At 32.3% G+C, this 110,349-nt stretch overlaps 13 protein-coding genes, 1 long non-coding RNA gene and 1 other non-coding gene across 28 annotated transcripts; 9 read left to right on the top strand and 6 right to left on the bottom strand.

Moving 5' to 3' along the window:
• Window positions 1-12,951: 12,951 nt before the first annotated feature.
• LOC108451761 (CBL-interacting serine/threonine-protein kinase 6-like) lies at window positions 12,952-14,617 on the top strand. The gene has a single exon (XM_017749455.2). The coding sequence runs from the start codon at window positions 13,209-13,211 to the stop codon at window positions 14,511-14,513; it is 1,305 nt and encodes a 434-aa protein (XP_017604944.1). The 5' UTR covers window positions 12,952-13,208; the 3' UTR covers window positions 14,514-14,617.
• A 1,639-nt stretch (window positions 14,618-16,256) lies between these two features.
• LOC108456637 (uncharacterized) lies at window positions 16,257-24,064 on the bottom strand. Of its 9 annotated transcripts, none has more exons than XR_008285868.1 (4): window positions 23,762-24,064; window positions 23,100-23,654; window positions 22,683-22,763; window positions 16,257-22,589 (listed from the first exon to the last, which is right to left on the bottom strand). It is a non-coding gene; the product is annotated as an uncharacterized LOC108456637 (long non-coding RNA). The 9 variants fall into 9 exon arrangements; XR_008285873.1 differs by having other exon boundaries at window positions 22,683-22,756; window positions 23,100-23,173; window positions 23,331-24,064; XR_008285872.1 differs by having other exon boundaries at window positions 23,100-23,173; window positions 23,331-24,064.
• A 15,544-nt stretch (window positions 24,065-39,608) lies between these two features.
• On the bottom strand, window positions 39,609-42,755 carry LOC108484645 (NADP-dependent glyceraldehyde-3-phosphate dehydrogenase). Its single transcript, XM_017788551.2, has 10 exons — window positions 42,299-42,755; window positions 41,842-42,035; window positions 41,626-41,754; window positions 41,392-41,511; window positions 41,177-41,313; window positions 40,941-41,096; window positions 40,468-40,846; window positions 40,264-40,380; window positions 40,075-40,183; window positions 39,609-39,866 (listed from the first exon to the last, which is right to left on the bottom strand). Exons 1-10 carry the CDS (start codon window positions 42,441-42,443, stop codon window positions 39,841-39,843), a joined length of 1,512 nt encoding a protein of 503 aa, XP_017644040.1. The 5' UTR covers window positions 42,444-42,755; the 3' UTR covers window positions 39,609-39,840.
• A 5,121-nt stretch (window positions 42,756-47,876) lies between these two features.
• LOC128295114 (uncharacterized) lies at window positions 47,877-50,126 on the bottom strand. Its single transcript, XM_053030319.1, has 2 exons — window positions 49,046-50,126; window positions 47,877-48,801 (listed from the first exon to the last, which is right to left on the bottom strand). The coding sequence occupies exons 1-2, from the start codon at window positions 49,139-49,141 to the stop codon at window positions 48,574-48,576; spliced, it is 324 nt and encodes a 107-aa protein (XP_052886279.1). The 5' UTR covers window positions 49,142-50,126; the 3' UTR covers window positions 47,877-48,573.
• Window positions 50,071-50,144, bottom strand: TRNAT-AGU (transfer RNA threonine (anticodon AGU)). The gene has a single exon. It is a non-coding gene; the product is annotated as a tRNA-Thr (tRNA).
• A 546-nt stretch (window positions 50,145-50,690) lies between these two features.
• Window positions 50,691-55,182, top strand: LOC108475504 (probable CCR4-associated factor 1 homolog 7). Of its 3 annotated transcripts, none has more exons than XR_001869996.2 (3): window positions 50,691-51,253; window positions 51,412-52,985; window positions 54,485-55,182. XR_001869996.2 is itself a non-coding variant. In XM_017777512.2 (2 exons), exon 2 carries the CDS (start codon window positions 51,503-51,505, stop codon window positions 52,325-52,327), a length of 825 nt encoding a protein of 274 aa, XP_017633001.1. In that variant the 5' UTR covers window positions 50,691-51,253; window positions 51,412-51,502; the 3' UTR covers window positions 52,328-53,203. The 3 variants fall into 3 exon arrangements, 1 of the variants encoding a protein (XP_017633001.1); XR_001870002.2 differs by lacking the exon at window positions 54,485-55,182 and having other exon boundaries at window positions 51,412-52,708; window positions 52,877-53,203; XM_017777512.2 differs by lacking the exon at window positions 54,485-55,182 and having other exon boundaries at window positions 51,412-53,203.
• Window positions 55,183-57,731: 2,549 nt separating this feature from the next.
• On the top strand, window positions 57,732-66,401 carry LOC108489320 (FIP1[V]-like protein). The gene is made up of 9 exons (XM_017793776.2): window positions 57,732-58,724; window positions 60,094-60,344; window positions 60,595-60,721; window positions 60,801-60,869; window positions 60,996-61,133; window positions 61,405-61,506; window positions 61,609-61,949; window positions 62,766-64,389; window positions 65,613-66,401. Exons 1-9 carry the CDS (start codon window positions 57,891-57,893, stop codon window positions 66,159-66,161), a joined length of 4,035 nt encoding a protein of 1,344 aa, XP_017649265.1. The 5' UTR covers window positions 57,732-57,890; the 3' UTR covers window positions 66,162-66,401.
• A 461-nt stretch (window positions 66,402-66,862) lies between these two features.
• Window positions 66,863-70,255, top strand: LOC108489326 (uncharacterized). Of its 2 annotated transcripts, XR_001871950.2 has the most exons (10): window positions 66,863-67,198; window positions 67,752-67,835; window positions 67,952-67,986; window positions 68,095-68,206; window positions 68,580-68,668; window positions 69,023-69,134; window positions 69,284-69,414; window positions 69,506-69,554; window positions 69,709-69,947; window positions 70,039-70,255. XR_001871950.2 is itself a non-coding variant. In XM_017793789.2 (9 exons), exons 1-9 carry the CDS (start codon window positions 67,001-67,003, stop codon window positions 69,784-69,786), a joined length of 888 nt encoding a protein of 295 aa, XP_017649278.1. In that variant the 5' UTR covers window positions 66,863-67,000; the 3' UTR covers window positions 69,787-70,023. The 2 variants fall into 2 exon arrangements, 1 of the variants encoding a protein (XP_017649278.1); XM_017793789.2 differs by lacking the exon at window positions 70,039-70,255 and having other exon boundaries at window positions 69,709-70,023.
• A 1,476-nt stretch (window positions 70,256-71,731) lies between these two features.
• LOC108471536 (VAMP-like protein YKT61) lies at window positions 71,732-75,580 on the top strand. Its single transcript, XM_017773140.2, has 6 exons — window positions 71,732-72,150; window positions 72,504-72,601; window positions 73,667-73,771; window positions 73,930-73,995; window positions 74,875-74,961; window positions 75,306-75,580. The coding sequence occupies exons 1-6, from the start codon at window positions 71,958-71,960 to the stop codon at window positions 75,354-75,356; spliced, it is 600 nt and encodes a 199-aa protein (XP_017628629.1). The 5' UTR covers window positions 71,732-71,957; the 3' UTR covers window positions 75,357-75,580.
• An 816-nt stretch (window positions 75,581-76,396) lies between these two features.
• Window positions 76,397-77,302, bottom strand: LOC108467191 (temperature-induced lipocalin-1). Its single transcript, XM_017767758.2, has 2 exons — window positions 76,848-77,302; window positions 76,397-76,763 (listed from the first exon to the last, which is right to left on the bottom strand). The coding sequence occupies exons 1-2, from the start codon at window positions 77,202-77,204 to the stop codon at window positions 76,581-76,583; spliced, it is 540 nt and encodes a 179-aa protein (XP_017623247.1). The 5' UTR covers window positions 77,205-77,302; the 3' UTR covers window positions 76,397-76,580.
• A 5,578-nt stretch (window positions 77,303-82,880) lies between these two features.
• On the top strand, window positions 82,881-84,505 carry LOC108475047 (molybdate transporter 1-like). Its single transcript, XM_017777060.2, has one exon. It carries the CDS (start codon window positions 83,012-83,014, stop codon window positions 84,356-84,358), a length of 1,347 nt encoding a protein of 448 aa, XP_017632549.2. The 5' UTR covers window positions 82,881-83,011; the 3' UTR covers window positions 84,359-84,505.
• A 6,305-nt stretch (window positions 84,506-90,810) lies between these two features.
• Window positions 90,811-92,553, top strand: LOC108488041 (molybdate transporter 1-like). Of its 2 annotated transcripts, XM_053031155.1 has the most exons (2): window positions 90,811-92,066; window positions 92,212-92,553. In XM_053031155.1, exons 1-2 carry the CDS (start codon window positions 90,840-90,842, stop codon window positions 92,269-92,271), a joined length of 1,287 nt encoding a protein of 428 aa, XP_052887115.1. In that variant the 5' UTR covers window positions 90,811-90,839; the 3' UTR covers window positions 92,272-92,553. The 2 variants fall into 2 exon arrangements, with proteins under 2 accessions (XP_052887115.1, XP_017647851.2); XM_017792362.2 differs by having other exon boundaries at window positions 90,812-92,553.
• A 425-nt stretch (window positions 92,554-92,978) lies between these two features.
• On the top strand, window positions 92,979-96,125 carry LOC108471899 (uncharacterized). Of its 2 annotated transcripts, none has more exons than XM_053030934.1 (11): window positions 92,979-93,148; window positions 93,452-93,885; window positions 93,987-94,167; window positions 94,245-94,378; window positions 94,465-94,577; window positions 94,654-94,777; window positions 94,867-95,022; window positions 95,107-95,259; window positions 95,340-95,419; window positions 95,519-95,544; window positions 95,633-96,125. In XM_053030934.1, the coding sequence occupies exons 2-11, from the start codon at window positions 93,520-93,522 to the stop codon at window positions 95,752-95,754; spliced, it is 1,455 nt and encodes a 484-aa protein (XP_052886894.1). In that variant the 5' UTR covers window positions 92,979-93,148; window positions 93,452-93,519; the 3' UTR covers window positions 95,755-96,125. The 2 variants fall into 2 exon arrangements, with proteins under 2 accessions (XP_052886894.1, XP_052886893.1); XM_053030933.1 differs by having other exon boundaries at window positions 92,982-93,148; window positions 95,495-95,544.
• A 4,921-nt stretch (window positions 96,126-101,046) lies between these two features.
• LOC108469237 (uncharacterized) lies at window positions 101,047-102,836 on the top strand. Its single transcript, XM_017770132.2, has 3 exons — window positions 101,047-101,425; window positions 102,270-102,293; window positions 102,378-102,836. Exons 1-3 carry the CDS (start codon window positions 101,233-101,235, stop codon window positions 102,677-102,679), a joined length of 519 nt encoding a protein of 172 aa, XP_017625621.1. The 5' UTR covers window positions 101,047-101,232; the 3' UTR covers window positions 102,680-102,836.
• A 554-nt stretch (window positions 102,837-103,390) lies between these two features.
• LOC108471118 (two-component response regulator ARR12-like) lies at window positions 103,391-106,977 on the bottom strand. Its single transcript, XM_017772710.2, has 6 exons — window positions 106,305-106,977; window positions 105,852-106,004; window positions 105,365-105,757; window positions 105,199-105,275; window positions 103,954-105,105; window positions 103,391-103,805 (listed from the first exon to the last, which is right to left on the bottom strand). The coding sequence occupies exons 1-6, from the start codon at window positions 106,450-106,452 to the stop codon at window positions 103,731-103,733; spliced, it is 1,998 nt and encodes a 665-aa protein (XP_017628199.1). The 5' UTR covers window positions 106,453-106,977; the 3' UTR covers window positions 103,391-103,730.
• Between the last annotated feature and the right edge of the window lie 3,372 nt (window positions 106,978-110,349).

The raw sequence follows: 110,349 nt of genomic DNA on the forward strand, positions 1-110,349 counted from the left end.
TTTATTTTCTAAAATATTTAATAAAAGAATAAAATTTTAAATTTATTGGTCGAGTATTCACCTTTTAAAAAAATAAAAAATATTTTTTTATGTTTAAATTTTAATAAAAATATATAATATTAATAAACATTAAATTAAAACTAGCATAAATTAATCTTTAAAAGAAATATCGATGAGTTTAAAATGTGTTTTTGAGTTAATTATTTACAAAAGTCAGTAGAATTGAACAAAAGTTTAGACCCATATTTCGAGAGTTAGGTTTGGATAAATATAGATCATGTCAATACATCTTTCTAATCTTAGATTCAATTTCTACCGTTTGTAATTTTTTTAATTTGAAGTACTTTCTTTTATAGATTTTGTATAAAATAAAAAAAGTATATTTATTATAATGATTGTTATTTTTAAACCAAAATGTTTTTTAATAATTCTTTTAATTCAATTAAGAAATTAAAAATGTTGGTACAATATGATATTTTGTATTCTTTTATTTATTTCCTAGATTAATGATTGGTATCCTCTGGATGTTATAAGGAGCCAGACCAACAACCCATGGCTCCCCAACACTTTGTATGGACAACTAACCATGACATAATCAAAGTCTATTCAAATCTTTCATTGAACACGTGGCTTTTCAGCAGGTTGAGTAGTGTTGTAAGAGTATGAATCCAAATTATTTTTTTATACCCACATTTCTTCCAAAGTTTTGTATTTATAAACCATATATCAACAATCAGATTCTAGGATTAGGATTAAGTTTAAAGGGAGTTTAGTAAAATTTTTAAAGATTTTTAAGGGTTTAATAAAAAAATAATTTTAAAGAAAAAAATTAGGGTCGAATTAAATTTTTTTAAAGTTTTGTGAGATTAATGAGAATTTTCAAAATTTTAAGGGGTTACTTACAATTTTCTAAAAATATCAATTCTCAAAATTTGAGAGGATGGAACAAGACTATTGTTACGGTCTGCCTTTGAAAAGTGCACTTGAAAGTAACAAAAGCTTAAAGAATTTACGAGTATCTTTAAAAGAAAGAAATAATTCCAAATTATACTCTGAGAACATATCCTAACAGATTGGATCGAATTGTGATATATATCTTCAAATACAAATGATTATTTATTTAGAGGGCTGTAAACATCCTATAATCACCTGGAATGATGATTATTAAAGGTTGAATTAAGCAGCCAAGTGATAGCTTATTTGCAATAAGCTGAGGTGTTAATCAACAAGAATCCACCTGGCTGATGCAAAATTTTGTCCAAGGACCTGTCAATGATGATTCCTGGGCACTTTGTAATCTGCTTTACTTCATCAAATATTAGCCCCAGAAATATTGTTTAAAAGCATCTAATTTCAAAGAAACATAATATGAGAATTCAAGTTCGTCAAGAAACATATCTGAAATTGAGTCATGTCATGAAATTCAATCCAACATATTCATTTCCATGCTGATAGAGACAGAGACACCTACCAAATACTAACAAGTATAACTAGGTTTTACCGACTCATCAATTTGTTTGAATTGCCTCCAATTCAATTATTGAACAACTCTTTAGATTTTAGCATGTTGCAATGGTAAATTACGTAGTTGATTACTCAATTTTTAGGGTGCTTTCATTTTGATCACTCAGAATGAGATTCATGCAATTTCGTTACTTAACTTTTACGGTGTTTTTATTTTAGTCACTCAAGCATTAAATCTTTAACAATGGTTGACTATACATGCCACATCATGTTTAAACTTTCATTTTGACCCCTCGCCTTCCAAGTTGCTTTTAATTATAACAAATTTATACTAATGAAATTAAAAGAGTGTACTACCAATATACTAAATAGTTAGAGGTGAGTGTGCGATCGAATCGAGTAAAAAACTTTCAAGTTAATTGAATTGACAAATCATATTTTATCATCCTAACTTGATTTTAATTTTTTTTTATCTAATTCAAGTGAAATTGTTCAAGCTAATTTAAAAAATTGAACATGTCAAATTTTCACCTGAACAATTTTTTAATTTGCTCATTTTCAAAATTGATTGGGACCGAAAAGGTATTTGCATCAATCTATTATTCGAATTATTTGAGTTATTTAAATTGTCAAATTCAACTTAACTTCGAGTGACTCGAAATTCAAACTTTTTTTTATTTTTTTGAATCGAATCAAGTTTTACTCACCTAATTGATTCAACATGAATTCTATGTAAGAGGAAGTTCTATATCTAGCTGACTACCACTATTGTGATAGGATTATATTAAAAAAAAAAAACTCCACAAATTTAAAAAAAAAAGCATGTAGTGATATTTAAATTTTACTTATAGAAATAAAATATTCTACTAATAGTAGTGTACCTTTTTTTTTGATCAATCTTGTTATAGGTCTCTTTTTCAGACAATGCATAGAAATTACCTATAATCCCTCTCAACCCATAAATAAGAGGATAGTACGTTTTAGTGTACTTAAACCCGTATCCTCCTGCATTGATAATAATACTTATGCCAATCAAGCTAAGACTTAATCAACACTAATACTAATGTATTAAATATTAACTTTTATAATAATCCTTATATTAATGAGGAACCAAATATAATAAGACACTTTTACTAATTAATAATTAGTTTCAAAGTATTTGAAGCTTTTAATATCAACTTAGCAAGCTCTCCAATACCTGTAAATGATTCGAATCATAATTTATGCAATCAAGTGAAGAATAATGGAGTCAGCTAATCATAATTTCGTAAAATAATTATCTCTAAATTCATAACCAGATATCACTAAATTAATTTATATGATATATGAAGCCCAAAGTTCATGTCAAATCCTTGCCTCCCCCACTTCTGTCGTATTGAAGAGTTTGGATGTTAATTAATTTCTAATAAAAAAAGAAATTAATTACGTTGATTTTTTTCCACTTGTTTTATAATTCCATTGGGTCGATTAACGACATGAACAAAATACGCATGGTTAATTACGTGTGAAAGAAAAACTAATGAATACATGGGTAGGGTCAGACGTGATTATAACTTTATTTTAAATTATAATAAGTTCATATTTTAGGGCTTAGGGTAAATTACACTTAAGGATATTAAATATTATTAAGTTTATATATTGATTACTCAATTTTAAAAAGTTACATAATAGTCATTGAAGTATTCAAAAGTTTTCATTCAATTCATTGGACTATTAAAATCGTTATGTCCTTATTTGTTCGCATTGTTTGTACCAATCGAAAGCTCTCATTCCCCTTCTCTTTTATTGTTTAAATTTTTTTTTTCATAAAACAACTTTGAATATCACGAATCTACGAACCAAAATCCAAACAACTTTTTTCTCTGGTCTCCAACACCGCCTGTCAGATCGACTTGGACCTATAGTATATTTTTCTACTTGTCAATGGGTATTGACTGTCGAATTATCAACTGGAACTCACTAACTAGATTTAAAAAAGAAAAAACTTAACAATCCAGTGATTTCAATAAAGAGTTTTGAATAGTTTAGTGATTTAAACAAAATCTTTCGAATAGTTCAATAACCATTTTATAATTTTTTTAAAATTAAATGACCAAAATGTAAACTTACTAATAATTTAGTGACTTTAGGTGTAGTGTAGTTTACTCTAAATTTAATTGTTCCAATAAGTGGTGACCTCTGATGTAACACCAACTATTGTTCTTTTTCAGGAAGTGGACGGCCATCAAAATAGACCTGGAGAAGGCCTTTGATCGAGAACGATGGGACTTCATTGAGGCATCGCTCCATGTTGCAGGTATCCCTGTTTTTATACGTAATGCTATTATGCCTGCAATCTCTAGTTCCACTTTGTAGGTCTTGTGGAATGGTGTCCCTACCCAGAAATTTCGTCCAGCTAGAGGCGTTCGTCAAGGATGTCCTTTATCTCCTTACTTGTTCATTCTTTGCATGGAGTGGTTAGGTCTTAGTATTCGCAAGGCTATTGATGTTAGCAATTGGTCTCCTATTAGGCTGTCCCGTGATGGCCCACCATTATCCCACCTTTTCTTTGCTAATGACTTGATACTCTTTGGCCATGCAGATGATAACCAAGCTTGAGTCTTCAAACGTATTTTGGATGAATTCTGCGATTACTCAGGTCATCGGATTAATTCTCGTAAGACTAATATTTTTTTCTCTAAAGGAGTGGAAGATAACTTAGGGGAACATATTAGTCATTTCTTTGGTTTTCAAAAAGTTACTAATTTGGGGCATTACCTTGGAGTTCCACTTTGACACAACAAAGTCACTAATAGTACTCTGAATTTTGTGGTGGAAAGGGTTCATATAATAAACTTTCCAGTTGGGATGCAAGTTAGCTTTCTTTAGCTGGAAGGGTTACTTTGGCACAATCTGTTCTTCTCTCGATTCCTAGTTACTTCATGCAGACAATGATGGTTCCTAGAGGTATCTGTGAGGAGATCGAGTGCTTCGTTCAGAAATTTGTTTGGGGAACGCACAATGGCAGCTTAAAGACAACCTTGGTTAGTTGGGATTCGGTGTGCCAACCCAAGTCTCACGGAGGTCTTGGTCTTAGATAGTTGATAGATCATAATACCTCCTTCATGATGAAGGTTGGTTTTAACATCATTTCTAACACTAATGCCCTCTGGATTCAGGTGTTTCGTTCTAAATACAGAGTCCCTATTGGTTTACCTGATGATTTATCAAGGAGTAGATGTTCCTTCTTATGGAGATCCATCTCTAAGATATAGCCCCTCATTCGTGAAAGCATTATCTGGTCAGTCAGAGACGGAAGCAGCATCAGGTGTTGGCAGGATCCTTGGGTTCCTAATTGTGGCCCCCTTTTTAAATTTATTCTTTATTCTGCTAACCCTTTTCTAGATTGTTCCCTTAATAGTATGGTTGCAGGTGATGGCTCTTGGAATCTTGATCTTTTCAGGTCTTGGGTTCCGAAGGAGATTATCAACAAAATAATAGGCGTCCCACCACCCCATCCTTCGTCTGGTCCTGATCGAATTATTTGGGGTGCTACCTCGACTGGCTACTTCTCCATCAAAAGTGCTTACGAGAAGGTTCGTGAAAACACTTTCAATGTAAAAGATCGGATATAGGAAATACCATGGAAGTTTCACGGCCTACATAGGATCTGCTTCTTCATTTGGTTGGCCCTAAAGCATCGTCTCTTAACAAACTCAAAGAGGGTAAGGCGTGGTTTTGGGAGCAGTAATGCCTGTAACCTTTGTGGTCATGACTGTGAAGATGTTGTGCACATACTCAGAGATTGTAATGCTGCCAGACGCATTTGGGACAAACTTATTCCGCAACAAAACCTTTCAAGTTTCTATTCTAGATCTTTTTTCGATTGGATGAGGAGTAATCTTCAGAGCCATCTCACTCCTCTGGATGGAATTGATTGGCCTTGTCTCTTTGGAATCATCGTGTGGCGTATTTGGAAGAACCGGAACCTGTTCATCTTCCAAGGTATTACTTGGAGTGTTGCTGAAATTATTAAAATATCTTATAGCTGGGCGAAACAATATTCATCCACTTTACAGTTTTCATCTCATAAAGCTCGAGGTCATCTCCATAATTGGCTTTTACCTAACAGTTGGGTGAGTTTGAACACAAATGGTTCGATTAGATTTGATGAAGGGTTCGCCGCTGATGGTGGTTGTGTGAGAGATCATAATGGTGAGTGGATCATCGGGTTCGCTAAATATTTGGGTAATTGCATTGTTTTAGAGGCAGAGCTCTGGGGAATTCTAGATGGGCTGAATCTTATTTTGGATAGGAAAATCCTAATTCAAACTGATAGTACTGAAGCTATTAATGCAATTTTGGATAATACTTCGGGGAGTCCCAACTTTACCTTGGTTCGGAAAATTCACATTATCTTGAGGAAGATAAAGCAATGGAGAATTCAATATATTCCCAGAGAAGATAACTTAATTGCTGATAGTCTGGCTAAGTCTGTTTGTACTAGAAGAATAGGATTAAGATTATTTGAAGATCCTCCCTTGAGGGTCTAAGCTTTTATCTTGTATCTCTTTTTATCACAAAAAAAAAATATTGTTCTTTTTTCTCTCTCCAAAATGCAAAAATCACCTTACCATTAAATACCAAATTATTTCTCCCAAGCTAAATACATCGTTTTCTTTTTCGTATTCTTCATGTTTGGGGTCGGGCTACTCCTCTCAATAATGTCGACTTCAAGGTTTGAATCAATGTCTCCTCATAAGAATGCAATATATTTTACCATTACACTTAATACTTATTAATTAATAACCAACCAGACCATTTAATAGAAAGAAAAAAAATGCCATATTCCAAACTTGAAGCTAGCATTTATGAGCCAACAACTGAATCCAAGGTTCAAAATAATAGAATCAAGTCTTTTCGTAAAATTAGGTAAATATTCCATAATGCATAAAACTATAAATGAATAGAGCATTTAATCAACAATTCAAGGTAAATAAATAAACATTATCGAATATGAACAAGACATGATCAATTCATTTATGTTTATGACCAAACTTATTTATACCCATTTAAAGTTCAATTATGCAGAAGTAATCTCGAACCTAAACTATAAAATCGACGTAAAGAATATCAAAGAATATTTATTATTAGATTTATCAAATAAAATAATTTTACTACTGCTTGTGTGTTTATTTTATTTATAATATAATTATTAATAATTATTTTATTTTTTATATCTACAAATAAGAAATACATTTATTTATTTTTTATTTGTCAATATTAAATTTTTATTTTTCATGAACAAACTAATATAATCTCAAAAATAAACATAAAAACACATCAAATAAATCAACATAAATAACATTTTAAGTATTTTAACAAACATAAAAATATTTGGATTTATTTATTTTCCAAGAAATATCACATTGAACAAAGGACTGCCATTGTTGTATTTTCCAATCAGCCCTACACAACAAGACACTGCAATGCCATTGATTATTATGACAAAACCCAAAATCTAGCACATTCCGGATTTTCTAATGGCTAATGCATAAGTTTTAGGGAACAAAACTTTCAGCTCACCATTGGCAGCCTATTGCTCCCATCAAAAAATTTAATAGATTACATTCCCCATTTGCGTCCAAATAATAGTTGTAAAAATACCACCAAATTGACGGATTGTGTTAATATAGGAAGTACTGGATTTAAGTGTGTTGAAATGTATTATTTTTTTATTTACGGGTTAGGAGTTAGGAAAGTGCTATAGATAGGTTGGGAGTTAGGAAAGTGCTATGGATAATTTTAGATATTTTGTAAAAAAACAGATATAATTAAAACTCATAATAAAGTTAATCGAAAAAAATACCATCATGTTACAATTAAATTACCAGTCCGTTAAATAAATTAAATTAAGAATCAATCGATTAAATTGGTTAAATTCAGAACTAATGATTTGATTAATTCAACCATAAAACCCATTTCAAAAATCATGATTTCTATCAATTTTATAATTAAATTCAAATTTAATTTTTTATTATTTAAATAAATTAAATTCGAACTAGGCTAGTCTGAAGTTAAAATCTCTTCTTCAAGCAATGACTCAAGTTGACAACTTGATCTATAGAGAGGTATGTCGTTAAAGAAAAAAATTTTTAATGTTATATAAACATAATATAGCATAGGTTTAACCTAAATTAAAAATGAAATTTGATTAAATGTGTAATGAGATACATAAAATTTGATTTACTGTAATCGAATACATAAATATTTGATTTTATTCAATTTTCAAAACTATTAATACTGCTATTAACATAATACTATTTTTATGTTTACATATTACAAATATAAATAATTATATTTATTGAAATATATATATATTTGATGAAAACTAAGTCCCGAAACAAATGTGGTAAAAAGAAATTAACTAAATTATGAAAATTTGTGAAATCAACATCCATATTTCATATTATAAACAAAATTTAGACCTAAATTCAAAAATTTATCCTACAATATATATATATATATATATATATAGATATACAATATGTAAAACCGTGGACTCCAGAGAATGGAGTAGAGGAAGTGGAGTTTGAAAGATAAAAACAAAGAAGGCTGAATTTAGAGAAAACCCGTGGACGGACCAACTCAGTTGGCTTGACTTGGACACACATTTTTATGACTTGTTGAGCTATGGAAACCACAAATTTCTTTGTGATACTTGCAGTCTTTCATTTGAGTTCCATCTTCACTGACAATTATCGGATAACAAAACTCACGTCATCTTATCCCTCTTCTCTCCATCCCTACACTAAATTTCTCAACACCCTTACATCTCTCTTTTTTACTTTTTTACTATTTTTAGATTATTTTTAATAAAAAGTAAATTAGATTAAAAGTTAAATAAGTTTTTTTTAAATTTTATTTATTTTATAATTAAAAATTAGTTCAGATACATCAAAGATAAAGTACACATATAAAGTACACATAATGTGTCACATGTCACTATCTAATTATTCTATCAATCACATTGATTTTTAACTATACAAATAGATTAATTATTTTTTTAAAATAAATAATTTACTTTTAATATAATGTACATGGACTAATTTATCTATTTTTAAGTAGAGGAGATAAAATGCAATCTAACTTTTAATACAGGGCTTTCACGATATTTTTATTCAATACTTATAACGTAGGTGAAAATTTTTATGTAATTAATTTTAAAATGATTAATACAAAAGCTAATTATTATATTGGTTGAATTTTATTGTAAAAATAAGATAATAAAATGATGAGATCCTGTGTTTAAATCATCGTATGTTTTATTCAAAATATAAAAAGATAAAAACAGCTCCAAAATAATATTTTTTTGTTTTAAAACTATTATATATTTTTGATAATTTTATAATAGAGTTGAAATTGATTAATAAGTAATATTATATCTTAATCAAATTAAAGAATGTGTAGATATTTATAGTTGTTGTAACCGAATTAATTGAATGTATTAGATAAATAAATGAACTAAATAAAATCTTGACTTGGATTTCTAAAAGTACAGCCTCCATCGATCTAAATTTATTATTTAATAAAAATAATATTAAATTAAATTGTAAAAATATATTAATATAAGAACATTTTTAATGTTGTAACTAAGATAGAGCACACTTTAATTCTTAATACACAAAAGACAAATCTTAAAAGATAATTCTAAATATGATATTTAATTATACATGTATTTACATTACTCTTGATGTCATCCTATATTATTTTATATTATATAAAAGGAAGAACTTTGGTGCATGGTATCACGTTTACTGCTAAAAAAAAAAAAAAAAAAAGATAGAGAAAAACATGAATGGGGGACCCAAAGCTATGAATCAAAACCTGAGCCAGAAACAACCGGTCAGCATACGTTTTCTTTTTGTCTTTCTCATTTTCCTTATTGCCTACTTTTCATTTGTTGGTTGATTAATATGTATGAGATTAACAAGTTTTCTTAATTATCAGGAAAAAAAAATCTTTTAAAAATTGTATTTATTAGGATTAAGGACCAGCTATGTTGATATAGTATTTGATGATGATTCATAAAAGAATGTGGAGAGTTGTTGTAAGCATGTAAAATTTTGGGATCAAAATGTAATTATATTATATATTAATTTAAAATTTTATAAAGTTTAAAGAGTTAAAATTAAAAATTTTCATTTTAAAATACCTACCAACCCTCTTAGCAGCGCCCTTGGTACCATTCGTACCAACTAGAATGTCTTGTTTCAGTAATAAATTGAAACAATAAAGTTTAAGTTTTGTTTTCGTATAAACTTTGATTGCTACCAATCATACCAATGCACGTTGGCATAAAAAATGGTGTTTTTTAGTCATTTAGGTAGCAAGGTTTAAATAGTTAATTAACTTAAAGAAGTCAATTCTGTATTGATACCACTCATGCTAATCAAAATGTTTCGTAATGATGGTAAACCGAAAAAAAAAGAAGCTAAACTTCATTTGGTATAAATTTCTATCGATACTGGTCACACCAATGTGTACGTAGTAATAGATTTTGTTGATACCACCTGAAATGTATCAAGTGGTCTAGAAAATGTTTTTTGAGACTAAAAATATCAATTTTATCTAATATATGCCTTTACTAATTACTAATTAATGCCTTCGCAATCAATTATGTGTAGCATAAGTAAAGATTTATATGCTAATTTTTTTTAAGCCTTAAAACTAGCAATGTTTAGTAATCTGTGTTATAACCACCATCCTCAAACAGAATGTCTTGAATCTTCCTTGGAGGCATATCATAAGTACGTACCCCAAGTTCCTCTGATAACATGAACGTCGATCGCCCTTAAATCTGCTGCCCTCTTAGCCTCTCGATACACATGTTTGATTTTCACATCCCATGGTCGATTAAAAAGCTCCTTAATCGTCTGGACCAACGATAAACAAAAATGATTCGCAGCATTATCTGTCAACATGTGCACTACTCTTATATTTCTAGACTAGATTCCAAACCCCATTTGATTCATTCCACTCACCTTTTGTCAAACGTCTATAGGCATTACTCTTAAACGTAGTAATTGTTAAATTTAGTGCTGAAGTATATTCATTTTTTTTATTTGTAATTTTTTTGAATAAATTGACTTAATAATATTTATTAATTATATTAATACTCTTTTTATATTGCTCTCAAAGTTTTTACACGTAAAGTAAAATGAAAACAAATATTAACTAATTGGTCGTCTAATGTTTAACTAATGCTAAGCTATATTACGTGGTCGGATCATAATATAAAAGACAATTTATATTAATAGATGAAACTAAACATATCTTTAGTATAATCGGAAATAAGCAAACTGATTGAAAGGCTAATATATCGTCATTGAGTATATCAAATACGACTCAAATAGAATAAATTCTAAATCTTTTATAAATTTATCTTCATACTGTGACGTACCTTAATTTTGAGTGAATGATGAATTATATATGTTTGACTCGTATATGAAATTAATGACATAAGATTTTTCTATCATTTATAAGGCAGACAAGGAGAATAAAGGCCCTGATGCTCTTTCTCGAAGGCCCCAATCTGCCGATTTCTTGGCATTGGCTACCCCATTTCAGCTTGGATTTACCAGAGACATCAAGCAAGCTCTTGCTGCCAGTTCTTCATATTTTCCGGATTTTTCTGTAGTGGGTTAGAACTTTTACTACAGAATCAATTCGTCATACTTGCAACCTTTTGTAAATACCATAAACTTACCCTTAATACATGCATTATATGAACTTTGGCATAGTAGGTGTCGTGGTTAGGTTAAAATTGATTTTTTACTATTTAACCCAATTTAACCCTAATATATTAGTGTTGACATCCATTGAGGGTGACTTTTTTAGAAAATTTTTACCATGCATCGATATCAAGTTCAATATAATGTATTTATTAAGATTTAACCATTAGTAAAAAATAATTTTATATTAATTACAGGTTATATATAACTTTGACGCTCATAAGTATCGAGATAACTTAATCTTTACATAATTATTATTTAAATTGTATTGAGACAATAAAAACTGTGCAGTGCAAATTTTACGATATTGAGCTTAATATCTATACTCTTAAAAATCAATAATATTAAAATTTAAAAAAAAACAAAACAACAAGATAACGTATATCTTTTTGAAAGGCATAAAAGAATTTGAAAGTTGATCTGATACTATAGAAACTTTCTTGCTTGCATTAATCTTTTATCATTTACTTTTATTATTTCTAAACTGAGTAAAAATTCATCAAAAAAATTTAAAAGAAATTTGAATTTTGAAATAATTGAATTGAGTTATTCGATTTTTTGAGTCAACTCGAATAGTAATTCGAGTTTCGATTTTGAGTTGTGTTAAACTCTTCAATTTGAATAATTCAATAACTCATATAATAAATTGATGTAAATACTTCTTTAGTCCCAGTTTAATTTTGAAATTGAGCAAATTAGTCTCTTACAATAAAAATTTAAAAATTTCAGAAAATTAAAAATAATTTTTAAAAGTCAAAATATTTTTAAAATAAATATTTATTAAAAATTATAAAATAAAAATTCTAAAAAGTTGTAAAGAATATATAAAAAGTTAAACAAATTCTAAAACAATAATGTTAGGAGCTAAAATAAAGTAAATTATTTTTCTTTTATTTTACTTTGAAAAAGTTTTCAAATATATATAATTTTAAATTTATATACTCTAAATAGAATTAATTATATAGTAAAAAATTTAATTTAATATTTTAATATTTAATTTAACTCTAACAATTTAACTCTATTTAATTTAAATTTTCTTTTATTCAACTTAATTTATTTTTAAATCAAATTAAAATGATATAATAAAACTGATAGACTTGATTAACTTAAATTTTTTTACTTAATTACATCTTATCCTTACGCTACTTAAGCTTGGAAGTAATGATCACCTACAGCCCAAAACAGAAAGTGTTAGTGAGTTACTCTCTGGCTCCAATCTTCCCTTACACGTGTTCTCGGAAAACTCATTAAATAATAATTATTTATTAAGAGTTAAAATAGGAATTCAATAGTTAGAAGGAAGATCTAATTTTAAATTTCATTCTTACTTTACTGCTTAGATAGAAAGATATCATTTTGAATTCTATTTTTTTTTAAGAAAATAATGCTTTTTATTTTAATTTATCATAATTTAATTTTCATAGAATTAATTAAATAATACTGATAAGTTTGTTATTAAATTATTATCAAAAATTAATAGTTAAACAATTTATATAAAAAATTAACAAAAACTAATAATTCTATTATTTACATTTACATTTAACAAATTAACAAAAATCAATTAATTGTGTTAACATGTTTATCGGCAATAGGATTGATTAGTAACAAATTGAAGCAGAATGAGTAACTTTTTAGTTGTTGTAAAGTAGAGGGACTAAATATAGAATTAGACCTAGCAATAACTTGTATAAATAGGGCAGTGAAACGGCCCAGTAGCGAGCATATAAAGTAATGCAATCTTTTGAAATTTGGAGAGAGAGATCAAAGGTAGGGAATGCAGAGAGATGATAAGGGCATCGTTGGAAAGGCCTGAACTGTGCCGCCACGGTAAGCGGTCCGTCCGCCGCAGGGATTGCCACCGTAAACACGTTGAAGACGGGTGAATATTTTCATTCATTCATTCCTATCCCTATTCCTACTCTCTCAAAGACACTTTTTTTTTTGCTGTATTGTATCTCTTGATTGACAAAAATGGCGGATAAAGCTAAAAATAATAAAAACCCGGGTTTGCTTCACGGAAAATACGAGCTTGGTCGGATGTTGGGTCATGGTACTTTCGCCAAAGTTTACCATGCACGGAATCTTCAGACAGGGAAGAACGTTGCCATGAAAGTCGTCGGCAAAGAAAAAGTGATAAACGCTGGTATGACGGAGCAGATCAAGCGTGAGATTTCCGTCATGAAAATGGTGAAACATCCGAATATAGTCGAATTGCATGAAGTTATGGCAACTAAAACCAAGATTTACTTCGCCATGGAACTTGTCCGTGGCGGAGAACTTTTCTCTAAAGTCGCTAAAGGCCGGCTCGATGAAGACTCGGCGAGACTTTACTTTCAACAATTGGTTTCCGCCATCGATTTCTGCCATAGCCGCGGCGTTTACCACCGTGATTTGAAGCCTGAGAATTTGCTGTTAGACGAAGATGGAAACCTGAAAGTTGCTGATTTCGGACTCAGTGCTTTCTCGGAACATTTGAAACAAGATGGGTTATTGCATACAAGTTGTGGAACACCAGCTTATGTTGCCCCTGAAGTTATTGGGAAGAAAGGATATGATGGAGCCAAGGTTGATATTTGGTCTTGTGGTGTTATCCTTTATGTTCTTCTTGCTGGGTTCTTGCCATTTCAAGATGATAACTTGATTGCCATGTATAGAAAGATTTACAGAGGAGATTTCAAATGTCCGCCATGGTTTTCTTCTGAAGCTCGCAGATTAATCACTAAGCTTTTAGACCCTAACCCGAAGACTCGAATCACCATCTCGAAGATCATGGACTCGTCCTGGTTCAAGAAATCTACACCCAAGGTGGTTAAACTCAAAACCAAGGAAGACCCAGAATTTGAACATTTCAATGGCGACAAATCATCAAAGCCTGAGACATTGAACGCCTTTCATATCATTTCATTATCCGATGGCTTTGATTTATCGCCGTTGTTCGAAGAGAAAAAGAGAGAAGAGAAACAAGAGCTGAGATTCGCTACAACCAGGCCGGCGAGCAGTGTGATATCGAGACTGGAAGAGGTGGCCAAGTCGTTGAAGTTCAGTGTGAAGAAGAACGAGTCGAGAGTGAGGTTGCAGGGTCAGGAATGTGGGAGGAAAGGGAAATTAGCAGTGGCCGCCGATATATTCACGGTGACGCCCTCGTTCCTGGTGGTGGAAGTTAAAAAGGACAACGGCGATACCCTAGAATACAACCAGTTTTGCAGTAAAGAGCTCCGACCGGCGCTTAAAGACATCGTGTGGACGTCACCCGCCGAGAACTCGACACTTGCTTGATTAGTGTACAAACAAAAAACAAGTACCGAGGTCTAAAATATATATTTATCTTGATTTAGACCATTGATTAATGATATTGTTGTTGTTACATTTTGGACCCAAAATGGAAACAGAGGATGCTTATAGTTCTGTTTATGCTGATGTAATGTTTTTCACGTTTATGTTGTCATCAACAGTTTCTCTGCATTTTCTTATTGATGTTTTTAATCATTGATTTAATATCATATCATGGTCCATTTAAGCACTAATTAATTTGCCGACGTCCGCCCGCAAAGCAAGTTCATGGAAGCTTTTGAAATATGGTAATCATCATTGGTAGGAAACAAGAAAAATGAAAAGATAAAAAGTAAAGGTTTTTAACAATTACCTGTTCACTAGAATTAATCATGTGGAGTTGACTTAAAGATTGAGTCAATGTAAATTTTAATTCGTTTTTCAATTTATATTTTTACTTAATTTTTCTCATTTTTCAAACGTAATTATTTAAGCATTTAATATTTATATCTTATGTAAATAAATTTAAAATTACAGTATAATACTTATGATAATTTATATAAAATATAAGATAAGTTAAAATATAATAAAAATAACATATTAAAAAAATTAAAACATGATAGGGTATAAATAGTAACAATAAAATGAAATAAATATATGATTTGTATGAGCTCTCTGCATACTGTTGATCTATAAATAATATATATGCTAATTGTTTTGGTACACAATTTAAAAATATTTTTTTCTAAGTTGAGTCATTATAATAAAATTATTTAAATTATATAAAATCATATAAGTGTGATGCAACAATATGAACATAATTTTTTTCTAAAATTAATTGAGATAATAAACTCTAAAAAATATTAAATCAAATTATATATGACACAAATATAATATTAAAAATAATTAAAATGCAACCAAAAATAAAAATAATATAAATGAAAGGATTTCATCTCACCCTAGCTATCCAGCCTTCAGGTTTGGATTCTCAAAAGCCGAAGTGAAATAATGTATCTTCTTTTATATATGGTAATACATATCCTTTGATTTTAATATCCATTTTGCTATATGAAAGTATTTATATTTGATTTTGTTATAAGAATTGATATTATTAATTTTTTTCACATGACTCAATGCATATTTCACATACTTCTGATATAGTTTGTCACCTTGAAAATTAAAATATAAATTTTTTAAAAAATTATGTAATTGTTATTTTTATATAATTTTATATAATAAAAAAATGTCTTGGTGAATTTTTCATGATTTTCATTTTCTTTTGTAAGCATTATATTTCTATTTCTTATAAAGCATTATAAGAAAATTTATTTTAAAATATTGTAATTTTATTTAATTTTTATTTATAAAAACTTATAATTTATAATTTTATATAATAAGTTTTTGAGAGTTTCTATACCGTCTTTTTAATAATTATTTTTTTGACAATAACATTACTCAATTGGTCACCTACCAAACATTCATTCAATCACACATAAAATTAACATCATTTAATCTAAGTAGATGGAAATCAAATATAAGTAATTGATTAAAAAATTACATATTGCTCGATATTTGAAGCTTCAAATATTGCTCTTTTAAAGAATTTAAATAAAAATATTACACAAGCAAAAATTTAAACCCACTTGAATATATAATATATATTTTTCACTTGCATCACATAAAATTTAAACCTCTTTTAAGTTGGGACTTTCTCTATGTTTGTTTTGAGTGATTGATGAAGGCTAATCATTTCAAAATTCAAATTCTTCTTTTTCAATAATATTAATTTAAAATTCAAACAAAAATTCTTTCCAAATTATTACACCTGACACACTTTATTTTCTAAAATTGTGAAACACCGAGGAGGGTTGGATCAATCACTCATGTTGTGGCTGTAGCAGTGATGTTAAAAAGGTTTCAGCACCTTTGATGTCCTGGTTAGCGACGAGCATGTAAAACAGCAAGCATGTGCTTTAACAGCCACGTTAATACCCTTGAATGTTAATCCAAAAATCGAAATCTTTTCTTTGGAATGTACATACTGATAGAAATGGTCGGTCCTTAATTGAGCTTTTCCAATGAAAAAATGAAATGTCCTTTGTTCCAGCTTCAAAATAACTACATGGAAACAGGCATTACAATGTCCACTAGAATACTTGCACAGTAGAGAGAAGTAATTTAAACCTGAAAACCACAAAGATAAGTAATTTTCTGTCATGCATACATGGATGGCGGTTACCTGACTTTGATACATATTAGAAGTCTGAGAGTAAAAATCCTTCACGCATATGAAAACAAATTAAAAATTTGAGTATACTTGTATCCAGCTCATTCCAACCCTAGGTGAAATGCTCTAGGCATAGTACTGAATTTATGGAGCACCACGTCCACAATTGCCCTATCTTTTAATATCACTGAAAATTTGTCCTGTAAACTTCAGCAACAATAAAATTCTCCAAAACCGCTCCACTACAAATGCCCTTTAGCAAAACCATAACCAAGATATGATTCCAAATACTATTTTCATCTTTCTGGCCTCTTTTACTTGCTTTTTTGCAATCAAAGAGAACAATAGAACTTGTAGCACTCTGTATTGAACATTAGGAGAACAGTCTTGTGCTTCTAATCCTATGGAAGTTAAAGTGTTAAAATAAACCTGAATTCTGCATATTTTGATTATAAGGTATGTTCAAGATGTTTTTAGCAAATAAAAGGTTTTCACCAATCATAATGAGATCAGAAAGCATCTTTACCAAGGCTGTATATAATTCAAGCTGTTTTACCAGTAAACTCGTACTTGTCTAGTATCACAGTCATTGTCTTGTTTTGAAAAGCTTGAAAGCACCACATTTCCCCAGAAACATAAGAACCTTATGTACGATATTGCAAAATAGCATTGGCCATCATATAAATTCTACTTCTGAATCAAAAGAGTTAAGTTCGACTTTTTATGACACTTAAAAACTGTAGTTAATGACAATAAGCTGTACCTCTTCATGAGATACTACTTTGAGAAAGAAAACTGCCACAGGTGACTTGAACATGCGAGTTGTATCAAAATAAGCAAAGGTGATTGTACAAACATACACATGATACTCCCTTTCAAGTTTTCACTGTTTAAAAACTTATTTATGCCGAGTCTTCCATTTCTTTCTTCGGCCTCTAGATCATTAGATACATTTTTCTCAAGGGCACAAGGCACACTCTAGCTGCAAGACTTAAGGTATAAGGAGCAAAAAATGCACCTGCCTGAGTCAAATATGGCACAACACGTTGTGTGGGTATGTGCATTGTATGAAATTTAAGGTTATAAGAATTATGATAATAAATCTACAGAGAGATCCAGTAACCAGTATCTACAAAACATGCGAAATTTTGGTTTCTTTTATTAGCCTATATGCACAATTTTCTTATGATCCCATGTCTGTATTGAATACTCAAATAAGTAAAACTAATGGAAAAGATAAAAATAAAAGAAATTAAGCAGAATTTCAACCAAGAGGACCCTTTTTTACCTATAGCCTTGCAGAAAAGTGCATTTAAATACGCTAATCATACACTTCATAACATGTGCGTTTCTTGAAGGGATTCAAAGCAAATTTGTTGTTTGGCCCTAAGGTGCAATGCCTAACAGTGCCTTGGCATAATCTTGACAACATTGAGTACATGGATTTTCCATTTGTCCTTACCCCCTTGTTTACCATAATATAAAAATTAATAGGTATGGAAGCATGAAAGCAAAGAACAGCCAACATTTTTATACATGTAAGATATATGAATAAAGGAAAATTCATCTTAATGCCAATCACTCTGACAGATTAAAAACATCTAAAGGAAAAAATTCTCTTAAAAGAATCTGGATTCACTAAAATTTCATTTGAGAGTTGAGCTTGTAGATCTCCTCTCAAGTAATATATGATTTTCTACCATATTCCATTCTTAACCCTTCTTCAAAGCCTAGCCATTTTGAATCCCACTTTTCTCTTCTAGACGTCTACAACAGATTTTTATAGATTTCCTAAGCTCTTCCATATAAGTCATGTTTCAATTATTTGAATCTAGTGTAACTTGTTGAGAGGAGAGACTGGAAATTACAATTAGTAAATGATTTGAAGCCGACAAAAATATAAATTATTGGCAAATATGCAGGGACAACTGGGATTCTTTTCATTCCAATGCACAAGGAGAGACCACAGAAATAACATTTATGGTTTGAATCCAACATAAACACTACAGCAAAACCTGGTTTTAGCCTATATATACAGATATCACAGTGTTTACAAATGCCGCTGAAAGTTTAGCAGCTTAAAAGAAAAATGCTACCGATAAGAGTTCTATAAATATACCACTGAGAACTACTTACTATGACAACTTTTCATGTATTTTTCTCTATCCCAATTGAACAACTTTTTGTGTAGATTTTTGTTGTAAAAAGAGTACAGCTTAGAATTAATTACTTTTGACAATTTTTTATTTTGCTTTCTCCTACAAATCAAGAAAATAACAGTAAGGTATAAAACACAAAATTAATTTATTAAATAAAAGTTATAAATAGTTATGAAGAACTCATATTACAATCTATTGTGTCTCTTCGTTTAAAAAAGATCCTTCTTGGTATGAGTAACTTGAAAAAGCTCAAGCCTTTGAATTTTTTTCACCTTTCTCAATTTCTTACAAAATAATATAAATTAATATAAGCATATTTATCAATACAATCTTACAAGGAAAATATATACTTTTCATTGGCAATTCTAGCAAAGCTTTTCAAACCTACTTTTCATTGGCAATTCTAGCAAAGCTTTTCAAACCACTTCTGTGAATATACATTTGTTTTCTTCTACTAGAAATCTCATATCGTTCTTGTAAATTCTTTAAAAGCATTTATATGTTATATAAAATTATTTTATTAGTAATCCAAAATTAATTTAAATTAATTGATTTCTTTACCTCTACTTTCTTTAAATACCAACAATAAATTAAAAAAATGTACTACCACTAAACCACACCACGTGGTAAATTAGGTCTTGTGACCAAATGATTGATATTCTGATCAAAATACTTCAAGACATGCTTATAAGCTTTCCAATTTTTCCCCAAATGACTTCATAACAAATGAATGTGGAATTTCTGGAAAAAAAAATCTTTGTTGCAGTTAAAATATAATCATTTGGTTATGAACTTTCCAAAATTTTCCCGAATAACTTCATAACATATGAATTAGGAAAAAGAACCCTTAAGATTTCTAGTAAAAACAACAAAAATATATTCACTCAAATAGTTCAAAAAGCAACAAAAATATATTCACACAAAAAGTTCAAAAAGCTTTGCAAGAACTGTCAATGAAGAAATATGTTATAATTATAACTCAAGTATGTCTTTTTCGACATCTATTGCTCTGGATGAGAGATTACACACTATGTGAGAAACTAAACACAAAGTGTTCACTAAAGGTGTGCTTGGTTAGGTGGAAAAGTGGAGAGATAGGAGGAAGTGGGAAAACTTGAAAGAAAAAAAATTTTGAGTGTGCTTGGTAGGGAAGAAAATTACTTTCCATTTTTCCATCTTCCCAATTTTCATTTTACTCTACCAAGCAAAGCCTAAAGTTACTAGATTAAAAAGGAATGGATAAGTTCAAGGTATTATATTAAGTACTACTCCCTCTAGCTACTTTGAAAGAAGTTTTCAGCAGTATATTTCTTCACAACAGTCTTATACTCAAGAAGATGTTCAATTGAGAGAAGATATGAAAAATATACAAGCAAAGGCAGCCAAAATTCAAGCACAAAGAGAAGGCAGAAGAAGATATCAATAACTTCAACCACAAGCTTCAGTCGTAACTTCAAATTTTCATGATCATAGGTACTTTCAACTAAGAGTTGACAAAATCTCCTTTTTATAAATAGAATTTGTAATAAAATTTAAACTTTATAGGTAAAAAGACCTCCCCGCTCACCTCAATTTTGATACTGAGCAATTGATTCCTCTAAAAAAAAGGAGCAATTTAGTCCTTGCCAATTTCAAATTGATCAACTAAGGATAATTAATCATAACACTTACATTTTCATCAATTTATCCTAGTTTTGATTGGTATAATAACAATCTTAGCCTTCAATGTTTACAAATTTTGTCATTTTTGTTCTAATTCTAAAATAATTTCAACAAATTTAGCTCTCATTGGATATCAACAATTCTAAAATGAAGATCAAATTGATAGAATGTATAAATCTGGAAGGCTAAATTTGTTGAATTTTTAGAATTAGGAAAAAAAGTGAAAGAATGCGTAAACATTGAAAGCTATTAATACCAATCAAAAGTAGAATAAATTAACAAAAGAATGTGTAAACACCATGATTACTAGTACTTGGTTGCTCACTTTCGAAATTAAGAGGGAGTAAATTGCTTAGATTTTTTGAAGTGAATCAATATGCTCAATACCAAAATTGAGATGGACCAGAGAAGTCTTTTTACCAAATTTTATATATTTTAATTGTGTTCTAATATTATTTCAAGTATTACTAATTGTAAATGAAATGCTAGAAACACTAAATTCTAAGAAACCCTACAAAAATAATTTAAAATGAACAAAAGTGTTGAAATGTTTCCTGCGAATTAACTATGTCTTTTGAATTGAAAAACCACTACAAAACGAGATTTAGAGACATTTCTCAAGAAGATTCACCATTAACATCGAAAACTTAGTTGCATTTAATTAATAGATATGTCACTACTAAATCCATTAGCTTACCAGTGTTTTCAAACAAAAACGCAGCTAAAAATGGCCAAAGGAAAAAAAGGAAGTGTGCCATTTCAACATGCAAACACCAAAAAGATGTTTTTCGAAACACCGACATAGTTATAATAAAATCCACCATTTAGCAACATCTACAACTGAAATGTTGCTATATTTAACAATGCTCTTAGTGGCATTGTTTCTTGCAGAGTTTTTCATTAAGCCGGAAACTTCTAGTGATGTTTATAAATACCATGAAATATATAAAAGAAAGTTGCTAAAAGCAGATTTTGTTGTAGTGAGTGCAGTCATGGTTCCAAATTATTAGATACCACCAATATAACATATTTTAAAGATAAAAATGATACGAAATATATATAAGTAAATTCAGCATAAAATTTAATTAGCAATCTTGTTTTCATTTCTCTAGCATTCTCGCATATTAGTAGTATAAGCTTGCAACGAAATTAACCCTAGATTAATTTAAACAATAGATGCTTATGAAAAAAAAATACTAATAACTCACACCTTCACTAGGCAATTTTATCAACTTCTCTCCCTATTTCTAACATTAAAAAACTTATGAATCAAGTGACAATTTCAAATAAGAACATATATGCATGAGCACAAGGTCATTCATTTTTCAAGTTCCAGTAAAAATTCACATCCTAGCATGATAATCAAAATGTTCCCTTCATTTGGTTATCTAGAATTAGTTACTTTTATAACTAAACTAAGAAATTTCTTGGTAAAAGATAGCAAAAAAAAAATGCAGAAAAAATGTAGTGGACAATTTATTAAACAAAGTGCCTTTCAAATCAAATTCAATATGAACACAAAGTCAGCTATTAACGCCAAAATTCCTGACTCAATTTCTCCTAGCAGGCTATATCAAAGACAACATCAAAAGATGACAAAATACATGTCCACCATTTTCTCATAAATACAAATTCACATCATTAATTTACGATTAACTTATTTGTATGACTGATACAATTGTACATTAAGTTGACTATCACTAAATAGTGAAATCAAAAGTTTATTAATGGGCATCCTCAAAACAGCTATAAGTATCTCCTTTTTTATGAATGTCAATCACAAAACACATTTTAAGTGAACTTGTGCTACTGTATCATATGCATATTAGTCCCACTAAATTTTATGCTAAATCAATCCATGGTCCTAACCTGTGTTCATTCATCTTCTTCTATTAAAAACAAATGTTAAAACATTAGTAGCTTCAGTTTAATCAGTATATTCAAGTATAGGATCGAAATCTCCTTTTTTTCCAACATAGAGAAATGCATTCTTGTCTAGATTAAAGATCAATCTCTCAACTAATCACATAAAATCTAGAAAAAATAATTAAAGAGTTTCAGCAAAAAATAAAAAAAAAAAAAAAAAAATCAACCAAAACAAGCTTAAAGGAAATTGAAAAAGGTTACCTGGGTGATTAACTCAGGTAAAACAGATAAAGTTCGTTGCCTCTCATTGCCAAGTAAAGTAATGTGTAGAACAACTGCAAACTACTTAACACCAAGATTAACATCAAAAGACAAGCATTTGCAAGCTTCAGTGCTTAGACAACAAAGGAACCCAAAATCATAGCCGAAAACACCAAAAAAGTTACCACCTTTACCGTTTCCTGGGTCAAAACTCAGGAAAAAGAAAACCCAGATTAAGGTTAAGATTGTGAAGACAAGGGTGTTTAAAATAGCTTGCATGGTTTCCCAGAAAACAAGAAGATGAAAAAGGAAGGGAGATGAAAGAGGAAGCGGGTTTTCAAAGAACAAGATGAAGATAAAAATTTACAAGATAGCGATACGGTTTTCCGTTAAAATGAGAACAGTAAGCAGGCGTACCTTCAAAGAAGCCGCTTCGTCCTCTTTCAAAGAGAGGACCATCAAAAGTCACGCTTTTTTTCTCTTTCAAAGCTCTCCATCAAAACATCATTATGTTATTTTAATAATAGAAAATGATATTCCCAAAAAGAGTAGCGGAAATATAATCAATTAACACCGCAAAAATGGAAAATAATATATAATTGACAAAATCATAACCAAAAATAACAATAAACATGATCACACACTTACTGTGCTTTTTATCTCTTCGTCAATAAAGAGAAAAGAACAAGAAGTCCACATATAAAATCCCATATGGGATTGTTTTCAACTCAATGATCTGTAGGAGAAGGTGTAGAAAGTTTCCAGCAAATCTAGAAAGGAGAGGAAAAACAAGTGAAAAGAGTGAATTGTTAAGCTGACAGAAGAGAAGTGAGCACACGGCGGGCAAAGGTATGGCCTTTCATACAATCTGCCTGCGTGTGCTCACTCTCTTCTGTCAGACCTCTCCTTCCTCTCTAAATTACTCACTTTTTTTCCCCGATCTTTACCATTATTAGCTTTAAAACAAACTGCCTGCAAAACAAAGGAAAAAAGAACCCATTTGTAAACAAAACCGGAAATTATAGAAACCCTTTAATTGGGAAAACTTAATAAAACCAGCCCCCCAACATCACCACCACCTGCTATACTGCTGCTGCTTTAAATGAGAAGATAGAGATCACACCTTCCTTTGAGAGACTCAACAAACAGATCTGAGAGATCATGCTTCGAATACGACAGTTTGAATGAGAGAGAGTAGGTCAAAAGCTTTAGGGTTTTCTCTGCAATTATTCACCCAAACCCAAAGACCCCAAAAAGCATTCGCATTGTATTTCCTTCGATAACCATCCCATCCAACTCCCCCGTCTCCCCCTGATTAATAAATGCAAACTTCTTTAGAAAAAAACAAATCAAGCCACTTTTTAAAAGTTATCCTTTTATGAATTCATTTTTTAAAAAAACTTATAAGTTTATATTTTATGCTTTATTTGGGCGAATTATTTTTTATAAATTATAAATTGGAACGAAATTCAAGTCACATTAAATAATAAATATTTTAATTATCAAGTCAACATATAAATTATAAATTAACTTTTTTAAACATAATGTGTTCATGTCTTGAAATTAAATCCCTTCAATATATGTGGCTTTTTAAATTTATTTTAAGTTTAAATATTTTTATAAATTTTATATAATTTTGAAATCAATAGTTCTTTTAACCTTTTTCTTATTGAATTTTTTAATAGTCCTATAGATATTTATACCAATGATAAGTTAATTTATTTATTAGCAATAAAGTTTTAACTTAATGATAAGATAAATTTAAGATTTTAAGTTGGAGTTTGTTTTATTTTAATTATGTATATTCTCATAATATATATATATATATATATTTTAATTTAAATCTTACATTTATTTTGATATATAAATTTTATATTTATAATGCTTTCAATGTTTTATTAATCTAGAAAAAATATAAATACTTTTTTATGTTCGTATTTATATTATAAAAATAAAATAATAAAGTATATATAATAGTTATCATTTTCTTTAATAAATAATATTTTAAAGTTAAAGTTCAAATTTGTATCAAGCGCAATATATTTTATCATTATATATTCAAGCAAAAATTATAAAATAAATTTTGTAACTTATAAATTAAATTGAATAAAAATAAAATAATTTTATTTGCTAAAATAAATAATCTCTTTTCAAGAATCAAAACTACATTATTAAAAACATTGGAAAAAGTTAGTGTTAAATTAATTGATTAAATATATATTTTATATTATCCATTTAATAAAAATATTTTTATTCATTTATTTATTTGTTTTGGCTTGACATAAGCCTGCTGTCTGCTTTTTTCGAAGAAAGGATAAAATGATAGGTGGAGATAAGAACACAATAGAGACTAGAGACAGACAGTCTTATGACGTGTCAAACTTCAATTGGATAGAATTAAGAAGCGGACACGTGGGAGGTAATAAATGGATTATGATTATGGCTGTGATTTGGGCCTTAGGATTAATCATCATAAGAGGGTCATTTTTGTCGGTGATGTGGTTTTGTTGGAAGTCAGTACAAAAGACTTCTAATTAATATATATAATTATTAATTGTTTTGATAATTATAATGACAGTTAATAGGGTAAATTCACTTCTTGACCATCAAGTATTAGTTTGTTTCCGTTTGGGTCATCCAATTATAAAGATTTTAAATTTCATCATTAAAATTATTTACATTGAATATTTTAGTCACTCTTATGTCGAATAATCATTAAGGGAATGTTGACGTTACTTTTTAATTGATTTAATAATAATTTTAGTTCGTAATATTTTTACATTTACATATTCTATTATTTTAATCATCATTCACAGATAATATAAAATTATAAAATTTGAAAAATACTTTAAAATAAAAATTACAATATATTTCCTTTTCTTAAATGGTTGCCCCCAAGACTCCCAACCTTTCCTCTGAGCTCAAAAGCTATGCCTACCATATAACTCAATATTAGATATGCTATAAAAAGGGTAAAAATATAATGAAGAATTCTGTATTAAGAGTTAGATTAAATTTTATTCTCACTACTCAAAAAATAGATAAATAAGTTCTTATACTTTAAATTAAAAAGTAAATTGATCTTCCTATTAAAAATTTTATCTATTTATATTATTAAAATTGGTCTTCGTACATTAACAGTACATATGGATGTCATATATCATTATTTGGTTATTTAGTCAATTATGTCAATTTTAACGGTACAAATAGATGTAATTTTTAAAAGAAAAAGTTAACTTATTCTTTAATCTAACATGTAGAGATTAATTTTATAATTTTCTTTCTATTCAGTATGTATTTATTTAAAATCCTTTAATTCATCCAAATTTCTAACCCAAAAGAAAAGGAGGTTGACAGGATCTGACATCCAATGGGACCAATCCAAGTCAATATCTTGCCAGCGCACACAAGATGACCTGTAATTACTCTTCAATTAATTCATATTGTAATTATTTAAGAAAATCAGATTATACTTATATTTATGTATATTTATGACAAACGGTATAAATAAAAATTAACGTAACAAATTTTGAAAAATTACATTACAATTAAATGTAATTCTACTTAGATTTCAAAGGGTACAAAAATCACCTGAACATATCTGTGAATGTCTTTATTTCATGGTAAAATAATGAGTAATATTTTAAGGTTTGTGGTTGAAAAGATTTGCAGTAAATTGCATAATTGGGATGTGAGACAACTTTCTGTTATGGGCAAAAAATACTTTAGCACAATTTGTGCTCCTTTATATTTCTAATTATTTTATGCAATTCATGATGTTATCTAAGTATATCTGTGAGGAGATCGAATTTATTTCTTCACCATAATTAAGTTGAAAAAGTACTACGCTGAGATGATGAGACCCATCTAAAACACTGAAATCATATTTATGATGCCTTGTAAGCAACTCCCGACATCTTTGGCAACCTTCTCATTTCTGTGGAGGTACATTCGTAGGAAGCACTAGCTACAGGTTCATTTTCCTCCTCTCCAATTCCTTCCAAGTAGTTGGCCAATTTTTTATTACACTCCTCGGTGGTCCAATGACAAATTATTTGTTATTCCTTATCGGGAAATATGTCTATATTGTAGTAAACATATAATTATTTTTTATGTATTTGAACGATGAATAAATAAATAAAGTTAATTTCACATTTCACTATTATATCTTTTGTGTTTCTATCTTTCGTGTTTTGCATACATAGTAAAATTGTGACAAGTAAATATTAGCTCATTGATTGTCTAAGTTTAAACTAGTGATAAGTGACACTGTAATAATGTTACATTGCAAGAAAGACAACTTACTTCAGTGGATAATCTAAACAAGTTTGTAATCTTGTAAAAGAATCAAAGTAAGCATTTGATTCAAATTCTTAGAAGGATTATTATGTCGTCTACAATTCCAATTGGAAAGATTACTAATCTTGGCTATCGGAGCAGTTAACTCCACGGGTAGAGACATAGATGTATTCATTGAAAGAATGATACATTGGACTAGACCCAAGTTGAATTAATTTTGATTCGTTTTGTGAATTAATTCACTCGTGACATTCATGGTGTGATTTACCTAAATCCTGAGTTAGTCATTAACCATACACATGTAACTTATGTGCTTTGATATAAGTGGAGGCTTATACTCTAAAGATGATTGAGCTCATAGCCGGTATGTTGGGTACATGACTTATGTATGACATCGCTTTGCTAGTAACAATGGAATTCATTGCTCGATTAAAAAGTTAACAATATCCTCTTATTGACATTATGTGGATTGATAAATATGAAACGTGACCACGGGTTGCTTGTTCCCGAACAAGCCATTTATCATTGTCATTTATTGACAGTGGTCATATTAATCATTAAGAAGACACAATGACGACAATAAGATAAAATATGATTGTATTGAGTGAACATATTTAACTCAAATGAATCAAGAATATTATATGAGGGTAACATACACATGACGAGGTCATTGGACAAAGTAGTTGGATGAATTGTTTTTGTAAATAGTATACAATAAGGAATTTCCAATCATGATACTTCTTGTGAAGTGATTCTATGATTAAGTAAATTGCGAATTATCGGAACGATGCTTTTAGACATAATTGCAATTACTAGAGCCTAATTGTATATGTTCGATTGGTTTCTCCACTAGCTCAACAAAAACTCAATCGGATAACATTTAAATCAAGAGAAAATTCTACTACTTTAGAAATAATTTAATTGAGTCGATTTATTCAATGTTGAATTAAATTAGGCGATCGTGAGAATTGTTAACTAAATACTTTTATTAAAAAATTAATTTTGATCAAGTAAAATTAAATTAATTAAATTGATTAAAATTAATGTAATATTTTTGAAAACTAATTTTCAAGTCAGACAATTGACCCAATAGGTAATTGAGCCTCAGAACCCAAAATTAAGATCGAGACCCAAAAATTGGTCGAATCTGGTCAAGTACGTGAAATTAAAGCAACAGTCCAACTAGTGGAAGGATCGGACCAATCGAGCTATCACTGGCCTGAACCGAACCAGCTCAAGGTGCCATGAGGGTGTCGCACCTACGATGGCATCACGAAACATGATGGAGTTGGCGGTGGCGGTGACAACATTTCAGTGGCCAGCGGATGGTCCTTTGACAGTTGAGCAATGGAGGAATCGCACACTCCTACTAAAATTCTACAGTAATTTGATTTCAAATTAATTATTCTAAAAATATTATTATTTTAATAGATTTAATATTAAATTTAATTTAATACTTATTTTAATAGGATTTTATTAATTTAATATTAAACTAATTATCTTAACATTAAATTTAATTTAATATTTATCTTGTAGATAAATATTTTATTAATTTAATAGATTTAATATTAAATTTAATCTAATATTTATCTTGATAATTATTATATTAATTTAATATTAAAGTGATTAAGTTTAACCGAACTCTCTAAACTCTTATTATATAAAGAGAGATATGAATCATTATCTTTTACACACTTGAATCCAAGAGAAAGTTATAGAGTGAAAATTCTAGAGATATTTTTCTTATTTAAAACTTAGACACAAAAGTTTAAAAAAATTACAAAATTGCCTCACTAGTAATTTTATGAAAAATTTTATTATTTGAAGCGAATTTATACTTGGCAAACGTGAGCTTTAGGATAACAAAGAAAACTACTTGGTTGAAGTGTTTATCTTAGACGAATCGAAAAGGTAAAATTTTGATTAATTGTTTATTACTTTAGATATCATAACTCTAATTTTTCCTCAAATCTATTTTCTGCTGTATTTTCCAAACTTATTTTTCCAGCATTCCTAGCCATGAATAGCAGCAGAATGTGAAAAAAAGTAAAAAGATGCAAAAATAAAAACATTTCACCTCAAAAGCCTTAAGCAAACAACCTCAAAACCAAGAAAATAATGACTAAAATCTAAACAACGATAGAACAACAACTCAACAGGAAAAGTACCAAAGAAAATTTCAAAAGTGTAGTAGTAGAAATGGTTCCAAGGATAAGGAAGATGACAATATATAAGATTTCTCCCAAAATGGTGTGTTTCTTAATCTTTAGACTTTAACACCGACCAACTAGTGACACTTAGATATGTATCTCTCGAAATATTGCCATTCATCATTGCTTTGACTCTTTTGGTGCAGTTGGTTCAACTTTGCATTTAATACCAATATTCTAAAAGCTCCAAGGCAACCTTTCATCTTCAACAACGTGCTCAGTACACTTCCTAAGTCAGCCATTACCATGCCCCCGATTGATTAACTACCTATGAAGTTCTTCTACAGAATGGTCTCAAGGCGGACTACTTTATAACCTACCTATTGACTAGATGGACAATTGTTATACCCTATATGACAATGACGTGTGGCACCATGAGAAGACACTTGAAAAATGCCCACAAATGACCATTCACTTGTTTAGAAATGATACGATGATGTTTAGATGAGTTTTGAAATTGATTTTTAATACTTGGGAATATGTGGAAATGATATGATGATGTTTAGGAATGATTTTAAAGTGTTTTTGGTCCATTTTTCGGTCCCAGGAGCCAAGGGTCTAGACCCTAATGCCTTAGGTACCGATACGTAGAGTCTTAACAATGTTATTACATTGTTTCGAGGAAAATGAGCCCTCCAAAACTCGTACATGATCACGGACATCTCCAAACACCTTTAAATTGACTCAAAATGGATTTAAGCTAATTTTAAAGCCTTAAAAATGCTTTACATTATTTTTATGATTTTCTTTAGATTGTTCAAAGTTTTAATTTATAGTAAAATTTTTACATACCAACGCCTGAAAAACCCTAAACATTTGGTTACATTTTAAATGGATCCTAGCATGTGTTCAGTTCTCTAAAATAATTTCAATTTATATTTTATTCTTTCTTGAATGTTAGGAATTATTTTAAAGAAATTTTATATGATTATCAGATGGTATTTTATTTAAAAGAAAACTTTGATTTTATTTTAAAAGTGTTCAGATAGCACCTCTCATACGTATTATACATTAGGACAAGCGAAGGGTGTTACACCATAGCCTCCTCATCTGACGATCCTCCTCCATTAACTTGAAATTTTTTATGACTTTACCCCTAATTTATGGGCCAAATAAGCTTTGTGACTTCTATCACACGTGCAAAGAGAAAGTAATCCAACTATGTACACTTTTGATGTCATACATAAATATATATAATCCAGTTCCATTCATGAAAACTATATTGAATACATTTCAACCATAAATTTTATTGAGATTTTCTAGTTACATGTTTTTTCTACATTTCAATTTTTGGGAGAAAGGGATCCTCTTGTTTAATTGGATTGTATTCTTTTATTAACATTATTACTTTACAACATTTGTCCCACAATTAATAAATATGTCAACAACCTGCCATATTAACTTAGCTAAATAGAGCAAAAGAAGTAAAAAAAAAAAAAAAACCAAAATGCTACTTATTTATACAATGTTAATTATATATACACTTATGTAGATAAATTAGAGATAGCATTGCGATATACTGTTGCATGGTGAGCAAATGAAAACCACAACCTAGCTTTAGCTACTTGACTCTATTACTGCATCTTTAGCTAGCCTTGACTGTAATATTTCTTCTTGTTTGGCCCAACTATATATATATATACACACACGCAAATAGCACAAGTTGTTTTGTTTTGGTGATGGGAACTTACAATTTAATAATAGGAAGGGTCGTAGAGAGATGGTCATAGTGGCAAGTGTGGTGGGATGGAAGTAAAGAAAAGTGAAAACAGCGATGGCTGTTTACAGTTGTTGGAAGAAAGTTACAGAGAGAATTTAGAATATACCCAAGTTTGTCAAAAAATCAAGTCTTAAATATACATTCAGTCCCTTATTTATAACCCTCTAATAGTGGTTATGAAGGAGAGATTATTAAGGATAATGGTTAGCGAAGTCAGATAAATTAACTAGACGTAAATAATGGCAGTGAAGTTACACAGGTTTTAAGTATAATAATAGTTATATGAAAGTTACGCTCGTATAACATATTTTGGCAAGAAGTGTGCTACTTTGCACACTCAAGCATAAATACATTGTTTGTTCAACAAGGAGAGGGAGATGGAGCACTTATGTTCCATAGAAAAGTTAAGGTTTGCCCCCAATTTTCCTGATATGGAAGTATTCCAAGATTACCTCCTTTAGCTTTTCCAGTAAAAAATGTTTTAAAAAGTGCTCTTGCTTGCTATCATCTTGGAGTAGTATTGGTAAGATGATAATGAAAAATTAAAGCGTGGATAAAATTATTAATGTGATATTAAATTGTTGAAAAGAAATAATATTATTTTTTTATATAATATCTTCTCCTATACATTACAATACACCGGTGAACAAGTGATGAACCAATGAAATCAGCTATCCTAGCTCTAGGTACTTTTTGTACCGCACCGAGCACTATTATTGCATCTCTAGCTAGGCCTTGACTGTAATAGTACTTCTTGTTTGGTTCAACTATACATACATAGGCAAATAGGGCAACCCCTTTTTTAGCAATTGCAACCTCAGATGTCCACTAAAGGCTAGAGTACCAGTACTGGACAAGTGATTACTTCGTATTTATATTTTTAAATTTTTTTTTTCCGGCAAACAAACTTCATTTTGTTTTACCGTCAGAAATTTTATACCACCATAAACTCTCAAAACCATTTTCATAAATATTATATATATTCTCTTACTTTTCCCAGCAGAGACATATATAGCAACAGTACTCTATGCAAGTGGGAGAGAGGGGGGCCTTTGGGTGGGTTTGCAGATTAATGCAGACGACTGGTGAGTGGTGAGCTAACTGACAATGAACTTCATAATCATGCCGGACTTTGCTGCAAAATCAACAATACAATCTATTTATATATTTAATTAGTGGAGCACTATGTACAACTTTTTAGTGCCTATGCTGTTTCTTCATCTCTTAAAATGCGTGCACATATATGTAAATATGTGAACAGGGAACCCTACTTTTCCACTAAACATGGGGTTGCAGCCTTTTTATAAACCTCTATGTTTTTCTCACAGTTACATTTAGTAATAAATTTCACACACACATATATGCATATATACACACACTAAAACGACTGACAAACCATCTTCTTTCAACACAAGTTCCATTTCACTTAAAACTGAGATATATTATATATAAGAGACTTGAGTTCATATCGCCTTGCTCCTCATTTTGGTAATAGGTATGGAGTAGGGAAGTCTACGTACAGGTGTTGAGTTAACAAGGGATATTAGATACGATCCTACTATATATGCTGATACTAGCAGATCTGATATAGTACTATTTATTGGTATGATCAGTGATTAGGCTCTTGCATCTATTAGCTAAAGCTAGCGATTCCAAATCTTTTATTTTTTTTACTTTCTTTAGGATTCCAAATCTTTTATTTTTTTTACTTTCTTTAGCGGTTCCAAATTTTCCATTTATCAGTTTTGGATTAATATATACAGAGATAGTTACTTTAATTATAAAAATTTCGGGATTTAAAATAAAAATTTATAATTTAAGGTCTATGTTACATAATTTTTTTAAAAAATATATATTTTAAAAAATATATTAAAGCCAGATTTGGTAAAAAGTAATTTTGAATTTTAATAGAATTTTTAGATTAATTTTTAGTTTTATATAATTTGTAATTTTGGTATCCAAATTTATTTTGTTATTTATATTTTTTCATTTTAATATTTGAATTTGATAACTAGATTCGTTCGATCCTAAACTTGAAAAATATAAAAGCTTGATGATTTGGCACTTGAAATTGAGATATATCATCACTTGAAAATTTAAAATTTTATATAAATTTTCAGGTGACAGAGTGTCATATTCAATGTTTTAATAATTAGACTGGTGGTTGAACAGGTCATACCATCAATTCCTGATTCAACCAATTCGATTGGTTCTACCGTTAGACCAACAATAATTAAATAAATAATTAAAAATTCATAAACATCTCAAACAATTTAAAAATAAATTTGTTTTATTAAACGGGTTCAACCTATTCATTTTTCAATTTTTGTTCTAGTTTTCGATATTTAACAATTTCAAGCAATTTTCGAGTTAATCGGTTCAACCCATTTGTTTGGTTCGTTATGTACATCAATTCTTGGTCTATCTGATACAGTCTTATTCTAGTAATATTGGTCACATTACCAAATCTTGACAACATCCAAGTTCAAGGATAAAAATAGATCTAGTTTTCAAATTTAATAACTAAAGTAGATAAAAAATTATAGATGCCAAAGTAGACTTAATTGTCGAGAAAATTATACTAACACTTAATTTTTATTCTGGCTAAGAAATATGTTTTCATTTTTTCAATTAAATATTTAAAAAAATCTTGTTTGTTAAAGGTTTACATCTTTTAAATTGGTTAACATTATTTCATAGTCCTTTATAATACTACAAAGGACTTTAACTAAAACCAAGAAAAAAATGAAACTTCAATAAAATATGAGTACTAATGAATGTTGTTGTAACATTCAAGTTCAATGAAATTGGAATAATAGTTTCGAGACCATAAATTGAATCTGAAAAATAAAATTATTTAAATTTCATAAAATAATAGGTATTATGATAGGAATATTGCATGAAAAATTTTATAGAAAATTTTTATCAAATATGTGTCTAATTGCAAAAAGGACTAAACTGAATAAAATGTCAAAGTTGAATTCCAGTAGTTATAAGGATTAAATAGCTATAGAATTAATAGTGAGAAGTCCTTATATGAATTTAGACCATTGATGAAAAATATGTAGATATTTTAATGAGTCATCCATGAAAAAATTGAAAAGGTTAAGAATTAAATTGGAAATTGAATTAAATAAAGTATGATAAATGATTAAATAGAATTAAATTCATTTTATATCATCTTCTTCTTCATAAAATACATGGAAACCCTAGGAGAGAGAAAGGAAATTTCTCAAGCTTGTTCTGGTAAGTTCTATGTCCCGTTTTTAGTAATTTTTATACTTTTGAGATCGGGAAAGCTTAATTTCTTTATTTGGGTGATTAAATTGAAAGAAAATCAAATTTTAAAAAATTACTCATGGATGAATATGCTGTAAAATGAAAGTTTTTGATAGAAAATGAAAGATTATTGTTAAATAAACTACTTTACAAAGTGATTTTTAGTGAAAGCATGTGTAGGGATTAAATTACAAAGTAGTGCAATTTTTGGAAAAATTCTGAAATTTATAAAATACATGTTCTGTAAAAGTTATATTGGAATTTTGAATAAGCTTAGAATAAGAAGTAAATTGCATGAATTTCAATTTCCGAGCCTAAGGATGAAATTGGAATTAATTAAAAGTTTAGGGGCAAAATGGTACTTTTGCCTAAAATGTGAAATGGGCTTGATTGAATGTAAAAATCATAGAATTGATGATTAAATTTATTTATATAGATCCGGAAGTGTCGAACAAAGAAAAAGATTGAGGGAAAAAAAAGTTTCGGATTAGTAGATACGATCAATTGTCAAGGTAAGTTCGTATAACTAAATTAAGCATGTAAATATGTTGAATTGATTGTTGAATTATGTGTATCATAATTTATAATTGGTATGTAAATGAAATAAACCAATATTGATTTGTGATTTACATGTAAATGATGAAATATTACATGAATCCGTTTGAATATTGATTTCCGATTGGACAGGTGATTACCGTCTATATGAGATCCTGCATATGTTGAAGTAAAAGTTGTTCCGAAAGGATAATCTTTTGATCTTATTATGGAAAGGAATGTAACCCGAATGGGTAATACTTAAAAAGGATTGGTGTACCCAAATGGTACAATTTGAAAAGGTTATGTACACCTTGTGTGTACACTTGAAAGGTTAGGTATACTTTGTGTATACCATATGAAAAGGAAAGGTATACTTTATGTGTACCACTTGGAAAGGAATGTACACCTTAAGTGTAGAACTGGAAAAGTAAAGGTCCATCGGAAATTCAATAATTTAGCGGCAAGCCGGCAACGACATATATAGTGATATAAAGAGAAATGGTATGATGAGCTCATCTATGCATTTTAATATTTTTGAAACTAATCAATTGGTTGAATGATTGTGAATAGGCCTTATTTGCTAATTGAATAAGTTAATGGACATATTACTTAATGTATGAATTACTTGATGAACATAAATGGTAAGTGTATTTTGGTTATATGAACTTACTAAGCATTAATGTTTACTAGGTTATTTTCCCTGTTTTATAGTGCTCAAGGCTCGTGAAGGTTGGAATTGGGTCAGAGCTATCATCACACTATCAATCTTTTCATTTTGGTGAAAATGATAAACCTATTTTCATATAATGGCATGTATAAGCTTTTATGGCCAAATGATAAATTAATATTTTGGGTTGTAATTAAGTCATAAAAGTGGTTAGTAATGCATGTTTGAGATGGATATGTTGTGAATTATTATAGAAACATGTTGATTTGAATAATGGTAATTGGTTGAATTGATTGGTGTATACTTGTAAGTTTTCATGTAGGTAAATGATTTGGTTTGGGGTGAGAAATGAGGCTAGGAATGACCTTATTTCGTCCACATGGGTATGACACACGGGCGTGTGTCTAGGCTGTAACAGCTTAATTTTCAGTGGTATCGAGAATAGAGATTTGAGATCACCAAATCTGACGGGTGAGTTAAAAATTTAATAAATTAATACCTATGAGTCAAATGCGAATATAAAAGCATTTTTGAATTAGTGAATTTGGTGATTTAAAAGAATTAATTAGGTAAATTGGGTCGAGAGTGAGGTATCGAGACCTCGACTTCATAAATCGAGCCATAAATATTTTTAGAAATATTTATGGAGTGTTGGTGAGGTAGTATTAAAATTTAGTCAAAAAATTTTGACGTTTGGGTGGTTAATTAAATAAAAAGGACTAAATTGAAAAGGGTGTAAAAGTTGATAGAAGGATTAAATAGCTCAATTGTCAAATGAAGAAGGACCTAAAGTGAAAATAATCCTAAAGGAGATATTTTTTGCGGCAATAGCTGAGAAAAATCAGGAAATGGATGAAATAAGGGCAAAATTGGAAAATTGCCAAAATTGGCTAAATAAAAATGGGACTAAATTGGAATATCTAGAATTCTCTTCAATTCTCTTCATATTCATCAGTTGAAAAATAGCCATGGAGGAGGGTTCCAGCTGGTTTTCATACTCTAGCTTCATGTAAGTTTAATTCTTGCTTTCTCCTTGAAATTTTTATGTTTTTGTGACTTTTACTACTAGGTCCACTTGTTGAATTCATTAGTTTTTGATTCTATGAAAGAAATTTAAAGTTGCTATGAATATGTGCTGGAAGTACATGATGATTTGGCATGTAATTATAGCTTTAAATTATTTATATGCTGATTTTATTGAAAGAATTGAATAGAAAGTGAATGTTTGGGACCTAATTGTAAAAGAGTTTGAAGTTAGAGTTCCATATGGAAATTCTGAATTTCAATAGTTATGAAATAACTTATAATGTCTAGAAAAGTATTAATTGAGAAAATTATCTTAATTGAGGGTTAATTGAGTAAGGACTGAATTGTATGAATTGTGAAATTTGGGGCAAAATGGAAATCAACATTTTGCACTAAAACTGTTTTAGACAGCAGCAGTAGTCTAACTTAGAAAAATCACCAAAAATTATATAAATCGAATTAGAGGATGAATAAAATATGAAATTAAAGCTTATTGAGTCTAGTTTCTTATAAAAGAAATTATGTAAGCAATGGAATTGTAAATCATGAGATACAATAACTTTTGTGAGATAAGGTCAGAATGATTTCGAGTTCCCCTGTTCTGACTTTGGAAAATCATCAAAAATTGGATAAAAATAATTAGGGGCTTAAATTTATATGTTTAGAATCCTGAATGAGTCTATTTTCAAGAAAAATAAACAAGGACATCATTCGAATTCTGTACAAGAAGATAATTAATTTTTAGTGAAGAAGGGTTGGAATTGTCAGACAGCAGAACAGGGGAGACTTTAATGAATAAACTGTATTAATTGGCCCAACCAAAAATTATGAAATTTTTATGGTAAGAAGGTATATGAGTCTAGTTTCAGGGAAAATCAGCGGATCTTAATTTTGAGTTCTGTAGCTCAAGATAAAAATAATTTAGTGACTATGACACAGATGGACAGCTTGAATATTCACATAAGTAGATAGTGAAAATTATGGATAATGTTATCTACAAGTGTGTTGTTTATACTAAGGATGTGGAATGGAGAGGAGGAGGAGGAAAAATATGTATGAATATTCAGCTAGCATGGTTAATTTGTATGTTTTAGGCTCAAGGACTAAATTGAATAAAAATAAAACCTTATGGGTAATTTTGTAAAAATGTCGAAATGACTAAATTGAAGGGAATGAATTGTTTTATTATCTAAATTAATAAATTGAATGAAATTATCAATTTAAGATTGGGTGCAATTTGGGAATATGGTAAATTACCAATATGCCCCTAAATCTTGGTATTTCTGCAATTTAGTCAGGTAGGTTCGTATATCCTGCATGAGCATGTAAATATGAAAATTTAAGTATTGTATCGTATTTTATATGATATTTTGAATTGAATATATGAAAAGAATGTTACATGAAACATGAAAATGAATACTGAGTAATTTAAATTAATTGAAATTATTCTGAAAATCTCGGTAATGCCTCGTATCCTATCCCGGTCTCAGATACGGGTATGGGGTATTACATAGACCGTGTGTGACACACGGTAAACCCACGGGGGTGTGAAATGACCGTGTGTCTCCTGCATCCTTAAATGTAAAGTCAGGATAGTACATAGGCAAAAGACACGGCCATGTGTCTTGGTCGTGTGAAGGACACGGGTTTCAAGCATGGTAGTATGTCAAAATCATGTGAAAATGGCTTAAAATGGTGAAAAATCAGTTTACCACACGGCCTAGCCACATGGGTGTGTACCCTAGCCGTGTGTCCTTTTGGTACTCAAGAAATTGCAAGTCAGAATTCCATACGGGCTGGCCACACAGCCATGTCCCAAGCCACACGGACGTGTGCCCTTATCTTCAAGGAAAAATTTTCAAAGTTGCTAGTTTAGTCCCGAACCACTTCCAAAGCATGTATTGGGGCTCGTAGGCCTATATTAGGGACTTTTTGATGAAATTTGAAAAGTTTTGATTTGGAATGCAAATTTATGACTCGGTTTTGTACAAATGCTAATGTATAAGTTCAGTAATGCCTCATAACCCTATTCCGGTGACGGATACGGGTTGAGGGTGTTACAGTTGTATCTTTTTAATATGAAAATTTATTTTAATTAATGAAAAACATGACTAAATCATAATTTAAAGATAATATTATGGTGATGGATAGTCAGGAATCTTAAATATAAAACATAAAATGGGCATGAATAAAAAAGAAGAAGAAAATATTAAAGTGATGCCATGTGAGGATATTTAATTTTTCTTTTATGGGTCGGGAAATGGTGTTTTAACCTACTTATTTCAAGCTTTTAAAAACATTAGCTTTTAATATTCAATCAATTTTTAAATATTTTATTTTTAATTGTAGTAATAATATAAAATAATATTTTTATTTGAATATAATTAAATATATTAATTTATCAATTTAATAGAAAAATAACAATATTTAAAATAATAATTAATCAAAATAATTAAATTTAATATTAAATAGCGATAATTAAGATGTTTAGAATTTTATTCAGTAATAACTTGATCTTACATTACATCAATAAAATTAGCATAACTTTTCTAGATACAATTAGCACAATATTTTTAATTAATAATTATATATTAAATTATAATTATTTTAAATGTGTAATTCTCACAACATTAATTTTAATAAATTATAATTATTTTTAAAAGTATAATTATCACAAATTCTATTTTATTCTAAATTTTTATTTTTAAATGTGAAACTTTAAAAATAAAAAAGTATTTTATTAATTTAATTTTCTTTTCAATCTCGCACTTTTATATATATATATATATATATTATAGATGAAAATCATCCATTTTCTATCTTAAAAGATACCAATAAAAAACCTTCCTTTTAATTAAAAGTTCTATTTTCTTCCTATTACTTCCTTTTAATTTAACTTTTTTCCTATTATTTCTTTTTTAGAATGAAGCTTTCTAAATGGCTAGATCTAAGCCTGATTAGGCCGAATGATGGGTTTCATTGCCTTCTTCATGGCTAGGGCTTGAGCAAGATTCCTAACTCTGTTTGTAAATTATAATAAATTTTTTAATTTAACATCTCATTATATTTTAAAGTTAAAACAACTAGTTGAGACTTGAGATAGATAGGTGACTAAAAAGAAATTTAAATAAAGTTGGGTGACCTAGAATATAATTTAACCAATTTATATCCGAAAGCAATTGGAGACGTTGAGATAAAAAGCAGCTGGGTTTTTATTTGAATAAATTGAAATTGCTTAGGCAAGGGGTGTGACACCCTTTTTGTTGGATAAGACTGTCAAGTGGAGTACAACAAACAAAGAAATATTTGTAATAGTTTGAAGAATGGAGACAAAATCCTTGCCCAATTGCAAAACCATGAATCATTCAATGATGCATGAATCATGATGATGATGAGAGATGGGAGGCCGTCTTCACGTCCTCATAATTTGGAATGTCCTCCATTGCCTGCATCATTTTTGTTCTTTTCTTCATCAGCTAACCAATATAAACTGGTTGCTGAGTTCTCTGTCTCCATTATTCTTATTCACTAAACATCATATGCAACTAATCTTCAAACATACATATTTACCATCTTAGCTAAGATTTTAACTAATTTAGATGTATGTATGTATGTATGTATGTATGTATGTATTCCCTGATTGGCAATACTAACCCATAGTATAAGATGGGGTTGGTAAATTGATGACAGTGCTCTTGATCTTTGTCATCATGTTAATGCTGTTGGTAACTCCCTGTGATCCAATTCCACTATCTTTCAAACCCTGTTAGCACAGCATTTTGATTTAAGTTTTTTGCTGATACATGAAAAAAGCATTATTTCAAGCACGGTGATTTTATTTACCTGAAACGGGAAATGATCCGGTCCTCGAGCTGGTGCGGAATTAATCTGAACTGTCCCGGTCTCCATTGCATCACTAATCAATATTGCTTTGTTGACATCCTTAGTGAACACACATCCCTGCAATGTTGCATGTACTTTTTCATTATCATGGGAGAAAAGATGATTTTGGGAAATTTGATAAGTTTTTTATGTATGTGTGTATGCCTGGAGACCGAAGTTGCTAGCATTGCAATGGTGGATTCCTTCCTCAATGGAATTGATTCTTATAACTGGCAAAACCGGGCCGAATGGTTCCTCCCATGCAATCCTCATATCAGGCCGAACATTGTCCAACAACAATGGCCATATAAGATTGCCATCTCTCTTGTACTCCTGACAAAATATAGCTCCTTTCTCTTTGGCATCCTTGACCAGCCCTTCAATGAAATTTGCAGATGATTCCGACACAACCGGAGTGATATCACGGTCATCCTCCGGTGGTCCAACCGTTAACTTTGCGATTTTTGCCTTCACTTTGTCCACCAGAACATCAGCAACAGATTCCATCACCAACACAACTTTAACAGCAGTGCATCTTTGGCCACTGTCATAGTTGTTGGACCAAAAGAGTAAAGATAATAATAATGTGTAGTAGAAGTGAAAAGAATCAATGTAACATAGTGTTTTCCGCCCCTAACCTATAAGAAAATCCTCCTTTTATTATGTTTGCAGCAACCAAATCTAAGTCGGCGTCCTCGAGTACGATACAAGCATCTTTTCCTCCCAATTCCATTTGAAGAGGGACCATTCCTGCCTTCTTTGAGATAGCAATACCAGTGTCTCCACCAGTGAAGCTAGGCAAAAGGAGATTACAAATTACAAATGGGATGATCAATGGGGAGCTAATGGAGTCCACAAGATGAACTTGAATTACCTTATACAATTAACTCCAGGATGCATAGTAAGGAAATCACCAATCTCAGAGCCTTTCCCTGTCACACAGCTAATGAGCCCTTTGGGAAAGCCAGCCAAGTGAAAGCAGTGCACCATATGAAGAGCTGAAACAGCACCCTACAGGAAGAACCATCCCATTCGATTAAAGTTCATTTGTTTCAACTTATGTTATCAGATTGGTGTTTTGTCAAATACCTGTGTAGGTGGCTTGAGTACAAGGGAGTTTCCTGCAATTAAAGCCGGTGCTATTTTTGAAACGGCAAGGTTGACAGGGTAATTGAATGGTGGAATGGCTAGAATTACTCCAAGCGGGATCTGCAGTTAAAATGCAACTTTACATCATGAACTACATCATCAAAACATACAAAATATGAACCATTAAGTGTGTCATGTTTAGAAACCATATAATTGCAGACAATGAAACTTTACCTTGGAAGTGAGGCAATATTTGGTTCTTTCGTTCCCTGGAAAACTATCAGATACCAAGAATTTTCCTTCTCCAAGAATCCTAACTCCCTCTTCAGCAGTGTAAGAAACCAGATCCCCGGACCTTACAACCTTAAAGAAATCAGTTGAAAAATCAGTTTGTGTTAAACTGATTTTTGTTCACTTTTGAACTAAACAAGTTCATAGACAATGATATACCTCGGTAACTGCATCTTTGGCTGGTTTTGCAATTTCTTTAACCAGGCACTCAGCAATTGGTGCTTTATGTTCCTTTAGGATGGCTGCAGCTTTATGAAGTAGCTCAGCTCGTTTCCAAAGTGGAGTCTTGGCCCAAGACTTTTGTGCAGTTTTTGCTGATTCCATGACCTTGTTCACTTCTTCTTGTGTACAAGCTATTTTCAACACCATCAATAATTTAACTTCATAAGTTCACCATAGGCCATTCTTAACTGACATTTCATTTTATTCAAAGTTATCCATTAACTGCTAATGCTAAGATTTGCTTATTTAATCAACTATTTAGTCTTGATTTAAAGCTATGTACAGTTCTATCCATGCTGCAGATTTCACAACTATATAGCAAACACAAAGAAAACAACAAAGCAATTTAGCAGAAGAAACAAACTTAAAAAGTTTCAAAGCTTAGCTGTATAACCTTGAACCTTGTACTGAGTTTTTCTGGTAGTTGGATTAATAATGGCAACAGTTTTGGCTGAAGAAGACTTCTTCCATTCTCCATCAGCATAGTACTTGTAAACATCTCCATCCAATATCTCCGCAAACAAACCAGTTCCAGCCATTATCAAAAACAAGAAAAAATCTACTTTTATCTACTTTTGTTTTTCTGGATTTCCTAGAGAACCAGAGAGAAGAATGGAGTGTCTGGTGTGAGTTAGATATATGCATGCATATATATAGGGAGAAGGTGAGCCACTCCTTGCCTTGGTTGCAGCTACTTTGGAGAAAAGAGTTTGGGGTTAGGTGGTTCACAATGTGCCAAGTTACAAGCAGACATGGTTTCTAACCTTGAACCTTTTCTTTATCACATCACATTCATTCTTGCTGACCACTCATTCGCTTACAAAATTAACACGTTTGTTTAGCCTCGTTTTTGTCGTTTTGGATTCAGCCCTTCACATGTTCTTATCTGATTAAAAACAAAAGAGACAGCAGCAATAGATGTGGGTACTCAAAAACTGTTTAGCTTTACTTCTTTGTCCCTGGACTGTTTTTGCAGGGACTAAGTTAACAAATTTAGAGATTAGACATGATGCAGATAATAGGAAAGAAAATTGAACCTGTCGAAATGGTTTCTATTTTTAGGATTCGGCAAATGTTTTTTAGTACCTTCCCAATTGCATGGGAGCTAAAATTTTTATCTTCACATATGAAACTTGCACGACAACGACAAAACTGAATTTAAAGTAAGGAATTAATGAGTAGGTCCTTATGGAAGGGCCTCTCCTTTTTACCCAGAAAAATGTTATCCTCATCATTGCCATACCTTATATTATCTATTCTATCCTGCATAGATTACTGTGCCCTTCTCCCCCAAGTCTCCCCCTTTCCCAGTTAGGTGTTTGGCACTAAGCCTTATTCATAAATTAATCAAATAAAATTAAATACTATTATTCATCCAATATCTTAATAAAGAAAAACAATTTCAAAATTTTCAATCTTCAGAAAAATTAGTCAATATTTAAATTAATAAAAACCGACTAAATTATTTTTTACTTTAATAAGGACTTTAAATATTGAATAATTAATTTTAGAAATTTTAAATGACAACTATGCGGTTTATTATTTAATAATATATCATTTTAATAAAAATTCAATTCAATATAAATATAAATATAAATATAAAAGAAAAGGTTAAATCAATTTTTGGGACTTGAATTTAGCAACTTTTTTTTATCCAAGTTTAGCCATGAACTTGACAAAAATATTCGGGCTTTGAGGTGGTTTGTTATAAGATTAACGTTGATAGCAGTTAGGACCACATTGTTTATCAATAAATAAAAGATAAAAGTAACCCAAAGTCATGTCAGTTGATTATTAACAAATAATCATAATTATTTAAGTAGATATTTATTGAATATTTATGTTTTTTACTAAATTTATGAGTGTCCATTTTGGGTAATTATATCTTTATGAAGAGACATGAGACCTCTTATAAATAATAGTGGAATTTCATTTGCACGACACAGAAAAATAAATCAAGAGTTCCTTATTTTTTTTGCTCATCGTCTTTTATATTCCTAGATTATTGTATAAAAAATATTTGTAAAATTTCTTTACAAAATTGATATTCTTATTATGCTTTACTCAATACTCAGCCAATGATAACTGTTTTTTCTTCCCCACCTAATGGTCTTTCTCATTTTCTGTTAGCTGATACTATTGGAACTCCCTATCCAATGGTTGTGAACTTGTGGTGTTAAACCAAAAATATGTTTATTTATTTATTTAATATTTAAAATTTGAAAATAGAAATTTTTTATTTAGTTTCAAAATCTCTTATTGAACATGTAAAAGTTGAAATCCAACAAAACGTGGAGTAAAAAAAAATATTTAAATTTTAGAAAAATTTTGTCAAAAAAATTTTATTTAATATTTAATGGTTGAAAACACACACAAAAATTTATTTAATATTTAAAAATTAAAATCCAACAAAAACATGGAGTTAAAATTAAAATTTAATAGTTGGAAAAGCTTTCTTAATTTAAAAAATAATGAAGGGTCAAATCATTTATTATTATTTGTTAGCCGAAACTCTTGGATCTCCCTATCTTCGGATTGTGAACTTGTTGTGTTAAGAGTTACACTCTCCTTTTTGACTGAAATAAATTTAAAAAAAAAAAAGAGTTGAAATCCAATAAAAACGTGGAGCTTAAAATTAATATTTAATAAACTTAGAAAAATTTATTTAATATTTAATAATTGAAAATGGGAAACAAAAATTTACTTTCAAAAAGTTTATTTAATATTTAAAAGTTGAAATCCCACAAAAACATGGAGGAAGATATTAATATTTTATATCATAGAAATATATAAATTGTAAATTGTAAATATTTTATATCAAGAAATTCAAATATTCTAATTCGTATCCTTTATTTAAATAAGTAATGCATATTTAAATAATTGATATATGAAAATTTATATTAGTGGTTGGTGTGGTGTAGAGTTGTTTATGAGTGGAGCTAAAAATGTATCTAAATTTTGTCCAAATTGATTTGGATAAAAATATTAAAATTTTAACCTAGTTCAGCTCAGTATTAATTTTTTATATAAAAATTTTAAAATTATAATATATCAAATACACTAAAAATATTAAAATAAATATTTCTCAATAAATTGAAAATAAATTTAAAAAGTATTTATATTTAAAATATGTGAAAATAATAGTAACAAAATTAACAATAAAATAAGTATTATAAAATATCCAAACATTAACGAAAAAATAGTGAGAAAACAGTAACAAAAGCAGCAGGAGTTTTTATTATTATTGGAAATTCAGGTCGAGTCTAGACAAAAAAAAAAATTACTTGAGGCTAAGTCTATTTTCTAAACGTATCTTTTTTTTTTTATCTAAATTTATTTTTCAAGTTTATAATTTTATTTAAATTTTCTTATTTTTTAAGTTAACCTTTAATTCGTACGGGACCGATAAGTATAATGTGTATTTTTGAGTGTAGGTGGTGGATGGCTGCATACATATGGTTCCATGAGTGGACCATTGCTAATCAACCCAAATTCACCCATTAATTAATCTATTATTCAACCTTGAGGAGCTACACACAAAAAAATAAACTGGCATTTATTTCCCTGTTTGGTGGATTTTGTATTAATTTGACCAATGATCACAACAATCATTCAAATATTTCTACCCATTGTTTTTGGCCACACCATACTATAATACAAAACTTTCAAATGCTTGTCCAAAAAAAAAAAAAACTAAAAGCTGAAATTTGTATTTTCATTATCTTTTAACATAAAGTTAAACCTTTTCATTATGTTCTAATTCATTTGCATCCTTTATTTTTTTAAAATTATATTTTTCTTTATATTGAAAAGTTACAAAATGATTACTTAATTATTTAATTTTGTCTTTTCTAGTCACCCAATTATCTTAGACTTTTGGGTATTTCTATTTTTACATTAGCCAAATTGTTGTCCAAAAAGATAAAGTTGAATAGTTGGGTGACCATATTTTATCTTTTATAATTAAGTAACCAAAAAGGAATTTACTAATAGTTAAGTGATCATTTTGTAACTTTTTATAGTTAAGTGACAAAAAAATGTATAATTGAGTAATCTATCGTATTTTATCTAAATGAAATAACTCTTTAACTTGCAATACTTTTATGGAAATATGACATGTGTTTTATGCATGTTAAACATAGAAAAAAAGCAATCCAATATATAAAACATAATCTAGAACCATTATTTGCTGCACCAAAATTCAATTAAGTACAGAACAATGTTGAAAAATTAGGTTTTGGTCCTGTTTAATTTAAAAAAATATATATATATATAAATTACTACAATGAACAGATTCCATTAAATATTCTTCATGTTAATGACTATTAACCTTAGTTAACAACTAGTTTAACTCTCTACTTAAAAGGGGGTTTTGTGATCTAATTTTAATTTTTTTAATTATACCTACATATAATTAAACAAATTAGAATAACATATACTACTCTTATCCTCTACTTGATCCATGGCAATAAATCTCAAAACCATTTTTGTACTTTATTTTTATTTATGTTTATGAGATTAATTTTGTTATTCTTTATTTTAAATATTTTGATATAATAAATCATATTTAAATTTCATTAATCAAACTTTAAAAATTCAATTCATTATCTTTAAAACTTTTTGTAAATGTTTTAAGTACTTTTAAGATCTTTTAAAAATATTTTCGCGCCATTTTCAATCAATTTTTAGATCAAGTACCATTACTAAAGAGGTATAGCATCAATATCCAACAAGAATGTATTGATACATAACCTCCCAATATCAACACACAGCCTTAGGTATCAATACATTGGAAATCAGTAAACACAATATATACCATCTAGAGGGTATAGTATTATCGATACTCATGCGCTTCTAATGGCTATTTTTCTCCAAGATACAAGTACTACACTTGTAGATATCAGTACCCCTACTTGCAGACTGTCATTAATGCATGAATTTAATACTGTCAACAACTACAAATAATCTCCAACTACTTCAAATACAAATTGAAGATAGGTCTCTAAAAACTCAATAAAAGACAAGAGAACAATATTCAAAGATAAAAGGCTAAATTTTCATCAATTTTACTTTTATCAATGCAGATTTCTTTATTCATTTCAGTATTAATATTTGGAGAAGTACAACTGAAGGTTTTAACTTAAATGATTCTAAAGATCAAAGGAAGATATTAGGTATTGTATGTCATTGGATTAAATGACGGCACTAATAAATTAATACTTTGTTCACCTAATCATGAAAAAAAAATTTAACCTTTTATGGGCCAAAAATAATTTCATATACTTTGGATAGAGTTTATGCCCACGGTGAAATAAATATACATCGATGAATAAAGAATATCTAAAGTTGGCTTTTTCTTTTTTTAAGTTGTGTGAATTACTTAAAAAAAAGGGGTTAAAGGGCATAAAACACTTGTTAATTGATGATTTAACCATTAAAAACTTGATTGTTTATACATACATTCAAGAATTGCAATCCAGAGTCTTCACTCAAATTGACTTGCCTGTCTGTGATTGAAGAAATGCCAATTCTTGTAAGCTTAATTCGATACATTTTAAGTGTCCCTAAAAGGTGATAATATGTATGTGCACATGCACATATAAATAACTATCCTCCTCAGGTATTTACCTGTTTTACCTTCTGAGCTTCACTTAAATGTTCAAATGTTAGAAATAGGTTAGAGCATCTGCATCATGTATAGGTTAATTCGTACTGATACTTTAGTTTATGAAACAAATTTACATGCTTTAGACTTGACATGTTATTCCGTTCCACATATACTAAGGTCCTTTCATGAGACTTCCTAGGGATTGCCAGGACTTGTCTATCTCTTGCCTTGATTATTTCTCCGACCTGATTGCACTTTTGCTGAAATCAATAGCTTCTAGGGAGAGAAGGCCTATCTTGAAAAACAAACACCAAACTCAACAGTCTTCCAAAATACATCATATCAGAGCAAGCAACAAAGCATGTTATGCACTTCATAATCAATTGAATTTACACATGTACTAAAATTAGGTTCATACAAGTATATTACAATTCAATTTCAACATGTATAAGAACCCAAAAATTTGGAATAGAATCATACCATTCCATCAGTCTCAACCCAGCGGAGTGATCTACACGTAAGAGTTCCCTTAAAATCCGACTTCTTCTAAGTAGTAAAATATGGAAGAATAAACTTCCTAAGTAGCATTAGCTGGCACCATATCCACAGCTCTAAACTTCTTCATCCCACCATTATTCAATCCTTTAAAGCCCTTCTCCCGATGTCCAACACCCATTCCTCTTTTCCTCCATGTTTGAGGACCAAAGCCCAAATTCAACGTTGTCTACCAAAATACACTACACAATCAATCGAAATTACATACCCGCTAAAATTAGGTTAAACAAGTATATCTAAATTTAGTTTCAATACATATACACACATACATATAAGAACCTAAAAAATACTACTCAAACAACATCAATATTCTCCCTTCATGAACTAGCATAGAAGAGAGAATAATACCAGCCTATCATCAGTTTCGACCGAATGGGAGTGATCTGCGCGTAAAAGTTTCCTTAAATCTGACTTCTTCGAAGAAGTTAATATCAAAGCATATACTTCCTTAGTAGCATGAGCCTGTGCCGCATCCGCAGCTCTAAACTTCTTGATCTCACCATTACTCAATCCCTTAAAACCCTTCTCCCCATCCAGAACATCCATCCCTCGTTCTTCTTCCCCTTCACCGTTTTTGCCTTCTCTTCCTTCATCATCTCCCTCAAAGCAGCTACCTCCGCCTCACTCCCATTAATCACCACCTTATCAGACTCCACAAACTCCTTATGGCAAACCAAGCAAGCTGATGACTTCACCTCTTTCAAAGCCTTAGCACTAACCACATGCCCGCAGTTCTGTAATGCAAAAAACTTATACTTCCCATTAAATTCAAGCCCCATAATCAGGCACTGAAACACGGCACCATCAACTTAATATTAATGATACCTTTAAACCCCTTAATATGTCTGAACCCTTTGGGAAACTTCTTGCCCAACAAAGCTTGAACAAGAGCTTCCTTGTTAAAAATATTGCCTAGTTTATCAATGACGCAAGGTTTTCTTAAGGGGTCATTGGATAAAGCGCAATTGAGTCACTTACCGAACCTTTGCTCATTCGGGTCGACTTTGTCGGGCTTTTTAACAGCGTACATATTGAGGTAACAGTCGCGAGACTCGACTCCGGTGGCTCCGCCATCGCCTCCGCCGAGGAGCGGGAAAGGAGAAAGCGGGTGAATTAGGGCTTGAACAAGAGCTTCCTTGTTAAAAATATTGCCTAGTTTATCAATGACGCAAGGTTCTCTTAAGGGGTCATTGGATAAAGCGCAATTGAGTCACTTACCGAACCTTTGCTCATTCGGGTCGACTTTGTCGGGCTTTTTAACAGCGTAGATCTTGAGGTAACAGTCGCGAGACTCGACTCCGGTGGCTCCGCCATCGCCTCCGCCGAGGAGCGGGAAAGGAGAAAGCGGGTGAATTAGGAAACTTCTTGCCCAACAAAGCTTGAACAAGAGCTTCCTTGTTAAAAATATTGCCTAGTTTATCAATGACGCAAGGTTCTCTTAAGGGGTCATTGGATAAAGCGCAATTGAGTCACTTACCGAACCTTTGCTCATTCGGGTCGACTTTGTCGGGCTTTTTAACAGCGTACATATTGAGGTAACAGTCGCGAGACTCGACTCCGGTGGCTCCGCCATCGCCTCCGCCGAGGAGCGGGAAAGGAGAAAGCGGGTGAATTAGGGCTTGAACAAGAGCTTCCTTGTTAAAAATATTGCCTAGTTTATCAATGACGCAAGGTTCTCTTAAGGGGTCATTGGATAAAGCGCAATTGAGTCACTTACCGAACCTTTGCTCATTCGGGTCGACTTTGTCGGGCTTTTTAACAGCGTAGATCTTGAGGTAACAGTCGCGAGACTCGACTCCGGTGGCTCCGCCATCGCCTCCGCTGAGGAGCGGGAAAGGAGAAAGCGGGTGAATTAGGGATTTGGTTTAACGAGAAATTGGGTTTTAGGGTTTTAATTTTAGAACTCTGATGGCGGTTGCGAACGCCGACAACCGCGAGAGTGTAGCGAATTTGTCAACGAAGGAAATCCCATAAAAAAGGGAATAGCCAAAAAGGAGGCAAATTGCTTTCATTGAGAGTCGAACTCAAGACCTCCCGCTTACTAAACGGGTGCTCTAGCCAACTGAGCTATGAAAGCCTTTTTGATAGTGATTTCTAATTTTCTTTATGTATTATTTATTTAAAAGAAAATAAAATCAAGATTTTTCAAAAGTGGTTTTGGATAAACTCAAAAATTAAATGGTGAAATTTTAAGTTATAAAATTTATTTGATTTATTGATTAAAAATTAGTTATGGAATATAATTATATTTTTGAATAAATATAAAATTAAAATTATAAAAACTATATTTAAAATTATATTATTAAATTTTAAACATCTCACTTTATTTTAAACAAAGATGATCAAATTTTCAAGAATTTAAAGGTCGGCGAGAAAAGACTAGACTAGTGAGTTATTGCATGTGATGGGTGATGGGTAATGGGTGTTTTTAGGGATTTTCCCAATATATTTCCTTGAGATTGTGTGGGTCTTAAGGATGCAATGATTAGTTGAAAGCATGACATTCGGGCCAAACTTGTTGAGTTTGGCCTGCAAGGTCAAGGCTTGATAAGCTCAGACTCCAAAATCGAAGTGGCATGAGGATTATATCACCACCATAGTTTAGGTCGGATAGTCGAATTGGACCTTGTAGGATTGGACCTTCCATATAGTATACCACCATATAACAAAAATAAACATAAAATAATAACAAATAATATCCAAAAACAATATCCAAAAACATAATGCAATATAAATAAATAAATAAAAACCGAAACGATACAATGGCGGAAGGTGAAAGCAACAGAGGAGGCAAGTGAAAAAAGTATACTGGTATAAAAGCTTCGTCATATAAAGCGCCTGGTCTTTCTCTCTTCTCTCACTTCATGATTTTATCTCTTCAATGTTGATGCTGTTACAATGTGAAGCACAGGGAGGCTTTTGGATAAAAGCTTTCTTTATCTTCTTCATCCCATAAAATTCCATTTTTATTAAAAAAAAAAAAGAAGAAAGGAAAACTTATACGCCCCCAAAATTTCAATTTGTCATTTTCTTTAAGAAAACCAAAAAAAGAAAAAATATCATAAAAAAGAATCCATAAACCCTCCTCCTACCGTCATTCATTTCATCTTTCTAAAGCCCCTACAGATTTCGATTCGAATCTCATTTTTATATATTTTTTTGCCCTCAGCTGCAACGTTTTCCAGGGTAAGATCTCATGTTCTTTACCTTCATTGTCCATTTTTTTCTTTCTATTTTTTTTTGAAATTTGAAGGCTTTGATTGGATTTTCAAGATATGGGTTACTGTTATCTGTTGATAAGGAGAAATGCGTACTTAAATGGTTTTTTATGTTGTTATTTGCAGATTCTGGAGAATTGGTTTTTTGTTTCCCTTTATATAGTTGTTCTAGAAATCAAAGCTTTGTTACTTTTTTTTTCTTTTTTTCCGAAGGAAGATGTCGATTTTGCCGAAAAGTGAATCAATTCACATAAGGGAAGTTTGGGACGAGAATTTGAATTGTGAATTCGAGTTAATTCGAGATATTGTGGATGATTACCCCTTCATTGCTATGGACACTGAGTTCCCGGGCATTGTTCTACGCCCAATAGGCAATTTCAAGAGCAGTTTTGATTACAATTACCAAACCTTGAAAGCAAATGTTGATCTTTTGAAACTGATTCAGTTGGGTCTTACTTTCTCTGATGCCAAAGGGAATTTGCCTACTTGTGGAACTGATAAATACTGTGTTTGGCAATTCAATTTCCGCGAATTCGATCCTAATGAGGATGTCTATGCTAATGACTCCATTGAGCTTTTGTCTCAAAGTGGCATTGATTTTCAGAAGAACAAAGAAAAGGGCATTAGTTCTCATGACTTCAGTGAATTGTTAATGTCATCTGGGATTGTTTTGAATGATAATGTGCATTGGGTGACTTTTCATAGCGGCTACGATTTTGGGTATTTGCTTAAGTTGCTCACTTGCAAGAATCTTCCTGAAACACAGACAGGGTTCTTTAGTTTGATTAAGATTTATTTCCCGACTCTATATGATATCAAGCATCTGATGAAGTTTTGCAATAGCCTACATGGTGGGTTGAACAAGCTTGCAGAGCTGTTAGAAGTGGAGAGGATTGGTATTTGTCACCAAGCTGGTTCAGATAGTTTGCTTACTTGTTGTACATTCATGAAACTGAAAGAAAATTTCTTTAGTGGTTTGGCCGAGAAATATGCTGGTGTGTTATATGGTCTTGGTGTTGAGAATGGACAGAATACTCTCTAATAAATCAAAGAAAACTTCTTTAGTTGGTCGACTGAGATATGCTGGTTTGTTATATGGTCTTGGTCGTTCAGAATTGACAGAATACTTCTTAAATATCAAAGAATTATGAAATAAAAGCTGTTTGTTAGATTTTGTGTTCCATTTGCAATCTACTTATAATATCTCGTATCTTATCATCAGCCTGTTTTACACATCTTACTGCACGGATATCATTGATCATTTCATTGAACTGTTATACTTGCTTTGCGCTTGTTGGTTATCAAAGAATGTTAAATGCATATGAGTGGAGGGAGAGGGTGGAGGGATGGTAATAGAAATGTTTCACAATGGCCAGCCAAAGGATGAGGCCCTTTTCCCCCTGGAGATTTTCAGTATAAAATTGTAAGCATGCTTTCCAAAATCATGATAATAAATAGATAGAGAGATAATTTTCATGGTAGTTTTGAACTATTGATATGTTTTTGTTTCACTCCTACTAAGCTTTAATCAAACCTCTGACATTTTAGCAAGTTTCATTCCTTTCATTGTAAATATTTCGAAGTGTCTCAGTTCAACAGCCACAATTCAGTGTTGCCAAGGAGCCATTGTAAGATTTGATTCCACAACATTGCCATTTGCAGAGCAGAAGCTGTATCAGGATTGTAGAATGCAGACTGAGGTAAGCTATTGCCTATCGTTGATCAACATGATTAAGAAGAATAAACTGTAAGATTCATTGATCATCATTCTGTTCCTATTGTAATGGGAGGTGAGAAGAGGGAGATGATGAGAAAGGATACATGTATATATATATATCATTTTTGCTGTGCCCTTGGCATGTTGTTTATTACTCATTTGAGAAGAGGGAATAAAGAACTGGCCACAGCCTTTACTTTACTTTGTTTCCTGTGTTTCCCATCAATACTATGCAGTCTACACTACATAAGCAATGGCTTACTAGCCTCTTAAACCAATCACCCCATTGTTCCTTTTTTTCTCATCAAAAACTCCCTAGAACATGTAAAAACATCATTATTTTCTACATACAGGTTCTTATTTGTTCAATATCAAGAACTTATCCATATTACTTTTAGAGTATCCTATGAAAGAGAACATCGTCAAAGAAAATATGATAAGCCTGATGCCCATGCAGCCCCTACAATGCTAAAGTCTGGCTTCAGACTTCAGATGCCTTCACATTTACTTCCCTTATATAGGTTAGCAATTCATTAAGAGGTTCAGGGTCTTCTGAAATCCAATGCCTCAACCTTTGCCTTAAGTTTCTATTCCATGTCCATGTCCTGCAGCTTTTTCTGCGTTCTCTTATCATTCATTACCATCTCCCATGGATTCCAACACCTTTAGTTGTTTTTCCTTTAATTCTTTGATTTTCAGTTGTAATTTATGTGTGCAGTCCATTTTTCTGTTTTAACTGAAGTTTTATTATTATTTTTCCTTTTCTGAAGCTGCATTTTCTTCCCCTCTAGAAATGTATAAATATAGTTAGAAATAGAAAGTTAACACCTCATAAACCAGCAAATAAAGACAAATAAAATAAGATTGATTGCAGTGATGCCTTATGAGTGATTGCATGATATTACAGTGTCCTTAAACCTGGGTTTTGGCAACACTTTAATATCTTTTATCATGGTTTGAGCCACACGAAAATGAAACTAAAATCTCATTTTATGACACTTTCGTGTGGCAGTTCGATTTTAATACAATTTCAACCATGAAATATCTCTCGGATCAGATGAAGTATTATTAGTTTATTATTGTCATTATTCTTAGATTTCTACATGTGTATATCTTTTCTATTAAATGTATGCGTATTGGTGATGACATCTTACTCCATATACTTGCCAAATTTGTGGAGCTGATCAAGAGACTGTGCTTCATGCCTTGCGTAATTGCCAAGTTGCCAGAGCAGTTTGGTTAAATCTTGTTTCTACTGCTGCAAAACAAAATTTCTATTCTTCAAGTTTAAATGATTGGTTGTTGGATGATATTGATAATAATTCTGGACGGTTTGTTAATTCTATACCCTGGGGAACTTTATTTACTATTACATACTGGCGGATATGGAAGCAGCGTAATCAAGTCATTTTTTAGGATGATTCTTGTAGTGTTGATGAGTTGTTGAAACACTGCTCAAGTTGGGCTATGAATGTGACGCAGGTCTATCATCTGAATTCTCCACAGCAGAATGGTAATGATTCTTCCAAGAGATGGAGTTTACCTCCCCCAGGATGGGTCAAACTCAACACAGACGGAGCGGTTGCCTTGAACCATTCTTGGGCAGCAGCTGGTGGGGTTGCTAAGAGACGACCATGGAAATTGGCTACTTGGATATAGTAGAATGTTTGTTCAGGTTCTGTTTTGCAAACTGAGTTGCTGGCGGTATGAGATGGTTTAAAACTAGCTTGGCAGCGAGGATACAAGAAGATCATCATTGTCAGAGTGACTCTGAGATGGTGGTGCAGCTTATATCGGATAGCTCAATGGATCCTCACTCGATTACTCTTGTTCGCAATATTCAAGAACTTCATCAGTGCAGGTGAGAAGTTAAATTCGCGAAGATTTCGAGAGATGCAAATAGAGTAGTTGATTTTATTGCTAAGCTTCATATTAGAAGGGACACTGCAGTGCATTGCTTTGAGAGGCCGATTCCTAGTGTCTGTTACTTAATAATGATGTTTTGCTTGCTTAATAAGACTATCAAAATAAGGTTTACTAAATGTTATAAAATTATTTAAACCCTCTCTCACACACAAATCAGGATTATAACTTTTTGGTTGACAAAGAACGAAATAAACCAAGTGTACATAGAGCTAATAATTCTGGTTAAATTCTATTATTAGTCCTTTTTCTTTTAAGTTGTGGATTTAGTCCCTATACTTTTTGAATTGGTCAAGTTTAGTTCATGTATTTTTTTAATTTTGAAATTTTAGTCTTAATCAAAACATTAGTAGTTAGATCCCTTTGTTTAAGTTCAACTGCTAGTTATATACTATATAGATTTAGTCCATATTTTCAATTCGATCATTCTGGGTAAAAGGACTTCTCCAGTCCCTCTCAATTTTGAAATTGAACAAATTGGCCCCTCTAAAAAGATCAGAGTAATTTAATCTTTGTCAATTTCAAAAGTAAGCAACTAATAACAATTAATTATGATGTTAATATTTTTTATCAATTGTATACAATTTTGATTGGTATAATAACAAATTTCTCCTTCAAAGTTACACACCTTTTCAAGTTGTGATTTTGCCAATAATGCTTGGAGTTCTACTAACAATGGTGTCTTCACTCTTAAAAGTGCATGATGGTCTCCAAGTGAATATCACCAATTTAGAAACGGAATTAGATGTTAATTAACCACTATCTCCCCACCCCCGTTTTGACTTTCCTTGAGGGAACTAATGCCAAGAAATTTTACCCCATTTTTCAGTGTTGCCAATTCCTTCAATGTCTAAAAACAGTCTAAAAACAAAGATTTTAATCGAAACAAACAATCATGGAGCAACGAAAATGCTTTGTTAACGGATTCCACCCGGATCATCTTCTTTACACATTTTTAATGTACCCCTTTTTCTTTTTCTTTTTTTTTGCTTTCATATACCATTGAGTTTGGTTGCCGGAAACTTGCTACTGTCCAAAAACCAAAGGATGATGGTTTAATGAACTGCTTAAATTCGATTGATGGCTCAATTGAATGTTGTTTTCGATTGATGACTTAATTAATTATTGAATTATTTTTAAAGTTTTCTTCACATGATAAGCCGCAAAGGAAAATTGACCATCTATTAGGAGGGGCGGCTTAAGTGAGTTATATAAGGTAGAGTTTTTAACCAATTATTGGCTATTTAGACCATAAATCCTTAAAGCTTTATTCAACTTTTCAATTAAGTCTCTTTTGTTTTAATTTCCAGAATTTTAGTAACGTGCGACCTATTAGGCTCTCAATTATGTAGGAAATAAATATAATTCATTTCAATTAAAAATAATTATACCTGCAAAGGGAGATCTAGCAACGAATTACGATCCCCAATTATTGGAAAAAGTCAACATTCCTTTTTGATAAAACATTTCATTCTTCAATATTTTTATATAAATTCAATCCTTTCATCCTACATTTCAAATAAGCTAAAAGCACGGCATCATGTCTACCTTCATTTATTTATATCAGTCTTTGATTAATTGCTTGGGCCAAGGACTTTTGATCAAGAGCATTTAAGATATATTTCCTCATACCATTTAAGATGATTGCTTTTTTTTTTGACCTCTCCACCACCTTTGTATGATTTATGTCATACTTAAAACATCTTATCTTAAGCATTTGTTCGTATGAACTCGTTTTGAGATACATTAAGGTAACGTAGAAATGAAAGTTAATGTCATAGGTTTGAGAATTATTTGGACTACTAACATACAAGAGTATGTTCACAGATACTTAACTGAAATACCAAATGGAACTCTTATAGTGAGTCATCTTCAGTGTATTTGTTCTTGTAACAAGTACCTACATATTGTCCTCAAGTATCCTATACTTTAATTTATGAGACCAATTGGGTACATGGACACTTAACATGTGCCTACCTTTGAGTAGTGTTGATGTCTTGTCTGGACAACAAAATGGCTAAAAACAAATTAAGAATAATGACTTTGATGCATAGGTGTCTCATAATTGTATCTCCTTAAAATTATTTACAAATTTTTGTGTGTTCTACGAAGCTTATTTATACAAGTGATTGGTCGAGATGTGTATCTTAGGTTTGATAGGAATGTGCCTCCAACTTCCTTTTCTTTTTTTTTGTCATCCGACTATCATTAGGTGCTTTTATTGAATTTTGACAACTATTTGTTATCCACTCATCTCGTGTCATTTGTGGGATTTAGACCTTTTGGTCAACTAATTATCTTTGGACTTTCAACATGATAGTCAATACAAGTTCTGTGTTTTAATTGATACCAAGTAGTTTAAGTTTATTTTAATAAAGCATTCAATATATTTCGATTTGTTTGGTCAATATTAACTTATATTGATATGTATAGGCACTTATCAATTGGTATAAGATTTTAATTTTTTATCTTTAACTTTTTTATATAATTAAATTTAAAAATAACTTTAGTTATTTAATTAAATTATTAAACTTAATTAATAATTTTAAAATTTATATTTATATATAAATATGTATGTAATTAAGGTATAATTATATATAATTTATATAAAATATTTAGAAAATATGGAAAAAGAAATATAAAAATTAGATTAATAACAGAAACTTAAAACTGGATAAAAAATCTTAGAATTAAATGGAGCGTTACCAAAATTTAAATAAAAAATAAAGATAAAATAAAATCAGATTAAAAATTAACTGAAATTTTGAAAAAGTGATATGAAATATATAAAACGAGATTAAAAATTGAATATAATTTGATCAAAAAGGCAAATGTAATTTACTCTAAACTTAATACCGATGTCTCTAAACGAAACAAATAGATCATAAAATCAAAACCCTTTCCCCTAACTCTCTCTTCCTCTTTGTCTCTCGCCCCCTTTTTTTCTTCTCTCAGAGGAATTCCGATGGAAGACGACGATGAGTTCGGAGATCTATACACCGACGTTCTCAAGCCTTTCTCTTCCGCTGCTCCGCCACCGCTTCAGCCTTCTACACCCACCCATTTCCACCGTCCGATTGATTCCAATCCTCAATCTCAGGGTGGCGACGACGATGATATCCTCTTCGGGCCCTCACGTTCGATTCCGGACACTCAAAACCTAGCGCCGTTGAAGTTTCATCCTGTTCTTCCTCCTGCTGTTGCCGCTGCACCAGCTCTGGGTTCGATCCCTAATTCAGCTCCTGAACCAATGGTTTTGGATTCTGGAAAAGAGGTTGTATTTGATATTGAAGAAGGGGGTAGTAAAGAGATTGAGGACTCAGGCTTGGATGACCCGATAATCCCGGGTTTAACCGATTCGGTTCGCCAGGAAGATTCTGGAAGGAACGATGACGGAGGCGATGGTGGACTTAGAGGCAGCGGCCAAGTGGAAGCGGAAGCGGAAGCGGAAGCGGACGGAGAAGGGGATGATTGGGATAGTGACAGTGACGATGATCTACAGATAGTGTTAAACGACAACAACCACGGGCCTATGGCTATGGAAAGAGGAGTGATTGGGGAAGATGACGACGATGACGAAGATGGGGACCCGCTTGTGATAGTGGCTGATGCAGATGCAAACCAAGGGATGGAGGAGCAGGACTGGGGTGAAGAAGGAGGGCAGACTGCTGATGGGGATAGGAAAGAAGGGGGAGAAGTAGGGAAGGTTAGCACTGCTGGCAGTGGAGGAGGGGGCGTGGTTGCACCAAAAATTGGGTACAGCAGTCATGGTTTCCATCCGTTTCATTCTCAGTTTAAGGTCAGTGTGTTATCATGTTGATGCTGCTGTTGCTGAACTAAACAATATGGAAATCTTTAGAAAAAAATTGGGTTTTTGTTTGTCATGTGCCCCAATCATTTGATGAATGATGAGGATTTCTTTAGTGATTGGTTTGGAAACTTTGTACAGAACCGAATGATAAATAAAAGTCATATTTTAAAAATAAAAATCTGTGGCCAAGTGGCAAGGTTTTGGGTGGAAATTATATTTCGATGTTTTTTGCTTTGATATCATGTTTGAATATTGAAGATTCTAAATTGCAGTCAGAAATCATTATGTTCATCCACGAACTGAGCCTTCATCTTTTGGCCAGCCTTTGATGGCACTTGTGGTAGGCTCAAAAGCATGAGCTTTACTTGAAATCTCACTGATTTCAAGGGGCAAATTTTCCGTGAACTGTTGACTAATGCAACACTGACTTTTAGGTTGTAAGAAAGGGTGATATGAACCGGCAATCCCTGATCCTAAACATCACGTGATAGTTAAAAAAAATGTTTTGGTCATAACTTTTGATTTTCAAATGTTCTGTTGCTCATTAGTTAATGGTTTCAATAGCAAAACCTTTGTGGACTTGCTACTAAACTACAAATACAGTTAATGCATTTGTTGGCATACTTTCTGAAGATATATCTATCTTTTGCTTGTCTTCTAAGCCAATAATTCTTGGTAGCAGCTGTTGAAAATGAACAGTTATGGTCAGAACACTTTTTATTTATAACTTTGTCAAGTAATTTTTGCTCAAAAGCAAATTAGATGCTTCTGAAAAGTAAAAGTGTAAAAAACCTGTTGATAAAAGAGATGTAACTATAGGGGATAACATTATAGTTGAGGGCATGATGGTTCTGTTTCTTGAAATGTAAGCTAGATCAATGACGAACGTTCGATGAAATTTTTTCTTTTCATACTTGTTCCAAACTAGTTTCAAATAGAAGTTGATTTGACTTACCTAACCTTTGTCATTGGGCATAAATGTCAAGTTATTTCCAGCTTGAGATTCTTATTATAATTGATATTTTGGTTTCAGTGTATGTGCCCTTTGCTTTTTGTTTGTATATCTTGTCGTGCTTGCTATAAAGAGATTCTGGTTTAGCAATCTATTTACAATAAAATTAGCGTTTGGTTACATGATGCTATTGTTGGTATTTTTCTTGAATGTGTTATTGAATGGAAAGTTTATAGCAATCTCTTTTACATGTCAAGGTTCTGATCATCTGTTGTGTACTGCACTTTTTATAGTAGACTGAAAAAAAAATTGCTGGATGATAACCACATTTCTTTTTTATGGGTTTATGCTATTTTTTAACTATAGTCCTGATTGATGATGCGATCTATTTTCTGCTTCATGCAGTATGTAAGACCTGGTGCAGCACCAATGCCGGGAGCCACTGCCGGTGGTCCTGGAGGAGCTCCAGGTCAGGTTCGTCAAGGTATGAGTGCTATGGTTGGTCGTGGTAGAGGTGATTGGAGGCCATCTGGAATGAAAGCTGGTCCTTCTATGCAAAAAGGTTTCCATCCTAATTTCGGAATGCCTGGTTGGGGTAACAATACGGCAGGGCGAGGTTTTGGTGGCGGACTGGATTTTACACTTCCTTCTCACAAGTAATTACTCATTTTTCTAAAACTATGTTATTATTTATCATTAGTTGTAGTGTAAATTTTATGCATTGTATACTAAATCCATTTAATTTTGGCTTGTAGAAGCTGAATATGGAGATAAATTGCTTATTGCAGGATAATTTTGTCTTCTGCCAGAATTTGTTGTATTTCATTCTTCAAATATCATTTGCAAACTCTTTAAATTCTTTGCTTGTTTTGCCTGACAATTTTTTTATTCCCTATGTGAATCCAGGACAATATTTGATGTTGACATTGACAGTTTTGAAGAAAAGCCGTGGAAATATCCTGGTGTTGATCTTTCAGACTTCTTTAATTTCGGTCTAAATGAGGAGAGCTGGAAAGATTATTGCAAACAACTGGTAATTACTACAGTGATTCTTTATATTTAATTCTTGTGGGAACTAAGATCTTGGAATATTGAATGTTGAAATCTTGTAGGAACAACGTCGCTTGGAGACAACCATGCAAAGCAAGATTCGTGTTTATGAAAGTGGGCGAACAGAGCAGGTAATTAGGTGCTTATGCATATCTGAAAAAGTGTTTCCCTTTGATTGTTGAGTATTTGGATTAACGCCATGATTTCTGCTGTTCTGCTATTGCTAATATGGGTAAAATTGTCTTGGTTTCTTCTAGGATTATGATCCAGATTTGCCTCCAGAATTGGCGGCAGCAACTGGGCAAGAGATTTCAGTTGATACTGCTAATCTTGGAAGGTCAAATGGTGGACAAAATGACTTGACAAAAGGAACTGCCCGAGTGCGACCACCTCTAGTAAGCTTCAGTTACCTGCTCCACAGTAGATATGCTATAGTTTAAAAGTCATCTCTTAGATGTCCGGTCTTCTACCATGCTTTTATTTTCTCCTTAAATACTTGTACTCTTAAGTCTTATGATATGTGCTAGATCTTTGTCTATTTCTTCTCTTCTATTGCTAGTCCAATATTTATCTTCCTAGGAATGTAATTAACAGTTCCATTTATTATAGACCTTTGTGCTATTCCATTTATCTGTTTGAGAACTTAATTTTTATTTACTGTACCAGCCAACTGGTAGAGCAATACAGGTCGAGGGAGGTTCTGGGGAACGCCTTCCCTCCATTGATACTCGGCCACCTCGTATCCGTGATTCAGATGCAATTATTGAGGTTAACAGTGAAACCTTGTTTCAATTGCACTTACTCCAAGTCTTATTTTGCATCTATGTGCTGCTTTTGCCAAAAAAAATTAACTCTTAATTGTGTATACAGATTGTTTGTCAGGATACTCTAGACGATGATTCCTCCACTGGCAATGCTGTTGAAGACCGAACAGAAAATGATATGCCAAGGGAGGATCTTAGAGGAGATCTTGCATCTGAAGCTGCTATTGTGCATGAAGATACTGAATATGTTAATGGTTTTCCAGATGCTTATAGCAGTCGAAAGAGGGAGCTAGTTGAAAGAACAATGAACTCTGTTCGGACTAATGTTCCTGAAGATGATAGCATTTTGCCCATATGTGGGGAAACATCACGCTCATATGGTCCTGGATTTAGGAGCCAGAGTCCAATGTATCATAATGGAAACTTCGGCAGTCCTCGTGATGAGAGGTATTAATCTTTTATTAATTTATTGTCATTTCATTTGGCTTAATAATATTAGATAATAATCTATTGTGTTGCTTTTTTGTGATTCTGCACTGCTTCACGTAGCATGATGTTGTCTGCTTCAAACATGACCTGACATGTGCTTAGTTCTGGTTCTGTTCTGATTTGTTTACTTTTCTGTTTGCATAATTCATGTGGAAAAATGTAAGCAAGATATAGTTGGGATAAACTGATTATTCATTACAATGGAATGGATAAGTTGCTATGTTAATTGTTAAGAAGTACGCCTAAACCTTCTTTCTCATGCCCTGAGAAGCTATGGATGAACTTGATGGATGTTGCGATTTGTCAAAAATGATAATGGGTTAGTTTTTATTTATCTGAAGGGAAATGGAAAATAAATGGGAATCAAAATGTCTATAACGTAAACTGATGTCATTGTGGAATCAAAATTGTCCTATGTAAACTGATATCATTGTGCGGTTTTCATCATAGTTGGTTTTCTTTAAGCAGACATGTTACTCTCTAGAATGTTGTGCTGTGATGGGAAATTATTTGCGTTGATGTTATCACTGACGCTTTCTTGTTTGCTAATGAGCCGATTACATGGTTGAATTCCATGCCTTCATAATCAATCTAATAATTTGGAAGTGAGAGATAGAAGCTGGTGTGAAAGGCTGCATTTGACTTTTAGCAAGGATTTCTTCATTGTCTTTGTTTAGTTTTATGGTTTCCATTAGCTTGAAGTCTTAGTTTGTTAGTTAGGTGGTCATGCTACATATGCATGGATAAGTGCCACTAACTCTCTTCTTCATGCAGGCATAGGCAGGGAAGAGCACGTGAGAGATCCCCTCACATGACACCTAGTCGAGGTAAATGGGACAAGTTAAGTGATACCCATTCCCATGAGGAGGAATCTGTTGAAAGCATGGGTCACAAATCTCCTCTCCCCGTTAAGGATGACGTTGATGATGAGCTTGAGCCAGCTGATAGAAGCCCTGTTACAGAAAAGGATGAGCAGATAAATGACCCCCGTAAAGATGAGAGTCCACATGATCCTAAGAAAAATGAAGAAGTAAGTTCTCAAGTAGAGCAACAGAAGCTTCAAGAACTAGAAGGTGGTGAGGACTTCATGGCTGCAAGAATCAGTGAAAATAGCGAAGCAAGATCTGGCAGCAGCAGAGATGATCAGAAATGGCGAGATGGTGCTGATGATGAAGTTGTTCAAGGTGGACGTTCTTCTCGCATCCCGATTGTCAAGAAGCATATGGATGAACATGATCAGAATTTCCGGAGAAAAGATCGTGATGCGAGATGTGAGTTTGAAAGAAGCGAGATTGTAGGTAAACCAGGAGAAGATTCTTACCCTGTTAGAGACTACGACACTAGCTCACCACATAGTTTGCACATCAAAACGGAGGGTTTGGATAGGCGAAGGGAGAGCGACAATATTGATGTTACATGGCAACAGAGAGAAGATGATTTTTACAGCAAAAAAAGTAGAACTGAGGACATGAGGAAGAGAGAGCGTGATGAAATGGGTTCTAGGAACAGGGCTAAGGTCCGAGAAAGTGAGAGGAGTGACAGAGATGATTATCCACATTCTAGAAAACAGTTGGATAATGGCATTTATAAAGTTCATCATGATAAGGATGCCAGTGCAAGACATAGGGAAAGAGATGATAATTTGAAGAGTAGGTATGAAGCAGCAGATGATTACCACAGCAAAAGAAGGAAAGATGAGGAGTATGTCAGGAGAGACATCGCAGACAAAGAGGAGACCTTGCATGGAAACAGAGAATCCAGCAGCAGTCGCAGAAAGCGAGAAAGGGATGAAATTTTAGACCCGCGTAAGAGAGTTGAGCAACAAAGAATTAGAGACACTTTTGATCATCATTCAGTTCGGCACAAAGACGAGATTTGGTTGCATAGAGAGAGGGTTGAGAGGCAGCGGGAGAGGGATGACTGGAATAGGCTAAAACAATCGCATGATGAAAGTTTATCAAAACGGGAGAGAGAAGAAGGACGAGGTCCAGTGAGGAGTGGACGTGGTTCAGAAGACAAAGCATGGGTTGGCCATAACAGGGCAAAGGATGAACATAAAGTTTCTGGAAAAGAATACCAACTCAAAGAGACAGCGCGCCACAGTGAGCTGGTGAAGAGAAGGGATCGGAATGATGATGAAAGTTTCTCACGTCATAGGGGACGTGAAGATTCGAATGCACGTGGACACCAATTTAGCAATGATGAGAGAAAATCCAGGCAGGAAAGGTCAAGCACTCGGAGTGACCAAGTTGTCAATGCTTCAGATAGCCAAAGGGGGCATGAGAAGAAACATAAAGAAAACACTAGGAAGAATAGAGAATCGGAAGGTGGAGATCCAATCAGTTTGGGCTCTGCCAAGAGAAACCAGGAAGATTTAAGTGGTCACTACAATGAAACGGTATGTTTCATAGACTCTAGGAGATAATGTTTCTTTAATAAGGAGAAAAATACCACGGCAATTTTCTCAGAATGAGCCAATACATGTGCATACTTATATATGAAGATAATCTTCTATTGAAGTTGATTCAGTTTCTTCAAAATTAGAGATTCTGGTTTTGATTACTTGATTGTGATGTCTTTAAAGCATTTTAAAATCAGTATACACATGCATGCATATCTGTTAAGAGTTTGGAGAACTGTGTTGTTGGCTGCTCACTTCTTGTGTCCCAGATATTTACCTTAGATTGAGAGTAATTTAAAAGTTAAAACTCCATAATTCATGAATCTTTTCTGCTAGGAATACGATTCGTCATTAAGGTAGGTACCGTTTCAGGAGCAGTGCCCCCCTTCCCCAGCTTCTCAAATTCTGGTCCTATTCATGTTCTGGTGATTTACTGTGTAGTGTTTGGCCTCTCTTTGATAGCTTATTGTCTATTTTCTTATAATGCCCCAAGCAGAACACATCATTCCATCTGAATTCCTATGATCATGCAATCAGTTTGGGCAGCAATTTCAGCATGCAATGTTTATAATTTACTGCTATTTATAAAGCTTGGCGCATTGGACGTGAATTTTTCTGTTCATTGATTAGCAACTTCTCTTTGCCATAGTATTTGGCTGTCACCGCTTGTCATTTTTGAGGCTTGCTAAGTGATTTCTGTGGTTCTGCTGTTTGGCTATGAATTTTATAATCTATTTAGTTGCATTAAGGCTTTGTTTGGAATTAGGGAGGGGGATGGGAGAAGACCTTCCAACTTTTCATTTCTTAAAACCCTCCAGATAAAGGGGATTTTGAGGGGAAGGATTCCTCGGTAAATCTCCTTCTACTGTATAAACAAATTTACTCTTCTTTTAACATTTCATTTTATTATGTAAAGGTTTCACTTTTTGAAAGAAAATGGTAAGTTATCATTGACAATAAGCTTGATTTTGGGTACATGATTTAAATCGAAGCACTTTGGTTTTTAGACTTTTCCTGTGCCATCATAAATACATTGTATTCAATTGCATTTTTTAGTAGGTTGTTAACCATGGCGTCCCTTCTCAATTAAATGATGGAATTGCCATGCTGCATAACGCATCTATTTACATTGTTTTTTTGACCATCTGTTAACTTTGTTGTTATAATAACGGGTATAATTGTTTTGTGTCATTATTATTATTACATTTTTGCTTGGTTAGGGTTTGAGAAGTGTTGAGAAGAACGAGAATCCAGTTCATTATAACTCTTCCAAAAAACACAGAGACGATCCTTCTTCAGATGATGAACAGCAAGAGTCAAAACGGGGGCGCTCCAAATTGGAACGTTGGACAAGCCATAAGGAAAGGGATTACAGTATCAATAGCAAGTCATCTGCTTCCTCAAAGTTCAAGGAGATTGAGAAGATTGATAATGTGGATGCTGCAGAATCAAACAAAACTCTAGATGAACCTGGTAAATTGGTCGAGCCTGCTGAGAACCATCACCCTTTGTCTGACAATAAAACTGCTGGTGCGCCAGAAACGAAGGAGACCGATACAAGGCCATTGGACGACCGGCATCTTGACACTGTCGAGAAACTGAAGAAGCGAAGTGAGAGATTCAAACTTCCAATGCCCAAGGAAAAAGATGCCATGGCAATAAAGAAAATGGAGAGCGAGGCATTGCCTTCGGCCAAGAATGAAACTCCTGCAGATTCCGAAGTTAAGCCGGAGAGACCAGCCCGAAAACGAAGGTGGATCAGCAAGTAATAGTGGAATAAGGAAGCCCACATTGTTGCTGTGCTGCAAGGTCTTTAATTATTGGACCCCAAAGGTCCTGCCATAAGGGTTCCTGAAATGTTCATGTACTATTAATACGTTCATATCACGTTTGAGATTGTAACAGTGCCCGCCGCCATGTACTTTTTTCTCTCAATACTACGTGTATATACTAGAGAATGTAACATTGAATTAGTCATAAGTGGTGGCACATATTCCATTTACTGTTAATTTGGGATGTATTGATCAGAGTTGGTGACAGGGTCCTTTTGGGCCTATGTAGAAGTTGACGGCAACAGAGCAGGAACTTGTTTTCTTTGCCTACACCATTGGTGCTAACCAGCAAGTAGATGAGATACTTTGCTTTTGCCATGGCTATAGAGAAAGGTGGGATGGATGAGAGAGCTTGGCTCCTTTATTTGTATACCCATGGTTGATTAAATTTTATCAATATCTTCGTTTTTTTTTTACATTAAAAAATGGGTACCCTGATAGAGAATGTAGATCTTGAAACTCGAATTATTGAATTTCCTTCAAGTGTTGTATCAGTTGCCAATAGAGAAAGGACAAATGAACTGACTATAAGTGTTTTATTAACTGATAAGCTTTTTAATTTCTTTGTCCTGACATAAATTATTATGGCATTAATTGCGTCTTTTAGTGGAATAATTGTACCATGTGACAAGCTTAGCATCAGGAATCAAAGCTAAAACAAATGTAACTGTCAGATCTCAGATATGGGCTTTGCTCTTATGTTTATTATTATAACTCGATAGGTCGATCGATCTATCTATCAATCAATCAGAGCAATAGAATTTGCAGAGGTAGAAATGGAGAGATCAACAACATCGTGGCTTCGTACTTTGGGTATTCAGCTATCGCTTTGCTTTGCTCTCTACATTGTTCTCAACTTGGGTCAGCCTCAAAAGTTGGTTTACAACGATAATGGTAGCCCCTTTGACCTGTACTTTATCAGTGTTAGAGGTGGCTTTAGATCACTTCAAGAACAGACCCATCTTCTCAAACTGGTTAGTTCCTCTGTTTCTTTCCTCTTTCCTCTGTTTTCGCTTTCGTTTTCGTCTTATTTTCTCGTCCAAGTTTCTATCCCGATGGAGAATTCAAAAATTGTCAAGTCACTTCTGGGTTTGTTTCTTTGGGCACAAGAGTAATTATGGAGTTGATGAGTGTTGAATTTCAATAAGAAGAATAGAAAACAGGAGTTTTGGCTTTTCTATATCTTAAGCTGTAATGTTTATAGCGGAAAGAGTATTTACGATGAATAATCAAACAGGGATTTTGATGCTGAATCAGTGGTTGTGGGTGGCCTTCTCATGTTTTTCGTTCCGTTTACCTGATTTTCTTTCTTTTGATCATAAAAGTGGTACTTATTGATCATGGGACCTGGTGCTTGTCAAGTTGTTTATGATTACTCAACCAATTGAACCAACCCATGTTGGCTTTAATTCCCTATTTTTATTCTCTCTATCTGATATGATTGAATCAAATTATAATTGGTGGTTGCATCAGAGCATTTGTTGTGTTAATTTCCTGGTTTGACTAAATTTATTGTCCTTGATAAAGATGGGGTATGTGGCCAAAGCTTATGATTTGAAGTTTGTGGTGAATATTAGCGAGCTTGGTGAGGACGATCCACTCATGCAGAACGTAAGTCCTCTCTGCATTTTCTCCATATACAGTGAAATTTGTTTTCAATAAGATTAATATACAAATTGTTTCTGGCTTGGTTTCCATACTAATGAATCTAAATATATGCTTTGCAGGTGACCAGGCTCTCTCCCTTATTGAATGTCCCCTGGTATACAATCCCCTTGCTAATCAAGTCTTTCACTTGGTTGCATAAGCATATTTGCATTCATCTGCCAGCGTTGCTTCAGTGAATAGTTATGGATAATGGTGCTTGTAGGTATACCACTGGAGGTTCTAAACATGATGGATTCGGTTGCTTTCTCCATCAGGTCAAACTACCCCATGGGAGAATGTTAGATATTCTCAGTTTGAATACTGCTTCATTGCAGGTGGTTACTTGTTTGTCAGATCCAGCGTTTAAATTCTTTGTTCACTGAGAGTATGATAAGATGTAAAAAGAAAATACTACTAAGTACTAACCCCTGCACCATCACTTAGTATACCGAGTTTGGTGGCCCTTATGTCATTATCATTAGTTGTTTAACCTACTTTTCTATTATAGTTCTTGGTTTTAAACCTTATAGATTGGCTATCTGGCTATTACCATGGTCAGAGGCCCTACATGTTAGAGCTTGAGTATGATTACTGAAGTGTACTTTCAAGAAATTATTCACTTGCTTTCTGTCTTATTTATGAGCATGAATATTTGTGTTAATGATCTGTCTTCTTTCCTCTAATTTGGGCTCATTATGAAACTGTAAGGACACAGTGGTTGTGGAATCACCGAGTGGCAAGAGGGGCAATTTGTCAAATTGGCTGACAAGGACATTAAAAGCAACCACAAGTGACTGGTAAATGAGACTATATCTTCGTGGCTGGTCATGCTTCAGTCTTGCAGTAGTCTACTTAACTTAGCTTTGACAAGTTTTCTGATCTCAGTGATAATAGTATAGATCAGAACTGAAATATAGTCTCAGCTGAGTTAGCACCTGTTGTTTAAGTTAGAGATCTTGCATTTCTTGTTCTGTGGCAATTGTTCAGCCTGCCTGCTGAAGTTAAAACTTCAAGAAATACTCTAAATTTTCATGGCTTGGACTGCTTTTTCCCACAACAAGTTGCTTCTTTGGGTTTCAGTTTCTTATTATTAAATGCTTGTAGATTTCCATCCGTAACAGTAGTTAAGGATTTGAGATCTATGAATCCAGGCGCATGGTAGTTGGATTCCACCCATTGGTTGCATGTAAAGAGAATGAGGAAGAATTTACTGCAAAACTGATTAATGAGCCTCTACACCATATATTCGTGAAGTTCGGAGTGGTGAGGCTTATTCAAATTCAGTATTATGAACTCCACCATCCCCATAAAAATTGAATGGATTTACCAAAAAAACATTGATTTTCATTCACCATGACATTTCTGGTAATCTTGATGCTTAGACTGACTCAAATTTTTGTGCTTGTGTCTAGAATGTTTACCTAAGCCAGCAAGGTTGCTGTAGCTATGCCCTTCAAGATAATGTTGCTTATATAGGTAACCCAGGTTTGATTAAAGAGAACTCCCGTTTGGGTTCTGGCAATGGAAGATACCGAATTGGAACGTGAGTTATATTCTCGAAAACCTCATGCCAATCCTGTTTTCTATTTCGAATATTAATTTGAGACGAACATTTTTGTCTTTCTGTTTCTCAGAGAAATGACTAATGGGTTTCTTCTCCATAGACTCGGCTCACTGGAGATGGTAAGTACTCTATTCATTTTCAATTGATCATAGTGTATGCCCGAAGAAACTTATAGGTTCTTTGAACTTCAAAATCACCCATTAATATTGGTATTAGGCATTGGATGTCTAAATCTTTTCTTCTTGCCTGCAACTTTCCATCATTCTATGTCAGGTGACCTACTTTGTTACCTCAGCAGGGGAGATCGTCAAAAAAATTGTAGTTCAACAAAGGGGCAGACAGGTCATGTAAAAATAAATGTTTGAATCCAGTACTTATTTGCTTCCAGTATTTCCATTTCGTTTGAGCTTCTTCTCTTGGTTGTCCTTCAATTCTTCAACAATTCCTGTAGAAGACATTCAATGTACAGTAAATTTACCTTTTGGTTGTCATTGTTCAGCTTGTTCCTACATGTAAGTTAGCAGTAGCAAGATTTTGTTTTAGAACTCAGAACTGTTAAATGTACTACAGTGAAACCATTGGCGAAAATTGTCTTTCTTGCAGCTACAGGCCTTGTTCCTTTACCTGTCTTGAAAAGAGGAGAATCTGAGTCTCACCATTTCCAACCCCTTCTCCCTATTTTCTTTCTGTGTTTGGTTTGTGTGTTTTCTCGCTGGTGAAGGATACCCAGCGGCATATTTTAGAATCTGAACCTTCATTGTAACTAAACTGAACCACTATTTGCCCTTTTTCTTTCGCAGTTGAAAACTTTGTTTATCAATTTCAATGCATCATTCATAGTAAACGAAGGTAAGTAAATTTATTTTTAGACATTTATTGACAGTACAAAGAATTATTCACTGTCTGCATTAAACATTAACCAAATAACAAGATATTTTCAATTATAATATATTTGTTAAATTTTAAAAGGTTCATGGGCAGAATTTGATTCATTTTGCTCAATAAGTTATATTTATAGTTCATGGACAGCCCAACCTTGCTTTTAATTTGACTGCAGCTCCACCTTTAAATGTATGAAAATGGAAGGTTTAAATCTGTGAGATCCTATACTCTTCTAAAATTTACTTCATATTATTTTAATTTTAACTAAAAGTTTTATTTCCTTCATTCCGTGTTGTTAAATCGTTGATGTTTAAACCATCAACGTTTATTATTGTTTAATTTTGGTTTACTTTAAAAGTATAATAAATAATTTTTAAATAAAATTATAAAAATATTTTCTTTTTAAAAGATAAAAAATTTATGAAAAAGAATTTAAAAGTCATTTTAAAATTTCTAAATTTATGAAAAAATTAAAAAATGATTTTTAAAAGGAAATATGTTAGTTGCCCTTTGAACGGTAAATAAAGGTATTGATGGGCTGGGTAGTCCGTTCATCTCAATCAATCCAACCATGGCTCAACTTGACTTTCTCCATTTTATTTTTAATAATAAATTTTAAAATATTTTATATTAATATTTATTTATTATAATTAAATTTAAATAAGAAAGAATTGTAGATTGAGTTTTAGCTCTATTGACATTGATATTGTTGTTAGTGTAGGAGAATGTAGATTTTAGTGTACTGATACATTATCTTCCTATTTAAAAGTTAGGGAGAAGTTACGAGGTATGTAAAAATCAGGGCTAAAAATTTTATTTACCTTTTTCATAATTTCATAATCTCGCAAAATTAGATGAAGGGATCAAAAATTGTAAATAAAACAATACAGGATTAAATTTTAAGTTTTAAAAGAATACAAACACCTCTTACAAATTTAAACCAAAATTGAACTGCCATTGTGCAAGATTCTTGTGGAACAAAATAGATCAACGGTCTTGATCTATCAAACTTCCTCCAAACCGATATAATTAACAATAATGTTAGTCCCTCTTTTATGCTGAAATCTAAATCTAAATATTTGCATTTAATTAACATAAATTGGGTATTCTACTTTTACAATGTTATTAATAGGACTAAATTGGCAACAATATTAGTTACTATATTAAAGTGATCACGTAAAATTTTAAACTATATTTCAATTACACAATCAAAATTACATAGTTAGCCATATTCAACTAGTAATAAATTTTCATATCAATCAAATTCTTAGGATTATTTTAGAAAATCAAAATAATCAATTTAACTGCAGTAATTAATAAAGTTATCAATTTGAAACTATTAATAGTATCATCAAAAGGATCAAATTATACCAAATTAAAATAGATAAATTAAATTTTAAATATTAAATAATATAGGGACTAAAATTACAATTAAATCAAATTAAAATCGCGGCAGCCAAGGCGATTGCAAAGAATCATAAAAAGAAAACTGAAAAATCATCGACTCTCCTTTCTTACGAATCCAGACACGAAAAATAAAAACATTTTCTTTCCCTTTTTGCAGAGAGATAGATAAAGAAAAAAGATCTTTTTTCAAAAAAAAATTGTGGGTTAGGGGAAATTGAGAGAGAAAGAGAAAGATGAAGATCACGGCGTTATTGATGTTGAAGTGCATGCCGGAAGGAGCCGATCCGATAATTCTAGCCAATGCTTGCGATGTGAGCCATTTCGGTTTCTTCCAAAGGTCAAGCGTTCGGGAGTTTATCGTCTTTGTTTCTCGAACCGTCGCCAAACGAACCCCTCCCGGTCAGCGCCAGTCCGTCCAGCACGAAGGTCCGTCCACTTCGAACCATTCTTAATTTTGTGTTTTAGGATAATGTTGTTATCGTCGATTACCAATATATGTGGTAGTTGGATCAAGAACATCGTGTTTGGATCTTTTGTTTTCTATCTTGTCTTAGATTGCGATCTTTTTTGAATTTTCGATTTTACGAGTAAAACGAATATCATGATTCATTTGCGTTTTCTCTCGATTAATAAAGATTTCTCACGTTATGGGGTGATCTTTATGTTTTTATTAACTTCGTTTCTATTTTAGGTTTGAGAAGATGATTTGGTTGATCATGACGAGACTATGAGAAATTATGATTAATAATTTATTTATTGGTTTGGTGATGTTATTGTAGAGTACAAGGTACATTCTTACAACAGAAATGGACTTTGTGCAATTGGATTTATGGATGATCACTACCCTGTTCGAAGTGCTTTTTCGCTTCTCAACCAGGTAATTGAATTCTCTGTGTCATGATTTGTCTTAAGCTTCAATATCATCCAATCTTACTGGCTGCAATATTGGTGTTTTCAGTTGTTTGCATCTAGTTTTCTTAGTACAATTTTATAGGGTGTCATAGCCCGAGACTGTGATTATAGCAGGAAATGAAGAGAAAGCAAAAGAGAGAAGAACAATATATGAAAGAGAGAAAGGATACTTTCATTCATGATTAGAACTGTTTACATGAATATATGAATAGAGACTAGATTACTGTAAAATTAGCTAATTTATAGGAGCAATAATGTAATTATTGACAGTTGTCCTATTTACAACAGGAGCTTCAAATTCTAGATATTGGCCTAATTCCAGCTCAGTAACCACTGCTTCTTTCCTCATTCTGATCCCTCTGGCTGATACTTTGCCTACCAGCTCTCAGCTTGTACTCTAGCTATCAAATATTAGCTCCCTTGCAGCTCCATTAGCTTCCATCTTCCCAGCTCTTTGCTTCTCTTCGTTTCCTGGCTCAGCCTTCAGCTTATTCTCATTTCTCAGCAGTTCCAAGATTAAGTCTAGGCTCAGTCTCATTTTCCAGCTCAATTCCGGGCTTAACCAGATCCTTTGTTTCACGTGGAACCTTATCAGCAGGCTCTACTCTTAAATTTATCACACAGATTTTTTGCACACTGTTTTGTTTCAAGAGATATACAGAAATAGCAATAATAGCTAAAATTTTCCTTCAAATACTACCTTTTGATTGGTTCCCACTGTTAACTTAAGTTTATGCTTGTTGCTTGCCACATATGTTGGGTATGGTTATCCTTTTTGATTCATGGTTAGCTGGATAGGGGTTCGGTTTCCTTCTCTTTGAACCTGATAGTGATAACCAGATGGATTGGTGGAGGTAGATGTGTGTATTGACACTAAAAGTTTAAGATGATGTCAAGAGTCCAGGTCACATATCATCACATTTGGTATGCATTACTTTTATTGTTCTTTGTTTTGGTGTTGTGAAATATATCTGCGAGGTTGTATCCCCTTTGGTTTCTTTGAAGAAATTCAAATAGTAATGTTTGGCAGGTGATAGATGAATATCAGAAAAACTTTGGGGAATCATGGAGAACTGCACAAGCTGATAGCACTGAACCTTGGCCCTATTTGGATAATGCTTTGACCAAATATCAGGTGTCTCTTTTGTTTCTCGTGCATTTCTGCTGTGTTTTAATGTGATGTGTAATTATAATTTTCAAATTAATTTCACAATTTATTTTCAGAGCATGTTACCAGGAGCTTTATAGGAGTTACATTTAGAAAACCTTCCATAACCCTCTTTCTGTTTTCAGGACCCTGCAGAGGCAGATAAATTATTGAAAATTCTGAGGGAGTTGGATGAAACTAAAATCATCCTTGTAAGTATTTTGCTGTTTTTGTGCAAAAATATGACAATTTTGTGTGCTTTCCTTTTAGCTTTCAGCTACCGTACTATGCAATCCTCAGCTTCAATTATCATTTCGTTGCTATTCATATTTGAAAGTTTTTTTCCTTTATTGTCATGAATGATATCATTTCAATAGAAAGACTTTTAATTCATAGTGAACTAGTATATATTTTTCTTTAATGTTGTGATTCAATGATAACGATTCCAAAGGAAGATTTGTTTCTAAAGAACAAATTAGTAATGATCATTGTGGGATTAACTGGGGGTGATGTTTGGAAACTGATTTTGTAGCTTTTCATTTGGATCTTATAAATTATTTCTCCTTCGTATTCTGCTGTCAGGAAATGACTGGAAAAGTGGTTTGCTGATATACTTGTGGCCTATTGTCATTGTTGGGAGAGAAGTGTTGTGAAATATTCAAGTTTAGATCATATGAACTGCCAAGTGGCTAGTTAGAAAAGACGAAAAGGTCAATGGTTACTGACAACTAAAGTGAATTTAGGTTCCATTGTTTGCATACAATTTGTTCAAATTAGTTCATACCTCCTAATAGTTGGCTGTAAATTCCTTGTGGAATTGATTTCAGGTCCATCAAGAAATGGTGTCTTGGTTTGATATGTTGGGCACATCAAGCACTTAATAAGTGTCATCTCTTTGTTTTCTTACCATGTTCTCAACTTGAACATTATAAAGGAATAATTGTTAGCTAATGGTTTATGTTTTCTATTAAACTTTTGCCATTTAAAATGCAACTTGAAGAAATCTTGAAAGTTTTAGCATGCTTGTGTTAGCATTTTGATTGATTATTAATTCTTCTTTCACTCATAGAAATGATTATTTTTTGATGCAGCATCAAACTATTGATAGTGTGCTTGCACGAGGTGAGAAGCTGGACAGTTTAGTTGAGAAGAGTTCAGATCTGAGTGCGGCATCTCAGGTACATGCGCAAGACAATATATTCCTATATGCGAGGCTTATATTTCTTATTATTCCTTTTTATTAATCGTTACTATTCTAATGGTAGTCACTTTGAATTTATCTCCTCTCCCTTTCTCATTTGTGCCCTTTTAGAGATTATTATCGTCTTTACTACAAGGTAAATTGATATCATTATGTCAAGTCCAGCATACTCTGATTATGTCTTCAAATTGTCCTAAATATCGTGGGTTTATGACAACAATGCTCATATCCATCCTTTTTATTAAAACTGTGACATCTTCATCTGAATTGAACAACCAAATGTAATTGCTAACATGAAACCTATTTTGGTTATTGAAACAGATGTTCTACAGTCAGGCTAAGAAAACCAATCAATGTTGTAGTATACTGTAAACCTTGTAGAGAAAAACAGCTATGCAGTGATGTTAGCATCTGAAGCTGGTGGTAACTGTTATTTGTTTATATGGTTTTTCCTGCAGTTCTTATGTTGTGATGATACAACATAACTTTGCTTCTAATAAAAATATGAAGGGGTTGGCGATGTTGTTTTGTGTTGGTACTAAAGATAGATAGACGTTATTGAAATTTACTTGAAGTGAACTACTTTTTTAAGAAAATTATTATTGCCTGGATTTAGTTTTAAATAAGCGACCGGTATCTCTCGATGTGCACCTCCAAAGTCTTTTTTCTGTGCTCCATTTTCCTTATAAAAAAGATTAAATAAAAGTTTTTGAAACTAAACAAAAATTTTTCTATTTTCAATTTTTAAAATTAATATAATATTTCCTTTCAACTTTTAAAATTATTTTGAAACTAATATATAATGTTTTTGTTTTCACCTCTTTTTAGGTTAAATTATGCTATTAATCTTAAAAATGTGGATTTATTTTTATATTTTAATTTGATCATTTTAGTATTTATGTTTTTTTAAATTTTAAAATTTTAGTTATCATCGACTAATAACTATTAAATTCATTCAATTAAATTTTATTATTTTTATAATGTGATAAATATATTATTATGTATGTAATATCATATTATTTTTGTTATTTTCATATATTTTTCACTAAAAATTTAATTAATAAATTAACTATTATTATTTGTATCAAGATTAAAATTTAAAATTTAAAAATATAAAACTTAAATATAACCCTTTTATTTTCAGGTAATTTTACGTTAACAAGTAAAAAAAATAAAAAAAATATGATGGGATATTAATATGATTAATGATTCATGAATGGCTGTAACGCATGGTATAAGTGTTCCCCGCCATAAAACAAAGGTTGGTTTCGCGCGAAGAGAGAGAAGCAGAAGCTGTGTGGTCCACAGTCAGTCCACAGCTCCCCCGTCCTATGTAGTAGATAGATAGATAAGCATTCAGTCACATCATATCTGAGAGAGTGGCAGAGGATCAATATCCATCAATACACATGTTCCACTAAAACTGTACTTCAGGTATGGATATAACAATACACAAGCTTACATTCATACAACAATGTCTCTCTTTAGGACACTACCACTAGCACAAGATGAGAATCGACTTCAATAAAAAAAGACAAACTGGATTTTGATGCCAATATATTTATTTTTGTACACTTCACCATGATTCATCTTTTCCTACTTCCCGAACAGGGATTTTATCCACCAGAACCCTTTCTCTTGGGGGACATGCTCTCCTTCTGGTGTAGAATCACTTTGTGGTGTCTTATGCAGTTTGCTCACATCATACCCCAAGTCTTTAGCCTTCTGCTCCAACATGTTGTAGATTTCTTCATCCATATGTTTCTGCCTGCATAATATCTGCGACAAATATAACCCACAATTATAACTACTGCATACTAGAAAGAGCGATTGAAAGGGTTAATAAAGGCATAATAATAGTACCCAAAGGTACTTCTTGGTAGGACCACCAACAAGAACATATTGATAATCCTCATCAATGTATAAAACCCAGTAATCCCCAGTAACAGGAATGATAGGCAAGAAAGGAGGAACGTAGAATTTGACTTTGAGCTTGGCTTCGTCACTCTTGGGATCAGCCTTGTAGGCGGTGCCTTCTATGGAATCTTTCTTGCCATTAACAAAAGTCTCATTAAGCACATGCACCGTCCCATCTTCCTTCAGAGTGTAAAAAGCGCTGGTGTTCTCCCCCTTCTTAGGTTGAAAGAAAGATGGGAAGGAAGCTATCTCGTACCACTTTCCCATGTATCTTTGGATGTCCAAGTTCTTCACCACTTCCATTGTTTGAGGTTTGTGAGAGGAGTGATTTCTTTTGTTGGGCTTAAGATAGTTTATAATCTGGTTTCAGTTGAATATAAGGGAAAATAAGGATTTAATATTTACAATGGGGTAAGTATTGAATGAAACGTGGACGAGTAAGGACCACACATGTGAAGAAGGTGTGAATGCAAGAAGCTACTACATGCACATGGGAGCTTCTGGGCCGTTTATGGGAAGTGGGAACAGGGTATGGCCTTATGGGGTCGTTTTGTTGTGATGCTGAGAGTGAGAGATTGCAAGAAAGGTAACTTAGACAGGAAGTAAAAGGACAATAATGAACTGACTAAGAAATGGTTAGAACAGTCCAATTAGACCATTTCATTAGAGGAAGGAAAGAGACAAATGAGTTGCTTGTACAGCAATCAAACCAATAATTGAAACACCAAATGAATTGATTTTCTAGAAAAATTGATATTAATATTTTAGTGTTTGGATGGTGGTAAAACATTTTATATATGTGTATGTATGTATATATTTTTTATATGTAAAATTTATTTTCATTTATTTTTACACAGAGAAATAAAAACGCAATTCAACAAGAATTAAAGAGAAGGAAAAAAGAATGGATGAAGCACATCCTATTCATCATTTACGTTATTACTATCATATAATATCTACTTGTTGGAAGCTGGCTGGAGTTGGATAAATGTACACCAATTCCATTGATGGCCACGGGTGGGTGAATCTTGTATGCATTGCCCTTGTGTTAAACCAAGTCCCTGGTTCAGGCTTCACCACATTCACAGTGCCATTTTGCTTTCCATCATTGATGCATGGGCTAACGCTATCTCATACTATCTTCCCATATACCTTTCCATGTCCCCATTCCTTCACTACTTGCATTCCCTTTTAGTTTACAATTTTTTTTTACCACAGATTTTTTTTTATTTATCATTTTTGGTTCATTGGCGAATCTTCTTAAATGAAATGAGGGAGAGTAACCATGTAGCATGTGTATGTTATGGTTTAAATAAATCCAAACTTAGCGTTAAAACTTTAGAGATGATGATGTTAGGAGGGATGGTCACGAATTTTCGAAAAAATTATTAATCTCAATGAACTATAATACGAACATGATTGATATCATAATAAAAAAAAAATCAAAATTACCTATTTTTTATAGTTTCATAATTGTTGAATAACATCTTAATTGAACTATTATAAGGTCAAATAAAATGGAATTCCAAATATGACAAATTATTGTTTTGTCATAAAAGTGAACACTTCCTTCAACACATTGCAACAACTTCAAATATTTTAACATTGCTCAATATTTTCCTTTGTAAAGCCATAATTTTAATAGTACATAGTACTAAAATATTTATTATGATAAACTTTTATTTAAAATATTATATTATATAATACAGATCAAAATATTATTATCCATTTTAACTTTAATAAATATTTTTTGAATTATTTTATTATAGATTCGATTATATCTGTTCTTTTTAACACAATGTTAGAACTATTCATAATTTCTTCCTAACTCATAAATAGGAGGATAATGTGTTTTAGCATACTCAAACCCATATATTCTCCTACATTGACAAGAATATTCATACCAATCGAGTTAATACTTAATCGACAACCTTAATAAATGTTAAAATACCATCAAATTAGTTAAATTACAATTAGGATGTTTACAAATCAAACCTTAATTAATTTAAATAGAAATAAATAAAAAGAGTTAAAATATATAATATGTTAAAATTTAATTATTTATTTCAGGTTTTTCAATTTTTCTTATGATTTTTCAACTTTTTTTTCAAAATTTTAATTATTTTCATGTAATTTAATTAAAGTTAAATTAAGGTAGAGAAGATATTATATATAGATGAGTGTATAGTACCATTTGTATTTTCTTATGAACAGTAAAAACAAATTACATCATATTAATGACTTAATCACACCACGGATTTTATCTTGTTGAAGATCCCTCATGACCTCATTAGGAGGCACATCAAATTTTTGTAAGCTCAACTTCCATGCAAGACAAATCTTAGTCAAACAGTTCGCAATTAAATTTGATTCTCTGGATACCACTCTGATCCTCCATTGTATTTTAAAATATATGATCCTTTAAACATTTGAATAATTTAATGATGTAACTCTATTTTATTAATGTCTAAAAATTAAATATTTTAAGATAATCTTAATTTAAGTAATCCCGTATTTATTACACCGATTAAATATAATCAATACCAGAATAAATGTTTTCAACATATAAGCAAAAATTAATGAATGGAAATATGACTATCATCGTGGCCACCTCATTACTACCAAGAAGATATTTACGCAAGTTGTTTACGATGCATACAAAATATATTTTTATTTATTAAATATAAAAGATATTTAAATTAAATTAATAAACACATTTAATAGAAATATAAAAGAAAAATTGGTTGAAATCGAGAATCATGTACCTGCAAGAAGGGCTTCATCCAAAATATTTTTCATGAAATTTCATAATGAAATAAAAATATATATTTCAAAATTTTTTAAAATACTGTTTTTATGTATATTATAGATAATAATTTTAGAGAAATAAAAGTGCCACAATTTTATATTGATTAAAGAACACTCTAATAAATTACACTTACACTATAAATAAATATCAAAATTTTCACTATTTTGTTCAGCTCTTTAGAATTTTTTTTTTCCATTTGATGAAATTAACGAAAGATTACTTATAATTTAAAATTATTTATATATATATCTCAATATTTTTACGAGCATTTTAAAGTTTTCTCATTTAAAGAAATTCTTAAAAGAGAATTTATAGTTTAAAGTTATTTATATATAATATGATATGTATTACATGAAAAAGAGAAACATTAATGTTTAAAGAAAGGAGTATTGGTTTGGAAATAACCTATAACTCGGGCATTCTAATATAGTAATAAGTTTTTTTTGGAATTAGAACAATGTGTTATTGCACATTGAAAATAATTAGTCAATTTACTTTTTGTTCAAACTGTTGTCTAAACAGATTCTCCAGATATGAAATTGAACAAGATAGAGAACAACAATGAAACAATGCATATAAGGAAAAATAAACACACAATGTTTGTTAACGCAATTCAAAAACGTTCTTACTCTACAAAGTCTTGCCTAATAATAAATGATTTATTCAACAATTGATCCAACCACCTATTGGCTAAAGTCCAATCTACCCTTACAAAAGAAGCAACCGCATCTCAACTTGTTACAACCACTCACTCAAATGCCTTACTTACAAATAGTTTAAACTATCACAAGCAATGCCTACGAAATGAGTGCAAGAATACAAAAGAAAATCAATAGAAAGTAAACCGGCATATTAGCACAACACTCTTCAAAAAGATGCAACTTCAGCATACGAACTGCTACCTATTTATAAGCCAAATAAGGCAGCCACCCAAATCGAATTTCGTAGAGATAAAATCATCCTTAATAACATAACAATCCTTGATAAATAAACTCCAAATTTTATCCCTAAGATAAAGCCTGGTAAACCAATTAATCATTGGCTCATAAATCACCAAGGATTAAAAGAATAAATATAAGTCTTAATTGATAAAGCATGTTGATCTTAATCTTCCTCAAACAATTACACACTAGAGCTTGAGATAAACTAAAACATGTCATAGGATTTATCTGCTTATGATAAAAACACATATGAAGGTCTAAGTAAAAAATGCCATCATCTAATGACACTTAAGACTGTCGAAAAAAATCTATTTGGATAGATATTTTAAAAAAGTTGTCTAAACAAGGATTGAAACATCAACATTGACCAACTCTGGTCCTAACACACACATCCAATGCAATACTAAGTTTGTTTTAAATGTTAGGCAATTTATTTTAAGTATCGTTCTAATACAGTACTAATTTTGTTTTACATGTTTAACTGTTAGGCAGTTTGTCTTAAATGTTAGGCTGGAACTATTAGGCTAGAACTATATGTTTTAAATGTTGTCTTAAATAATGCTTCAAATGTTAGGTTGGAATTGTTAAGCTAGAACTAAATTAAGTTTGTTTTAGAATAGGAATGATGTGTGAATGGAGTAAGGTTGGCGTCTATAGTATACAGGATGTATCTTGAGAATAGTATTTTTTTTTATCGTTTTTCTTTTTATTTTTAAGTGATTTTTGTTATTATTCAAAATTTTCTCTTCAAAAAAACAAACTTTGTATTTTTTCTTGGGAATAGGGAAAGTTTTGTGGAAACACATTGCCTTTCAAGTTTGTAGATAAAAAATTTCCACATAATAATTAAGAATAGTTATTTGAAAATACTTAACATATATATTTAATATAATAAGGTACAAAAGAATGTAATGATTGCAAGTGGCTATTTTATTTTTTTATGTAATTTCTATATTTTTATTTTATTATTCATTATTTATTAGGTTAGATTTTTAAAATTTTCATTATCTATTGGTTGTATTTATATGGTAATAATAATTTTCAAAACAGAGAAATAAAAGCGTCATAAATTTTATATTGACTAAAGAACACTCTAATAGCTCACCCTAAACTATTAATAAGTGTATATTTTCTCACTATTTTTATAGGCTTTTTAAAAAATTTCATTTGAAGGAATTAATGAGAAAAAGCTTATAATTTAAAGTTATTTATATATACGTCATTATTTTTATGAGCATTTTATAGTTTCTTCATTTGAAAAAATCTAGAGAGATCTTATTGTTAAAAGTTATTTATATATATTATGATATATATTATATGAAAGAGAGAAACAATAACCAACTTTTCAAAATTTCTTCATTTGAATAAATTCACAAGAGAGGACTTGGAATTTAAAATTACTTATATATGATATATATAGAAACAATATTATTTAAAGAAATGAGTATTGGTTTGTAAATAATCCCAGAACTTCGGAACTAGAATGATTCCAATAAGGTTGTTTTAGATATTGTTTTAAATGTTAAGCTGGAACTGTTAGATTATTAGAATTGTATTAAGTTTGTTTTAGAACTGGAATGATACGTAAATACAATAAGGTTGACATATATAATGTTTATGATGTATCCTCAAAATAGTCTCTCTTTCTCTCTCTCTCTCTCTCTTTGTTATTTTCTTCTTTTGATTGATTTTGATATTATTCAATTCAAAGGTGTAACAAAAATTGTTCCGTTCGAATAAAAGATATTATACTTTATCTTGAGAATAGGAAAATAATTATTCTTAATAAAGTTATGTGGAAATGCATTGCCTTACACTATAAGTGGGTGTCATTTTTCTTACTATTTTTATTAGCTCTTTAAGTTTTTTCATTTGAAAAAAATACAAAAAATACTTATAATTTAAATTTATTTATATATACATTTATTTTTGAACTTTTTCGAGTTTCTTCACTTGAATAAATTCATGAAGGAGGGTTTACAGTTTAAAACTATTTATATATAATATGATATATATTATATAAAAGTGAGAGTGCTTATAGTTTAACGTTATTTATATATAGTACAAAATATACATTATATGTAAGAGAGAATAACGTTTAAGAAAGGAATATTTGGCTTGTAAATATTTTGTTCTTCAATATGGTAATAAGTTTGTGTACTAAATTTATTTTAGAACTGGAGTGTTGTGTTAACAGTAAGGTTGACGTGTTGTTTTTATTGTATGCTTAGCATGACATATTCGGCTTCACATGAATCAAAAGGAAAATGAAAATCTCCACTTCATAAGATAGCTATCATCTATAAAACCCACACATTCCATTCTCAGTCCATACACACTGCCGTATTTCAAAGCTAGCCATGGAGTCTCAAAACCCCCAAACATCTGAAAACTTAGACAGCAACCCCACCTCTCTTTCAATGGATAACTTAGTTCACATAGTGAAAAGCAACTTAGTTTTTCGATCCAAATGGGCAGAACTGAATGGTGCCATGGGAGACTTAGGCACATATATTCCTATTGTATTGGCCTTGACACTTGCCAAGGACCTTAACTTAGGCACCACATTGATATTCACTGGTGTCTACAACATGCTCACTGGCGCCATATATGGTATTCCATTGCCTGTCCAACCCATGAAGTCGATTGCAGCCGTAGCTATATCAGATGGTCCGGATTTTAATATCCCGGAAGTAATGGCATCCGGGATTTGTACCGGTGCAATCTTGTTGGTCTTGGGTGCTTCAGGGTTGATGCAGCTGGTGTACAAACTGATGCCTCTATCTGTTGTTAGGGGAATTCAGTTGTCACAAGGCTTAGCATTTACTATGACTGCCGTTAAGTATATTAGAAAGGTTCAGGATTTTTCGAAATCGAAATCTGAAGAGAATAGGCATTGGGTGGGATTGGATGGACTGATTTTGGCTATTGTTTGCGCTTGTTTCATAATTGTTATCAATGGTGCGGGTAAAGAAAGAAATGAAAGAGAGACTAGTAATGTTGACGATGAAGAAAGGAATATGAGAAGTAAAAGAATTAAGAAAACCATGGCTAATATTCCTTCAGCTTTTATCGTTTTCTTATTAGGCGTAGTTTTGGCATTCATACGAAAGCCTGCCGTGGTGAAAGACATTAAATTTGGACCTTCATCAATGGAGGTCGTGCAATTCACTAGTCATGCATGGAAACAAGGATTCATCAAGGGAACCATTCCCCAACTGCCCTTATCAATTCTGAACTCAGTGATTGCAGTCTGCAAGTTGTCATCAGATCTGTTTCCAGGAAAGGAATTATCAGCTACTTCGGTTTCGATAACCGTGGGGCTAATGAACTTGGTGGGTTGCTGGTTTGGTGCCATACCATGCTGCCATGGTGCAGGTGGGCTAGCCGGGCAGTACAAGTTTGGAGGCAGGAGTGGTGGGTGTGTAGCCATTCTAGGTGCAGCTGAATTGGTGTTGGGTTTGGTTTTAGGAACATCTTTAGTGAGGATTTTGGATTGGTTTCCCGTTGGCATATTGGGTGTTTTACTATTATTTGCAGGGATTGAGCTAGCAATGACCTGCAGGGATACGAATTCAAAGGGAGAATGTTTTGTAATGTTGATATGCACAGCTGTTTCGCTTGTAGGGTCAAGTGCAGCACTGGGATTTGTTTGCGGAATGGTGGTGCATTTCCTTCTCAAACTAAGGTTATATTTGTTTAAATGAAAATGGTTCTAAAAAATGAATTACCTTTATGAAAAATTAATATTTTTTTGTTAATTGATAAATTTCATGAAAATATTTTATAAAAGTTATTTTTCAATGAAACAAATATACATTTATATAATATACGTAATTTAAATTAAGTTTTAATTAAGCATGATTCATTATTAAATTTATATGTGATATTAATTATTATAAAATAAATTTCAATTATTATAAGGAAATGTTATATAATTATAATAAATATATTTATGTTGTGTTGTTTCAATAAGAATAACTTTCAGAAAATAATTTCAAGATAATTTTTCAAATAATAAAAATATTTTATGTAAAATCATTCAAACATAAAAATTATCAACTTTTTCAAAAAATCAATCAATTTTCCAAAATTATTTTCTAAAAATTATTTTCAGTAACACCACCATGCTTTCAAGTAATGCTTTAAAGAACCGAATAAATGTATGTTATGGATCACCATAACAATGCTGTGGTTCTTACATATCATGTTTGATTGATATTGTAATTCTACGTGTAATGTAAAGTGTGTTTGTACAATAAAAATAATAATTATTCTCTTGTCTAATTTCTCATATCAATGTATATTTTGTTTAATTGTATAAATTGTAATTATATAAATTTAAATTTTAAAAATATTATTTATAAAATTATTAATATTACTTGAAAAAAATTTAAACAAGTAACAAAACCTACAACCAAATTATTATATAAGTGCAAGAAAATATTCGACAATATAATTACTAATAAAATTAATTAAAAATAATAAGTATTTTAGTAATTTTATCTAACTATTTTAGCATTCCATATTTGTTGATAAAATTTTCAAATTATTTAAATTAGATTAATAAAATATATCATATAATTATATTATAAAAATTAAAATATATGTTTTAATTAAAATATTATTGTTATTATATAAAAATAACTCTTTAAACTTTAATTATGTACGAGCTTTTTTGAAAAAAATTGTAATTGGATTTAAGTATAATTGCTTGTATTTACCTATGTAACTACTTCATTAATTCTCACTCTTTAAGAGTTTGAGAGTGTAATTAGGGTGCTCTAATTATATTCAATTCAATAAGACCTACTAATTACAATGGCTACCCAAGCATGACAGAGATACGTGTTAAGACCAAGGTTGTCTAAGACTAATAACTCAACTCTTATTCAAACACATGTTTAAACATAATCTGTTTGAACATAATCTGTTTAACAAATGTTTAAACACTTGTTCAAACAAAACTTTTGGGACAACTTGACGAGGTGTTGTCATTTTGACTTGCGCCTGCATATACATATTTTATTTCATCTCAAACCTATGTGGATCCTACGTGGTGGCTGAAGAAAGATTAGAAATTGACATGTCTTTATTGGATAAGGCTTATGCTTATCCTTTAGCCTCTATCTTGGATGATTTATGTGTTGATTTTATGGAGATTATCAAGCTTTATCTTGAGATAAGATTTGAAGATTATCTATCCAATATTATTGTAGTATTAAAGAAGTATTTATCTCTACTTAGTACTAATCGATTAAGGCTGCCATATTGAGCCTATAAATAGGCAATTGGGTCGCAAATGAAGATGTGTCGCTTAAGAGAGTGATGTGCTAATTTGTTAAAGTTTCTTTTGTTGTTTTTTCCTTATATGTTTGCACTTATATCGTAGGCATTTTTTTTGAGAGACTTAACTCTTTTTAAGTGAGAATTTGGGTGAGTGGTTATAACAAGTTAGAGCTAGCTAGCAATGGTAGAATAAGCTTTAACCAATAGGTAGTTGGATGAATTGTGGAATAAACCAACCAATAGGTAGTTGGATGAATTGTGGAATAAACCATTCACTGAGCGAGGCTCCATAAAGTAGTATTGTTTTTGAATTGCGTTAACAAAAGTTGTGTGCATATCTCTCTTTACTTTCTTGATTAATTTCTCTAATCAAACTTGCATCTGAACACCTGTTTAGATAGCAGGTTGAACAAGTGGCAAATTGACTTGTTATTTTAAGTGGTGTCAAGGTAGGCTTCAAGATTCAGTTGAAGACGATCCTAGCATAGATTGCTACTATGGAAGCTAAGAAAGAAGGAAGCCCTATTTCACGAGCACCTCTTCACATTGGCTCTTTGAACTATGCCTACTGGAAAACTTGGATAAGATTTTTTATCATGTCTACTTATGAATCTTCATGCGAAGCTGTTGATGAAGGATGGACAAAGCCTAAAGTAGTGTGCTGATAGAGTAACGAAGGCAAAAGAGAAAAAAACAATATATTGCTGAAAAAAAAAAGGCAGCCCAGGCAAACTCAAAAGTCATTTATGTCATTTTTAGTGGGGTTGACATGGAACTGTAATACCCCATACCCGTACCTGAGACCGGGATAGGATACGAGGCATTACCGAAATTTTCAGAATAATTTCAATTAATTTATATTATTTAGTATTCATGTTTCATGTTTCATGTAACATCCTTTTCATATATTCAATTCAAAATATCATATAAAATATGATACAATACTTAAATTGTTATATTTACATGCTCATTCAGGGTATCCGAACCTACCTGACTAAATTGCAGAAATACCAAGATTTAGGGGCATATTGGTAATTTACCATTTTCCCAAATTTCACCCAATCTTAAATTGATAATTTCATTCAATTTATTAATTTAGATAATAAAATAATTTATTCCCTTCAATTTAGTCATTTTTGACATTTTTACAAAATTACCCCCTAAAGTTTTACTTTTATTCAATTTAGTCCATGAGCTTAAAACATGCAAATTAGCCATGCTAACTGAATATTCATATATATTTTTCCTCCTCCTCCTCTCCATTCCACATCCTTAATGTATATAACATTCTTGTAAGTACGATTTCACAATTTACTTATTAATGCTCACATCAAGCTGTTCACACGAGTCATAGTCACTCAATTATTTATAATTCGAGCTACAGAGCTCAAAATTAAGATCCGTAAATTTTTCCTGAAACTAGACTCACATATCATTCCACCATAAAATTTTCAGAATTTTTGGTTTATCCAATTAGTACAGTTTATTCATTTAAGTTTCCCCTGTTTCACTATCCACAGTTCTGACCTCTCTTTACTAAAAATTAATTATATCACAGTACAAAACTCGGATAATGTTCCCATTGATTTCTATTGAAAATAGACTCATTAAGAATTCTAATCATATAAATTTGAGACTCTAATTAATTTTCTCCAATTTTTAGTGATTTTCCAAAGTCAAAACAGGAGAACCCGAATTCATTCTAACCTTGTCTCACAAAATTCATTATATCTCATAATTTACAAATTCATTGCTTACACTGTTTCTTCTATGAAAAACTAGACTCAATAAGCTTTAATTTAGTATTTTATTCATCTTCTAATTCGATTTCTAAAATTTATGGTGATTTTTCAAAGTTAGTCTACTGCTGCTGTCCAATATTGTTTTAGTTCAAGATGTTTATTACCATTTTTCCTCTAAATTTCACAGGTCATACAATTCAGTCCTTGCTCAATTAGCCCATCTATTAAGATAATTTTTCTCAATTAACATTTTATTCCATCATTCTAAACTATTACACAACCTTTGAAAATCAGAATTTTAACACTAAACCTTAATTCACAACTTTTTCACAATTAGGTCCTAAAATCAATTTCTATTGAAATTACTTGATAAAATCATCAAACAACAAAATCAAAGCTTCAAATTCATTTTATTTCATCATAAACAGCTAACACTTATCAATTATAGCTTTTAATTTTGTTCATAAAATCAAAAACTAATGAATTAAACACTTGGACCTAATTGTAAAAGTCACAAAAATATAAAAATCTCAAAGAAAAGGGCAAGAATTGAACTCACATATGTCAAAGTATGAAAAATCAGCAGCTTTCAGACCTCCCATGGCGTTTTTGCTGAAGAAAAATGATGATATCTCTAGATTTTTCAAATTTGTCTTGTTTTATATGTTTAATTTGCAAAATTTCCCATTTTGCCCTTGTTTTTCCTTGTCTTTTTTGCTGATTTTCTTGCCCAACCGTCCAGCCCATACAATTTGGGTCCAATTTCCTTTTAAATCCCTCCTTTTTAATCACTTAAATTATTTAATCACAATTTAATAAATTTCACACTATTTTCAATTTAGTCCTTTTTAATTAATTGACTAACCAAACGTTAAAATTTTCTAACGAAACTTTAATACTAACTTAATAACACTCCATAAATATTTATAAAAATATTTATGGCTCGGTTTATAAATCTAAGGTCTCGATACCTCGTTTTCAACCAAATTTACCTGATTAATTCTTTTAAAATCGCAAAATTCACTAATTAAAAATAATTCCTTTAAGTTCGCGCTTGGCCTATAATTATTATTTGTTAAAATTTCTAAACTTACTCGTTGGATTTAGTGATCTCGAATCACTGTTTCCGACACCACTGAAAAATTTGGTTGTTACTGGAACAGTTCAAGATGATCTCTACTTGTGAAACGACTAAAGAAGCTTGGACCATTTTACAAAACCAACATGAAGGGAATGTTGTTGTCAAGATGTCCAAATTGCAAATTTAGACTACCAGGTTTAAAAATTTTAAAAATGGAGAAGATGAAACTATTTCAGATTTCTATACTAGATTATGGGACATATGTAACGAAGCTTTTTATCTTGGTAAATGCTTCTCCAAGAAGAAATTGGTGAGAAAAGTTTTGAGGTCTCTTCTAGAACGTTTTGCTATTAAGGTCACGACCATCAAAGAAGCTAAGGATATCACCACCCTAAGATTGGATGAGTTGATAGGTTCTTTCAGGACCTTTGAACTAAATCTTAAAGAAGGAAAACATGACAAGTTGAGGATTGAGAAGAATGTTGCCTTCAATGTTCAGTTATCTATCCAGACAAGGAAGCAAACAAGAAAAGTCATTGATAAGATCAAAGAACAAGTAGCTTTGCTTTCCAAAAATTTCAGTAAACCTCAAGGAGACTTTGGTGCTATCAACTCTAATAGGAAGTTTCAACCAAAAGAGGATAATGTTCAGAACAAGAAGAGGTTCAATGCTTCAAATGCAAAGGGTATGACCAGATTTAGTTAGAATGTGCTAATGCCAAGAAGAAGCAGAAGTCCTTACCTATTACCTGTTACGAAAGTGTGTGCCCAAAAATGAATAAACTATATAACATAGGTGTTTAAATTGTAAATTTTTTTTTATTTTTTGCTTTTAAAATAAAAATTTTTTATAATTGAATGACTACCTGTCTAATTTACCAATATATTAATGTGTTTAAACCCTTATATTACAATTAAAGGTGTTTTTGGATTAGCTTTAGGTCGAGTTATGCATGGTATTAATTAATAATACCATGTACAGTTACTAAGCTTTGATTAACCAAAAATATGGACATTAAATTTTGTCCAAACTCCCAATATTTTTTATAGAAAACTCATCAATATTAATAAATGACTAATTTAAATTCATTTAAGCTTACTCATAATAATTTTTATTTAAAAATATAATTATTTTATTTTTTAAAAAGTATATCTATATACATATATCTTTTACTACCACTATATATTCTTTCTTTTATTAAATCTAAACATACATAAAATATTTTCTAACATTTACATATATTAAATTTTCATATGAAATAAATAACATAATATATAAAATAAAATAAATAGAATAAAATATCATAAACTCAAAAACATGTCCATTCGGCCAAGTTCGGGCTTATAAATTTTGGTGATCGAATTTGGTTCATATTTTAAATAGTCTAATTTTTTTTTGTCAAAATCTATATTTGAACTTAATATTTTTATTTAAACCTTCTCAAACTTTAGACAAATCTTTAGACTTTAAGCAGATAACTTGACTTCAACTCAACTCAAATATTTATATATTCTGAAATTTTAAATAAATTAGATTGAAGTCGAGTTTTTCTTTAGATAAACTAATTAGTATTCTTTTATTTGAAAAATAAAAATTTATATGAATTTTCTAAAACTTTATATTTGATGAAAAATGTTTTGAGTTATACTTTGATAAAACTTTAGACTCTTAAAACGGATTTAATTACAACTCAACTCAAATATTTATATATTCTTAAATTTTAAATAGATTAGATTAAATTCAATTGGGGAGTTTTTCTTTAGGTCAATCAAACAAAGCTGTCTAATATTCTTTTATTGGAAAAGAATAAAAATTATTTTAATTTTTCTAAAAGTTTATACTTGGATAAAAAATGTTTTGATTTATAAAATTTTATAAATCAGTTATTTTTCACCCTAGAATTCAATTTATTTACGAATTTTAAACCTCAAACTAAAACGAAAATATAAAATAAAAAGACTTGTCCTTGCATTAAAAGAAACAGAAATGTTAGAGTTGACCTTTGGGATAAATTATTGAGAGAAGCTAAGGTATCTATTTAGGAGATGTTGAGCATCACATATACTTGGCTGCTCATGAACCGAAAGGACAGTCAAAATCTCCGCTTTACAAGCTGGCCATCATCTAAAAAACCCACACATTCCATTCTCAGTCCATACACACTGCCGTATTTCAAAGCCATGGAGTCTCAAAACCCCCAAACATCTGAAAACTTAGACAGCAACCCCACCTCTCCTTCACCGGCTAACTTAGTTCATAAAGTGAAAAGCAACTTAGTTTTTCAATCCAAATGGGCTGAACTGAATGGTGCCATGGGAGACTTAGGCACATATATTCCTATTGTATTGGCCTTGACACTTGCCAAGGACCTTAACTTAGGCACCACATTGATATTCACTGGTGTCTACAACATGGTCACCGGTGTCATATATGGTGTTCCAATGCCCGTCCAACCCATGAAGTCGATAGCAGCGGTAGCTATATCGGATGGTCTGGATTTTAATATCCCGGAAATAATGGCGGCCGGGATTTGTACCGGTGCAATCTTGTTGGTCTTGGGTGCTACAGGGTTGATGCAACTGGTGTACAAACTGATACCTCTATCTGTTGTTAGGGGAATTCAGTTGTCACAAGGCTTGGCATTTGCTATGACTGCCGTTAAGTACATTAGAAAGGTTCAGGATTTTTCGAAATCGAAATCTAAAGAGCATAGGCATTGGGTGGGATTGGATGGACTGATTTTGGCTATTGTGTGCGCTTGTTTCATAATTGTTATCAATGGTGCAGGTGAAGAAAGAAACGAAAGAGAGACTGGTAATGTTGATGATGAGGAAAGGAATATGAGAAGTAAGAGAATCAAGAAAACCATGGCTAATATTCCTTCAGCTTTTATCGTTTTCTTATTAGGCGTAGTTTTGGCTTTCATACGAAAGCCTGCCGTGGTGAAAGACATTAAATTTGGACCTTCACCAATGGAGATCGTGCAATTCACTAGTCATGCATGGAAACAAGGATTCATCAAGGGAACCATTCCCCAACTGCCATTATCAATTCTGAACTCAGTGATCGCAGTCTGCAAGTTGTCATCAGATCTGTTTCCAGGAAAGGAATTCTCAGCTACTTCGGTTTCAATAACCGTGGGGCTAATGAACTTGGTGGGGTGCTGGTTTGGTGCCATGCCATGCTGCCATGGTGCAGGTGGGTTAGCCGGGCAGTACAAGTTTGGAGGCAGGAGTGGTGGGTGTGTAGCCATTCTAGGTGCAGCCAAGATGGCGCTGGGTTTGGTTTTAGGAACTTCTTTGGTAAGGATTTTGGACTGGTTTCCGGTTGGCATATTGGGTGTTCTACTATTATTTGCAGGGCTTGAGCTAGCAATGACCTGCAGGGATATGAATTCAAAGGGAGAATGTTTTGTAATGTTGATATGCACAGCTGTTTCGCTTGTAGGTTCAAGTGCAGCACTGGGATTTGTTTGTGGAATGGTGGTGCATGTGCTTCTCAAACTAAGGAATTACTCGAGCAGAGACCAATCAGCTTGTACGGTGTTCATCAATGGAACTCCATAACAACACCATGCTTTTCCAAGTAATGCTTTAAAGAACTGAATAAGTGTACGTTATGGCCTCCATAACAATACCATGCTTCTTGCATATCATGTTTGATTGATATTGTAATTCTACCATTGCATGAAGGGTGTGTTTTTATTTCTCGTAGTTTCCTATATTATGTTTCGTTGTATAAATTATTGGTGTAAATTATTTGATAATTAAAGCCCTCTCTTTCTCTTTTTCTCTCTTTTTTTTTTTTTAAATTTAAATAATAATTTTTCTGAACTATAAACACCTATTTATCACCATTTTATTTGGCAGTGAGATTCATTTTAAATGTAATACCAACAATTTTGAGTGCATATTCATCTCATACTTTTAGATGATTTTTTTCGTGAATTTCTTGCATCTATTGATTGATGAAATCGTCAACATTTTACGAGGTGTTTCTCGACAATTTCTTTCAAAATATAGTAAAAAGAATATATAATTAAAAGTTAAATTGGTTTATTATATCTTATTTCTAACTCCAAATATTAAAAAAAAAATGATACACAATACTAACTAGCCTATTTCTAACTCTAAATATTAGAGTTATTACACTTTCTATTTTCATTTTTTGGTTTTGATAATTAAGCTGCCAACTCCTCTAGTGGGTTTTAAAATCAGCTTCCTTCATGTCTACAATATGCTGCAACTACTCATGAATTGAATAGTGTCACAAATTTCACTTGCCCATATTTTGTGAGTGTGATGGGGGACTTATTGGAATCAAAGGCGCCTCCCTACACTTAATTTGGAAATTGACATCCTCTTCTTCTTCTTCCCAATCCCAGGTCTGCATTATGGTTTTTGCTATCATAATTCACATCTCCAAAACTATAACATCTATTTTATTTTATTTTATTTTATTTTTGTATCTGTTTTTTTTTTTTCAATGATCTTGTGTGATACTTATTTAATACAATTTTCTTCATTCACATACTAATCTGGTATTCTTAGCCTCAGCTGACAATTAGCAGCTAGCTGACAAACTTATAGCTGTTCAACTCTAAAGGGTTTATCTATACATGACAACAAAATATCATGGACCTCATCTTTTTAACTTTTTAGCTTCTGGTTTTCTCAACTGTTCTAAGGGTTTAAGCTGTTGTTGAAGCCAAGAAAGTAGCAGCCTTGAACCAGCAAATTTTCTCCGTGTGAGGCAATGGCTCCTTGCCTATCTTTCTTCTTTTTATTCCTCTGTTCTTTTTCTGCAATACCAGCGAATTCTTTGCCAACATTTTTCCCTGGAGCTGCCTATCAGTCTTTGATCAAACAAGCCAAGATTTCAAAACCAAAGCTTCCATTCAAGACTCACTACTTCCCTCAAACTTTGGACCACTTCACTTTCCAGCCCAAGAGCTCCAAATTGTTCTACCAAAAGTATCTAATCAACAGTGATTACTGGCGAAAAGGTGCTCCTATATTTGTCTATACTGGCAATGAAGGAAACATTGAGTGGTTTGCTGCTAATACAGGGTTCATGCTTGACATTGCTCCCAAGTTCAAAGCCCTCCTTGTCTTCATTGAAGTAATGTACCTGATTGGTCTATTGCAACTCTAAAGATGCTTTTTCCTTTTGGGGGGCTTAACTTATAGGAATTGGTTTGTTTTTGTTGGGATTTTTTTCAGCATAGATTTTATGGGAAGTCGATGCCATTTGGGAAAGACTCGTACCAGTCAGCAAAGACCTTGGGGTACTTGAATTCTCAACAAGCCTTAGCTGATTTTGCAGTTCTCATAACCAGCTTGAAGCAGAATCTATCATCTGAAGCTTCCCCTGTTGTGGTCTTCGGTGGGTCTTATGGAGGAAGTAAGTTCAAAACAAACCCTGAAATTCATGGTTCCTTTATATTCACCATTGCTAAAAAAAAGGGTTGTTTCTTCCAGTGCTGGCAGCATGGTTTAGACTTAAATACCCACATATAGCAATTGGTGCATTGGCTTCTTCAGCCCCTATATTACAGTTTGATAAGCTAATCCCATGGTCAAGCTTCTATGATGCTGTTTCCCAGGATTTCAAGGTCCACGTTGTGCTCCTACTTTACATTTCTTTTGTGTTCTTCAAATCTTCCTCTATGGCTATAACTAAACCAACATTGGCATTTAGGATGTAAGCTTGAATTGCTATCAAGTGATAAAGGGGAGCTGGGCAGAACTAGAGGCAATGTCAACTCAGAAACAAGCCTTGGCTGAACTAAGCAAAACTTTCAGAACCTGCAAGTGAGTGATGGAAGTGTTTTATATGATGATGAAGTAATTTAGGTGTAATAATGAGACCACTAATTTGTGTGTTCAGGAGCCTTCATTCGACAGCTTCTGCTCGAGATTGGTTATGGACTGCTTTTGTTTATACAGCCATGGTCAATTATCCAACTAAAGCAGATTTCATGAAGCCATTACCTGCTTATCCTGTGCAGAAGGTAAGTCTTGTAAATAAGTTTTTAACATTTTCAAACATCTCTTGGTTTATTTCGTATTTCGGCATTTATATATGTGTATTTACATATAGATGTGCAAGATAATCGATAAGATTCCATCAAGGGCGACGAAGCTTAGTCGCGCTTTTGCAGCGGCAAGCTTGTATTACAACTATTCTCGTTCAGAAAATTGCTTTAAGATAGAACATGAAGTTGATGGTCATGGCCTTCATGGTTGGGATTGGCAGGTATCTGATATAAAATGTGCCAATATCATATATTGTTTAAGCTAGTCTGATGGATCCCCCTTAATCATCCAAATGGTTATGCAGACATGTACAGAGATGGTTATGCCGATGACTTGTTCTAAGGAGAGCATGTTTCCTCCATCTGGATTCGACTACGAAGAGTTTGCCGAACAATGCCGAATGAAATACGGTGTTTCACCACGACCGCACTGGATCACAACTGAATTTGGTGGTGAAGTGAGTTCTTATTGATTGTTTTCTCTTCTCCTCCATTCTTTTGGTCCCGGTATACGTATTAAGGTGCCTTATCGATGCAGAGAATTCAGAAAGTATTGAAGAGATTCGGCAGCAATATCATATTTTCCAATGGAATGCAGGATCCATGGAGCAGAGGAGGGTAAGTTGTTCAGTTTTAGCTTCATAGATCATAAATTCCTTGTCATCAAAGAAACTGATACATAATATTGAACAGCGTGTTGAAAAACATATCATCTAGTATCATTGCTCTTGTCACGGAAAAAGGTATGTCTGAATCATGACAAAAGAATTTTGTGTCTTAAAATTTGTTATGAAGCTAAAAGAAATTAGCCAATTGTTGTTGTGTCAATAGGAGCTCACCATGTTGATTTCCGGTCAGCAACAAAAAAGGATCCAAAGTGGCTTATTCAACTGAGGAAACAAGAAGTTGAGATCATCCAAAAGTGGTTAAATGAGTACTATGCAGATCTTTGACATGAATAAGTTTTTAAGGTTGAGATTTAGGATCAATCAATGGTTGCTGCAAGCATGCATGCATCATCTAATTTGCAGAAATGCTCAGGCTGAAGCCATTTATATGACCAAGCTAAGTTCCCATGAAATGATGGAAGAACTAGTAAAACCATTTACTTGAGTTAGGTTAATTAGATGAAGCAATCCTGGTTTTAAAATTTCCATGTTGGTTTCAGATTTTGATTAAATTTGAGCTGTTTTAGTGTGGGATTCGTTTTATTAAGTTGTGTCATTATAGTTGGTAGCATTTCTGGTTATTTCTTTCAGATCATATGTTTGGTTGGGTGGAAAAGTAAAGAGATAGGAGAAAGGAAATGAAAAATTGAAAGAAATTTTGGGTGTGCTTAGTTGAGAAAAAAAGTGAATAAAAAAAATAAGTCATTTTTTATCTTAATGTATAAAAATTAATGCTTTCAAATTAGATGATAAGAAGAGAGAAAATGAGAAGATGTGCATGTTATTTCAAAATAATACAATCATGTTATACTGTTGAATAACAAGCCTTCAATTTATCTAGTTCTAGATAATTTGTGTGCTTGGGAGCCCCAGATGATTAAATAAACCAAGATTTTACCATGATTGCAATTTTAGAGAGATGAGAAAGCGAAAGCCTATGGGGTCACTTCTATAACTGGATAACCAGCACTGTTTTCAAATCTTTTATTTTCTTTTGTTTTTCATTTTTCACCTCTGCCTCGAAGAAAAATTATATTTTTCATCCTTTTAGTTTTTTACCCTTTCAATTTTTTATTATTTTATTTTTTTCTTTGTCAAACAAAGCCTTAAAAGTAAATTGTTTTTAAGTTGATCATAATTAAGTTGGGGTCAAAATTAAGATAAAAGATCATTTTCGTGGTTGTTGGATCAATAAGTGTTGAATACAGTGATAAGATACATTTCATTTTGTTGGAGAATGTAGACTCAAATTTTAGAGATGACCTTGTCGGAATGGGCAGTCATGAAACCTAAACATAAATCTTTAACGGACATGGTAAACACAAAAAAGATCCATAGTTGTTGGAATGGAGTTGGATCCACTGGTTGGATCTAGAATTGTCCAACAATGTTTTTTGAACCAAACTAGACAGGCCAATTAGATCAATTGGATCGAGAATTGGCTGGCATACCGATCTGGATGAAGGCTTTGAACCGATTGATCCGGGAACTAGTGTCACGGGTCAGAATGCAAGGCCCGTGACCATGGCACAAGATGCGCCCCATGGAGGTCTGTCGATAAGATGGGGATCATTTAGCCCACGAGAGCTGGCCCGATTCAAGGAACTGATAGAGAAGCCTATCAAATTGAAGCCTGGTTGGCCCGATAGCGAAGATATGGCAACTTAGGCAACTATGGTAACTAATCTTCAAAGATAGAGAGAATCATATCTTGTAAGATTAGATAGGATTTGATTTGGCAATATCTTGTAAATTCCTTAAATCATGGGATATGGTTAATCTCATCCGTCGATGTAAATGCATCTTGTCCGTCGGTTTTGGGAGAGCTCAAGTATAAATAGAGAGCCTCGCCCTCACTTGTAGATCATCTATTGTATTTGAGAATTCTTAAAAGTAATAGAGTTCTGAGAGCATTTACTCAAACACCTTGTGTGCGATCTTTTCTGTGGCTTTCTGTTGTTCTTTTTAAGCTTCTTTTAGCATAAGAAGTCTTCCGCTGTACGAGTTGGTGCCTTGGAGGAGTTCTTAAGGAATCCTCATTCGAGTAAAGGCTTACTTGGGCGAGTTTGGACGAGCGAATCGCCTAAGGCCGCACGGATTGCGAGACGAAAGGTCTAGCCCCGTGACAAGTGGTACCAGAGCTAGAGTTCGAACCAAGTGGTATCTGAGCTGTTGGTTCGAAGGCACTGTTGGGATGTCGAAAGAAGTCGTTGGGCAGAATGAGCCAATGGAGACCCGAGGAAGGGCCAGGAAAGTAAGTCGATCAAGGGACTTGTTGTCGGCTTTGGAGGATCGAGTCGTCACTCTCGAGGAATCCATAGGGGATGTCAAAGAGAGGATTGATGATGTCGGTGATAGTGTTCATGATGGGTTGCAAACTATGCAAGAGCAGCTTAAGGAATATGTGTTGGATACTATCGGTTCCTCAGAAATTAAGCTGGCTAGGAAGGATGATGCTCTCGAGGCTATGGTAACAGCGTTGAAGGAGGAGATTTGCGAGCTTAAGGGGGAGCTCGAGATGATCAATGAGCTTAAGGGGGAGCTCAAGGTTTTCAAGGCTGCCATAGGTAGTGGGATGTTGGCTTCGAAGCCGAAGCAATAAGCAATGGATGTGCCTAAACCGAAAGCGTTTAAAGGGGCAAGGTCCGCAAGTGAGGTGGACAATTTTCTTTGGGCCATGGAGCAATACTTCCGTGCGATGGGCATCGAGGATGATGTCGCAAAGGTAAACACTGTTGCTATGTATTTTACTGACGTTGCTTTGTTATGGTGGCGACATAGGTCCACTGATGTGAAACGTGGTGGGACCGAGATTGGGACTTGGGAGGAGTTCCAAAAGGAGTTTAAGGCACAGTTTTACCCCGAATATGCTGAGAATGAAGCTCGAGCAAAGTTGCGGCTTACTTAACGAGGCACAGTTAGGGAGTATGTCGGGAGTTCAGTGAACTCATGCTTCAAATTTCAGATTTGAGCGAAAATGAGGCATTTTTCTCTTTTACGGATGGGCTGAAACCATGGGCGAAGCAAGAATTGCAACGTCGTGGAGTTCAAGAACTAACCAATGCCATGCTTGGTGGCGAGTCCCTAGTGGAACTTGTTCCAGAAAAGACAGGTTCGAATCTTCCAAGCCCAATGGGAGGGGCAATGGTGGGCACCATGAGGAAGATGAAGAGGGACGTAGCTATTATGGCAGCAGTAGTGGCAGCGATGGTGGTAGTAGGAAACCACGAAATGGGAAAAGAAGACCCAATAGCCCGAAAGAAAAGAGGGGAAAGTTGAGGTGCTACTTTTGTAATGGACCGCACATGAAGAGGGACGCCAAAAGTATCTACGTTCTGACTATCAAGAAGAGTGATGAGCCGGAAGAGGAAAAGCCTATTGAGAAAAAGGCATCGAGGGTCAATTCGATGATTCTCTTCCCGAAGAAAAGAAATGGTAGGGAAGGGTTGATATTCGTAGACATCAACATTGCAGGTCGAAATGGGAGTGCTCTGATTGATACGGGAGCATCAGATTTATTCATATCGGAGAAGGCTGCGAAGAAACTTGGTCTCTCGATTAAGAAATCGAATAGAAAGATCAAGACGATAAATTCCGAGGAGGGCCCAACTGTGGGAGTAGTTCGTGAGGTGGAACTACAAATCGGCGAATGGAAGGGTAAGGAAGAATTCAAGGTAATCCAACTAGATGATTACGATTATGTGCTTGGCTTAAACTTCCTTGACAGGATTCAAACAGTTCTGTATCCATGGGCCGATCAAATTCATATTGTCACTGGTCCATTATCAAAGATTGTTGTGCCAGTGTATCGAGATATGAAGGTTGGGACAAAGGTTTTGTCGTCAATCCAACTAATCGAGGATGTTTCGTATGGGAGGAACATTGACTCGATAGAACGGGATGTTACGAAGAGCCATTCGGAAGTGTTAGTGGCGCAAGCGATTGATATGAAGCCTGCAGATTCGACTGTAGAGCCGACACCTATGGGAAAGGTGGGTGGTACATCGGACTTGAGGAAAAGAAGCGTCTGAAAACAATCGGACGAGTAAATGCTGTGAGTAAGGTACATTGCGAACACTTTGATAGTGTTTTAAATTCTGACTTGTTGGTTTGGCAAGGTCGTAAGGGCCCTTTCAAAGTTCATAAGCAAGGAAGCCGAGGGACTATGGGCAACACGAAGCCAAGGTGTGAGAATCAAGACGGTTCAAAAGGAAACAAGTCAAAATTGGGGCAAGTTAGTACGGAGACTTCTTGCCAACAAGATGTACCAACGAGTGCGACAGTTCAAGATAAGAGGAGACGAAAGCCGAGGCAAAAAGTCCAGAAGAAGGGACAAGCCGATTGGGAAGCGAGTCAGGAGGAAGCCAAGGCAACGAGAGGGATCCAAGGTGAATCAAGTCAGTGCCATTCAGAAGTCGCAACGAGGGCGTTGCGAGAATGGGTGGGGGAGAATGTCACGGGTCAGAATGCAAGGCCCGTGACCATGGCACAAGATGCGCCCCATGGAGGTCTGTCGATAAGATGGGGATCATTTAGCCCACGAGAGCTGGCCCGATTCAAGGAACTGATAGAGAAGCCTATCAAATTGAAGCCTGGTTGGCCCGATAGCGAAGATATGGCAACTTAGGCAACTATGGTAACTAATCTTCAAAGATAGAGAGAATCATATCTTGTAAGATTAGATAGGATTTGATTTGGCAATATCTTGTAAATCCCTTAAATCATGGGATATGGTTAATCTCATCCGTTGATGTAAATGCATCTTGTCCGTCGGTTTTGGGAGAGCTCAAGTATAAATAGAGAGCCTCCCCCTCACTTGTAGATCATCCATTGTATTTGAGAATTCTTAAAAGTAATAGAGTTCTGAGAGCATTTACTCAAACACCTTGTGTGCGATCTTTTCTGTGGCTTTCTGTTGTTCTTTTTAAGCTTCTTTTGGCATAAGAAGTCTTCCGCTGTACGAGTTGGTGCCTTGGAGGAGTTCTTAAGGAATCCTCATTCGAGTAAAGACTGACTTGGGCGAGTTTGGACGAGCGAATCGCCTAAGGCCGCACGGATTGCGAGACGAAAGGTCTAGCCCCGTGACACTAGTACGAATCAGTTGAACTAAAAAAACACATGTTGAATCGAATGATTGAATTGAAATTTTTAATTTTTTATAATTTTTTAATCAGACTGATTCAACCGGTCGAATCAACGAACTAATAACTTAACCGCGGTCCAGTTGAATTATTTTTTTTATTTTTAAAATTTTATAAATATCTTAGTAATTTATTTAATTAAAATTAAACCGACCTGTTGTATAAAAAATGGATGATGCTTTAAAAACATTTACCAATTGTAATGGGGGCGTGATGACACTGACACAGCCATAAATACATGTTAGGTTGTCCCTCATAATCAGTCTCTGAGCCGCCAGCTGATGATGTTCAAGGACAGGATTTCAACTGCTCTGTATCTCTGATTACTTGTAATTTTGTTAAATCCAAGTGGTAATCCCATCCAATGACTTCATGGAATTTTTACCTCTACACGGACTTGATGGAATTTTTTAATACTTTTTATCTTTCTTTGCAACGGTGATTCTACCTTAGCCTTGGATTTTGGAACTACTCTTAACACAGTATAAAACAGGAGAATGAAAACATTAAAAAGGCAGTTGGAGCAATAGATTTCATATTTATAGCTCCCAATCAATGAATATCCTTGGTTTAGATCTCACTATTCCATAAACAGTAAAAAGAAAGAACGAGAGATAGAAACATGTCGAGGCGATCAGGGACTTGCTTGAGGCTATGTCTAGTAACGTTTGCTGTAATTTCGGCATTGGCAGTATGTGGACCAGCTCTTTACTGGAGATTCAAAAAAACTCTCAAGTTGGGTCCTTCCAAATCCTCTTGTCCTCCTTGCATCTGTGATTGTCCTCCTCCTCTTTCCCTTGTCAACATTGCCCCTGGTATCCCTCCTTTTTCTTTTTGTGCTTTATTTCATTCTGGGCTGTTGTCAGATTTTGGTTTTGTTTGTTTGTTTGTTGGGATGAGTTTTAAGGAATACCCATTAGGGAAATTGCAAGTCTTGATCTGCTTTTGTTGCTAATTTTGCTTTCTGAGCTTTGGGTAATCTTATGTTACTCTAGTTCTTAACCATTTGAGATTTTGATCTATTGCTGCTGCTATTGCTTGGCCTTTGACTTGCAATAGCAAATAAGCAAACAAAACCAAATTTGGCTTCAGATTTGTGCTTGTTCAATCATATACTAATTATGGAAATCAGAGCCCTAACTATAACTCTATGCCCTTTATTGCCAGGAAGTATTGGGTTTACTTCAAGGGCACTGAAATGGTCTTCAAATTTCTTGAATGGCTATTGAGATAACATATTTGTTGAGCTTGATTAGAGTTGAAATTTAAGAACGACTAAAACTGATAATTTGCAGTGCTGTTGCCCCTTTGTTCTTGCTTTTCTTAATTTATTAACAACAGTCCAGAATACGAACGAACTCGATATTCATCACGAAAAGATACTTCCATTTGACTGCTGAAAATGTTGAAATTCTAGAGCCCGGAGAAAGGCAGAACTTGTTACATTTATATCAATGATATTATGGCTTCTCTTGGGTTTGGACAATATTACCTTTCATGTAGGAATCTGCAGCTTGTTGATTTCCTTATTCTATGTTTGTTCTAGTTTCAGGCGCAATGGTTGTAAAAGTTTGTGTCAATGCGTCTGCTACTAAAAACTTTTGGTTATCCCTGTCAATTACTTAACATGTTTTTTGTGCCTTTGTTCTTCTTTTGTAGGGTTGACCAATCTTTCAATCGCAGGTTAGAGTTTATTCTATCAAAACTCAAATTGGTTTAACTTATTTATTTATAATCATGCATGCATGATATGGATTATGGTGACAGATTGCGGAAGCAATGACCCTGATCTCAAGCAAGAGATGGAGAAGCAATTCCTGGACCTTCTAACAGAGGAGTTGAAGTTGCAAGAGACTGTCGCCGAAGAGCATTCCCGCCATATGAACATCACCTTTGGTGAAGCTAAAAGGGTGGCTTCCCAGTACCAGAAGGAGGCAGAAAAATGTATTGCAGCCATCGAAACATGCGAGGAAGCCAGAGAACGAGCCGAGGCCTCGCTAATCAGGGAGAGCAAAGTAACTACAGTGTGGGAGCAAAGAGCTCGACAAATGGGCTGGGAAGGGGAATAAACTGTTGGTATAATTCATTGTCTAGTAAATCTTGTTAGGGCAAAGAGGCCCCCCAATATGTTTCCCTCCCACCTGTACTTTCAGCTGTTAACTGTGATACTGCTGTGTGGACCTATTACTACTATTATATATCATCTCAGTTTCTTTTGAAGCATAATCACATGCCAATATACAACTCTGGTTCAGGGGTCAGGTTTTGCAGGAGATTGGTGTTGGCTGAGTAATGGTCAGGTTTTTTTTAGAATTTTTACAACTTTTGTAAAAAAAAAAAAAAATTAACAATGTTTTGGATGTTTTTGAACTATTTAGAATGATATATATATGTATATATATTCAAAACTTTGAATATTTAAAAATTCAAACAGGTCTAATTGAAAGGGACTAAATTGTCGATGATCCTGTATGGTAGAGGGATCTCCAGGTATTTATGCTATTTTGCAGAGATCTTAAAAAGATTAAATATCAAACATATCTTTTAGCTGTTGGAATATTGGAAATTTGATATTTGATCATAGCAAGATGAATGGTTTGGTTAAAATATGTTGGTAGTCCCTATAATTCGACAAAATTTGAGATTTAATCTCTATATTTAAAAAGTTAAAATTTACGTTTTTCGGTCAAATTTTGTCAACTTACCATATTGATTAAGCTATCTTTATATTGACAAAAAATAAGTTGACAAATTTTAAAGAAAACTACCAAAGACAATAATGATTGAACTAAAATTTTTAAATTGAAAAGGTAACTTTTAAAATACAGGAATTATATCTCAAATTCTATAGAAGTAGAGGGACTAATAGCATATTTTAACCGAATGACTACTCCCAACAAGACATGAGTGAAGCTAACTACTAACTACTATTCCATGTCAAAGTGTAAAAAGGACATGAAAAAGAGGGGCAGAGAATCTCAGTAGAGAAAATGGAGCAACACAGAATAAATTACATAAGGATACAGAGACTCCTATAAAGAGCGGCCTTTTTTACGCCTTTTTCACCGTCTTTTTTTTTTTATCTCAGAATCAGCATCAACCACAATCAGCATAACCGTCTCATATACATGACCCGAGGGGGAATGCATCATATCCCAATTCCCCCTCCATCATCCCCGTCTCGTTATATTGCTCCTGCATCACACAATCCAGTCTTTTTAAAGAATTTATGCTCATAACTATATTTCAAACATACAAAAGTAACTTTAACTACAATGGTTAAAAAATATAAACTATCTTACAATGGTTAAAAAATATAAACTATCTTTTTCTCGTGTCATACCGGTTTGATCATGGAACTTGATATAATGTCCAAGGTCTCAAAGTTGTTTTGACTGAATTCATTTTGCGGCTTTCTCTGCTCGAAGAGGAAGTCTTCATTGGACCTCAGTTTTGTGTTGAAAGCTAATTTCCCAGCCTCAAGGTGCTGAACATAAGGAGCACCAGAAACCAGGGAGTCTGCACCAGCAAACGAACTGTTTTCTCCCCACTGTCGCTTTGCTGCATAATCTATATTGTGAATGACATTATTACTTGGACTAATTTGGCACTGCATGTCTCCTCTAGAGTGCTCCAGGCCTGCATTTGCCATGGAAGCAGAAAGATCAATGGGGTTATCACTTAGGTGAGAGCTCCTCCAAGAAATGCTTTCTTGCAAATTGTTAGTATGCAACTGCTCGTGACTAAAAGCTTCACATGTCGACAACGAATTTGACGGGAAACTGGATAATTGAACCGTGTTCTGCCAGTTTTCGTGGCATCTACCATTATCAACAAAATTAGAAAAACCATGAACACCCATGTCAAACGATTCCTGATTTAACGATGCCACACCAAGAGATGATTGGTTTCCAATTGCACCACTATGTTGTGCCTGTTGTGTGTTTGCTTGTAACAATAAAGGGCTGCCTGAGGGTGTAGATAGAGAACTGCTCGAGCTACCAACAGTCATTCTAGCATCTGGGAAGTTTGTGGCAACACCAAAAACATTTGGATTATTAACAGGATTAAGTTCTCCAAAGTGGTTAGCGGACTTATTTTGCGATAGTTGGTTGAGTTCTATTGATGTTGGGATCCCTTGAAACAAAGTTCCATTTTGATTCTGGTTTGCAGGCAACCCAACAGGCTGGATCTTCCCAAGACCATTGATGGAATTGCTCAAGGTTTGAGGATGTCCCTGTTGAATCACACCAGAAGAAATCCCACGTAGGTTTAAAGCAGCTGAAGAGTTCAGTCTACCAAACATCCCACTCGGTTGATATGATGATAGTGAAGCACTTGAAAGTCTTCCTGATCCAGTCAATGTACGAAAATCTCCAAAGCCATCCAGTGAACCCATACGCAAGTAAGAGGGATCTTTACCGCCTAATGCAGCAACCATGTTTGCTTGCTGGGTTGCAACACTGCTGAGTCTTTTCAGGTAAAGCCTATATTTCTGCAAAACAACATAAAACAGCAAGCTTAAAGTGGACACAACAAGATGAATCATAAAGCAAAAGGTCGAGAACAATGAGCAAAAGGGGCTTACCTGTAGATGGCTTGCTACATTTTCCCTTGTGAGCCCTTCAACATTCATAAGGTCAAGAATTTTCTTTGGAACAGCCTCTGCATTTAAATAAAAAACAAATTAGAAATGCAATCAAGGAAGATAACTCTATTGGACAATAAGACACAGTAAACAGCAGAAAACTCACTGTCAAGGCCCAAATGATTGACAGCTGCAACGAACTTCCTATGTAGCTCAACAGACCAAACAACTCGAGGCTTCTTCTGGGTTGAAGGGTCATCATTCTCATGTTCATTATCTTCACCATCATCTTCTTCATCTTCATTTTGGTCCTTTCGCTTCTTATTGAATTTTTGGTCCGAACAGCTTGTTGATGTTTGGACAGCTTCTCCGATTCCTCCCGAAGCCTTATCTTGATTCAGAGCATTAACTCGATCCTTAGAATCAGGTTTCTTTCTCCTGACCACATGCTGCCATATGTTTTTGAGTTCCTCAATGCGAACAGGCTTCAATAAGTAGTCACAAGCACCATGCGTAATCCCCTTCATTACAAGCTTGGTATCACTATGAGCTGACAACACTGGAATTCATTGACAGAAAGCATTTTGTTAAATCATTCTAATACAATTCTAATTTATTACCACCAATAATGGAAAAAAAGGGTTAAAGCTTACTGATTACAGGTAGGTCCATTTCAAGCCCAACAAGCTCAAGAAGCTTAAACCCATCCATATCTGGCATGTTAACATCACTGATAACCAAATCATATCTGTTTCTGTTTTCCCTCAACATTTTGAGGGCTGAAATTGCCTGATTTGTTGTAGTAACTGCAAAACAAACGCCATTAATGATTTTGCAAAAAGAAGCCTAAAGTTTCAAGTTTCAACAATGCCGACAGTCAAACGTTCTTGCACAGTACAATTACAAAGATCCAAATTAAATGCACACTTGCAAACCACACCAGACAGATCTTCCCACAATGAAAACAGTATCCAAAAAGTTGACTAATTAACCCGAAATGAAAGACACATCAAGGCAATTTATCAAACATTTTGAGAACAATGATGAAGCTTTGAATCAGACAAAGATTGAATCTTTTGTCAGAAAAAGAAAAAAGGGGGACTGACCTTGATATTGGCATTTAAGAAGCAGAGTACCCAAAACTTTGAGGCAAATAGGATCATCATCCACGGCTAAAACACGCATACCAACTGGAAACCGATCCATGGCTTCATCTTCACGATTGGAACCACCCATTTTCTCCTCCATAGTCATTAATACAACCAAGATACGAAAACAGAACAAAAAAAAAAAAAACAGAGATCACAAACCCAAGGTTTTTTTTTTTTCAATATTTTTCAAGTTTAGCCACTACTTTTTTAACTTCAAAACAAAACCCAGATAGCTAAAACCCAAAAATAGCAAAGAAAAATAAAAACAAAGTACAAGTAGAAAGATTGAAAGTAAGAGAAAATTGGAAACTAGAACCGTGAGGGCTTTGCAGGTGAAAACTATACAAAGTGACAATGATGTTGATAGCCTAAAGAAGAGTTAAAGATGTTTCAACCCTCCAACAAAACAGATAACTTTTTTCTTTAAAAAAATGTCTGTTCTTTTTCCTTCTTTAAATTTTTGGGTGCAAACAAAGCAATACTCTCTTCCTTTTTCTTTCTTGGTTTGTTTTTTGTTTCACTCTCTTTTTTTCTCTCTCTGTTATGTAATTGTTTTCAGCTTTTCTTGTCAACTGAACAGAGCATCTTTATTTTATTTATTCTTTAAAGAGTAAAAAAAAATAAAATATACTTGGTCCAATAGTTTTAGGTATACCCATTTATTCCTCTCAAATTCGGAGAAATTTTAAAATAAAAACTATATTTGGTCAACAAATTTTAAATAAAAACACCATTATAGTTTATTGTCATTGTTTCATATTTTGTATTTAATCTTCTATTTTTATTTTATTACAAAATAATAAGAATTTAATTTTAAATTGAAGTTTTATAAAATTAAATATATTTGATTTTTTAATAAAAAGTATTTTTATTAAAAATGGAGTATTTTAAACTCATATTTAATTTTGAGATCAATTCATTAAATCATATTTATATAAACTAATTAGTTTTCAATATGCAAAAATTATAAAATTTGCTCAAAATTCCTTTAAAAACTATAAAAGTTTTCTTAAAATGCAAAAAAGAATTCCTAAAGTTACCATAAAATTCTTTAAAATTTTTCATAAAATTCTAAGATTTTATAATAAAAAAACCTAAATTTTAAAAATATTTTTTAAAAAAATTATGAATTTTAAAATTTTTTGAAGTTTTGGGTACTTATAATTTTTAAAAAGTTGTAATTTTCAAAAGCATATTATAATTTATTAATTTTTTTATAATTTTTAAAGTTTTTTCCAATTTTCATTTTTGATGATTTTTAAATTTTTCTGATATTTTTGAAATTTTAGGATTTTCTTATTTTTCTTGGCACGTGGCAATGAATCATTTGTTGGGTTAATTTTTAACAAAAATTTAGGTTGGAGGAGGATTATAGACTGAAAGTATAAGGAAAAATTGATAAAAAATATTACATTTTTCAAAGTGATAACTTAATTGTAGTATAGGAGCTAAAAGAAGAATTAAGCCAAATATATTTATTACATTTTTTTTCATCCACGGAGTGAGTGTACTTTGGGTCTAAAACATTAAGTTACTTTTCATCTTCACAAACATTAAGTTAAAAGATTTGGGTCTAAAACCAAATACGAGTGACAATAGATACTCAAACCGATTTTCCACTCCTACCGCGAGGGAAAATATTCCCGAAACCAAATTGAGTTCTGTTAGAGGATGACGGGTTTAATCGGTAATATAGACTCCTCAACAACAACCTTGCTATTCTCACTGTTTCCGATACATTTTAATCCTCCATCTGCAACCTCCGGTGGCTTATCAGATCTTCCTATGTCGCAAGCGATTTCAACTGCTGCCCTAGTGAAACAATCGTCTTTTGGCACTCCGCGAATTTACGGGTCGCCTCTTAAATCCATTTTCGATTGTTAATGTCACCTAACTCTATGACTTGATTTTTCTGTCCATGAATGTATTTGGTAGGAAAGATGAAAATTTTAAAAAAAATAACTTCCATGTATTGCTTAATAAAATTAAAAAGAAAAGAAAAATTTTAAAATAGATAAATTTTTAACCAATATTTACTTTTTTCTCTCTCCTCCAACCGTTCTAATTTAGAAGAAAAGTTATCATCTCTTTATTTTCTATCATCTCTTTATTTTCTTTCATCTCACTTTTCTTTTTATTTGACCATACTCAAAATTTATTTTCTTTTCATTTTTCACCCAACCAAACACACCTTAAATAAATAAATTTATAACTAATTATCGTATATAAGTGAAACAATAGAAGCGGATTTAAAATATTGTCATTTATATTTTCTAAAAATTCATATAATAATATCTAAACCTATTTGTTAAGAGCTTTTTAATTGCATTTATAGTAATTACCTTAATTCACATACCTCTCAAAATTTGTTTAAGATTTTTCTTAAAGAAAATATAATATTAAATTCATAAATGAACTTTGATTTTATGTGATTTTGTGCATGATTTTTTTTAATTTGATTCAATTTTTACATATCACTAACAATATTATTGAGTTAGCACCACTTTAAATTAATATATTATGTACATAAACAATTATATTAACCCAATATGAAAAATAAATGTATGCATTTTTTTAAATGTATACAATTAAATCAAAATCAAAGTTTCATGTATACATATAGACCATAATTCAAGTTTTATGTGTATAACTACACCAAATCAAAGTTCATATATCAAATTACACATTGCACAAAAAAAGTATTTATCAATCGGACCAGTCCGCTTTGGGCCAAACTTATGTTTATATTTTTCAACCCTGACCCATTTTAATGTTTATAAATAATAAGTATAAAAATAACTCCATATTAATATTTATATATTTTTATAATTAAATTCGAATAAATTATTATTATTTTAAAACAATGAAATTGATCTTGGTGGGTCGTGCTCGAGCATAGAATTTTTTTGAAATTAGGCCCCAGCTCAGCCTAGTATAGTCACATCTACTTTTAATTTTAAGAATGTAGTCTTTTACTCGTTTAATTTAAAAATTGAAATCTACTTGACAACACTATTAAATAAATTATATTGATTTTGAATATATGATATCAACTAGAATTTTTTAATTAGAAATTTAAACATTAAAATGTCACATATTCAAATATAATGAAAATTTGTTAAAAATATTACCAATTAGACTTTAATTTTAAATAAAAAAAGTGGAGAGATTAAATTTCTAAAAATAAAAATCAAGGTACTAAATTTCTAAAGTTCGAAGAGTATAAAGACTAATGACATACTTGAAGTACAGAGATTAAATTTGTACTTTGTAATGATTCAGGTGTAATATATTTGACATTATCAATTGACGTGATTATAATTATACCCTTCTTAAAAAATATTAAAAGAAAAGTGTATCCATCCATTAAAGAAGAAACAACAAATCTCGAACATGAATCAAAAAACGGACATAAAAAAATATAAAAAAAAAAGAAAGAAAAAAAACATTAACTCAATAACAAATCGAAGTTTTAAAAACTTAAAGACCTTATATTCGAATCTCAGGGAGTGTTTTTAATTACAAACATAGTTGTACTTGATTTTCATTATTGAGTAATGATAGCAAAATCATGTATCTAATTATCTTCTTAATCACTATTTAAGCTCATTAATGCTACTCATCATCTCAAAACCCTATTCATATTTAGGCAAGGAAGCTAGGTAGAGTCGACTACCCAATTAGCTAGCTAGTAGAAAGATCATCATCTTTTTGAATATGTTTCTTTTTGTCTAAATGCATTGCATATTTCTCAAATCATCTTTTCATTGCTTTGGCTTTTTCTATATATATATATTTATATATATGTCATTTTCCACGTTGCTTAAATGATTTCATTTTTGTCATGCTTAAGAATGTTTATGTATTATATAAATATATAAAACTTAGAGAATTTTGACCCCAAAAAAAATAAATGAAGGCGATCTTTTATGTTCACACATGTGATGCATTTACCGTACATTTTAGGCTGGCTGATTTTGTATAGAGGCAAATTATTGGA

The sequence above is a fragment of the Gossypium arboreum genome, chromosome 7, assembly GCF_025698485.1.
Source record: "Gossypium arboreum isolate Shixiya-1 chromosome 7, ASM2569848v2, whole genome shotgun sequence".
NCBI classification, from domain to species: domain Eukaryota; kingdom Viridiplantae; phylum Streptophyta; class Magnoliopsida; order Malvales; family Malvaceae; genus Gossypium; species Gossypium arboreum.

Coding starts and splice junctions, on each gene's coding strand:
- LOC108451761 (XM_017749455.2), top strand. CDS start 13,209: ATGGCGGATAAAGCTAAAAATAATAAAAACCCGGGTTTGCTTCACGGA.
- LOC108484645 (XM_017788551.2), bottom strand. CDS start 42,443: ATGGCTGGAACTGGTTTGTTTGCGGAGATATTGGATGGAGATGTTTAC. Junction 42,036..42,298: donor AACTCAGTACAAGGTTCAAG/GTTATACAGCTA, acceptor TGTTGAAAATAG/CTTGTACACAAGAAGAAGTG. Junction 40,184..40,263: donor CGGATCATTTCCCGTTTCAG/GTAAATAAAATC, acceptor CTGTGCTAACAG/GGTTTGAAAGATAGTGGAAT.
- LOC128295114 (XM_053030319.1), bottom strand. CDS start 49,141: ATGGCGGAGCCACCGGAGTCGAGTCTCGCGACTGTTACCTCAATATGT. Junction 48,802..49,045: donor CCCGAATGAGCAAAGGTTCG/GTAAGTGACTCA, acceptor TTTGCATTACAG/AACTGCGGGCATGTGGTTAG.
- LOC108475504 (XM_017777512.2), top strand. CDS start 51,503: ATGTCGATTTTGCCGAAAAGTGAATCAATTCACATAAGGGAAGTTTGG.
- LOC108489320 (XM_017793776.2), top strand. CDS start 57,891: ATGGAAGACGACGATGAGTTCGGAGATCTATACACCGACGTTCTCAAG. Junction 58,725..60,093: donor CGTTTCATTCTCAGTTTAAG/GTCAGTGTGTTA, acceptor TGCTTCATGCAG/TATGTAAGACCTGGTGCAGC. Junction 61,507..61,608: donor ATTCAGATGCAATTATTGAG/GTTAACAGTGAA, acceptor TTGTGTATACAG/ATTGTTTGTCAGGATACTCT.
- LOC108489326 (XM_017793789.2), top strand. CDS start 67,001: ATGGAGAGATCAACAACATCGTGGCTTCGTACTTTGGGTATTCAGCTA. Junction 67,987..68,094: donor CCCTTATTGAATGTCCCCTG/GTATACAATCCC, acceptor TGGTGCTTGTAG/GTATACCACTGGAGGTTCTA. Junction 68,207..68,579: donor TGAATACTGCTTCATTGCAG/GTGGTTACTTGT, acceptor TGAAACTGTAAG/GACACAGTGGTTGTGGAATC.
- LOC108471536 (XM_017773140.2), top strand. CDS start 71,958: ATGAAGATCACGGCGTTATTGATGTTGAAGTGCATGCCGGAAGGAGCC. Junction 73,772..73,929: donor ATGCTTTGACCAAATATCAG/GTGTCTCTTTTG, acceptor TTCTGTTTTCAG/GACCCTGCAGAGGCAGATAA. Junction 74,962..75,305: donor ATCTGAGTGCGGCATCTCAG/GTACATGCGCAA, acceptor TTATTGAAACAG/ATGTTCTACAGTCAGGCTAA.
- LOC108467191 (XM_017767758.2), bottom strand. CDS start 77,204: ATGGAAGTGGTGAAGAACTTGGACATCCAAAGATACATGGGAAAGTGG. Junction 76,764..76,847: donor CTACCAAGAAGTACCTTTGG/GTACTATTATTA, acceptor TATTTGTCGCAG/ATATTATGCAGGCAGAAACA.
- LOC108475047 (XM_017777060.2), top strand. CDS start 83,012: ATGGAGTCTCAAAACCCCCAAACATCTGAAAACTTAGACAGCAACCCC.
- LOC108488041 (XM_017792362.2), top strand. CDS start 90,840: ATGAACCGAAAGGACAGTCAAAATCTCCGCTTTACAAGCTGGCCATCA.
- LOC108471899 (XM_053030933.1), top strand. CDS start 93,520: ATGGCTCCTTGCCTATCTTTCTTCTTTTTATTCCTCTGTTCTTTTTCT. Junction 94,379..94,464: donor CTGTTTCCCAGGATTTCAAG/GTCCACGTTGTG, acceptor ATTGGCATTTAG/GATGTAAGCTTGAATTGCTA. Junction 95,023..95,106: donor TTCATGGTTGGGATTGGCAG/GTATCTGATATA, acceptor ATGGTTATGCAG/ACATGTACAGAGATGGTTAT.
- LOC108469237 (XM_017770132.2), top strand. CDS start 101,233: ATGTCGAGGCGATCAGGGACTTGCTTGAGGCTATGTCTAGTAACGTTT. Junction 101,426..102,269: donor CCTTGTCAACATTGCCCCTG/GTATCCCTCCTT, acceptor CTTCTTTTGTAG/GGTTGACCAATCTTTCAATC. Junction 102,294..102,377: donor GACCAATCTTTCAATCGCAG/GTTAGAGTTTAT, acceptor TTATGGTGACAG/ATTGCGGAAGCAATGACCCT.
- LOC108471118 (XM_017772710.2), bottom strand. CDS start 106,452: ATGACTATGGAGGAGAAAATGGGTGGTTCCAATCGTGAAGATGAAGCC. Junction 106,005..106,304: donor TCTTAAATGCCAATATCAAG/GTCAGTCCCCCT, acceptor TTTGTTTTGCAG/TTACTACAACAAATCAGGCA. Junction 103,806..103,953: donor CAAGTTCCATGATCAAACCG/GTATGACACGAG, acceptor TGTGTGATGCAG/GAGCAATATAACGAGACGGG.